At 41.2% G+C, this 144,179-nt stretch overlaps 2 protein-coding genes across 2 annotated transcripts; one reads left to right on the plus strand and one right to left on the minus strand.

The window, feature by feature from the left end:
- The first annotated feature begins 21,510 nt into the window (after positions 1-21,510).
- igsf3 (immunoglobulin superfamily, member 3) lies at positions 21,511-103,911 on the plus strand. The gene is made up of 9 exons (XM_084908697.1): positions 21,511-22,434; positions 40,865-41,245; positions 70,022-70,441; positions 73,422-73,808; positions 79,884-80,291; positions 82,833-83,258; positions 96,536-96,946; positions 98,658-99,104; positions 100,062-103,911. Exons 1-9 carry the CDS (start codon positions 22,395-22,397, stop codon positions 100,310-100,312), a joined length of 3,171 nt encoding a protein of 1,056 aa, XP_084764823.1. The 5' UTR covers positions 21,511-22,394; the 3' UTR covers positions 100,313-103,911.
- Positions 103,912-113,780: 9,869 nt separating this feature from the next.
- Positions 113,781-118,739, minus strand: rpe (ribulose-5-phosphate-3-epimerase). The gene is made up of 6 exons (XM_084908698.1): positions 118,544-118,739; positions 118,112-118,191; positions 117,895-118,034; positions 117,580-117,714; positions 114,555-114,641; positions 113,781-114,452 (listed from the first exon to the last, which is right to left on the minus strand). The coding sequence occupies exons 1-6, from the start codon at positions 118,663-118,665 to the stop codon at positions 114,330-114,332; spliced, it is 687 nt and encodes a 228-aa protein (XP_084764824.1). The 5' UTR covers positions 118,666-118,739; the 3' UTR covers positions 113,781-114,329.
- Positions 118,740-144,179: the final 25,440 nt, after the last annotated feature.

Genomic DNA, 144,179 nt, shown 5'->3' on the forward strand with positions numbered 1-144,179 from the left:
GGATTTACTAAAACAGTACAATCCCTCTCTTTTCTAAACTTGAACTTTTTGCCTGCATGTAGCTGAATACATTGAGCTTGTTATCATTATTGCTGCAGTCTCGTTCCAGATCTAATTTGACATCAGATTGATGCTCTGGCCTTTGTGTGACATGAAAGCACTTGATTTATGACAATCGTGCAACCATTTTTCTATTACAACTTCTCTAAATACAGGGAGAGCACCAAAGTTGCTTTGAACGGTTTCCCACATAAATGTAAATTATAATAGCAACAGTAACAGTGATAGATAGTAATAGCAGACAGTAATAGAGATAAAACAGCAGCGGGCATACGGTGTCTGGTGCTGCGATAAATACGTCTTTTTGGGAAAAGAAATCAAAAGAGCACTACTCTTACAAAAACAACACCCCTGTGCTTACCTACATACATAAACAACTAATAAGCCAGTTGTGTACTGTGCCTGTGCAGTTTATCAATGCATGTGAATGGCACAGTGGCAAAATAAATGCTAATAAATCCCCCAAACTCTTATTTTCACTTTTACTTTGCTGATCCTTTGACCTCTTCTCTGGCGAAACATCTCCACAACGTTGTCATAAAATGTGCAACACATAATCATGATGTGCACAGAACACTAATTGCTGTGCTGAGCCCCTGACTTTTAATCTAGTGACAAAAACTGGATGCAAAATTGGATTTTTTCTCCTAGTGCCACCATCAGTTTCGAAATAATGACCTTAACAGCCTGCCTATCTGACAGATGAAGATTCCAGGTCAAAACCCCAAACCTGCAAGAAAAAACATTCACATTAATGCTAAATATAAGTGTCTTGCATTCTATTTCACTAACAGTTAGAAAGTGAAGCATTATATTTGTATTTTATCTGCTAAAACAACACGAATTGGAGTTGACATTAGATTTCCTCACCTGAACCAGGCTCCCAGTAGTTGTGTATGACGTGGTATTTCCGTAAGTTCATTCGTGTCCTATCAAACACACATACGCATGCACACACACACACACCACCATAAACAGAACAAATGATCAAAGTTAGACCTAAAACACCCTCCTGAATGAGAGGATAATGTGTCCTGGCAGAGGTAGGGATATAACATAGGGAGGAGAGAGAGACACTCAAACTGCCATCTGCACAAATTACGTAACGCCTCTCATCGACACTGAAAGTCTTCTCTGAAGCACTGCCTCCTTTCACCTCATCTCGCTGAATCTCTTTGCTTATACCCCCAACTCCACTCTACTCCCTCATGACTCCTGTCTTGCCTTTGATATTCCCTTTTCTCACAAGAAGAGGACACAGCCTGACAGAGCTGCCTTCTGTTCCCAGTCTGAACCAAAAGCTTTCTCTCTCTCTCACTTGCAGACACTTTTCCCTCCCTCTCTCTTTCTCTTTCGCTCACAGTCTTATTCGTCAGCACCAGAGGGAGCTATTGTCACCCAGAATGACAGAGATCCACAGCAGTCATCCCGTTACCATAGAAGTGAAGTGCTGGCCAGCTTGTCATTGTAGCACCCAATCTGAAAATGAAGACTTTGAAAACTGTCAAGTACTTTCTCTACTTTCACTTGTTGATTTGAGGTCTCTTGGTGCTGGGAGCTTTGTGTGCAAGTTTTCTGTCTGTGTATATGAGAGAATAGAGGAAAACCGTCTGCAAAGTTGCAAGAAAGCATGAAGGCAGAGAGACGTATAGTCTCTATAGCTGTTTTCACACATGCACTTCAGCCCTGAACTTTTTTAGACCCTACCCAACGGACATGCATGAGTGAATGCAAAAGATTCCGTTAGAAATGGCATTGAGCAGTCTTTAACCTGTCAGCTCCCGGCTCCATTGTAAAAATTGTGAAGGTAATAGTTCTGTGTATTCATACAGACTGAGTGCTTTTTCAAGCCTCCAGCATACTTTACCCAAGCAGCACCCTCGCCTAAACCAAACGGTGAGAATGCATCTGAAGCAGAGTGTCTCACACTGTCAGCTACATGAGAAACAGGGATAGACATCTGAAAAATGACCTCTTTCTACTGACATGGTCTGGAGTTCATGTGTGAAAATCCCTTAAGGGTCTAAGGATGTAATGCCACTTCAAGCTGCACATTGTCTTCTGATACAGCATTTAGGAAAGTACTTGCTAACGGAGCGTGACTGACAGGTCTTTTCACACAAGCACACAGAGTATTACCTCATTTATCCAGGCCCACTGCTCAACACACAGATATGTGGGCACACAAACTATATACAACTCTCTAAACTGTTAAGAGCTGTCTGCTTTTTCTTGTTGAGGCCTGATTATTATCCCCAGAGACTGTGCCGGCTGGTAGGAGCTGGAGAGTCCAAAATAAAAACAGCTTAAATGGTGCAATATGAAGTAATAGCCTGTTCTGCTCCCTGTCAAGGGAGCTCTCAACAAACCCAGAACTCACTTTTTTTTCTTTCTTTTTTTTATTTCACAGCTTTACTCTCACATACTGGAACTGCATGAATGAATACCCCAAAGCTGCTTTATCTGTGTGCCTCCTGCTATTATAGTATAACTTACCAGCGTGTGTCTGTCATGTTTGCCTGTCTACATGTATGTGCATGTGCTGTCACTAAAACCTTTAATCATGTTAGAAATAACTGAGCTTCCCCTGACAGTAGATATAAAAACAAGAACGAAGAAAAAAAAAAAACACATCCAGCAAATTCAAATTTCATTATAACTGCACCACGAAGCATTGATTCATGTGTCAAAATGAACTTGAGTTTGCTTTTTTTTTTTCTTGGCATATTTTTTTTTATATATTTATTTTTGTTATTGCTTCCTTTGTCATGCTGTTGGCGCATGAATAAAACAATGAATCCTAACTGACTCTTGATAGAGCATTTTTGTTCTTTATCATTCCATCTCGCCTATTCTCTACAGACCACTTCACTTAATCAGACATTCCCTTCCCACTGACAAACAAGAAATAGATTTGCTTTTTGGGGGATTATATGCTACATACCCTCCAGAGCTGATAAAATGATAACGCTTGCCCTGTTGTTGTGCCTTTATAGGACTGCTGGGGCTTTTCCTCTGGTGTGAGCCTTGCAGCTACTCTTGGTTGTTATTGTGACTATCAGCATTCGTGCTAGAAAATGCACTGCTTAAAAAAACATTAAGGGACACGCAATCCTGAACACAAAGTCAGTTAAATTTCAGAGATATTCGTCTCTCCCGTTAGGGAGCGTAAACCATTGTGAATCCATTTCAGCTGCTTAGGTGCAAATAAAAGTGGCGACAGGTTTACTGTAGAAGCAAGAACAAGACAACCCCTAAAAAAGGAAGTGGTTTTGCAGGTGGTAGCCACAGACCATTGTTCTCTTCCTATCCTAACTGATTTTTCTCTTCTTTTTCTTTTTGCTGCTGTTTTTGTCACAACTGGTAACATGAGATAGCACCTGCAGGTCATACAAGTTGCACAGGTAGACCAGTTCCTCCGGGATGGCACATCCAGACCTGTTGTCTCAAGAGGGTTTGCTGTGTATCCTAGCACAGTCTTAGCAGGCACACCAGGAGATATGCCACTACACGAGGAGAGCTGGACAAGGTCGACAATCCAGCGGCAGTATCTGCTTCTTTGTGTGAGGAGGAACAGGAGGAGCGCTGTGAAAGCCAAAAAACGTCCTCCAACAGGCTACTCATGCAGCGATACCACGGCATCTCCAGATGTTTACCACATCTGTCACGTGTGTTCAATGTGAACCTGCTCTCATCTGTGAAGTGAACAAGGTGCCAGTGGCAGGCCAGCCAGTTCTGGTGTTCGCTGGCAAATGGCAATCAAGCTGCACAGTGCTGGACTGAGAGCACAGAAAGGACGTCGGGAGCTCGTGCCACCATCATGGAGTCTGATTCTGATAGTTTGGCCAAAAGTATGCAGGAGAGTGATATATTTGAAGTTTTACTGGGTTAGTGAGGCTCGACTGTTCTCTTAATATTTTGGGCAGTGTACTAACAAAAGTCTGATTAAATAAGGAGACAGAAGGCCCTTACTTACGAGATGAGATGTCATCGATGGCAAAAGTTTTTTACATTTAAGATCATGTCTTAGAAAGCCAAAAGAAAAAAAAATGAATGCACAAGTAGATTTGTTACCACATTAAATTTGTCTCACCTATGATCGATCATTTAACCACTCACTATATACTGCATAGAGTCTGAGTATACATACATATATACTCCCTCAATTCTCTCCGTCACCTGCTAACTCATCATTCTGATTAATTGAGATTTTTGGCCAGATTTCTTCTTTATATTTCTTTTATTTTTTTCACAGTTCAGATTTTCTTGTGTATTTTTATTTCCTTGTGTTCTTAGTGGAGTTCTCCCGGTGTATGACCTTTTGCCTCGACGATGCCCTTTGCCTGCTTCCTGCTGGAACTGGTTGTCCTACTGACTGCCTAATTTAGATCTAGGATTTTGCTCACCACTTCCTCGTCCTCCTACACTTGGGTCCTGTTCTCTACGAACTTTTACATCTTTAGAACATAGAAGCCAATCTAAAGCACCTCGAGATGACCGCTGCAAACAAGTGATACATAAATTCGACTGATTAAAAAAGTGTAAAAGGATCAGGGAAATTTAAAGAAAAGGCTCTTAGCAAATTCTAAACATTTAGCAAAACCCAACATAATGGCACACAATTGGATTCTGACTGAAGTTATTAAATGAGAACTCTCTGTGGTGAGAAAATGGGAAAGCGGCTAAGCTGGTTCAACACTGTCTGTTTACAGTTTATCTGATTTCAATACTGACAGCAGTGCTACAGAGAAAAGGCCTCTTAGCTATAAGGGATGAGAGCCGAGAAAAATGTCAGCTGCCTCCAAAACATTCGTTCGCTGGTATCTCAGAGCGGGGCAACAAATGCAGCTATCAGGGAAGCCTATCAGCAGCGGCCTTCCAAGCTGCTAATCAGCCGATACATCACCCTCTGGCACTCAGGCTTTCCTCATAACCACTGTCCAACAGGGTCTCGCATCCAAAATGTTTCCCTGAAAGGTAGCAAGGCGAGAAATGTCACGGTCAGTTTGACTTTGACTACATGCTCCAGCTTCAAATTTTCTTAGAGGAATGAGAATGAGATTGCTACCACCGTTTTTGGTGTTAGCTGCTAGGAAAATCTGGCACCTGTGGTGTCTGTTTGCCACCTTCCACCACAAATTATGTGTGAAACCTGTCTGCTGCTCTATGCAACTTAATATAGCTCCCTTTTACCGAATATATTTCTTTACGCCCTTCTTATTTATAATTTCAAACCCTATGTTTTTTCCTTCAGGAATACATAATTATTTTTTCACCATTATGTGAACCTACATCAAACTGAAAGTCACATTTAAGAGATGCAAGAACTGTTTCCTGTACTCTCTAAATTCTCATAATAATTCAAAGAGATAAGCACAACGACAGCCACCTGAAACTTAAAAAATAATAGAAACTTTCAGTTGCCCTTGCTGCTTATGAGCCACTCTATTCCAGTCTTTGTGGATTATTGTATTTGCCTGTGTATCCAAATTATGCAGCAAAGACTGAGATGACACAAATTGGCTCAAAGCTGAAATCAGACGGATCCATCGAGCAAACAGAGCCAATCTGATTGTATTTACTTTTTTCTTTACTTTAGTTTTGAACATTTGAGTAGCTGTGCACTGCCATCAGGACACCGACACCCCTACTGGAGTGGGATAATTGTGTGCTCAGAGGCACAAATGTCTCTGTTCTCCTTACTGGCATGTTGAATGTCTGACGATTCTGCGCTGTCTGAGCAATTTATTTACGCCATAATGCCAGTTTTGACGGCTGCCTCGCCTGTGACTAAGATGGCTGTGCCAACAAGCTGATGTCTTCATTAGCAGTGGTTTAGAAGCATTACCCCCCCACCCTCCTCCCAAGTCACCAGAAATGATGCTCTGCTGCGCACAGCTCCCATCAGCCTTTCTCTGCATGTGAGGCACTCCCCCAACTGCTGTAGCACTAACTCATGTTGCTAATTAGCTGACAAACAGTGCTGTTCCATGGAGGGGCTGGCATCTTACAACACATATTTGTATACATCAGCAACCGCATGCAAATATCCAAAATGTGCACTTACTTATGAAACTCAAGTATGCAGTGTCACATTCACATGGCAATAAAAGGTACTGCCATGTGCATTCATACATATGCACATAGATTTACTCAGCGTTTATAGGGTTTTTCCCTTATTAAGTGTATACACATGGCAGTGTCACATTCACATGGCAATAAAAGGTACTGCCATGTGCATTCATACATATGCACATAGATTTACTCAGCGTTTATAGGGTTTTTCCTTATTAAGTGTATACACTATAGTTCTTTGATATTCAGTATATGTATGATCATCTCTTCTGTGATGGAGAATCTGATTACCATCCCCCATTTTAAATCACCCAGTGGCTACTATGGTAACTCACTCCTTGAGAATATTAAGGGTAACTGTGAAGAAAAAAATCAGAAAGTAAATGAAACAGTAATTTATAACTGACATTTATCTTAGATTTATCTCATCTATGATTCCTGTGATTCCTTTGTTTATACCCTGGACTACTGGTCAAATAAATGGAGAAATATAAACCATTATATCTTTTAATATTTCTGTCACTGTCTCTTTCACTTGCACTGACATTTTGAGCAGTGGGTTGATGTGACAGTGAAGCATGCAGTCCTGTCAAACATTGTAAAAGTCTTAAAGAGCAGCACAGTAGGGCTTTGGGGCAGAGACGTGATCTGGTCCAATATCATATTTCCTAGTATATGGAACAGGATTACTCAAAGTCCTAATGGAGCTAAGAAAAGATCACATGATACCTTTATTACTTGTTTGGAATACATTCCTTCATTATCAGCTAGGTAAAAATGTGAATGTTATATTATCTCATCTATAAATTATATAGATCTATATTTTCTCTCTTTATTGTCATTATAATCCATGCTGATTCACACAGGGAGGAAGGTTGGCAGTGCAGGGAAAGTTTGAATCGCTTTACATCTGTAAGCAAACTGCAATTAGAGATGTAAATGCAGTTGATTTTCTTTTTGCTGCTAATTGAAAACATTACTGATTGGGATGTGGCCAAGAGTGTAGCAGCTTGACAGTTTAGCCCACAGAGAGCATTTCAGCAGCAGTTTCTACTCTCTCATTCAGGGTGAATTTCTAAACAAAGTTTAATTCCTTAGACACATGTCCTGAACAATTTAGACAAGAATAAATGTTCTCATCCTTTCTTTTCTCTTAATTGGAATTTAATATGGTGAATATGCAGACTAGTTATTTACAGCTTGCCTAAGAGGGTTTTTATTTTACCCCCAACCTCAACGGCATGAGACTAATGTAAAAAGAGAATGCAAGGGAATAAAAATAAGCAACTTCAAGAAGAAGCTGGGCTTTTAAAATGGGTAAAGTACTCTGAATTTACTTGAAGTAAAGTAACCAAACCAGCCAATTCATACATACTAGTGATTCAAACCATTACTACAGCTATGAAGTGAACAACAAAGTTCTTTGGTACACTTCTGTCGGCTTTCATATTGTTTATACAAAATTCTAACACTATGAATGTCTAAATGTCACAGGAGACACTGAGACTCATCAGACCAGGCAATATTTTTCCAACTCTATGTTGTTCTATTTTACTGAGCCCGTGTGAATTTGGTTTCCAGTTCTTTACTGGGAGGAGTGACAACAGGTAGTGTCTTCCCATCTGCTTCAAGGTTAGACATATTGTTTGTTCAGAGAGGTTTTTCTGCTTTTTTCTACTGTAGAATTAACGAGTTGTTATTTGAGCTACTGTAACCTTCATATTAGCTCAAAGCAGTCTGTCCATCATTCTCCATCAAAAATGCATTTTCACCCAGAGAACCATCGCTTACTGGATATTTTTTGTTTTTCTGACCATTCTTGGTAAACCCTAGAGAGGTTCGTGTGGGCAAATCCCAGTAGATCAGCAACTTCTGAAGCAATCAGATTAGCCTGTTTAGCACCAAAAACCATGTCATATTCAAAGTTGCTTAAGCCATCTTTGTTCCCTACTCTTTTGCTCAGTTTGAACTTCAGCAGGTCGTCTTGATCATGTCTACATGTCTGAATGCTCTGAGTTGCTGCCATGTGATTGGTTGATTAGATATTTACATTAATATTAATTTAAACAGGCATATCCAATGAAATGGCTAGCGATGTCAGCAGAATCAAACAAATAAATCTAAATTTAGCATACAGTTGCAACAGCAAAGAAAATTAATCTAAATGTGGTAAAGATGTGGGATAACCCATGCACCTGAATTTATGATTTGTGTTGTTGACTGCAGGGAGAGTGCATGGATATGATCACATTTTTACTTTGCTTTAAAGCTGTGGATATATTTGATAACCTGTGTACAGTGGAAATAGCGAAATCTTGCACAGACACAGCTAACATAAACAGCTTACGCCTGGCAAATCTCAAACAGGAGATATGGCCCCATAGCATGTTTGTCATGCTTAGCCTCGCTTTTCTGGGTAAATGGCCTGCATTTGTATAGCGCTTTTCTAGTCCATAGGACCCCAAAGCGCTTTACACTACATTCAGTCATTCACACACACATTCACACACTGGCGATAGCAAGCTACATTGTAGCCACAGCTGCCCTGGGGCGCACTGACAGAGGCGAGGCTGCCGGACACAGGCGCCACCGGGCCCTCTGACCACCACCAGTAGGCAAACATGGGGTTAGTATCTTGCCCAAGGATATTTGGCATGCAGCCAGGAGGCAGCCTGGGATCGAACCACCGACCTTCTGATTAGTGGCTGACCTGCTCTGCCACCTGAGCTACAGCCAAGTATTAAACCGACAAAGCTCATCCAAGTTTAAATCCTTGTCTAACAGCAAATGCTGTTGTTTAAATGAAGCATCTGTAGTATATTAGGGTTGTGTTCGTGCTGAACAACGTGCCATAAATATACATATACAAATAAATCAACCCAGCATGAACATTAGGTTGTTCAAAACCATAATGCCAGAGGTCTTTAAACAGCTTGGTGAGGGCTGGGATACAGGTTTCACTGTAAAAGAACTTAGAAGCCTTTCATCCTGAGCATCTCTCCACCACAGCAGGCCCATTAGGCGTCATGATGCAGTGTGCAGTAATTGGTATTTCTGTTGGTAAGCAGCTTCCTTATCCCAGAGCTCAGCCTCACGCTGTGCTGGAGACAGTCTGGTATCACACGACTGAACCTGTACAGTGAGCAACATATCACTCCGATAAACACCTACCAGGTTTTTTTTTTAAGACTCCAATACTTTACTAACAAAATTCAATCATTCTGTCGGGAAAGAATTTGTTTATTTTCCAGCCACACTCTGCAATAATATCCATATTGAACATAACAGCAATCCCTCCCTAAAAGGTAATGGCTTTTGGATATTATGAGAATAGTTAATAAAATGACCCTAACGAAGCTAAAGGGAAGTTTAGAAATTACAATTTTTAAATGGTCCATGTCATCAAAATTGGCTGCTCACTTTCCACGAATGGCACAAGGGTGGTCGCCCCTTTGATGTGGTAATAGGCTGTTTTGATTTCTGTGTGTCAAGCATGTTTTAAACGGTGAGAGGCATTCCCAACAGCTACTACTTCAAAATCAATTAAAACCTTTTTGCTAACAGCCCTGCCTGGTTCAAAAGGAGGAAAACTAATTCTCTCACTCTCCCCTCCCTCTCTCTCTGCCTCTTTCATACTCATACACTCAGTCATTTGAAGAATGTAGAAGAGATGAGATATACAGAGTCCTGAGGGTCCTGGATTCAGATACTTTCTTTGCTTCGTGTGTGCAGTATGCTTACAGTAAAGCATGCACGTATGAGCCATGAGCTGAATAATGCCCTGTTCTTGATTTTTTTTTACATTTTATTTTTTCAGTTTTTACAAAGGTTGAGAGCCTGTTTGTAAGTTTGTTGTTGCCACAGGGATTAAGTAAATCTACGGTCATTACCTCAGACAAAAGCTGAAAGGGAAAGGGGATTTTAGTCTTAATCCACCATTGATTGTTGCAACTAATGCTTATCACTTGTGCAATCCAAGCCAAATCTTTTCAATGACAATCTGATTAATTAGTCATCTGAACTTCCTGTAGCATTTGCAAGTCCTTGAACTAACATGCCCTGGAACACTTAATATGCTTACACTAATATCATGTTTTGCTCATGCTGATCTAGAATCATATTTGCTCATTTAATCCTAACCTATAATTACCTTTAACTAGTATAAACTGTCATTATTTTCTTTGAAATAACACATTCGGTGCAAAGGGCTAACAAATCGAGTTGCAAATAGAAAATGTCAAGGCGTGCAAAGTGTTTTATGTTATGTTTCATCGGATTAAGGGCCCTCGTTGCCCTTAGTCCTTACAGTAAGAAGGCTTTGAGTTTTGAGGTGTATTTGGGCAACATCAGATTTTGAGCGCAGTCAACACATTCTTGTATGAGCCTGTATGTAGCCATGCATGAGTGTTTGAGGGTCTGCACAAGATGGTTACATGTTCATATTTTTGCACCCTTTCCCCCCTCCCTGCAGAACACTATTTCACCGGGAGCAAAAATACAACATTGTGTGAATCTGTTTACGGCTGTGGAGGGACATGAAAAGCACATGTGAACGTGACTAATCGATGCTGGAGCGAGGAAAAAGGGGAGCAGGCTCGAAGGCATGATTGGGAAGGCATTTTTGCATACAAGTGATAATATGAGATAATGCTTGCATCAAAGTTGTGTTGTGGTTTTCACAGCTGATGTACGTGTATCCCTAAACGTCTGCGCACCATGAGTCTCTCTGTGAATGTCCGTGCAGATAAATATGCAAGTGTGTTTGTTTAAGAGAGTGAAGTGCATGACTCAGCCTGAGGTAGGCAGACAGCTCATGTTTCTTCTGCTTGGCAGGCAGCACAGATAAGATCGAACTGAGCTGACCATTTAAGAAGCCCTGGGCTTTACCTCTGCCAAAAAAGAAAACACGGCCGACTCAGAAATCCTTATCTGCAAATGCTCAACTCCCGTGTGACTGGTTTGATTAAGTATCAGTTCACAGATTCAGATGAACTCAACCAAAATATATATATATATACAGATATACGGACAGATAGATACTACAGTGAGACCGTGGTACTGTCATCAGTCTACCAAGTCAGATTTCACCACTGATGATGATGTCACATTGTTTTCTGGCTGGCACAGCCATGCCCTTGCAAAATTTGTAACTTTTGTGGTTTTAGGTTCAAGGAAACTCAGGCAGAGGCTTTCCCGGATAAGTGAATGCATTACTGAAGTCTGGTTACTATTAAGTTTCCCCCTGAAAAACCTGCTAGGTTAATGCTGCCATCTGGGCCCAGGGCACTCTTGCAAAATAGTTTTTGAATCTCAAGAGTTTCACTTACAAGTTAATGATTAATAAACTAGTGCTGTTTGAATTACTGCACAGTTTTGTTTTGGGCTTTCTTAAATAATATCACGACTGAATATTATTTGCCTTATCTATGGTACAAGAATGGCATAAGAATGGTCATAGTGCTAAAGGCAGGTAGTTCCAGCCTGTTGGCTGGCTGGGTGGAGTATATAGATACGTCAACTTATGACTCAGAATTGCTTGTAGGTGCGGGAAGTTGTGTGTCACCTCTTCCGTTTGTAGTCTTGTTGTCACTTACTCATTGTCCGTTGGTATGAGGGAGTGGATAATTGATGCAACCTAGTAGCTCAGTGATAAACACACTGTCACCTTAATAGCTTGACAATTTAAGTCAGTATTCGTTTTGCTTTATTGCAGAGATAATGGATTGATGCTGCTCTCATCTTTGCATGCTAAACATGAAGCTACAGGCAGCAAGCAGTTTGCATTTCTTAATATTGCAACCAGAAGCAGGGAGAAACAGCTCAGAAAAAGTTCACTAATTAGCTAGCACATCATGGCTTGTTTGTTTGGAGGATTAAATCATCTGTTACTTACTCTGCTCAGCGTGCTGGTAGGTTGATTTTTATTACCTTTTGGATGGAGCCAGGCTTTTTCTTATTCAATGTTTATGCTAAGCTAAGCTAACTGCCTGCTGGCTTTAGTCCTCTTTCATTTCAGGAGAGAAGTGTTTGATCAAGAGCAACCTCCAGGGCTGGAAAAAAGAACCACCGCTGAAGTCCCAAAAAAACAGATTTCATCAAATGTGCAAAACTGCCAAACTTTACAGTAGAGATAATCATGACTAAAATCTGATATATATATATATATATATATATATATCATAGCAGACTGTAATTATATTATAGCAGACTGTAAAAAAAAAAAAATAATAATAATAATATATAATATATATATATTTACAGTCTGCTATAAGATATAGCAAGCATGATTTTGTTTTATTTGTGTTGCTGGATCATTTTAATGCAATTATCAAATGCTGAAGCAACAGCCCATCTGCAAAGTCTACTTCAGTAGTGAAACACTAGTATTTATACTAAGCACTGATTAGCGGGTATCTGTGTCTGAGCCATGCATCTCTCTAAAACACTTGCTAGCATTGGTTTTGATAACTTGAGCCACCTCAGGCTTAAAACGTTCATTGTTGACAAGGTTTATAGCTAGTCCTGGATTAGATGGCCCTGAAGCACCCTTTAATTTTGCTGCTATAGGCTTAGACTGCAGGTGGACCTCCCAGGAAGCACTGAACACTTCTCCTGTTTTCCACTCCTCAGTTATTATATGCCACTACTGAATGTCATTCAGTTTTGCTTTCTCTCTCACACAGTTTGCATTTTAACTTGTTTGTTGTCTCTCTGTGCTCCTCTGCCTTTTGTTTCTCTTCACCAACCAACCAGTTGCATTAAGGTACAGACACAGTAGGGAAAACTGTGGTTGTAGACCAAAGCACAACCATATGCAATCCAATCACCTAGAAACCGAACATGGTTCAGTTGTTGTGCTGACCAGTCAGTCAACACATTTACTCCCTTACCACCAGTTTATCTTGATCACATGCAGGTTGCTGTTTCTAATTGGACATAGGCCTTTGGTGGCTGTTTCTGCTGGGGAACTTCTTCCTCCACACCACAACCCCAGTGATCCAAACCTCATACTTGGATTGTTGGATTGTAAAAAATTAATTAAATCACTCATCAAAATATCGTCCCTTATTGCACGTAACATACAGCATGGCAGTGGCAAATATGCTAATATGCTTTTCTCAGTGGCTACATGGGATATTTTAAATGCAGTGGGTTTGATTCCCAGCCAGCCGTGTCTCTTAGTACTTTGATGGAGTGAAAATTTGACTGGAAAAAGAAATCACAGGCAATGAATGCCAGAATTGTTTGCACCGCCCTTATAATACAAACAGGTATTAAACATGTGGCAAAATAAAGATACTGACCTGAAAGCATGCTGTTTGAGACAGAAGTAATCGCCATTTCACACTCACCAATTATATGCCAGCTTGCTATGACATAATTAGTACTTAATGTTCCTGCTGTCAAATTAACCCCTTAAACCACTTTCATGCACAGACCCTTTATTTAACTCAGGATTATTTGAAACCAATTTGACCAATTTACCAATGGAACTGCTGTCAAGGGTAGGCGACATAACTCTAATGCTCACTATTGTTCCATAGAGATAATTACACACAATTCCCATACCTCTACCAAAGTGTTCAGCCAGTTAACACTGAGTGCTGCAATTTTATTTCTTAGACATTTTTAAGAATTATTTTATTGTTTTCATCTGTTAAAAAGGCCTCTAAAAACCTGTTAAAATATGCAAGAGAACAGTAACAATTATGGTTTAGATGACCAGCAGCAGACTAATAGCCTGAAGGTAGAAGTGCTGCTCTGGTAAGCACATATTAATCCCATAATTATTGTTTTAACATGTGTTAGCACCTTTTCATAAAAAGTAAAACAGTGTTAAATGCGTTCAATGCCCAATATGTTAATATTAGAATGAGTTGTTCATTGTGAGACATTCAGATATTATTAGAAATCCTAAATGTGACTGCTACTTCTCCAACAACTCTGAAGAATAACCTGCAGTGTACATACAATTTATTGCTTGGTTTATACTGAATGTAGGTAGTAAACACAATATAGGTAAATGATACATGTGAATGCAGCTCTCAGGATGATCCTCGGTGTCTATAAAAATTAATAAAATTCTGCATGGAGTGCTGCTCCTTTGTTACCAGCTTGGATAATGATGTGATTCAGTAATCTGGTGCTGTATTAACTCTGCCTCCAAAAGCCTTTATTGCCCACATGCTTTCTCTTCCAGCCATGAGTCATGTCAGTTTTACATGGGTTGTGCGGTGTGAATGAGTTACCTTGCTCTGCAAAGCAAATGCTCCAGTAAATGTGACCATGACAAGCAAATAATGTTTTGTAGCCTGGAGTTGATAGATAACATCTGCCGTTGTTGCTGTTACCCAACAGCAAAAAAAAAAAAGAAAAGAAAAAAGGAAAAGTCTGTACCTGCGAGGGATGATGATGAAACGCGTGTGTTGTTGTGTAATGTCGTTGGTGTTTTGGGGCGTAAAGTCGAATGATTTGCCAAGCTCACCTTGATGCTCCTGCCTTCATAAGCTATTCCCTGAGAATATCTCGCCTGCATGTGCGTCAGTTTGTGTATGTGTGTGTGTGTGTGTGTGTGTGTGTGTATAAGAGAGAGACGGGCATGAACCAATGAATAATGCATGACATTCATCTGTGTTTGCATGTTGGGCAACACCCACATAATCAAGAAGAGAAAGAAAGACAAAGACAGATAGAGAGAAGAGAAGAGATGAATGCAACACAAATGCATGAAGCCTACTACAATTACTTTTAATGAAGATCCCAGAAATATAAAAGAGTTCTGCTGCCTGCATTGAAGAACGAGTGTGCACAGCTGTCCTTCACTGAGACACAGGAGGATTTTTTTTTTATCCACACTGCTGCCAGAAACTACCGTAATTGTATTTGACTTGTTCTGCTGCTGACAATGTGTGTATGTGAACACCTGGTGTAACACTGTGTAATTTTACCTACAGACTAGTCTAGCCAGGCTGGGTGAAAGCATCTACTGTGGTGTCCAAGGATTTGTTCATTTTATTCAAAAGGAACAATCATGATTCATATTTAACTATATGTATATATATATGTATGTATATATATATATATATATATATATATATATATATATATAAAAAATTCCCCACTCGCCCCTGCGGGCGGTCAATCCTTCAAGCTCGGGTCCTCTACCAGAAGCCTGGGAGCTTGAGGGTCCTGCGCAGTATCTTAGCTGTTCCTAGGACTGCGCTCTTCTGGACAGAGATCTCCGATGTTGTTCCCGGGATCTGCTGGAGCCACTCGCCTAGCTTGGGAGTCACTGCACCTAGTGCTCCGATCACCAATGGGACCACCGTTACCTTCACCTTCCACATCTTCTCGAGCTGTTTTCTGAGCCCTTGGTATTTCTCAAGCTTCTCGTGTTCCTTCTTCCTGATGTTGCTGTCATTCGGAACCACTACGTCGATCACTATGGCCGTCTTATTCTACTATGTCTGGTTGGTTAGCCACCACCATTTTGTCCATCTGTATCTGGAAGTCCCACAGGATCTTAGCTCGGTCAATCTCCATCACCCTTGGGGGCATCTCCCATTTTGACCTCTGGACTTCCAGGTTATACTCGGCACAGATGTTCCTGTATACTATGCTGGCCACTTGGTTATGGTGTTCTGGCTTAGCGTACAGCCTCAGGGTGCTGGACTTGGGGTGAAACCCTCCATGCATGGTCAGGAGCTTTCTTGTCGTGATGTCAATGGCTTCTATCTTCTCCTTTGGCCAGCCTATTATCCCAGCAGGGTTCCTGATCACGGGCAGGTTGTAGGTGTTGATAGCCCGGATCTTGTTCTTATCGTTCAGCTGACTCCTCAGTACTTGCCTGACCCTCTGCAGGAACTTGGTGGTTGCAGCTTTCCTAGCGGCCTCTTAATGGTTTCCATTTGCCTGTGGGATGCCCAGGTACTAGTAGCTGTCCTCTATGTCTGCAATGTTGCCTTCTGGTAGTTCGATCCCCTCAGTTCTGACTAACTTCCCTCTCTTTGTTATCATCCGACTACACTTCTCCAGTCTGAACGACATTCTGATGTCATTGCTGTATATCCTGGTGGTGTGAATCTCGTTCACTCTTGGCATACAGCTTGATGTCATCCATGTACAGGAGGTGGCTGACAGCTGTTCCATTACGTAGTCGGTATCCATAGCCAGTCTTGTCAATGATAACACTGAGGTTAAGGGGTAAAGGCCTATGCAGAACAGCACTGGGGACAGAGCATCTCCTTGGTAGATCCCGCACTTTATGGTGACTTGTGCTATGGGTTTGAAGTTGGCTACGCCACATCCCCATAGAGTTCCTGATGAAGGCTCTTAGGGTCCTGTTGATCTTGTATAGTTCTAGCCATTCCATTTGTGGGGCATTGAGTCATAGGCCTTCTTTAACCCTTTAAAGCCGGTCAGAGCGGCACGCTCCATTTTGCGTAACTATTTTTAAATCCCTGTAGAACCGGAACCACGTAAGCTAGCGTAATAATTTGTTTTGCATATGAAACCGGAGGAGTTGTACTTACATCTTATGCCATCAGCTTGCCCTAGGTCCCGGTTTCCTTCCACATATAGCTTTGCAAAAATTGCATAAAAAGCGCTTGCAGCAACAAAAACATAATATTCCAGAAACATGCTTTGCCAATCCGATCAGCTGTTCGTAACACTTCCCACATTGAAACTGATGTCAGCGCGAACGATCGCATGTCCACCATTTCCTGCCCGAAACCGGAAGTGACGTCATTTTCGCGGAAAATGTAGTTTTTACTTGTAGGCCTTAAAAGCCTATACTGGTGTTTTTATAAGTCATGTTTGACTTTATGCTTTTCTGAATAGTTTCTGGGATGCTTAGAACTCGAATTGCACTGCTTTAAATAGTTTATTTTGATGCACATGCTGTTTTCTTTGCAAATTTGCATCATAGGATTGTTTTTCGTTTTTCCTGCAGTATATAAAAATTGCTGAATCTCAAAAATAAAACTATGAAGACACTCAAAATAAATTTCCTGTTTTTGTAAACTATTTTTGCAACTTTTTTGTATTTAAAGTTTTGAGGGATAAGCCTCTTAAATTTCTCCAACTTGAAATGCTCCCAAAAATGGCACTACAGCATGTAAAAATATAAAGTAAGCTCTGGCAGACTTGGTTCTATGGTAGGTCTTAAAGGGTTAATCAATCCAGGCAGTGCACGGGTTGGTCAGTCTGGTCTTGCAGTCTCGGCTGATTGTTCAGTCTACCAGTAGCTGGTGTTTTGCGCCTCGGGTATTCTTGCCCATCCCTTTCTGTGCCCCACTCATTTATTGAGCCATGTGCCTGTTCATCTTAGCCGCTGTGATGCGGAGCTTCCACGTGGTGCTGAGGCAGGTTATTGGTCGGTAGTTGGAGGGGACCGGTCCCTTCTGGGGGTCCTTGAAGATCAGGACTGGCCGGCCTTCAGTTAACCATTCTGGGGGTCTCTCGTCAACTAGCAGCTGGTTCATTTGTTCCGCCAGACGCTTGTGGAGTGCAGTCGGCCTACTGGCTGCAGTCTTCAGCCAGTAGGCGTGAACCATGTCGAGGCCTGGTGCTGTCCAACTCTTCATACTGGAGACCCTTTCTTGGATATCTGCCACTGTGATGGTTACTGGACCCTGTTCAGGGAGGTTGCTGTGGTCTGCCCCCAGATCCACCCGTTATGGGTTGTGTCCTTCTCCCATATGCTCTTCCAGTATTGTTCAGTATTGTTCCAGCCTTGGTGGTGCTGTTCTCATATTGTTCCCCTGCCACTGAGAGTACACCTTGGCTGGTTCTGTGGAGAACAGCTGGTTTATTCTCTTGCCTTCTATCTGTCCGGTGTACCTCTTTAAGTGGCTGGCCAAGGCTGTGAGTCGTTGCTTGGCAGTTTCCAGGGCCTCAGGTATGGACAGCTTCCTGTACTTCTTAGGCACCTTCTTCTTCGCACCTTTCTGCAACTCCGATAGTTGGCTAACCTCCCTCTGTGCTACCTTGATCTTAGCCTCTAGCCTCCTTCTCCATGGAGGGTACTGCCCCTTGTGGCCAAGCATCTCACTGATCACTCATTCCAACACACGTATAAGCACCAGTACATATTATCAAGCAATCATGGCATCAAAGCAAGTGTAAAGAAGCGAGGACATAAAGTCCCACAAGTAGAATGCAGTAAGGGAGAGAAATAGTCTAAGAAAGCTGAGGGATGGAAAAGGAGATAGAATGAGATAGAAGGCCCAAAAAATTGGTAGCTTGACAGTCATTTCATATTAATACTCTACATTAAGAGCCCCTATGATGAATAATTAATCTGCTGGAAAATGTAGTGATTTGTGCTCCTGGCAGGCTAATGCAATGTAAAATAAAGCCCTGTGAGTGAGTCTGTGGATGTACACAGAATAAATTTGATGAGTATTAAGTTTGAGCATGAGGCTGTATATTTGCAGACCTTAGCTTGATTTAAAAAAAATAAACAAGTCATGCATTACATTTGGTTTATAACACAAAGGTAAAATTACATCTTTAACTGCACCAGTCACTACGTGGTATAATAACAGGTTATCTGACAAAGCAGTATGCAATCTTTCAAGCCAATGTGAAGTGTGGCATGAGAAATTGAGTAGTATTACTTTGACTGTGCAGTGACTCAACCCACATTAAATCCAACATGGAAGAGTGGCACTTGAATCTATCTGTTTTGACCAAACTGGAGAGCTTATCACCCTTTTTTCCTCACTTGAACCTGGGAGCCAAATATTACAAAACACATTCTTTTTTTTACATTTTTTTTGGCATACAAAATGCTAGAGAACACTTTGTCTGTTTATCTTTCCCTCGATCTTAACCCATCTGGATTATTTCCCCATTCCCCTTCTGCCTCGCTCATTGTCTCTGTCTCGTTCCTCTTAGGGAAGCCTCTCAAAATAATTATAAGCAGAAGTAGTTCCAAAAGTTTACTGCACATGCTTTCTGACTCCATCAGCACTCACCCCCCCCCCCCCCCCCCCCCCCATTCCCATTTATGTCAAAGATCATTTAGGTAACCAGATTCAGTGTATCCTCTGTGTACCCCATATTACAGTCAAGATTCATCAGCAAGTTGGCTGGGTGCACATCTGATTCCATGCTAGTATGGGACTCCTCTTTTCATATGCAAGTTTAGTATCTCAAAAAGCAGCTTTCTTCTGTAATTTAAAGCGACAACGACATCTGCGCGCCTGCATTTCCATTTAAAGGATCCAAATGTTTGCACGCACGTGTGTGAGCGAACTGCCTCTTTACACTATCATCTGTGCAATACTGACGCATTCATATGTTGCAGTAGGGAAAAAAATGCTCAGTGAAACCTAATAAATCATTCATATATTTTCGAGACGTTGTATGAAAATCTGAGTATGATGAAATAAATGAACAAAACTCCCTCGTTCCCCACAATGTGCCTCTCAGCTATACAACGTAACCTTGCTGACACCACCTCAATGGATAATGCCACAGGGTACTGAAATAGTAAGTCCATATTAATAAAAGTAATAATAAGTGGGCCTGTACAAGTGTCAAACAGTGCGGAACAACTGAAAGATACTAATGAGAAAGCTGTGGCTCTCAAGGCATCATCTATAAGGGCCCTGTTATGAAGTACACATAATGCAGACTTCTCTGTTTCCATGGAGACCTATTGTGATCCCTAGCACACAATATACTCAACATGCCCCTCAAGCTTTTATTCTTCTATAAGCACGTGTTCGACAGAGGTGAACTTGTCTTTAGCGCTGACATAACGCTAGGCTCAAACAATGCTACTCTGGCTTTTAGCTGCCTGCCTGTACAAAAACGTGGCCTCACTTGGCTGTGCAATAAGGTGCTCTGCGGAGAACTGAGCTAATTTTAAGTGTGGAGCAAAAATGTAGATCAGGAGTAACACACATGCCCTACCTAGCCGGCTCTTTTTGGATGTGCATTAACTCAGCAGCACTGGACCTGGACAAACCTTTGGAAAAGCTGAGGCAGTAGTCCACATGCTTCATAGCGGTCCCATTCTCACTTACATTTTCTTAGCAGCAGCGTCTGCTAAAGCCTTTGTTTGCTCTATGAGCACTCTAAAAGATGTCTCTTTTTTCCCTCTTAATATCATGACACAGTTTAGACAGAGGGAGAGACAAACAGATGTATTCTTCCCATTAAACTCTCGTCTTTTAGATGTCATGTTGCGGTTTATTGACGCACTTGTGCTCTGTAAACATCTCTCTGTCTCTGGCTGTTGTTCAGGGCCCACACCGTGTTCGTTAAGTTTCATTTGAGCTCAAATCCGAAGGCGAAAGAAGAAGAGAATCATTTTACTGCTTTCCAAAAAAATGGTTTTTTATGTTACATTCAGGCGGTTTCGGAACTTGCAATTCCCAGCTGATGAAGAAAATAACAGATGGGTCCACTGCAATTGCATTTTTTTTTGTACGCACATGCAAAAGGCCTACTCATTTATTTATGTGCTACACAGGAGGGAGCTTAGAGTTTTACTAAGTTAGAGCTTTTTGGGCTTTTCAATTCAATTTTTCAGAGAGCAGCTCTCTCACTTCACAGCTTCTCACCCGAGCAGTTTTATTCCACATGTGCTATTTTCTGTCTCTCAGCAAACTCCCATTCACCCTGTCTATTTTAGATCCTGCTAATAATACAGCAGCGTCACGAAAATCAATAAATCTGTGCTTATGTCAAAGCGATGCGTGGTTTATGTTCTCATAATCTGATTCAAAGAGGGATGGAGTTTCAACCCATGAAAGGTGAACTGCGTTTTTTTCTCAGATATTTTTCTGCAGTTCCCAAACAGAGTGGCACCTCATTATGTTGATTGCCAGTTGTGTGTAACGCAGGTGGTGTATGGAGAAGTGGGGTGAGGGGAAGGAGAGGTACAAAATCTGTCTATAACGCGCAGACTGCTTTGTAAATTATACATGAGAAGGCGACATTTGTAATCGGCGCAAAATAAACAAACACCATCAAAGAATAGCCTAATATTTTATTTTTCAAGTGATAATCATCGTGCGTTTATGCAGTAAACAGATGTTGCGCGAACAATTCGTGTCTACCTCAAAAAAGTGGTTGAACTCTACCCTGCAAATAAAAAGCTCGGAAAACTAGTAGCTTAAGGGGCTTAATTGCCCCCCACTCCGATTAACCTATTCAATCTATCAACGGCCTGCCCTAGAATTTCAACAAACAAATGCAAATGCGTCCTTGTCCCACTGCACCCCAGACCCACACGGCCGGGGCGTGGTTTTAGGGGTGGAGCAAGGCAGCACGCTTTCAAGTTTTCAAACTGCCAAAGTGCTTGGTCAGGCAGAAAACAAGGAAATAACCTCCAGAGAGGAAAAGCAACGGGTTGGGTCGTTTCTTTCTGGGGGTGAACTGCTTCATTTTTTTGAGCTCGTAAAATCTTTTAATAATCTTGTCAAGATTTAGACGCATAGTGTCTTAAATTAGGACACAATGCCCACTTGAATTGGCAGTAACAACTTCAAATCACTTATTTTGGGTTAGAGTATTGTGATCAATCTGATGTGATTTTTTATACAGAGTATAAAGCCTTGCTTGCCTCATCTGGAGCGCCCGCCCATTGGGCTTTCTGCGGAGCGATAGTGGAGAGATTGATTATAAGGTCTACGGGATTTGCCGTGGAAAAAAACAGAGCCTGCTTGGACTGCTTGCTCGTGATCTTGCGCTCCCATCAGTGAAGGAGAAGGAAAATTATCCGGGACTTATTCCAGTCTGACTCCCAAAACCGTCAGCACTCCCCGCCCCCCTTCGTGTATCCAGATACGCAGGAGTCACGCCGGACTTTTAGTTTTTACCGAGGAGGCTGCGAGTGCGAATCGCCTCCGCAGTCTCGGATGCGTAGTGAGCCGGTGCTGCGAGTGAGTGGGTTGGGTCGCCTAGGCGCCGGGCATACGCACACTTCATCGTCAGCGATAAAAGCAGATAGGTGAAGGTAAAGGCGAGAGGAAACGACATCCGAGGCTTTTTATTTATTTATTTATTTTAAACAGAAGGACGTTGTAGAGAGGTGGGTCGCACATTTGGAAAGCCGCCGGCTGTGGATTTGACTCTCAAGGAAGCTTTTTTTCTTCTTCTTCTTGCCTCCGGGGTTTTGTAGACCTCCTTATTTTCTGATTCAGGACCAGCAGCTGACCACACTGTCAGACGCCACCGGCTTCTCATCTAAAAGGAGGGGATATTAAAAGTGGATCAGCAGAGCAACACACACACATACAATGGCAACCGGTGCGCTCTTTCTAGTCTGCGCGCTGCTTGGTAAGTCATCTGAAAAAAGAAGGTGAAAAAAGCTTTCAGACTGCGTTTGTTATCTGATTTTTATTTATTTATTTATTTTTATCAGTGCTCAGATTTCCGAGATAAAATCGGCACCTGCTGTTTGTCTGTCACGGCACACCTGTATGAGACATGTCAATCAAACCGCTTTACAGGCAGGGGGACTGGGCTAGTAGTCATTCTGAGTCAGGTGGAAGTAGACTACTTCGGTTAAATCGCTGCAATAATAACAGATGCCCGTGAACAGCTGTGTGTGTGTGTGTGTGTGTGTGTACGCGGTGAACTAGGTTAATGTGACATTTGGTCTTTAGTTAGAGACTAAGCTTATACAGTCCTGCAGTGTTAAATGGATTGATCATATAGGCAACCAGCTGCTGTTGCCACACACACGTGTATCAATACATCCCCTATAGATGCACATAATATAGACACACCTGGATCTGTGCATAATAGATTCTGATGTCACCCAGTGCCTGCTCTGCTTTACAGTAAGTCATCATCATAAAAACCATTTGTCACTTAGTGTAATTTATGAGACCTTCCTGCAAATGCAAGTTTAGACACATTGATGACACACACACCACACACACACTGATACAAACATTCATGCAGACATCACTGCTGACACACACATATACATTTCATCCTGCCTGTGAACTGTCCCAAACAAACACCAGATGGCTTTTCTGTTCCTGGACTGGGTGGCCTGTCAGCACTGCTGAGGGGGGGCACAGAGGAGGGGGCGGGTGGGAGTTGGAATGGAAGTCGGCCTGCTGGAGGCCCCCACTTGGCCAAGAGGATTACCAGCCTGTGCCTTGCTTCTCATCCCCTTTCAGCACATCGTGAGTCACTTTCACTAGGATCGGACCTCTGTGCAGGTTTCCCAATTCGAATGGGAGATGCGTTGGCCTTCACACGGTCACAGTACAGATGAGATATCGGTGGTAAAGAGGGATAAGAGAGGGGTTTTCATGTTGCATAATCATGATTCAATTTGGAAGCCCTTTGAGGTGGCGAAGAAGCTTTTGGGTGCAAGGAGGGAAACAGTAAAATGTAACAACTGTCTGTGTGGCTCCTGTTGAAGTAACAGTGTTTAACATGATACTAATGCTATTATTGCCAACATTATCAGTAATGTGAACCTGACAATTGGGACGTAGTCCAAACCAAAGGCAGAAAATCACCACAACGGAAAAATTATAGACTCAGAGTAAATTATCTGGAACAAAAGTGCAAATTCTCTGGCTCTGGCTCTTTAAATTGGAGTCTTTTCAGACTATTCTGATTGTTCTGTAAACAATGTCTGTGGGATTAGACTGCTAGTCAAACAAAAGCATGACATGTCTTTAGGCTTTGGTAACTTGTGATTGGTATTTTTCACTGTTAGCTGACATTATAAACCAATCCCCCTCGAGAAGACAGAAAAGAAATATTGGGGTGGCAATCAACTGGCAAGCAGTCAAGTTCAGTTATTCCAAAATAGAAGTGGTAATTTAAATCAGCATGATGGCATCAGGAACTTTTTAAATTTTCCTGCTTGAATCATTTCTGTTCACAATGATTTCAAATTCTATACCTGTCCTCCAATTTTAGAGCCATCAGAGCCATGAACTAAATAACGTGTCTGAAGGAAAAATATGCTTATATTTCATATTAGCAGTACTGGTATTGCTATATTGATAATGCATCGCTAGCATATGCACTGCCATATACTTTCATATCATTTGTCTATCTGTCATACTTGCATACACAAGCAGCTGTGGTAGGTTAGAGGTACTTGTCTGGCGGTGTGTGATCAGCTGTGTGATTCATTCGCAGTGTGTCAGCAAGCACATGTTTGAACTTACTTTTTTATGTTTTAGTGTTTGTTTGTGTGTGTGTGTGTGATAAGGAAGAACATAATAAAGATGGCTGACAGCTGTGATAGATGAAGGCTGTATCAGTCATTATTAAAGACAGAGGTGCCACTTACACATTTTTTTGGCAGGCAAATCTTATATTGGCTTATTTATGCTGCTGAGTTTGCAACCAGGTATGTGTGTGTGTTTATTTGTGGCACCAGGGTATATGATATAAAGCTTATAAAAGGAGTCGCCTGAAGGAACGAATATTTATTAGCTTTACAAACAGAATGTCTTCCTTCTCTCCTACAGCGAGCGAGAAAGATGTCATGCTTTTGGTGTAAAAGTGTGTGTGCTTTGTGCGGGCGTTCTTCTGTTTGTGTGAGTATGTTTGAAACCAGGCAGCCAACTTGGTATCCAACATGTTCCAGTTTATGTAACTAAACTGGAAGTGTGATATGTGCGAGGCTGTCAAGTTTAACTGCGAAATGCCTCAGTGGTTTCCGTTTACTGGGTTGATAGAAGAGCGGCCAGTGGATGTTCAGGTTCTGTTGAGCTGGTCTAAGAGCAGCTTCACACTGTTTAGCGCAAAATCCTGACGCCTGTGTGTGTGTTTCACATTTTGTATCTCTGTATTTGTCGAATATCTCTTCCAACTTGCATAACAAGATCTGTTTTTACCTTGTTCACATGACGCTTAAATGTGTTATGAATGAATTTGCATAAACCTGCATGAGATGGTTAGTTATGGGGATGGGAAGGGAGTAATACAGGTTTTTAACGTGTAGTATACCTAGTATAGCTATGTAACATCGATAAAATCAGGTCTCATATCAGGCACTCTATACCAATGATTTATGTTTTAGCTCATCCCTTACAAACTATGAAGAAGTGGATCTATAGTATAATGGTTTAAGCATTTGTGGTTTACACATTGGCCTATCAAGTGTGCTATATAGCTCAGATATGCTGGTCTAGCGGCTGCGGTGGGCCCTTAAGAGGGAGCACTTGAACGTAGCTTGCTACAAAAGATTAAACATATAACCCTGCTGTAGCATCACAGTTTTGTGACTTTAGTGTTTTTCTATCTTTTTCTTCACCTTTTAATTTTTTTTCCCCCAACACATTGGCATGCTAATCATGTATTGTCTGCATTCATTTTTAAACACGGCAAAGTAGCTTTTCAGGTCTGACTACAGTAAATTGTCCTTACTGGAGTGTAATAATGGAGCTTCATTCACTCAACAGTCTCTTCCTTTTGGTATCAGGATTGTAAGGAAAACACATTAAAAAAGCAGAAATGGTATCCTTTGGGGAAAAAGGTCAGCAGAAATATGAAGTTTTAATGGAGGAAGTAAAACTTTCAAAAGTGATGGTATGATGGTGGTGTGTGTGGTGGCTGTTTTCTTTTTTCCTTTGAGCCATCTCCCTTCTTCTCTTGTGAGGATTTTGATGCTATTTTTTGATCACTTGTTTCAAGTCTGTAGAGAAACTGAAACCATAGCCTGTTATCCAGGCTCATTACAGTGCTATTGATCGAAAAGAGAAACGTTTTAAGTACTTGTTGTAGCACCATCAAACTTTGTGCTTATCAGCCGACCCTTTATCAAGCTGGCCCTCTAAAACCGGCCCAATCAAAGAAAATGAAGGTACTTATAAGCTCATTATCAGTTTAGACATATCTAATGTGTAGTGTTCCTTTTTTTCCCCCTGTGTTTTTAACAGAAATAGAAGGGCGGTACTTGCAGCCATTCAAGTGCAGATTTGATTGTCCATATGGTGCCGTGACAATTGTCGCAAATGCTTTAAAGTAGTTCTACTTTGATCTCATTTTTCATTCCAGACAAGCTCATTACAATGTTTGCATTTCTTAATGTGAACAAACTGTATAATTAACAGAGAAAGAAATTAGGAATCTTGCATATAAAATTGACTCATCAAGACAATTGCACATAACTGTTATAAGTGATATTATGATGCAGGTTTCAAGGGGACCCATTACTTTCTTTTCCAGAATCTTTGTGTCATTTTAAATCACACCTCTTCAGAGTCATCCTCCCTTTTAAACCAACTTTATTCAGATTGGCTGCCTCTTGCAAACAGAAGATTTGAACAGCAGATACACTACTGTGCAAAAGTCTCAAGACATCATTCATTTCTCTATATGGAGACATGAAGCCAGACTTTTGTGTAGATTTTTTAAGGTGTTCTTGTGCAATTGTTCACCAGACTTTCTGAAGGAATTTCAAAGTTTTTCTCTGGACATTGGCTAATTTCAGTCCAGTTATTGTGCCTGTGTTGACTTTCAAGCATGTAAGAATCACACCAACCTGTTTATGGCTTTATATATATAGTATTTCCATTGCATGTTTCAATAAATTGCCTGTTTATTTCCTATCTTTGAAATTAGTTTCCACAGAGTTAGCCTCTGAACCTGACCAAAAATGGGTGTCTTGTATCAACAGTTTTTATTTTTTCATGACATAGTTGTTAAAGTCATCGTCCATAACATAATAACATTGCCATTGCAACTTCCACTGAACTGAAACCAAGATACACATTCATACATGAGGCCAACATGTTCAGATGCCAGATTAATGGGAAGACGTACGTGTCCCAAAGAGGTTGTCGACATCATCCAGGTCAAAGAGCAGAAAATAAATCTGCTGTAAACTGAACATTTAAATTAGTCTAAAGCTTGAGCTTTTGACTCGTATGGCCTACTTATACATAATGCTGACCTCATTATTTGAAATCCTGGCCTTGTTTACTGTAATAATGGGCTCCCTTTGAGGAGAAGTAAGATGCTACATCATTGCGTCATTAACTGTTTACAAATAAAATGATTGAACTGCATTGTCAAAAACAAAAGTTGTCTGAGGAATACTTGATTTACTGAAAAAAAAGTTTATTTTTAGTAGAAAAATTGATAAAACCACAAAATGTTTCATGTTCTTTTCTGTTTTTAACCATCTCAACCATCTATATTAAGAGCAAAAAGTCCTTGGATATTCATCTTTTATTCTTGATTCATTCAAACTATCCTTACAGAAGCAGTATTGTTACATTATTAATCATCATCAATTAATAGCAATGCTTTTCATGAAAAATGGACACATTTCAAAGTAATCCTTGATCATATAAGTATATTTTCACAACACATCTTTTGCAAATGTAATCTTCTCTCATTAAACAGATTATACACATTGAATGTGATCCATTATACCCCCACGCTTTCAAGGACCGTGCTAATGTCACTGATGCTGACTCAGGCATTTCAGATTTTCTTGGGATTCAAAGTTTGCCGTGCCACTCCCTGATGCCCACCCCGCCTCTCCTCTGTCCCGAATAAGAACAACAGCTGAAAGCCCCCCACCCGAAAATTACACGCATTACAGCTTGTTTGCGGTCAAACCAGTGCGTCCTCATGCTGAGCACCTTGAGTCAGCTGTTACTGCACGGGGGAATGCATTTCATGTGTGTTTAAGCCTCAGCTGACACAAGAGACAGCGCCGTCTAGACACTGAGGCAGAAAGCAATAACTCATCGGCTTGCTGTTTGCATAGCTGATCTATGTTTATGGTATGGGAATTTTTGGTGCGAGTCCCAAGATTTGTTCCTCATTATTATTATTTTTTTCCTGCTGTTGTCGGCAGAGTCAGAGGACCAATTTCTCTCTGTTAGGGGGAATACGAGCTTGTGCAGCTGTCTGATTGCAGTGCTGTTTGCTCCCCTTGTTATTTTCTGTGCCTGCTGTATTCTGTAGTTGCACGCACGCTTGTTTGCATCATAAACACCAGACCCATCTCTTTGTGTATACCCATGACAGGATGCCTTTTGTGCTATTGTTTTTTCATATCATAACATTGTTGACTCGACAGAGGGGGGGGGACTACCAAAGCAGAAACAAGACTGACAGCTTGGCTATCATCCACAAACTGTGTGATAAGTTCCCAGTAAATATTCATTAAAGTTGGGATGTATAATGACAACAGAAGCTATTCGTCGGTCAACATTATGACTGAGATGTCTCATTAGGCATGGATCAATAGAGCTGCATGAGTGGTGTTTTGTGATTGTGCCAGTATGGAAGTGTTTTGTCTTCTGGGAACTTCCTGTGTCATGTGTACCTAAAAGCAAGTCAGATACTGGCTGGTATGCATGTCCTCAGGCCAAGGAATTGTTGCCCTGTAGTAGACTCCACAGTCTACTACCCATTTGCTCGCACCCAATTGTGACCACAGTTTTCCTACAACACCAGTGTTGTCTGTTGTCATTCGCCCTCCTCTGTCTGCATCGTCTGAGTGGTGAAAAGCTGCAATTAAACTCATGTTTCCTTCTAAGGGAACATCCAGAAAACATCAGGAAACTGAGCAAACTTTTAGTGCTCACAATACATTTATAACAAAAGTTCCCTATTCGTACCTCCACCCCACCGTGACCCACATCTGAGTTGTCTCTCTCCAACATGGGGAGATAAGTGACTGAAGACAACCAGAGTTCTTGTAGGAGACTTCCTGCCTGCCACGGCGAATGAGGAAAGTGGCTGGAGCTGGAGACAGAGCAGAGGCAGCGTCTGCTTTGTGTCTGATCTTAACTCTGCTGCGGTATCTCTGGTAAACTGTCAGGCCTTTCCTTACATCATAACTCTGCCACATTCTCATTCCCGGGCCTGTTCGCTTATTCACGCCTCAGATCCAATCTCGTGCTTTGCGATAACATCCCAACAACATCCCTTTAGCCATTCAGTTTGTAAACTGTTTAAGTGTTCTTTGGAGCTGATTTGCATACGTGCCCCTGCTTCTCCTCACTCACACGCTTAAAAGGTACTCCAGCATGCCTCCCCCTCCTCCAGTGAATAGCCCCTGACCTCCATCCCCCACTCCATTTTAAACAATACCGTGCCCAGCCCACCCCTTCTTCAAAGAGCACTAATTAGAAACTGCCCTCAAGTGTGATCCAAACCAGATATTTATCTTTGGAGTTTCAGGGGAAGGTGCTATGTTTAACAATCACATTTAGTGGGTCTATTTACATGCACCATTCTTGCTTAGTTATAAGACCAACAAACCCCCACCCCAAATCCCTGGGGGTTTTGCCGACTCCTCCCGGTTTGCTATTCTGTGTTAGGAGCCATGATGACTGGTTGACAAGAGGATTCCACTTCACTCCTACACACACACACACACACACACACACACACACACACACACACACACACACACACACACACACAGTACTGAGTTGCTGTCCTTCCACGCTGCTACACTCCCCTGCTCCCTGCTTGATCCTCCACCCAAGCAGATCCCACGCGGGTGGGATGCACACCAGGCGCTGTAACTATGGCGACCGCTCCCCCCCCCAACCACCACCACGTCCTCATCGTCTGACAGACACTCATCTCTATGCCCGCGTTTAAAGAAGCACGTGCGCATAATTAAATGTCTATATTAACGTTTCTTTGCCTTCAACATTCCCCTCGCGAAAAGCGCTTGACTCCCTTTGCCGCTATGTTCTGTTACGGCGCTCGCTTTTACACATAAAACCAAAGATGTGCTGGCGTGTGTATGTGTGTGTTTGTGTGTCTAATTGCTTATGCATAAATGCATGAATTTACAAGCGCATGTCTTTCATTGCCTGAGAGGCAAAATGACTGACAATGGCAGAAAAAGTCTGTTTGAAGTAGAGTAATTAATAGTTAATTAGTTTTCTTTCCAATCTGCGGCTTAATGCACAAACGTGGGAACCGATAGCAAGTTGCCAGTCATACAAAAAAAACCCTAACCAGTGTACATAAAGTAGACGCAGCTGTCAGGCATAATTGTACACAAGTACAAGATGGATAATGACCAGAGATAGCTGTGTAGTTTTTATAGCTACATTTTCTTTTGCGACAATTAACGCAAACATTCGACTCTTCTGTAAGAGTTAGTCACGACTGCATATATTGTGTACAGCTTTATTATTATTTATATATTTCCTTTAGTGTTATTTCTGGAGGAATAGCTTGGTTTGGGCGTAGCTCTGAGACCACAATGCTTTGTCATTCAGACCGGGTGGGGGATGTGTGTGTGTGTGGGGGGGGGGGGGGTTGGGAGGAGGGAATCAGGTTGGTTATGACTGGGGGGTTGGGGAAGAGGAGGTTAGTGTGGTAGCAGGTGTCCACATAGAGTTAATGCATTTGGGGTGGGGTGTAGATGGAAGCACTAAGTGCACTGAAGGTGTGTTTGTGTGTGCACACGTAGATATGATTGGCCCAGACAGACTACCTCTGTCCTCTGTCCAGACGCCTTTGTCTTCCTCACAGTGACAAACAGTAGTTGGAATTATGGCTGTATTTGCCATGGAAAAATTGTCACTTTCAGCTATTAATGTAGACACCTCAATGTGGCACAGACGGCCCTGCTTCAAGTTCTGTTCATCAGTCTACACTGACTGTAGCCATCTGTTACACTGTATGTGTTTACCCTGCCTTTCAGTAACCCAGATTCCATAATTCAGGAGTCGCACATTTCCAGAAAAGCATTTCAAACACCTGATGTGGACCCGTTATATTTATATAATTTCCAACGGCATATTTTTATTCTTAGACTCTGCTTGCATTATCTTTAATATTGTTGCAGCCCCTTTCCCCCTCCTTTTCAAGTTAACGGTCTTCTGATTGGCTTTCCCTCCTAAACAGCAGATTTGAACCAAGATGACCATATTAGGACGCTCTCTGTCATCATCTGTGAGCCAAGAGTAGGAAAAAATAAGGGGAACCAAACATTTAGGGAAGTTTGAAGCTTTTGGGTCACAGGGATTGCTTGTACATAGGCTGGTGTGAGTAACTGATACTTTGACCACATTAAACACCATCATCACCGTAATTACATGTTACAGCAATTATGTCATGAGATGGTGTTAAAAATCCAACTTTCTGCTCTTTTTTTTTTTTGTGATATAAATCATAGAGCAAAGACACCTTGACTCATTAGCGATTCGTGAGTCACCGGTAAACAATGCTTTGGCGGGGAAAGAGTTTATGAGCATCCACTATTATACAGGTTTATGACAGAAATTAGGAAATGCCTGCATAATAGGTTCCTTTGAATTTGCTGTAGCCTTGGCTGGAGCGTGGAAGAGAAAGCATTACTAGCCAGCTCTGTTTTTAATCATTATGCGCCGTTGTTAAGGAATGACCTTCACGCACACGTTTAAGGTTTTAATTAAATTTATATGTCAAGCTACTGCTCTAGCTGTGTAAGTCACAGTAGTGACTGTGTGTTGATTATCCGTTCCGTATGATCTCTCTGGATAAAACAATAAAACTTAAAAGCTCTTTTTCCGACGTGGTCCAACAAGAAGGCGAAGCAGCTGAGGGTGTAGGAGGGAGGATGAAGAGGCAGTTGACACTACTGACGAATAATGCCAGCACCGGAAATGGAGAGGAGAAAATATGAATCAGCCCACACACTGAAAAATTACATTTCAGCTAAGCAGGCGTATCCTTAATGCTTGGTTCCATTTATAGTGTAGTGGCCACTCACACTTCAAGCATTCAGCACCATATTGACGCAGAAGTAGGAATTAGGAACCCCCCTCGGCTTCCATCCTGGTCTCACCAGCTGTTACGAGCAACAGCGCAGGTGAGGTCATGACTGCTACAGCCCAGGAGGCCCATAAATTAGAACTAGTTAGCATAGTGAGGCGCGAGGACAGCATGACCCAGGTGTGATTCAAAGCAGGAGTCCTAGTTTACACCGAGATTTGAGAATTGGATGGCAGTTACAGAAATGGAGACTATAGCATGATTGATTTGAATGCAGTGAGACTTGAATGGCATTAAAAAAAAAGATCTATTGTCTTAAAATCGTTGTCTTTGAATCCAGATACAAGATTGGATCCAATGGCTATTTGTCTAGGCAATGCATAGCATAATGATACAAGGTTTTGAAATCACTATAACGTTAACTACCAGATATTTTTTTAAAAAAAAATAAAGGATGTAACACATAACTTTCTGGAAAACTGCAACTTGGGCTTCTTTTATGACACGTCGGTCTGAAGGATGTAACTTGTTTTTATTTGTGAGCTTTATTTGTTGTTATAACCGGACAGTCAGACTAACCTAACTGGCTGCTGCCTGCGATCTTGCTCACCACGTTTACCTCAGGTCTCCTGAAAGAGCAGGAAAGCAAATAAGTATTCATTCACACACGGACACATTTGTATTTCACGAAATGTCAAACAATTTCTCCCAAAAATTGGCTCCGTCTCACTTGTGTTCTCTCCCCCCCCCCCCCCAAAAAAAAATATATACGAAATAAAAATAGAACTAAATAACACTACACAAGGTACTTGCCTGTGAAGTCTTTGCGTGGAAAGTTTAGAGGGAGCATAAATGCGTACACAGAATTGAAGTGCACACTTATTCACTTGCATATATACAAAAATGTGCGAGTTAGTTTACTTCTGATCCTCTTCTTGCCCTCTGGCTTTGTTTTCTTCCATTTAACACATCTACCCCTTAGTGAATTCGGCCCTGTGTATCTGTTATTTATTATTAGTCTTTTTTAAGTCTTGCAATCATTTCCTATTTACTACTAACATCACCTCTGTCTCTTTACTTGACATATACAAAGACAAGATGGTGACATACAGTTGAACTGCTGTTCTACCAACCCCGTGGACATCCTGTACTCTGTCGTTGTCGCTGTGATTAGAAGTGTGTGGGTGTAATGGGCAGTTGTTGTAGCTGTTCGTCAGCAGTTGGATTGACCAGCCGGCCTATGTAACTGACCTCTCGTGGAAGACGTAACACTTGCTTTTTCTTTCTTCATTTTTTTTTTTTTTTTTTGCCATCTCTCCCTATCACTCAGATGTTTGTTCGACAGTGCCTTGAGGGAAAACATTACGTTTTTCACTTAAGTACAAAAGATAAGATGCTCCCTCTTCTGTCATTTAAAAAAAAAAAGTCCCACTTAATAAATGAGGCTGTCAATATTAAAGATTCTGAAGCTGAAACAAGGGTCAGAGGTTGTTAAAAACAGCCCTGCTGCAGCGACTTCTACAATCTGACACACACCATGATTATCACTGCAGGAACGACACGGATGGCAAGAGGAGTAAGAGGACGAGGCCTGAATTGCAATATTCGATGCTGTCTAGAGCCTCTCCAATACGATGAGAAAACTATAGGAAATAAAGTCGGGTATTGTCATCAATCTATTGCTGGGTTTACATTTGGATGATTACATAGTGCCATGTGGAAAGCCTGACAAGCTGAATGTTAAATTTCTTCTGCAGAGGCAACGTGAAGAATTTTAGTCTGTTAAATCACATTTCTTTTGCACAGACACTTTCACGTAAGAGGCATTACAAAAATACAATTCGTGCTCTTTGCGGCACACGATATGATTTAGCATGTAAAGGTTTATTTTGTTGGACAGTTTTGAGAAAGAGGCTAGAATTTGTATTGTGATCATACCCTTACTGACTGCTAATGTGCCCCTCTTGCATTAAAAAAAAATCTCTCTTCATTGATCTTCTTTCCTTCTGTTTTGCCTCATCTTGGAATCTCTCTGTGTCTTTGGCACTCTTGCTGTCTCTGGTAATGATGTTAACAGGGTCAAATGCTTTCAGGGGCCTAGAGGGAGAAATATACAGAGTGATTCTGGAGTATGGTTAATGAGTGCAGGGAAGAGTGGACAGGAAAATATTCGTCATCGCTCTTTGGTCTTTATTTCTTTCTGTAACACAAATGGCAGCACATTATTTAGCAGCATGCCTACACACTCACCGGCCACTTTGTTAGGTACACCTGTTCAGCTGCAGGTTAATGCAGATATTTAAGTAGCCAATTGCATGGCAGCATTTAGGCCATGCGTTTAAGCATGTGCACAACGGTAAGATGACCTGATGAAGTTCAATCTGAGCACCAGAACTGGAAAGAAAGGTGGTTTAAGCAACCTTGAATGGCATGGTTGTTAGGATCAGATGGGCTCGTTTGAGTCTGAAATTGCTGATCTACTGGGATTTTCCTGTACCACCATCTCTAGGGCTTACAGAGAATGGTCTGAAAATGAGAAAATCTCAAGTGAGCAGCAGTACTCTGGGTGAAAATGCCTTGTTGATGCCAAAGCAAAATGACCAGACTGCTGATATGAAGGCAACGGCAACTCAAATAACCACTTGTTAAAACCAATGTATGCAGAAGAGAATCTTTGAATACAAAAAGTGATTAACCTTGAAACAGACAGACTGCCACAGCAGAAGACTACACCAGACGCTTCACCTATCAGCTAAGAACAGGAAACTAAGGCTAGACTCACCAAAATTGGCCATTAGAAGATTGGAAAAATGTTACCTGGTCAGATTAGTCTCGATTTCTGCTACAGTGTTCAGATGGTTGGATCAGAATTAGGCATTAAAAACATGAAAGTGTAGCTCCAGAGTGTACCCATCCTCTGAATGCTACGCCCATCAGGATATTGCGACATGTCACAAACCATCTAAAACTGCTTTCTTCAACATGACAATGAGTTCACTGTACTCAAATGGCCTCCACAGTCACCAGATCTCAATCTAATTGAGCACCTTTGGGATGTTGTGGAACAGAAGATTTACATCATCAGCTCCTGAGGCAAAAGGGGGTCCAAACCCCAAGGTGTAAAATATGTATTCAAAAGCTTTGTGCATTTTGTAATGTTCTGCAACCTGGAGGCAACCGTTCTTCCTCTTTCGCTCTTTGTCTTCTCTGCTCCCCGTGTAATCCTTTGCTCTTCTTATTGCTGCCTTACTCTGGATCATTTTGAACCTCCCTTGGGCAAACTGGACACTGATGTAGTGCACTTTTTTATATGTAGCATGTTCATATGTTTAAGTCGTGTTTCGCTGAATCATTAGACGGTCCCCTGTTCAACTTTCCTAAATAGTTTTTGCCGAAAAGCATTAAGGTGAAGTTTAAGGGCCGGCAGTATCTCAAACACTGGCTATAATCCCAGTTTAAGATTCAAACCACTGTGCGCTAAGCTAAAATAGTCACAGAACTTATTTAGTTTTATGCATTGCGTATCTCCCTGTAATATTAATAATTCATGCTAAGTTGCAACCTTATTAGTCAATATTTCATGATTTCTTGTGGTGGAGTTTACCAAATGATTGAAGGTGAAGTAAACACAAGTAAACCAACTTGAAAAAGTGGCAGCTGTGAAGAAAAACAAGGAACTCACAGAGGGGAAACAGCAGTCAGCGGGGGGAGAAACTAATCAGAGAACTGAGAAGTTCAACTGACACGTTATTAAAATTAAATAATAATAATAATACATAAAGTCATTGATGCAATGGTGCAGAGGGTAAAAAAATATTTTTTTGCCTTTTTGAGGCTGCTTTTTACTCCTTCAGTTATAGAGATGATTTTCTTGCAGTGAATACAGTATCACAGAATCAGTGTAATGTGACGTCATCATTATTGTGGACATATATTGTCACGCCTTGACTTCTATCTCTACTGAAGAACAACAAAAAAGTCTTCCATCTGCATCAAGAAATGATTGGAGCTATACAGTAGGGTTGTGGTAGAGTGGAGTTTACATGTTCTCTCTGTGCCTGTGTGGGCTCTCAGTAGGTTATTTTAACTGGTAATTCTAAAGTGGCTATAGGTACGAATGTGAGCGTGAATGATTGTCTGTCTCTACGTGTTAGCCCTGTAATCAAGTAGCGACCTATCCAGGGTGTACAGCTGAAATAGGCTCCAGCCCCTATGCGACATAGAATTGGATAACAGGTTAAGAAAATGGATGGATGGATGGATGGATGTTCAGAGTTGTGACCACCTTTTTCCACTTTAGAAACAACCTGCTTCAAGCGAGAGAAGTAAAACTCTTAACAAAACAAACAACACAGAAATATAAAAACCTCTGATGTGAAACAGCCAGAGCTTTTATTCTCGCTGAGAAAATCTGATAGTATCTATTCACTCAGAATAAGGCAATTGAATAAATGCATTTAAAAGGAGTCTAATCAATTTTTTTTGTATTAGAGCAGTCAAGTGTTATGAATTCACAGTAATTTAACCTCATATATTATATTAGTAAACCAAGGCTGACGCCTCACCTTTATATCATAAACAGAGACATACTTTATTCAGTCCCACACTGGGGAAATTCACTTGTTACAGCAGCAAAAGGGAAGAACAGGTGAATTAGAGATGCAGATGGTTACTATATACAGTAAAATACACCAAGATTTTTCTTTTTGATATATACGTAAAGTACAGTGGAAGTGATAATAATATACATCATTTTTAAACAATATTTATACTGTGTGGGTATTGTACAGCCTGACTGCGGTTGGGATGAAGGAACTACGTTAGGCTGATCTTCGTTAGGTTGCTTAAACTTTTCATGGGCGTCCCTGTGTGCACATATAGAATATAATCTGTATTTACATGTGTGGGTATGTAATTAAAAACTGAAGCAAAGTGAGAATCATTGATGGACAGCTCTGTTCTCTACATTAGCATGTGTTTGCACCGCTGTGAAAATGCCCTCTATATTACTTACGCCCTACAGTGTTTTTTATTATACACCTTTCAAGGTGTATAATTATCATGTGTCATAGAAGAGTGATGATGTGAGGTGTAGGTATGAATGAATGCGAGTGGCCTCACTGCTGTTTCCGCTGAGAATAAGACACTGGCCACGAATGATTGGATTAGTGTTTAACCCCCCCTTCTTCTTAGCTTAATCCTCTTTGCAGCTTTCTCTCTCTCTCTCTCCCTCTCTCTCTGTTTGTGTGTGTGTGTGTGTGTGTGTGTGTGTGTCTGTGCATTTGCAATCATTTGCTCCCATTTGCTATATCCTCCAACCGATCAACAGGAAGGTCAGCTTGCTTGTGGTCATTCTTCATCACCTGACGTGGGACACATGTTTTTGCTTGCACCAAAGTTGTGTGGGAAGCAATGGGCCAGCTATGATGAGGTATGAGATACAGGAAAGGAATACCAGAGAAGGAAAAAGGTAGCAAAGCAGGACATCTGCGGTATGCAGAGATGGAGACGAGCGTTAATAATAGAATATCTGAGGCCTTGTTGAACAAATATGGACACTTGGAGATCAAGGCAGCGCAGCCAGAGGTGAAAAAGTTGGGAGATGGGGGGGGAGGCCTCAGGATTACTGTGGAAGGGTGGTGGAATAGAGCGATCAGTTGAAGGTCTGCAGGGTTTGGTTTGTCATTGTCATCCTTTCTAAACAGCCTGCAGAGCGATGGGCACTTTGAAGTTTCACAGAGCTGCTTAAATCCTGCTTGAAAAGATGCAGAGAAGCGTGAGGCACAGAAAAGAGACAGGAATATCCAGAGAAAGAGAGACTGCAGGGGCAGGACGAAGGGGAGGATTGATGATTGGTGAAACATGGAGGAAGGGAGTGAGAGTAATCAGAAATGAGGAGAAGCTTGTTTCATGAGGATGACAGGAGACAAGTGGAGGAAAGCTCTTAGTGCACCAACACAGTATGAGTCGTATGGGTTTTTTTTTTCCTCCTTCTTTTTCTGGATGTATGAGTAATATGTTTCCAGCAGTTCTAGGTGAGAAGCTGCAGCGTGAGGAGCACTAATGCAGCAGTACAGACTTGGATTTGGGTAGACCGGGTGCCGCCAGATTAGCACACTGACATCACAGCAAAGAAACACTGGGGGAACCAAGGTCTGAGTCATTACTGATGGCTCCTGCTCTTACATACTACATTCCAGGCTGTGGTCAGCCAGATTTTGCCAGCACATTTCATTGTAGACGTTCTGTCTTGTTTTAAGTCTTGAGTGCTTAATGCTTTCTCTCTGTAGAAACATTTTTTATATCAAGTAAAAGTCAGTTGCCAAATTTTTAACAGGTTATGAATCATTGCAGTGTGGTACAGCAGTATGTGCAGGTCCAAAAAGATGTGCAAAGCTGGCAGATTAGCAGAAAAAAGCTGACGGCACAGATTGCATACAAATTGGATAAACAAGTATGCAAGTTTATTAACGAAAATATAATAAATAATAAATGAAAACATGTTGAATTCCCTCTCTGACTGGTGTGTGTGGTTTATTAATCCATTTCTGTGGATCCTCATCTAATTATTTTTCCTCTACCACATGACCCCCAGGGGGGCTCCACAGAAATCCGGGGATAAATATTTTGCTTAGTGACTTTTTATTTTTTTGAATTCCTTTCCATTTCCATGTTCAAACAAAAGATGACTTGCCTAAATGGGTTGTGTGTTATTGATTGAATGTGTAAATAAAGCATTGTCGATGCGTTATGAAAAATGACTCAAGACCGCATTCAAAATGTCAATATGATTATAACCCCCACACACACTGCTTACGAGTGCAGCATTATTAAGAGTGGAATTGGAACACTACTTTGTCATTTCAAGTCTTGTATAGTATTTCTATAATATTCGCACAGGAACGTAGCAAGGCTTGGTGACCTTACCGGAAGCTACAATGAGATTCCAAACTTTTATCTTGTTTCTATAGTAACACAATAATATTGCAACATAATTGTGCTGTTTGAACAATTTAACTTGAGTTTTTTTGCGTTTTGTTTTTCATTTCTCTTTGAAGAAAAGGTCAACCTATCTACACTGGCTGCTTTCATAATTATGAGGGCGTACAATTTTGAAATCCTTGCCTTGAGGAATGATTATTTTAATCAGTTTTCACTTCCATCTAACTGATTTCATAGAGTACTAAAGGGAGGGACTCACAATAATAGATTTGTAAAACTTGTTCATTTGTGGAAGGTGTTCAGGAATCTCAGGAGGCAAGGAAAACAAACCAACACACGAGCCCCTCATCTAGATAACAATGCTTGCTCCGACTCTATTGAAAGTATTCTCCTACAGCAAAATCATCGTAACTTTTCCTCCCGTTCATCTACGTTTTGTGGACTCTGCGAGCACGATTTGCAAAAGGGCCCTTTGTTTTTCTACAAGATTGACCTCGGATAGGCAAACATGGGTGTTAATGGACCTGCGCTCACAGTGAATGAAAGGACGGGTGTAGTGCAAGTGTGAGAGAAAGTTACTATGGTAAGAGTGAGGATGTTAAAATTAAAAAGCTGTTCTAGTGAATTATTAATGCTGAGCATTGTGCCTACAGACACAGCCTCTTACAGACTTTCTTTCTTACATGCACACACACACACACGAAAACACAGCTGCAATCCCCAGTTGCTTGTGCAGACAGGAAACAGCGTACTTGTCACTCTGTCTGGATTTGGGGGTATGTGTAAATGCTCTGTTGTCTCTGGCCCCAATGAGAGGGATGTTTGTAGTTGTTCCCTGAATGGCGAATGTTCTCTGTGTGTGTTTGATATGTGTGGTTTTGTGTGTGTGTGTGTGTGTATAAGGAATTAAGGCAAACTTCACATATGCTGAACGCCTAAATATAGGCTACAAAGAGTGATAATAATCGGTCTTGACAAGGGCTTGGTTTGCTCGCAGTTTGTTGCAGTCCCCTGTGATGGTTTAGTTCACTAATTATTTTTGTTTATAATGAGAGCAGTGTGTAGCCAGGAGGGAGATGTTTTAAAGCTACCTTCTTAGCAAATGACAGGCTAGTAGAATAACATGGTGAACAATGTTGGTAAATCTGTATGATTTGACCTCAGACATTTCAATGTTAATGTGCGTAATTAATATACACTTTATGAAACATAATTAATGTCAGTGAAAATGTTAATGGCCACGTATATATTTTGCAGGATATAAAATGCTTAGTTACTCACAGAGTTTAAAGACTTGAGCAGCATTGTACATAAACATAAAACACCAAGTTATAATCCCCGCCCCCTAGTGAGTGAGAATTACTGTTTCAGCTTTATTTCTATTGGTGCTTTCTGGTGAAAGAACTACTAAATATAACAACAACTATTTTCTAAATAGTTTATTTGGCATTCCTGTCTTAAAATTTCTTGCAACATATTGGATACCAATATGTTGTGCATAATAAATTTGTTTGATCATATAAACCCAGCTGATTTATGGGTTTGATTCTAATCCTTTGTCTGCTCACACCTCTACTCGTGATGTGGACTAAAGATTAGGGATGCATCAGGCCAACCAGTGTTTATTATCCGTTTCAACCACAGCTGTAGTCTGTACAGCTTGACACGCATTTTACCAGCTCATGCTGACCTCTGTCCTGACTCCCAAATGGCTGCTTCTCACCACTGTGTAGTACAGCTGCGGTGCTGTCCTTGTGGGGAAGGGTTAACATGCGAGTGTGTGTGATTGCCGTGAGCGTGATTAGATCATAGCTGTGAGCTACTGTGATTTTTCTTTTTCGTTTTTCTAAGTGGTAACTGGTGTTCAGAACTCGTTCGGGTGAGTCTGTGTGCACACCTCGACCTTGGTAAGCACACCCGTGAATGCTTAGTTGCACATGTCACACTGTTTCTGTATTCCTGGGAGATGTGGGGGGCATAAACTCTGTTAATGCTAAATATTTAAAGTGCAGTTTTGTAACCTATGCTCTCTCTTTCCTCTCTCCCTGCCTTCACCCTGTCCACTCCTCCCTTGCTCCCACTACCTCTCCATCTCTAGCCGGTGTCGCTGTGGCTCAGCGAGTGGTAACGGTGCAGAGTGGGCCGCTCGTACGGACTGAAGGCTCACACGTGACCATCTGGTGCAACGTGACGGGCTACAAAGAGGGGACGGAGCAGAACTTCGAGTGGTCCATGTACCTCCCTTCAGTACCAGACCGGGAGATTCGCATTGTGAGCACAGCTACGAAAAACTATGCCTATGCCGTATATTCCCAGAGGGTGACTAGTGGGGAGATCTTTGTGGAGAAGCTGAGCAGTGACTCAGCTGTGCTGCACATCACCAAAGTGCAGGCCAAGGACCAAGGTCTGTTTGAGTGTTACACACCCAATACAGACGGGCGGTACCTGGGATCCTACAGTGCACGCACCAACCTCACTGGTGAGTCTCTAAGAGCACACGTGTACACACAGAAACAAGCTTATGCACACACGCAGTCAAACCACATCTCGGTACCACAGGTACTAAAACTGTGTGTAGCTGAGCATGAGCATGCGGCTAATGTGACATCTGTGATACGCATACAGAAACATAATTGGAAGATTTTATACTGAATTAGCATTCAGCTTAGGCAGAGGAGGTTTGCTTTGCACCTTTCAAACAGAGGTTCATTAGCACTAATCTAACCTTTGCAGCAGTGCAGTTTATGTGCCACTTCGCAGATATACAGTACTGTGCAGAAGTCTCGAGTCACCCCTCATTTCTTAATATTTTGCTAGGATGGGAACTACGTGCAGCGATTTGAAACATGTACACATAACATCTTGAAAGTCAGCATTTGGTATGAACTTTATTCTTCAACACAGCCTTTCTTCTAATTTCTTTAAATAATCTTCAACAATAGTTCTCAAGGCATTCTTGAGACATTCAAAGCTCTTCTTTGGCTGCCTTCTGTTTCCATTTCCTGTCAAGATGATCTCGAACTGCTTCAGTAATGTAGTGCTCTAGGGAGGCTAGCCCATCGATGAACATGATGGATGATTTCATCCTTTGTGTTAGGTGCCTTTTTAATGCTTGAATGATTCATAGGTCGGTTTTTAGTGGCTTAACAAACAAAAAAAATCATTCCCGTGAAAAAGATCAGGTACAAGAACTGGATGGAAAATTGGTGAAAAGGCTGGAGAACTTTACAAGAAAGTGTGATACCTTGGGACCCAAATGTAAAGACATGTGGAGTGGCTTAAGACTTTTTCACATTACTGTATATTCTACTGCTTATGATAGCTGCTAGCAGAAATTTGAAAACTTTAATTTATTAAATCAAATTAGCTAAAAAAAAACAAGCAACAAAAAAAACATCCATTTTGGCGTAATGATATAACAGTTTGATCAGTGACTGTTAGGATAATTATAAAAATATAAAAAAAAGCACCTGCGCACACTGAAACATGCATTGAAAGACTTCACTACATTGTCATGTTTTTCCCACCTGTTTTGAACCGGGGGAAAACCAAGACGCATCCACACAGGTATTCCCACACCACCCATTTATCAATTGCCGTGGGCTCTTTCAGTGTACTGGCAGAATGTGAGACTGTAGCAGTCAGTAGTTTCCCCTCTCCCGCTCCTTATTTTCCGGAGTCATACACACATCTACCCAAAAGGCAGTACTGAAGACACAGCTGTCACTCCATTCCCCCCATAACTTCATGCCTTTATTTCTCTCATGACTGACCTTCCTTTTAAGGTCAAAGCAGATTCCGATGGGATGAAAGCACAGTATCACTGCGAGCTGAGAAATGCAAATATTTGCATACTTTTTGAGTCACCATTGCAAAGACATTGTTTGCCTAGAAGATCAATGGTTAGTTTAGCTTTCTTTTTCACCAAATAAGTTACTATTAGGACTTCAGTGGTTTGTATTTTCTAGCATGAGCAGTATGAGCTGAATGTGGGGCAGGGCTCAGTTGCAGGGCACTGTGAAACAGCAGTGCTGATAGCACATAGTATTTATAGATCAGTGTGTGAGAGAGAGCTAGACAGAGTATGTGAGCGGAGGTGTTGAGGGACTGTTATCTGAGCCTCTTTCTGTGTCTCTAACCTCTTAACCCAGTTTCTAGGGTCAGGGGTACGCAGCAGGGTCTCCATTTTCCCCCCTTTCCTCTACTGTGCTTTTGAGTCTCTGTGTATTCCCCTGGCAGCTGTTTGCCTCCCTGGACCACTGTGAGCAAACAATACCTTGTTCTCCCTCCTCTCACCCTCCTATTTCTCTTCTATAGCACATTCGTCTGGCTTTCATACTGTCACGTGTCTGTTTCTATTCATCATCAACCCCGGCCCCTTTCTCTAATTTGATCTCCCTCTGATGCATTTAAAAAAACCTTTGCTGATGGTGCCTTTGAGGAATTATGTTTCAAGGGTAGTGTCAAAGGATGATCGTAAGCAGGGAGTATTATGAAAGACATATAGGCATGTAGGAAGTGAGATAGAAAGGGAGACAGAAGGGATATGCCTGTGTGAGTGTCTGGCAGTGGGGTGGCTGGGTTAATTGTAGGGGAAGAAGGCTCAGTAATCTGTGCCCTGAGTACTACTGTATTAAGTCTTACTCAAGGTGATATGTTTCATCCACTGTCATCTTTCTGTACAAAGAGCAGGGAAGGGTTTTAATGTGGAACTTAACACCTGCTGCCTAAAGGGAAGTAGTTTCAGTCATGAACCTGCACATTATTCTGCACGATACTGTGACCTTTTGTTTAACATCTTGTATTGTCTATCAGATGGATACAACAACTGTGTGTTATTGACTACTTGAAATGTGATACCTGCTTCTCTTTTTATCTGAAAGGGGTTGTTTCTTTTTTTTAGGGAGGGGGTAGATAGAAAGTTTGTGACTTTTTTATCCTCCATGAAGGTAAAGCCATTAATCAACTGAAAAGGTTTCTCTGCTTGGTCCCAAAAGACCAATATTTCACCTGTGCCAATGATAATTAGCCACCACTGCACACATTCTGGATTATATCCACTAAATTATGGAATGGCTCCAAACTGTGGGAAGATCCTTAGTATGTAGGAGAAAAGGTTAGGTTTGACATTTTATTATTTTCCTCTGTGCATTTGGACACTTTGACAGCATAATGTTCTTTCACACCTTTGCTATTTAGAAGTCAGATTCATTTTCCTCTTTTGCGAAAAATGGTACCAGCACAACCGCATCATGGCCCTTTGGAGGAGGTGCTCCCAGTCTGGTTCCAGTTGAGCTCCAAAAGGGTTCGCTTACATCATCTCATTCTAACCCAGCTCGGGCATACATTACATATTTGAAGTAAATAACTGCTGCATCCTTGAACATAAAGCAATCTGGCTGTTGGAAAAGTTCTATAGATGTACACAAACTGTAGCATAAAATAAATGTAGATTTTCTGTTTATCCACTAATCAAAAACAGTCTTCCTGTATTTACTTTTGTTGCTTATTTCTGAGACATTTCAGGCCAGTAAGCAGACCGAGTGTACTTCTGTGGGACATTTGTTCACTTGGATTTGTCTTTGTGTGAAAGGATACGAAACCAAGAGGTTAAAGTGTGAAAACACCCTAAAAATATTTTCTTGCCTTTGTTAAACACACAAGCAGAAGTGGATTGTGATCTTGTTTTACATTTGGTTATTTAATGAATTGGTGGTACACTCATCGCAGCTACCCAACTGTGTTAAAATTGTAGATTTATTTTTGTTGCAGGGTTGAAAATGTGTGTGGGATGTTTTAGAATTCTGTTAGTGAAATCAAATTTAGCAGTTTACTATTATGATTCGAGTATTTGCTCCTTTGTGTCACCAATATGAATTTACTAGAGTCATGGTTGAAACATCATCTGTGTCTTTCTATTCAAGCATGTTGCTTATGATTTTAACTCCTTTAAAAAAAAAAACAATCTACCATGCTTCTCTGTTTTTACCTTAGTCTGTCTTAGCCAGAGTGTTAAACTTAAGTACATCTAAACACTTAAGGGTTTATTACAGAAGCTTAATCACAGCTGTCTGCATGCACTTCACAGTTGCTGCAGGTTCTCCCACATCTGTGATGAGGTAAATGATTTAGTTTCTCTCATCAGTTAAACAGGAGCGCTGCTCACGTTGTTATGTGTTGAATGCTCGCCTGCTGCTTTAAACCTTCAGCTTTCAGTGGGCAGCTCTGATGGGAAGTCTGGACAGCAGCAGATGTAAAGCTCCACATGACTGTTTGACAGAGAAATAATTATGATTCACACCGCTTTACTAGATTAGCAAACTGGGTTGAGTGAACCACAATTTGCTATGGTCATCACAATGGAGGGTATATGTCGCATAAATGCATAATCATTTTTCCCTTTTTTCTGTTTTTTAATCATGTGCTTTTACTGTAATAATTGTTGTTGTTGTTGTTGTTTATGCATGCTCCACTGTTATTGTCAAATATTACATAAGGTGTGCATTTAACCTGAGTGATGTGAAGCTTTTTAAAGTCAAAGATCACCTGGCATTTCCCTCTGTACACCTCCGTTCTCTTAAGTTGGAGGCTGACTAAGCTCAGTCTGTTTCACTTGGGTGTATGCTCTTGTGTGTGATTTTTTTTTTTTCTTTCTATGTGTGTGTGCTTGTGCCTGTTTGACTTCCTCCTACACATCAGATTGCAGAAGAAAAGGACAACAGCCTGACATGGCTGTCACGGTTGTCCTTATCCTACGCACCAGCCTGTGTGTGAGCTTGTCCAACAACTAGCAGAACAACAAGCCCTCGCTGAGACACGCTGCTCTCCATATACCCTCACTGCCATAGAACACACAGGAGTCATTGTGCTGGCACATATACAGATTCTAGCCTCCATGTTTGGCAGAAGCCAGGACTATAGTAACAGAGTAAAAAAGATGGGTAATCAAAGCCATGGTAAGTTCATGAACGAATGGCTTTCTGTTATTCGCCTTCTCTAAATGAGAGAAAAGAAGAACATGTCCATCTTGAGATGTGTGACATCAGAAAAAAATACATTTGGCAGCAAGCAGTTTTGAGGAAGTAAAATTTTGGATATATGGTGTGTTTTTTTTTTTTTTTTTTGTTTTGTTTTGTTTTTGTTAAAGAAATATAAAATAAGGCAGACATAAGGAAATTGGGAAAGAGGGGAATAGGGACAGAAGGAGGCAGTATTGGAAATAGGTAGTGGAGCGATGCTGAAAAGAGTATGTGACCAATAAATGATGAGCTCTTCGTCTCACTCCGATGTGATTGGTTACGCTTCCTAGAGGCATTACCCACAATACAACTGGCACTATAGGGGTGTGTTTTTAAATAGTCTCTGCCTGATGTGACTCCCGAGGTTAATGCAGTTACCAACCGCCATGCAACTCCTGAATGCAATTAGCCAGCACAAATTGAGGCGTCTGAGAAGGAAAGAGGAAAAAGTAAAAGACTAGAGCTGAGGGCTTGGAGATTCCCATTATTCAAATACCGTTGGGCAAAAAAACCCAAAAACAAATTCACAACAAACCGCAGCAAAATACCCAATTTTTCCAGAGTTTTTATTTTGGTTATTATTATGGCTCATATTTCATTTATTTAATTTCTTTATTTTTTCTGCTGTGTATTCTCTTACCCAGCTCATATTCTGTTCTCAGACATAAAAATGCACATTATTAAAAAACAAATAACCAGTATTTGAAAGCAAAATGAATCATTTTATAAGTTAAACCATGACTGAACAAATATAAAAAAAAAGACATGTCTGTTAGCCTGTTTCTATTAATCATAATTCCCCGTACACCGACCAGCCACAATAAACAGCTGATCTGTCACAGTATGGACTTCAAGACACTTCTGAAGGCGCCCTCTGATATCAAATACCAAGGCAGTAGCAGCAGATGGCCTCCTTCAGATGCATGTCTGCCATTGTACACATTCTAGGAGTGGACGGGGTCACCACGGGTACTCTGATCAGTCTTGCGCTCATTAACTGTCACTTCCAGCAGTCTGCAGTCTTCTGCATGCTTTGCAATCTTTTTCTCTCACAGCCACATTTTTTAGCAGTTTGTGATGTTGTAGCTCTTCTTCCGACCTGCTGTTTGGAGATATTTTGACCTACGTTTCTAGCTATAACCATTTGTCCCTTTAATGTCCTTTACAATTCCTCTTTAAATATGATTAACTTTGCTCCCTGATGTTTCCCAATGACAAGTACCGTTCTATTAGAATTAATAGTTAGTGAGCAGTGATCCAGGCACAGTCCAGATAATGAATTTATGCAATTATTGGTTTGCAGATTAAACCAATCTGCAAAAAAACATGTTATGTCCGTTGCAGTGCTTATAGGTTCTGAAGGGGAGTACTTCTTCCCCTTTTTTGACCTGGTAATAAAAATGTGCTTATGTAGTGAAGTGATGCCCAACAAAGGTCATAATGCAGTTATCTTTTCTGTGTAGGGAAAGGGGAAAAGAGGAGTGTAGATTTTTCGAAGCATTGCTGAGACTGTGCACTGCTAAAAACATACGTTCCCAGTGAGAGTGGCGGGATCATGCCTCTGCTGAGCTCAGCACTGTGCACGTGTCTGATTTGTGCGTTTCCCCTGCCTTTCTGTTTGCAGAGGATTCAATGATGCCAAGCTGCACTCCTCTGCTTCACTTAATGGGATAGACAGATCAGGAAAATGTCATCTCACTATCTTTCGTACAAAGACACCGCCCTCCTCCCCTGTTTTCCTGTTCTCTATGCTGTCTCCCCACCTGAATCCCGCTCGCTCCATTAATCTACAGAGTCAATTCCTACTCCAGACTTCAGCCCCCCCAGCCCATGTTTGTCATGCAGGTATATGGTTTTGTCAATACAGCTGTTCACTGAGCTTTATCACAAAGCTGTAAGGGTGATTGAAGCGCAAGATTGTGGAGGAAATCTGTGATTGAATAAAGGCTGATGAGGAAAAATGGGATGAAAAATATGAAGGGAGGAATTTCTTTTTCTTTTCTTTTTTTTTTTAAGGGAAGAAAGGAAGATGAAGCCCTGTGTCGAAAATAAAAAAGAAGAGTAAAATGTTTTCCTGTTGGGGGAAAGGGGCAAGTAGGGGAGAGAAAGAGCAGATGAATAGACAGGGGAAGCTGTATCTCTGTGTCTCTTGGTATTGATCGGGAGCACAGGCCTGAATATGACTGGAGCTTTTTATCTCTTTTGTCTCTCCTTGCAGTGACACCTAAATTTCTTTGCTTCCCCTCAGATTTGCCTTAACAACCCTCTGTTTCTTTTTATAATTAGATTTCCTTTCCTTCCATTTGTGCACGCCTCTTGCACTTATACAGATCTTCTGGTCTTTGTGTGAGTGAACCAACACAGTGAAGGCATTCCTTTTGTGACCTTCAAATGGCTTTTTTGGTGGGTTAAATTTGGTTTTCAGGCTAGTGCAAAGGTTGTCAAAGATTTGGCTAAAAAGTTAAAAGGAAAGGAGCTAGGCAATGCATTATGACTAAGTGTGTTCAGAAACACAGAAACGTGTGTATGTGTGCGTATGCATGCACAAACTGGCTCTAAGCTGCCGACCAGGCAGGACTCCAGATGGAAAGAGATTTTATCACTGTGGCTGGCTTGCAATTTCTTGCACAGCTCATCCACTTTAGCGGACGGGGTTTCCTGCTCGATAACGTTACTGCCACTCTTACCCACCATACACAGACACATTTATGTATGCACACTGGAAACACAAACACAGCCACAGTCACACACTGTAGTGAGCTGTCAGTCAGGACAGATGTCGCACCCATAATTGAGTCTGAGAGGGATGGTGCTGTAGTGCTCCCATTGGAGCACACGCTTTCCACTGAACATCAGTGAAGAGGGCTTTAACAACCCGGTGGATCATCGTGTTAGACAATACAACCACTGAATAGAACATGTAGCACTGAGTATAATAGTGCTGCATAGGATACCTTGATTCTCTGTAGTCATGTAGGACAAGTCGGACTTTATTGTATGTACATGTGCAAACTGTGTAGTGGGTAGATAAAAATGATTCCGAAATTATATTTTCCTACCAATCTATGGCTCTTTAAAACTGGCAGTTAAGCAACTACATTTTAAATTTATCTTCAGACCTTTCCCAAAACAGTCAAGATCACATATGTCTTTCTGACACTAGGTACCGCTCTAAGATGCCTCTTAGGTCCTGCCAACTGTCTGACACTCGAGTGACTTTGAAACACTGAATAGACGCGTTCAGTTAGAAAACAGTTTGGATATCGGACAAATTAATTGTGTACATTGCCAAAGTCACAGAAGACCAAACTAATAAGGTTGCAGATACTAACAGTTCCAACATTTTAGACTCAAATGCAAGCAGATCAAACACTGGAACCTGACTTCCATAACATTATTTTTAAAGAAGGGATCTAAAATTGGTACGGTCTAAGTAAACAGGATAACGACCCTGACTCAAAATAGTGTTAAACAAACAAATAAGAAGAGAATAGTTGTTTAAAAAATACAATCATGTTTTCTGTACTCAAAGTTTAAAACAGCAATTTTATATTGGGAACATTATGATAGCTGGGCTCAGTTCACACCGCTCTACCCTATTACAGTGAGTAAGATTTGGACCAAATCAGGTCCTGGATCTTGTAAGGGACTTGCTGTACCTGTGAAAACTACTAAGGTGCAAGATGGGCCAGCTATTGCTGTTACAAAGCTGAAAACCATCATTGCCTACAGACACATTTTGAGACATTCACTGCCTTGCAGATTTTGACTGTAACACTTACAAAAATATTAACGATGTCAGTGGTGCTCTGCATTTAGCTCATTGCCCTACACCACTGAGTTTGGCAGATGAGAAAGGATTTCATGTGTCAACAAATTAGAAAACTACAAAATGCATGTTTGTATGCACACAAATGCATGTGCACGTGGATGCACATGCATTTGTGTGTATTAATGTTTATGTAATGGGCTCAAGATACTCCACCGTTCCTCTGGTTGATTTGATTAGCTTAGCTAAGCGCTAACCCTCAGGGGCCTGCTGCCTCCTCTGCGAGATTAACGGAGCACAGCCACCGTTTGAATATGAATTCATCATAAATATGGATGTGAATGAATTTGCTAATGAGTGGTTGTATTCGCGTTGTTAAAATGTGTTGGTAAAGAGTGGAACTTCTAGTGTAATATCCTCGAGCAGTCACACGGTTCTGAGTGTGTTCCAGGTTGCTTCTGCTCCATTGTTTAAAGTTGGCGGTTGGTTGGAAGCCTCATCTGAGAATAAAGGGGGGGACTTTCTCACTTCAGTATCTGATAACCCCTTTTAATATGGATGCACACCACCATCCGAATGTATTTACACATTATTTTTTGTACAAGAGCATACACAAATACTGGCATTTATGGCCTGCCATGTGGCAGGGCATAACACTTACACAACTGTAAAAGACATAACGTGTCCTGTGTGTGCAATGGTAGAATAGTGGCATTGTTGAGTTACTCTTTACTCCACCCATACAAATTTTTCGTGCTCTGCCAACTAATCTTTGGCAACGATCTTACCATTTGTGCAGCACAACTGGCTGTAGTAGCAAGCACAGAAGCTACACTTCACGGGACTGGGCCTCCATGCTGATGGCTCATACATAGCATCAAGCATGTGGAAGAAAGACCACGCAGGATAAGAAGCTGTAGATTATGTTAAGTATCAACTTAATCAAAAGGCTCTAACAATGTTATCTGCACAGAGCAAGTTGACAGGGATGTTGCACTACTTTAAGTTTTCATGGGTAACCCTGTTGTTTATAGTTCTGTATACTCTTAGCAGTTCTTATTGACAGGCATATGCAAAGAACGGTTAAAGGAGATGGGGACTAAATGGATACCGGTTTAAAGATTAGCATCACACCCACCTCATTAGCATACTAATCACGGCCTCGTTATTTGCAATGGGAAACAGAGATTTAGTTAAAATGTCTGATGTAGTGGATTTGAGTGTAGGATGAATGCCACGGGCTATTTTTTAAGTGCTGGTGTAGAAGTGAAAAATAAAAGTAGAGAAGCCTGGGAGGCTTAACTCAATTTAGTGAAGCAGCACCGAGGCAAGCAAGCTCATTGCCTTCAAATTCCAACTCGGGGACAAAACACTATCTTAAATCTGCTGTACAGATTCCAACAATGTGTACACACACACACACACACGCACACACACACACACACACACACACACACACACACACACACACACACACTTGCAAGTATCTAAAAGCTTTTGTAAGTACGGACTGACGCTTCACACATGAGCAGACAGAGGCAGTCGGTTTCTTCCTCTCAGTTGACCTCAGAGCAGACGACAAACATATGCTGCCACCTGTGCCCCGGTGCCTGGGTGGCCACCTTGGGATGTGTGCGGAAAGAAGTGGGTGTGAGCGTGTGGGTGTGTTGCATGTGGGTGAGAGAGAGCGAGAGGAGCAGGGCTGGCACATGCCTAATTTCCCTCAGTGCTGGCAGCTCATACAGACAGTTGCTCCCTCATCTGCTGCCCTGCTGGATGGGTGCCTAGTGATTGAGCACTGCCCACCTCCCTTTGTCACCCATCTCCTTCAGTGGTACCATTTCTGAAATGGTAACAGAACACGTGTACAGTTGCTAAGACTTTTCACCACTAATAGACCCTGACTCTGTCTTTAGCTTGAGTCAATGTGGTGATACAGGAGCCACGAAGGAGGAGCCAAGCAAAGGCTCTAGATGACTATTCCTGGACTTGTATGCCAGTATATGCTTTTTAAGCGAGAGGGAGTATGGAACTGGCCAAAAAACAAGGCTTTGTAGTCTGATTAAAAAGCACTGATATCTCTTGCAAGGCTTATACATGCACATACACACACTAGAAAACAGAAATGGTCAGATGGCTGGGGCTATAACTGGTTCTATCCTCAGGGAAGTCTTTAATTGGTCACAGTGCTTTACCATCTGGGGCTGGAGTGACGATGAAGGAAAATGGTGGGAGCTCCTGTAAGGCAGGAGTAGAAAATGCAGCTAGTGCAGGACAGGGATGGAGCCTATTAGTTTTAATACTTCCACCTCCAGTAATATTGCAATCATAATATGCTTGATGAAAGCCGCTTGTAGTGAGCAAGAGGAAAAGGTGCGTGAATAACTGTGCATGTTGTATTCCTTTGCCCGGGTGCACTCATGTGTGCCTGTAGGTAGACAGAGTATTGCGTGGCAGCATCTGTGTTTGTGTGTAGAAGTGCGCTTAACTCTGGGATGTTATTGGCCGTCAGAGCAAAAGCCTGCACATGTGCTAACAACCTTCAGGACAGTAGCAACGGATAAAAACTAACAAACCCTCACTGGGGTGGTGTCTGTTTATATTTCTCGTTTTCCGGGTGCAGAGTGTTTGCTGTAATTCATGTTATTTGAATACATGGCCAGATGGAAGATATTAAAGGAAGCGTATGACAGATGGAAAGACATATAAAGTTGGTCTTTAGCTGAAGAAGAAGAGAAACACGGAGAAAGCAGGGGGGAAAGAGGAGGTTGATACCGAATCGGGAAGGGTGGGGTAGAAGGAATATTTCATGTGTTTAGGCATGATGAGTAAATCTTTGATGCTCTAAAGGATTTCAGTCAACGATAGCTTTGCACACAGCTCTTCTCAAACGCTCTTAGGAAGATTTGTCTTTCATACTCCCACCTCTCTTCAGACTACCCCTCCTCTCACGCCTTGCCTTTTAATCTCTTGCTTACTCTCCATCTTCCATACTCACTCACTCAGGCTCATTTCCTGGCTGGTCCTCAGTAAGAGGTAGTGTCATATTTTGTGCATATGTATGCGCTCGTGTGCCCGTGCGTGTTCCTGTGCATCTTAGTTAGTCTTAAATCCCCCTCTTCTGCCTTTGTGTAAACACAGTTTCATATTTGAAAGCTTCGTCTCACCGTGGATCCCTTTCTTATCGCAAAACTCAGCCTTTTAACTCTACGTCACCGTTCTCCCGCCACAATAACAAAGCCCACTCTTTCACTCACTGCCCGTCTTTCTTTTCTTCTCCCACTTTCTTCTTTTGTTATTCCACTCCCTCTATACCCGTGCTGTACAGCTCAAGAAAGTGAACAAATTCACATAAAGCTCATAAAAGCAAACTAGAGAGATACACCGGTGAATTTATACCAGACAAAACTGAAGAAAGAAATTAAATAAATGAGCAGAGAAAGACAATGAACACAGATGATTCCACACAGGAGCCCACATGGTACAATTAAGCAGTTAACATTAATTCATGCTCTGTGGCACGTATAATAATCCCGAGCATGCCTTGTTGGTTCTGAGGAAAAGATCTAAGTGTCTTTGAAAGAGGGTTCACAGTTGGGTTGGGGTGCTTGGATGTTTAAGGCCACCGTTTCAGTTCATTAAAAAGATCAAATTGAATAAATTTAAAAAAAAATCTTTTTACTCCAGGCATAATCACTTGATCATTGCTGGATTGTAAGTTTAACTCCATAATTCTGATTATTATTGATATTGTTATTCATGCTTTATATTGTGGTTATATTTCCAGCTCAGTTGTTACCTGAGAAATCTTTTAAATACCGCAGCTTTCACCAGACTACCAGTGCTGTGTTCCTTTCTTAGACAGCGTAAAACATGGATGCAGCTTCCAGCCAGCCAGCCAAAAAAAAAAAAAAAGTCTGTAAGTGTCTTAAACCTGCAGTCTATCTTAAAGCCTTCGGGTTTAAATAGCTGTGGCTGCAAAAAGACTTCCGATGTCTATGGGGAAAACAGCTTCCTGACTTGACCTCTGTAAACAATTTCCTGCTGAGTTTATTGGCCTGTTTACTCATTCTTAGGTTATAGCAATGAAAATTTATAACAGATTTTTTTTTTATCTTGGGCATACTGCCTTAAAAAGGTGCCTTATCTGTTATAATATTCATGCGCATATTGGCCAACAATTTAATTGATAAAAACCAACGAGCAAGCAGTTTTACAGCGAGACCTGCTCCTCCACCTCACATCTGGTTTTTCTTTGTGAAACTGCACTGACAGAGGTTTCAGAGTGGGACTTCAGAAACCAGTGGATGATGTTTTTCTTCTACTGTCTGTGGTTCCTGTTACCTTAGAAATTGGAGCTGGGAGGGATGCTGTTTTAGTAGTCATAGTAGTAAACTGGAGTCTTCCAGCCCTCATAGGCACTAAACTTTTCTGCAGCACATTCACAAATAGAACCTTCTTATTTCTGCCCTTATTTAGACACACACCACAGCAGTGGTATTACACATTACGAGTTCGACAGTTTTATTGGACAACTGTTTACATTCACTGCTGCCGTCTTCAACTGCAGTGTGAATTTGGACTTTAAGGGGGAGATCAAGATAAAACTTCTGAGTGAGTACTCGAGATTTCTGATTTACCACACACGCCTTCACATTGATAACTGTATGAGCATCATTCGCACATAGCTAATTAGTGTGTCATTACATACATATAGATGCTAACTGCTGTTCCTCAAATGCTATTTCTCAACTTTTATGTACACACATGCTGTTTAACCAATAATATTGCAAGAGGTTTATAGTTAAAAAGTGATCTATTTTAACAAAAAGCAGATAACTTGGCTACCATTTGTTCCATATTAGCCATAGCTGTTGCATAACCCTCCTCCTGATTTGTCTCTGTTAACATTCATACACTGAATTGCTGCTCTTAACTTTTTCAAGGTGTGTATGTCCTGACACCTCTATTAGTCATGTAATGGAGGCTCAACTCGAGGAGCAATGTGGAGGCAGCAGGTGGGGCAGAGGTGTAGGTAGAGGGTTATTACAAGAAGGGAAGACTACAACTCACAAGCGACCGTGGACGTTTGTATTGCAAATTCTTGGTATCAGAACCCCTGTGGTTGTTGCACAGATGGCAGGAGATTCATGCTTTTGGAAAGCAACTCATGGTATGAAGTACTCAATTTTGATATTAAATTACATTTTCTTCTAAATTTTTATGTTGATAAGCATCATGTCCGTTAGCGCTGTGCATGATTCAGTGACCCATCACCGCTGAGTCACAGCTCTGGAGGAAATGTTTGGGCACACAGAGGGAAATACCTCAGTCACTTATCCCCATCTATGTGTGTCAGAGAGCAGCTGTTCCCTCAGGCTTGACGTTCGGTGTGTTTAGGTGAGTTTGTAAGTGAGGGAGAAAGTAGAGAGTGAGAGAGAGTGTGAGAGACCGCCCATCTTTGATGTGCCTGTCCCTTCCACCTTTAGGTATAATGAGCGGAAATAGCTGCAGGGGCTTCGCTCTGTTTCTCCATGTCTGATTTCTTTTTGCACAGTGTCATACGGAGAGGATGCCACTCATTAACTAGTTTAGAATACACAAGAATTTAAAAAAGGAATTGATAATTATGTGATGTAAAAAAAAAAAAAATATTAAAGTGGGATCGAGATGCCTTCCTGTTTTGAAAAAAAAAAGATGAGCTGGAGGAGAAAGTCAACTAAAGAAAGAAGGAAAATAAGTGATAATTAGGTGCTGACAAGCAACTTGTCTAACAAAGGAAACTCACCAGATCGTGTGGTGGAGAGGGCATAAGGGAGCAGGGTTTATAGTGAAGGTGTTGGTGTGTAGCTAGAATGAAACTTGAGTGAGGAGAAAAAATGGGACAGAGCCCAGACATGCATGGCAGAGAGAGAGACAAAGGAATGCTTGAGAGACCCTTTATTAAACGAAGAGGCCTTTTTCCTTTCGGTCACCGTGACCTTTGTGTTACAGCGTATGGCACACATTGACGCTCAAACAGCCACCCAGAGTGATGTTCCAATAGCGGTAGAGCACCGACGACTCACTGAAAATCTCATAACAGCATCTGTAAGATCTCTCATATCCTCTTACCCCTCTCAGCTCACCCCCCTGATTTCTATTTCATCTCTCTTCACATTTTTAGAAGATTGGATTTGGTGTGATATAATAGCGCAGTGCGGAGGCCTCTTTGATCGGTCAAGATAGTGTGAGATATTCCACTCATAGTGCCTGATTTGAAAAGCAAATTATCGACTAATTTGTTGTCTGCTTTAATAATTTTTCCAAATGAGGTGGTTTACACTACAGGGCTGCAATTTGATAATAAACAATGGCTAATGCATTCATTATAATATATGAATTATATTATTTCTGCACACTCAGCTCAGAACATGCGTTCATCTTCAGAGGATATAATGATAGTTAACAGAAGTTTGATACATTTCTTTTTAAACAGCACTTTGATGATTCAGAAATTCTGTGCATGCTTATGAGCTCAGCGATGATGTTGATACACTTATGTGGTAGTAAACACTGTGAAAAACAATGTTTTCTGTTATATTGAAATTATACTTTATATATACTTTATATATTATATTATTTTATTGGGGGAAAAAAAAAATATATATATATTTATTTATTCATTTATTTATTTTTTCATTTTATTTAAAAAAACATTTACATGCCTCTGACTTTAGCTTTATCAACTATTTGATTTACAAATGTGGTGTTCAGACTTCCTGAGAACAGGAAAGCTGAACACCCAAGCAGTAGGAGAGCACGCTCTACTGAAGAGTCGTAGAAGGCCAGCAGCAGCTTTTGGTCCAGGTTAATATTCCTCAGGACACAGACGACGTGCAGCCACCGCTGGGCCTTCTTTACCGGGGCATTTGTGAGATCAACGGACAATGTGGGTGCCCAGAAACCTGAAGGTGAAGACAGATTCTACTTGTTCTCCATATATAAAGAGAGAGTAGTAGACCCGTCTGTGTCTCCTGAAGTCCATTATGAGTTCTTTTGTTTTAAGGATGTTCCGCTTCAGGTTATTTTCTGAGCCTGATGAGCCCAACCACGGTGGTGTCATTGGCGTGCTTGATGATGACGTTGGTTGGGTGGGTTGGTGTACAGTCATATGTGTACAGGGTGTAATGTAGAGGGCTGAGAAAGCAACCCTGCTGGGATCCGGTGCTGTGTGACAGCGGGGGCCAAGTCGGACTGATTGAGGCTACGTCCACACTAATGCGTTTTGTTTGAGAACGCATCGTTTTCTCTCCGTTTTGGCCTCCCGTCCACACTGAGACAGCGTTTTCCTTAAGGAAAAACGCAGCGTTTTGGAAACGCTCTCGAAAACGCATATTTCAAAACGGAGCTGTCCCATCGCAGTGTGGACGCTCGAAAGCGCAGACTTTCTAAAACGATGATGCATTTTAGTCATGTGATGCAGTCATGTGACCAATTAAACAAAGATAGCGGAGTGCATTATACAGCAGTTGTTTTGATTGCTCTCAATTTTGACAGCCCTAAAAAAGATTATTATCAGTTTATACATGCTCCAGATAGCTTTTCTTCAAATTCTTTAATTCTCACTCGCTTTTGTGCATGCGTAGGAATGGAACGTAAGCATTTTCGGTCGTTTCAATGTGGACGCACAACTCTGTGAAAACGACTGAAAACGCTAGTGTGGACGCGGAGCGTTTTCAGACGAAAATGCCGTTTTCAAATCTATCCGGGCTAGTGTGGACGTAGCCTGAGGCCAGTTGGTTAGGAAGTATGATCCAGAAGCAGCTAAATGTGGGGGGGTCTGAATGTGGTCCAGTTTGGTGGTGATAATGTCTGGGATTATAGTGTTGAACACTGTAGTATACAAAGAGCATCCTCATGTAGGTCTTCCTGCATCATCAGGCTGTGTTTTAATGACTTGGGTGCTTGGAGGAGTTTGTTTCCTAAGGGGGATGTAGTCAAGGATGAGGAGCAAAGAGAGACGGTCAGATTGTCCTAGATGGGGGAGGGTTGTTACTGTGTAGGCCTGCTTGATGTTGCTCTACACATGGTCCAGTGTCCTGTCCCCCTGGTAGGACACTTAACAGATTTCAAACATACCTTATTAAAGTCCCCAGCAACAATATGGACACCCTCTAGGTGCTCTCTCTGCTGTTTACTGATAATGTCATGATCCTCGGCCATGTTGGCCCAGCATTCTTAGTTTTCGTGTGTTTTGGGTTTTGTTCTTTATTTATCCCTTGGTTTCTAGGTTGTTCTGTTAAGATTAGGGATGGGTATCGTTAAGGTTTTATCCGATACCAGTACCAAACCGGTACTTTTGAAAAGGTGCCGGTGCTTAACCCTTTAAAACCGGTCAGAGCGGGCACGATCCGTTTTGCGCAACTACTTTTAAATCCCAGTAGCACTGCAACCACGTGAGCTAGCGCAATAATTTTTTTTGCATATGTTACCGGAGGAGTTGTACTTACATCTTATGCCATCAGCTTGTCCTAGGTCACAGTTTCCTTCCACGTATAGCTTTGCAAAAACTGCATAAAAAGCGCTTGCAGCAACAAAAACATAATATTCCAGAAACACGCTTTGCCGATCCGATCAGCTGTTCATAACACTTCCTATGTTGGAATAGACGTCAGCGCGAACTATCGCATGTCCGCCATGACCTGCCCGAAACCGGAAGTGACGTCATTTTCGCGGAAATGTAGTTTTTTACCATCAGGGCCTCATGAGCCTATACTGGTGTTTTTAAAAGTTATGTTTGACTTTATGACTTTCTGTGTCGTTTCTGGGATGCTTAGGACTAATATTGCACTGCTGGAAATAGTTTATTTTGATGCACATGCTGGTTTTTTTGCAAATTTGCACTATAATATTTATTTTTGTTTTTCCTGCAGTGTATAAAAATTGGTGTATTTCAAAAATAAAACTATGAAGACACTCAAAATAAATTTCCTGTGGTGGGAAACTATTTTGTGCAACTTTTTTGTATTTACAGTTTTGAGGGATAAGCCTCTTAAATTTCTCTAACTAGAAATATATGTTAAAAAAACAAAAACGATTTTCAATTTTTTTGTAGTTTATTGCACTTTTTTGCAATTTATGTAATTACTATGCACTTAATGCATACATATTATTAAAATTTAGGCTGTAATGGTTGTATTGATGTATAGCAACTTGAAATGCTCCCAAAAATGGCACTACAGCATGTAAAAATATAATATAAGCTCTGGCGGACTTCTATGGTAGGTCTTAAAGGGTTAAACAGTGCTCGAACCGGTGCTTAAAGAATGGAGAACACAAACTTTGTCCAAAAACCTCTCATGTTCAGCTGTTTTCCACTTTTTCTTTGGTCATTTTAGCTTTTTTGGCCAGGGTGAAGGGAGTATCTGCCATCAAACAAGAAGACAGCCGCATGTAACTACAACTGTGTTTGCTAGTTCACCTTTGCTACATGCATTAATGTTATAACGTGGTTAGCCTACTCAACGTAAATTACACATGAACAACATTAAGCTACTCGCCCAGAGAAGAACGGCTGTTGCTGCCATCATCATCCGTCATCATTTCTGCTACACTGGCAGGGCTAGGGGCCAGGACTCTACTCTTCAGGTTTTTGGGGGATGTTGCTAACTCCGGGTCCGATAACAGGCACCACACCCGCAGTAGATGTGCACGATGTGAGGTCTCGCAGCAAGCTATCAAATACGGCGCATTTCTCGGCTTTTAACAAAATGCTATACGTCGCCAGGTGTTTCATCAGATTCGAGGACTTACCTCCTTTGCACAGTATCACCTTAAAGCACTTGTTGCAGGCTGCTGAGTTTGCATATTTTGCTGTGAAGTACAGCCAGACTTTGACCGCTTCGCTTTGGGCATTTTTAATCTGTAGCTTTGCTCTAAAAGAACGTACGTACCTGGGCCCTCTTACTATCCTCGGAAAGGTAAAATGATTGGCTGGAATCCAAAGTGTATGACATCTCAGGGGGAAAAAAAGCACCGAAATAAAGCCCCGAAATGTGCGCTGCTTTTCGGTCTGGTTACTACCGTTTATGTCAGAACCGGTGCCATAATGGCACCGGATACCGATACCCATCCCTAGTTAAGATGTTTCTTATTTGATTACCCTCTGTGTACCCCTCTGTGTATCTGTGAGCCCTCGTTTCCCCATGTTTTCCCCAGCCCGTTATGTCCGTGCTCTCCCCGTGCTCTCTCTCCTCCTGTCTGAACCTCTGTGTACTTCCTGTTTTACTTTGACAGTCTCTCGTCAGTATGCGTCATGTTGTGTTCACTCCTGCCCTGTCTCATTATGATTATCTGTGTCAGCTGTCTCCCCGTGTGCTCCCACTTCCCTCGTTAACCCTCTGTGTATTTATGTCCGCATCTCCCTCAGTTCTGTGTCGCGTTCTCCCTCATTCATGGTCGTGTGTTTCTCTGTGTATTACGTTATAGTTTCCCAGTTTAGTTTGTATGGTTTTGCTCTCCAGCAATAAAGCTGTGAATTTCGAGTTAATTCCTGCCTCCGTGACTTTGCGATTGGGTCCTCATCCAGCCTGCACACAGCCGCAATCATGACAGATAATAAGTTGGAGGTGGTTGAGTGCTGAGCTAACGTTAGCATCAGGGTGACGTAAACAGTCAGTACTGCACGTTTCTGTTTCCTTAAACAGAAACTCCCAAAATGTAGTTGAGAAGCCTGTGTGAGCTGCAGATGAGCCTGTCAGTCACAGCTGTCACAGGACACAAATCTTTAAATCTTATTAAGGTAGAAATAATTTCCAAAATCACCAGCAGAACACTTAATAGATGACCCAAATTACTTTTTTCTTTTTTAAAAAAACAATTATTGATTTAGCAGTTTTTGAGGAAAAAGTATCACTTTTTTAATAGGAGACAATTGGGGAAAAGATCAAGCAGCTAGTCATTGCGCTTCCATCTTCAAGCCAGGGTAGTAACATCTTGAGCACATCCCTAATCCCTAATTCTAACCCTTACATATGGAATCCAGTCTCATTAATCCGTATGCCTGAATTTATGTTGATGCTGATGATGAAAAGGAGTTCGGAAAGACTTTAAAACAGATATTTTTAGACTGACTTTTTTATAAAGGAATTTTGTTGGGTTAGGAAAGTTTGCAAAGCCCTTGTTCGTTCAGTTTCTCCCTTAAATTTGCCAACACACCTTTTGCTACTGGATGGTTTTCTAAGCTGTTGCCATCACATGACCTGAAAACCAAAAACAGACCATGCTAGTAACAGAACAGGAAATATATTTCCAGAAAACTATTAAATTAACATTTTACATGAAACAAAAACTAGTAAAACAATGTTCTTTAAAAAATTTACAGAACAAAAAAGTATAGCACAGAAACATAATAGTTTCCTTGGACAAGATGTTGTAGGCCTGTGTTGTATAACACATGAATATGCAAAAACAGAAAACAGAATGGGTGGAAGGAGCTTGCTCCATATCTAAGATTCAATTAGGTACAGCTCTCATCTGATCAGAAGCTTATGTTGTATTATGGATGTGCCCCCTGCTGTGGACCCAGATCCCAAAATGACAGGCTTTGACTCCTGTCTTCTTCTTCTTTCTTTTTTCCCCATGCTCCCCCCTCCTCTCGGATAAAAAGGGCTCTTGTGTGTCTCTTTTTCCCTCCCAGTCCTGATCCGTTCTCTGCCCTTGCTTCCTTGTTTTGTTCTGTATCGTGTCCTTACTATCAGTGCAGGCTCTTGGGGACTATATGTAGGCCTGAGTTCATCAGAGTTTGCTAGTTGTGCAGTGTTTCATGAACTTGCTTGTACACTATTTAAATATAGGCTACAAACACAATAATAATTTATTTATCCTGTTTTTTGTTTGCTTATTTTTTTACTTCTTGCTGTGAAATAACAAAGCATTGATGCTGATCCATGTGGTTGGCTGTATCAAGCAAAAGAGCATTGTCCCTTTGTTTGTCTTTGCTTTTTTGCTCGATTTTCTTTGTCTTCATCTTGCTGTCTTTCTTTTTCCTCCCACTTTACTCTCTTATCTACTCTCTCCCATTTTCTTAGTTGAACCTCTTCATCCCTCATTCTGACTCATCGACAGCTCCACAGAAAATAACAAAGGAGTGGAGGATGTGAATGGGCAGGATGTTGGGTAATAGGAATACGAAAGACAGGTGTAGGCACAGCTTCTGTATTTAAATCTCTTTTTCCAATTTTCTGACCCGGTATGCCTGCAACACAAGCAGGCATACTGGGTCAGCAAGTGACGTCTGTTCAGCAAGGAGGTTGGACTTGCATGAAGTGGAGCGGCGGCTCGCCCACTTGCTTTGTTTTCCTCTCAGCAGTACTCTTAGTTTCAGAGAGTAATTAACAATAATTACCCTACTGGCTTTGCCAAATGGCCATTTGCTTTGCAGCAACACATGCACGCACACACATCCACTCACACACTCACTCTCTCTCTTAAAGCTTTTACCCACTGATAACTGGTAACCATTTCAGCTGTGTCTAAACATCTCTAGTGCTACGTCTTGCAGTACACTTGTGATTGACATACAATATAGTGCCAAAGGTATGTATGATCACACTTTGTTTGCTTTCGGGGTTTGTTTTTTGTTTGTTTGTTTGTTTCTTTCATTTATTTATTTATATATTTTGGTGTGTGTTTATATAATTAGTTTCAGCTTAGCTATAGTCATGCTAGGGAAAATGATGATTGGTGTCCACGGCACAACCAAAATTATTGCGATCACCTTATGATCTCCCTACTTTTGAAAAGGTTCATTCAAAGATGACGACCAGATCTGAGACCACTTGTAGTCACTTGCCGTCTTCAAACCGTCTTTGGGGCATTAAGATGTCAACAGAAGAGCAATAAGATGGAGTCGGTCTACAACCAGTTTTCAAATGAATGGGGTCAAGTTGGTAATTGCATGCAATCTGTTTGTGATAATGTACTGTGATGAATTGCAAATCTGTTGCCGTCTGTTGCAAGTTACATCAGATTTATAGTGGAGTCTGTGGGAACTCACACCGGCGGACTGCACAAAATCCACACATAGGGCACAACTCTGAGATTGGGCCAGTTTTGCACTAACAAAAGAATAAACTGTTGGCTTGGCAGCATGCTGCAGCTACTGCGATAGGCTGATAAAAAGGAACAGCCACACTCTTGAGTTAGAAGGTCAACCTTAATCTCACCATCATTTAAAGCAGGAACGTGTGGTCCATGATGCTGTAAAACATATTTTGTTTGTTTACAAAATAAACAAAAAAATAATGTGCTGTGCTGCAGGAAAGCATAAAAAAATCAAACTGTTTTCTTAGAAATCTACTGTAGTGTTATACTTATTAATTCTTTAAACTGACAACACATTGTGTGTTGCATTTAGATATTATTTCAAATTAAATACAGATGGTAAAGGCAAAATTGGTCAAACATCAGTAAGATAGGAGATTTGATTCTGGCATGTTGAAATATTTGTATTGCTGCATTTGACTCAGTGTCTGAAAAGGAAAGTGTGATGCTGGGAACATTGTGCCGAGACTAATCTAATCGCACTAACACAATCCAGCTAATAAATGCATTTTGACAGACATATGTTATGTAAAAGCGCCTATCGAAGGAAGTAAAAGACAGACAGAGAGCGTGCGAGCTAGAGAGTGAGATGTTTTCACTGTGTGCTGATCTCTGTGTAGAAATATGACTAAGAGCCTAAAACACTGGAACCCGCTCGACTAACTTTAAAGAAGAAAACAGGATGTATTCTTGTTTCTGTCTTGCATTGGGATTCTCTTCCTTTCTCTCGTCAATGCTCTGTGGAGTTCAGCTCAGTTCTGATATGTTTCAATAAAATACCAATATTACTGTGGAGCAGAAATACGTGCAGTTCAGCTCTAAATGCTCAGAGGTGAGCACTGAGTAAAGAATGACTGGGCAGAACTCACAGCCTTGAGCTATCCAACTGTGCCAGTTACGCACTCTTTCTGATAATATCTCCCCCTTTCATTCCAAGTAAATACACACTTTTAGCAGCAACTATCACACACGCATTGGCCGCAAAATAAGACATGCTGTTTGGTGTTACATTTAGTTCAATTTACAGTAAATTGCCTGCCACAAACCTTAATAACTGACATTTGGGTGTTTCGTTATTGGATTGAGCAGACCAGTTGCGCTCATTGGCACAGACTGAGTCGACTGATTACAACATGTTGGCAGTGTGTCTGCATTCATAAATTAGATGGCAATTATCTGTTTTAGGCTGATTGTAGTCAGTCAGTCGGACTGAGACAGGTTGCCGCGCAGCGGGTGACCTGGGCAATAACCTTGTAACCAAAACCCTCAACCTCTGGGTGACCAGCTGGTCTTCTCAACTATTTGCAAACAGTGATGACAACATTGAGTCAGTCCTTATTACTAGCTAGTAATTCAATCCTGAATGGAAACTGTTCATTAGAACCACAGTTTGATCTTCCAGCTACACTTAAGGCATTGGGATTAGGAGCACAACACTGATGATGATGATGTGGGTGGGACAAGTACTACCGCTTCACTTTCCCACCCAGATTTTATCATGCAAACATGTTTCTGTAACGTTTATGACTCTGTACAATGCCTTCAAAGAAAAGCTGAAGATGTCGCACACTGGTACCCATGATTTAAAAATGATATCTTTGTGCGTGTATGCAGGAGTTATTTTATTTGCTGAATAGAAAGCAGGCCTGCTTTTGTGAGGACTGAAGATTTTTCTGTATCTCCCAGCATGGAGTGCTGAATGGTTGGATCTTTACAATCCACAACAACTCTAATATATAGGGAAAAAAAACAACAACAACAACAAATGCACAACACTACTGTTTGATTTGCCGTTGGTGCTTTCTTTCGGTGAGATATCTTTTCTGGTCCTGTTACTTCCAAACCCATCCTAAAATGTAAAGATCAGGCTTAATAAATTATCATCTATTTTTCCCATGTGTCATCTTTGTGAAATCCTTTTCCCCATGGTGGTGTGTCCCCATGTCACCCCCCACTTCTATCTCTATGTGACTGGACTTAAAAGGCTAGCTTGGGGCATGACAACCGTCACTCACATCAGAGAGCTGAAAGAGTAGGAAAAGATCTGGAATGGAGGGAGATGAAAGTAAAAATTGCAGATGAGGTAAAGCAGGAAGAGCGTAGTTTTAAAGATTTATCGAGGATTGACAGCTTCGCTGCCAGTCAAAAAAAAAAAAAAAAGAAGAAAAAGGATAAGAAATGCAAACCATCCACACATGAAAACCATCTCAAAATGAAAGATTACCTGATTCACTGGTGAAAAATGCATTTTTTGGAAATCCAGTCTCCGTCAATGTTTTGCAGAGGGTGGAGGGTATCTGAAATCCTTCACAAACCACTGAAATGTTTATTCATCCTATGATAATAAAGGCTGATTTGCAGGGAACACATGCAGAGTGTTTTGCAGCTGAGAAATGACTGAATGTGATTTTTGATGTTTTGATGTTAATAATGAATTGAAATGAGTCACTCTCATCAATGTCAGCCTCGTATCTCTGGTAGTTTTACCGGGGTTAAAAGAGAAATTCTTAAAAAGTTTATGAATATCTGAGAAGATATTTTCTTATTTATAATATTTATAATATATTTAAATTTCAAATTTTAGTATGTGAGTGTTACATGTGTTTGTATTAATCCTATTTGAAACACAGCAGCTCATGAGTCACATTTCTATATCAAGCCGCTCCTGAACTAGAGATATTATCAGAAGCATCTTATCCAGGCTAAGGAGAAATAGAACTGGACTGTTGCTCAGTGGTCAAAGTCCTCTTAGATGAAAGTAAATTTAGCATTTCTTTTACAAATCTAGGTCCCAAAGTCTGGTGAAAGCAGGGAGAGGCACAGTATGCCGTCTGTTTGAAGTTCAGTGTGAAGTCTCTCCACAATCTGTAATGATTTGAGGTCACCTGCAGATGTTGGTCCAAAGTCGATGCACCATCTACCTGGAAATTTTAGAGGACATCATACTTCCATCTCCTGACAAACTTCATGGAGATGGCAATTTCCTTTTTCCAGCAGGACCTAGCACTTCCCCACAGTGCCAGAACTGCTACCAAATCTTTTGCTGACCATGTTATTACTTTTACTATTACTGTGCTTGATTGGGGTAGCCCACTTGCCTGACCCCATGTGAATCTATGAAGCGCTGCCAACACCTAGCACTGCAGAAGAGTTGAAGGCTGCAAAGCAGCCTGGGAAACCTCAACGGTGCCACTCTCCTTTGATGCCAAAATTGGTGGATGTGGTTCAGGAGGTAGAGCAGGTTCCACTAATCGGTAGGTTAGTAGGCTGGCTGCTCCAGTCTGCATGCTAAAGTATCCTTGGGCGAGATGCTGAACCCCGAGTTGCTCCCAATACATTGGGTTTGAATGTGTGTGTCAATGTTAGATAGAAAGCTAGAAAACACTTAGACACAGAAAAAAGTGCTTGCATGAATGTTGCGTAAAGTACATTGAGTTTAAAAGTGCTATATAAGAACCAGTCCATTTACCAAGCAATTTATGGTAGAATCCCCAATCAAGTACTGGAGTATATAAATGATAGGGGTGGACAACATAACCAAAATTATACCGCAACACTTCAGGGAAACTTGTAATAGTGATATTTGTAGAGATACAGGGGGGGAAAGCTTGTTTTATTGGTGATTGCAGTTTACCGGCATAGGCTTGTGTAAGTGCAAAGAAAATTATGTGCATTTTACTGCCATTGACAACACACTGCCTATTTAGAAGTGTGAAACTATTGCCACAAGGTGCCAGTAGCAGGTCGCTGTACAATATTGTCACATAATAAATTTGAAATTAAAAAGTGTTTCTAACGTGGCTTTTTGTGCAATGCAACCACATCTGCAATTTCCATCCATCTTTCCGTCGTATGGACCAATAACTATCGAGTGCTCCAGAAATACTCGTCATTTGTTTAATTTCAGGGTCGCACATCACCTGCTGCTAGTATCTTCTGCTTGGGTGCCTTCATAGCCTAGTTGTATTTGGCAGTGTATTTTTGCTTTCAGTTTGTTGTTTCCATATTCAGGAACAGTTTTCCTGTTTGTATGAAAGTTTGTTCAAAGTTTTGTGCTTTTCTGGAGGTTGTTGAAGTGGCTTCCTTTTTGGGTTCATTCTCAGACATGGCTGGACTTTTGTTGGTGCTGTGCACGCAAGGGAACATTGATATTGTTGATATCATGAAGAAAACGCGTTTTTTTTCTTTATCACACAAAACATCATGCGGATATATCATGGACAATGTGACATGGTAATTTTTGTCTTTTCTTTCTTTTTTAAGGAAACATTTGAATAATTTCTGGTGATATAGTAGTGTGTATTTGTATGTATATGTATATTTATGTGTAATTTATTTCATTTTTTTTTTAAGAAATGCTGTTATTTATCCCAAAAGCTGAGATAGTACTATTTTATTGTTGGAAAAACATTTAAAAAATCAATAAAATAAAGACAATATCACAAAACTAAACCAGACACCCTTAAATGAACTGCAGTGCCTGTGTTCATTGTGATGAAAATACTTTGCCTGGTCCAAAAGTGTGGGTATTGATGTTATAACAGCTCAGACAACAACTGAGGCCTTTAACTGAAGTGAAAAGAAGTCAATATTTTTCTTCAATAAAACAAGTTATTTGCCCAAGCGCTGGGCTTCGGCTACCACAAATTCTGCTTCTGAGCTGTGTGATCTTCAAGAAAAAAAAACACAGAATGTCCTTAGATTCATTTCTAAAGGCTCTTGTAATGTTTGCAGTTAAGGACAGAACAGGTAAAATAAGTCCTCAGAAGTGTGTGCGCATGTGTGCATGCACTTTTTGTTTTGTTTTGGGTTTTTTTTGTTTTTTTGCATGTATGCCAGAGAATGCCATCTCACGCTGTTCCTAATCCTTTGCAGATTGAGGTCAGTGGTACTATTGGATGATCCCGGTGTACAACTTCAGCCCGACTGCTGGAAAGGCTGAGATTGGCTGGTGTTATCTGATTTGTTCTGTCCTCCCGACATATCCGGTGTAGGGCTCTGATTGGCTCAGACGCCTTGAGATGAGGTCAAAAATATTAAATATGTCCACAATAAACGGGCAGGAGGAAGCAGCTAACTTCTTTCACTGTCCATTAGTGTTTCTACAGAAGGAATGCAAGTCGGTTTCAGGATTCTGTTGGTGGGTGCGGTTGTTATAGTAACTAATGACTGTTCTCACAGGCCCTCAGCACCATGTGGGAGGGTTGCTATGGCAATGCCAGGTTGTAGCGTAGGTGTGTTGTATGTGAGGTTGCTGTTCACTCATTGTTGACAGGAGTGTCAGAGTGAGAGGACTTTGCTACAACCAGTGTTTGAAGTGCAGAACTTTGGTGTATTGAAAACACCACAGAGCAAAGAAGAGATATTATATATTATTAATATTATTAGATATTATTAATGTTAGAGGAGTAACTTGCACTGGATTATGAAACTGATGTCCAAATTAACTAACCAACTCCAAAATGTATAATCAGCCACTAATTTATATTTTAATTTCATCTTTGAGAATCCATCATTCAAACAACACAAATTTTAGAAGAGTCCCATAAGATCACACCAGAGTGATTCTGCTGAAGTTCATAACTGATAATATTTAACAATTATTTCCCAGCAGTTACCATCATTACCACTAATTGCTCTGTTTCTGAAACTGTTACAAATAAAGTATTTGAATATAAACACTAATCCAGGCTCAGTAAGATTCCCATGTCAGTTATTTTATTATTGCAAGAAACAAACAAATATATCAGCAGGATAGCTTTATTATTCCTGCCCAAGGCTCCCATTTGCATCCCTTGCTGCTAGGCGGTTTTTCAGGCACTCAATATGACCTCTAGTGAACTTCCAAATTACCTTGAATCAGACCTTGTCTGTGTTTTTGTAAGACACAAAAATGCAGAAACTGTTTATTCTCGTCTGGACTTTTTATATTACTTAAGACACTGCCTCCTGAAATGGATTATCAGATTGTGGCCCACCTGATTACTTACCGTATTTTTGTGCCATTACTATCTCATTGTTTTCTTTTTCTTTGAGTGCTTTGTTAAACTCTGGATAACCATATATCGAGTCTCTCTCAAAATCCTCTTTGGTTCTATGCACTTTTGTCACTCTGATATCTTTCTTTTTTAAAAGCAAATGACAGACATCACCACAGTGGCCTCTACTTGCATACATTCAGAATAATGCAAGAGTAAAGCTTTTCTTTCCCATGCATCGACACAGCAAGTTACTGCGCAGAGGCAGACTCAAACATGCTGAATTGTAATCTTCAAAGTGACATTCCCTTAGGAGCGTGAATAGCCAAACACAATGCACTTCAATTTTCTGGCTTTTAAGAAGTGGTCACAGTCCCTGCATGGCAAAGCGCAGAATCCTCTGTGTGAATTATTTGCCCAATTAAATTTTGTCCAGTAGCCTTTATTTCTAGCGTGATCCGCCCCCACCCCCTATGACTGACCTTATTGCCTTTTGGTGTTTTTGCTTGTCTGTAATGGATTTAGTTTTGGAAGCTCAGATCTAATGCTGTCTCTATTTCAGTCTTCCTGACACACATACATAAAGTTTTGCTCTGGTACCTATCTAAAAATACCTCTTTAGCTATTTCAGGTTCCCTTTTAAAGGCTATACATGTTTATTTCTGTCGGTGTGTAGAGTCACTCCATCTTCCTTTCTGAAATTATCACATTTTGATGTATCTTCTGCTTCCTTGCACCCCCCCTCTCTCTGATCTCTTCTGTTCTCAACCATCTGGCTTGGATCCCATCCTTTTTATTCTCAGTTGTATTGTAGATAGAAGGGGTTGGGCTGAATTTATTACAGTAAATTTCGGTCTTGCTGTTTTGTATATTTACTATGCGTGATCCAAATGTTCCAAAAGTTTAGTGAGACACTGTAAGATGACATTTTATTATGTTTTCTGTAGCCAGCCATATGGGATATAATCGGTCTGAAAGAAGTGCCAGAGGGGTCTCTGGAGGATTCTGTCTGTGTGAGATGGAGAAAATACCATCACCACACAATAACATGTGAAAGTCATATATGGAAGAGGAAATGGAGGGCAGTCACCTCAGGAAAAAAAGCAAGGCTGCATTTACACCTTTTCTCACACCGCATAAAATTAATAGCTAACAGTGGAATGGACTTTATCACATGTATAATAGCTGAAAACCCCCCAAAATGCTTTTTTGGGTGTATTTGGTTTTCCTTATTAATCAGCTTTCTATTGTTTAAGGTCTTTTTTTTTCTTTTCAGAGAGGTAAAGGGTTCATATATTATTTAAGGAAGCAGATGATGCTATTCTAAAATTGAGTAATTACAGAATAATTACCATTATACACGCTAAGTAATAATTGCCCCTGTTCTTCTGTTTGTTTTTCAGTTATTGCTGACTCTTTGACAGTAACAGCTCCGGCCCAGACTTTGTCCAAAGTGGAAGGCGACACACTACAGCTTACCTGCGAGGTGTCTCGGACCACAGTGCAGCACACTCACTTGTCAGTAGGCTGGTACTTAAGGTCCCCAGAGGACCCAACCGCCCCGCCTCAGGAGTTAGTCACATTGTCAAGAGACTTCGTTTTGCGCTCTGGGGGGCCGTATCGGCAGAGAATGGCAGCGGGGGACCTCAGGCTGGATAAAACCGGCGCTACAGCCTATAGGCTGACCATTCACAAGCTGCAGCCAGTCGACCAGGGGCTGCTCTACTGCCAGGCTGCTGAGTGGATTCAGGACCCAGATGGAAGCTGGTTTGCTATGACCCGCAAGCAGAGCGACAAGACTCAGCTCCGTATTCAGCCCACTGGTGAGTGAATCGTAAATGGACTGCTTTAAAAAAAAAAAAATTTACCTTTGCATACACAGTGCAACTATCATTCAGCTCTCTCACTGAGCCATTTATCAGTGGATAAAGCTGCCGTCCAACAAGACCGTTATACTTCTTCTCCATTAGCTTCTACTCGGCTCGTCTCTACTCTGTTTCAGTCATTTTCCATTACAAGTGAGTACCACCGCAACGTTGGTGGGCTCGACACAGGTCGTTTGGAACACCAGCCAAGTGGATATTAAAAAAGGTACCTGTTACCAGGTACTATCATCCAATGGAACACCCTAAAACAGAGGTGAGCCTGGCAGAGTTGGTACTAGTGGAACAGAGGCTTTAGAAACACGGACATGAGGAACTGGGGTTTGAACCACTAACCTTGTGAAACCTAATTCCCTTTCTCTCTGCACCTCAGAGATAGGCCGAAGGGATCGTATTCTGTGGGAAAGAAAAGGAGGGGTGGTGGGCAGGGTAAAGATATTGGTTAGTGTCAGTCCCCTCTGTCCTCTTGACTGGCACACACTCATGCATGTGGGCCGGGTTCCACTGATTGCTGATCAGTATCTCTGGCTAAGCTCATTAGCTTTCTAAAAAGGGCTTAACTAAACCTCCGCAGATTCCCTACTTTTGTATTTGTGTCTGTTTGATGGGCAACATTACAAGCACATCCAAGAAAAATGTAACCAGCTCCAAATAGCGTGGGTGTTTGACACAGGAGACCTATGGCTTCCACATAAGCAGCTTCCCCAGCAACATGTGGCCCATGGTTCAGAAGGCAGAATGTGTTTTTCAGCCACTTCCTGCCAACAGTTTGTCCGGTGTTGATTGGGCTAGAATGCATTGCTATGAGAGAGACAGAGCCTTCTTTTAATGCTTCTGCCAAATGTAAAGGAAGAGACCTATGGAAAGCGGAAAGCATTAAGGGAGTTTCCAGCTTAGGGAGGTACTGCGGGGGTAGCAGTAACAAGGTTTGCGTGATGTGCAAGTGTGTGGAAACAAAGAATGTGTTGAGTGGGCTCATATGATAATTATTTAATAGGCAGCCAACCTCTAGACCAAAAAGATGAGAAAAAAAAGGCAGCTTAATATCTCATCGCATGTCCTTATAGCTTCTCACCCAACTCGAGCCCATCACATTCATCGTCCTGCGTTCCACATACATAAAGTATCCCTTTGTATGCTTCCAAGAAAGGGCCAAAGAGATGGGTGATAAACTGCTTTGACATTAGCTCAGTTACCAAGAAAGCACGCAGTGGCGAATGTCTCATGCCAGTAAATCACTTCAAAGAGGAGTCATTTTGCTTTTCTCCATTAAGCATCAGATCCACTCTGGACCAATGCGACTTGATGGTGCCCCAGATAGTCGTGCGTGGATGAGAAGGAGAGTGAGAACTCCGATGTAAAGCAGGTTTGTCAGATGAGCTCCTGCTACTTTAGTGAGGAGACAAAGGGCACAAAGAGCTCATCTCTAAACACCCTTTGTCACTCTCTGTCTTCTCTATAATCTATAATGGATGCAGGGTTGTTGCGTGAGAAAGAGAATAAAGCAGTTGCGTTGTGCAAGCTATGAATGTAACTGCTCAAACTTCAGTGTAATGCGTAAATTCATTTTGGTTTTCTTTCCACGTGCTTATTGCATGACGAAGGAGCCACTTGCACGCCTTAAGGCTCAACTGGTGTATCTGACGTTCCACCTGTCCAAGTGCATATTTGACAGAGAGCCAGGGAAATTTAGAAAGGAGAGGGAGCAGCTTCTCCATTAGACTCCTATTATAAAAGATGGAGTGGATCTCAAGACAGCCCCATCACTAGCTAATCACCCACTGCCGGCATCAGAGAGATGAGCAACAGACAGAATCTTAATGTACCTTTCACTCCCCCCCCCCCCTTTTTTTTTTCCACCATACCTATCTTTTTTGGTCTTTCCACTCATCTCCGCCCTTGTTCCCTTCTTTCACATACCCTCTCATTTTTCTGCAAACATTGCTCATCACTGCAGGTTTTTTTCCCTTCCTCCTCACCGCCTCACTTTGGCTGCTTGTGCTTAGCATTTACTTCTTTTTTTTTTTTTTTTAATTACACCCCAACATGAATATGTGTTGGCTCTTTAAGATGATCTTCTACCAGATCTATACTGTATTAAATTAAAAAATAATCCCAGTAATGAATGCTTAGAGTTTCCTAATATGTATTTAATAATATGTTTGGAATTTGTTGCCAGCAACACATGGCAGAAGGCAGATTTATACACATTTATGTTTTGTATGTGTCAACAATATCCTCTTACTTCTCATCATAATTATCTCTGCGTAACTAGCTCCATACTAGGCTTTGACCTTTACCACATGAGTGCATTTCTCAGAAATTCACTTTAAAGTCTTTGTAATTACTGCTTGGGGCTACCAACTCACTGAGATGTTTTGCAGCTGTCTCCGATACGTACAGAACTCAGGATCTGAACATTAATATAACAAACAGACACAAATGCGATTGCACATGCAGAGACAACAAGCATGATTTGGCCAGGTAGGGGGCCCTACCAGTGTTTATTCTGCTCTGTTGTTTTAGATCATGCAGGAAAGAAAAAGCGTGCCTGACTGTTTCAAACAGCTAATGAGAATTTTAATTAGAAGTGGGTTTTTTTCCTAATTGCAGAGGTGAAAACTAGAGAGGAGAGAGCAGGCCTGTCTGTTATGCCACTATCCCACCGAGTGACCTCAACCATCTCTAATTTATATTCTTTTTCTCTGCACGAGTTGATGCCATGTTATTGCCCCATGGCTTTCCTGAATACATCAAACCCCACCTCTTCGTAACCCCTTTCTCTTGGGTAATGCATGTTCAGCTTACCAAGAAAATGATGCAGCACTGTGCACTTCGGTTTCGAGCAGCTTTAATTGAAATCTCCGTGCATTTATTAGCCTTTAACCTTGTTGTTTTCATTTGTTTTCCTTTCGTTCAGACCGGGATTTCAGCATCCAGGTGAGCACGGAGCGACGGTCCTTCACGGCCGGTGAGCCGCTGGAGCTTCGCTGCACCATTGAGGCGCAGAATGTCCCCGAGCGTTTCTTCTCGGTGTCGTGGGTCTTCAGCAGCTCACCGGTGGCCGTGGTGGGCCCCAGTGCCGTGCCTAATCTGGGCCCCGATTATGTCGCCCGGGAGGCCGCCGGTCAAATGACTGTGCGCAAAGAGAGCGTCAACGTGCACCTGCTCAAGCTGCAGCACTTGCGCCCTGAAGATGCCGGGAAGTATATCTGCCGCGTAACAGAGCGGGAGAAGACACCCACGGGTGACTTCATCGACCGCAGCAAGAGATCCCGCAATGTCCAGATCACAGTCCAGGCACTGAGTGAGTAATAATCTGTTCACTGAAGCCAGTTGTGTGGCCGTCCTGTCCTTAGTTGTCAAGTTCACTAAGAATGATGACATTTTGATAATGGTTGTTTTATCTTCACTTAGTCCACATGTAATATCGTGCTGTGATCCTCTGCTGCGTTTCTCTGCCACCCCACCCCCGTGTCCTGTCCTTCTAAGGGTGGCTATAACGGATAGCTGCAGAGGTTCTATTGTTAGCTGTGAGTAAGAGGGAATGGGATAATGCTACTCTTATTCCTGATGTATTTTCTGTTTGAGTGGATTGCTAAGGATTGGTAATGCAGCATTATGGTCCTTCCCATTTCCTTGGCTTAGTGGGGGAGATGGGGAGGGTGGGTAACACTATAGTAGGATAATGGAGAGCAGAAGAGTCCTGAGTGAAGGAGGCTGAGCTAACAGCTATGAAATGAAAGTGTGGAGAAAGAAAAGAAGCAGAGAATGGCATCTAGCTCTCCAGGGCCCTCTAAATGGCTCCCTAGGCTAAATTAATGTGTTCTGCTGGGGCAAACCTCCTCAGCTGGGTTAAGCAGGGCTAGCCAATGGGGTGATGTCAGCCTTGCAGCTGATTGATACAAATATACAGTTAAACCTTTAAAACCTTGTTCCCAAATCACTTCTGGTGTTTTTTCTTCTACACACTCATAGCATCTGTGTCTGATGCTGCCTTCCCTTGTCTCTCTGTGCTACCATGCCTCTGAGGACTAGAACAGTGCATGGAGCCAGCCAACTGATACCAGCATAATAAAACATAATGGCCACAAAGTAGTATCTCTGCTCAAGCAGCCGATGCTACCTTATTCTGACCGCTCTGCAGCCCCTGTTAAATCACTCCAAAACAATGGCCCAGAGCCTGCAGCAGTCTCTTGGGAATATCTCTGTATGGAAGGTTTGTTTTTCTAACAAAAGGCCCTAATCCCATATAAAGGATGTTTATAGGGTTTACACAAGATAATGGGCATGGTTATTGGTGGAGATCTTTCATGAAACACAGCAGTAGTGTTCGGGGAGCGTGTGTGTCGTATGCAGACTTTCCTTATGCCTCCTTTCTCTTACATTCAGGCACAGACACAAAGTTCGAAGATGTGCTTCATCACTTTAATTTGTGGAATTGGGGGGAAAGCTGTTAATCAGTTACGACAGGGGTTTATAGTTGATGATTTAGCGGCAGGCAGAGGTTACAGCGAAGGAAAAACAGGGGTAAACACTCATGACAAATGAATGTTGATGGATGGAGTTTACCTTTGCAATGAGAGAGGGAGGGAGAGCTCACTTGCCAGACTGAATCTCTATCATAAAGATGGAAGGGACAGGTGATAAGGTAGGGAAAGAGAGTTGGGGCTCTTTGGGATTGGAGAGAAAAATGCATTCTGTTCAGCACAAAGGAAAAGGAGCCGGTGGGTAAAAATTGAAAAAATAAAATAACAGGGAAAGGAACGTTGACTAGACCAAGAGATTTTTAAGGGTAGGCAGGCAGATATATCTACATGTTACAGTCTATTCTTAGCTGTGTAAGAAAACTATGAGCTATTCGAATGAAAGACAAAAGTAAAGGATGAAGCATTTTCCCTTTTTTAATGTGAATCTGATAGAAATAAGAATTGAATTCATTTCATATTCACAGAGGACTCATGCTTATTAGGAGGGCTGGTGAGCTGAGAGGGAGGCAGCAGAGCTTGGCCTAAGGGAAGGAAAAAAAATGTGAGAATTCTTAAGCCGCACCCCCCACGAGACAGCAGCACCAGCTCCGCAGAGGGGAGGAGAGCTTATGGGTCAACCAGAGCTTCGTGATGTTTGATGGATGCTGAAGTGATGTGAGTCTAGATAAAGCAGAAAAACAGAGCAGAAGAGTCAGTAAAGACTTTTATCCTTCTCCTCTGAAGTGCCGCTGAGCCCTGTGATCTGAACCTTCTTTCCTGTGTGTATTAAGGACTTGGTGAACAAGCTTCACAAGGTTCAGGAAGAGAATCTCAACCCACACACACATACAAAACTTATCAGTGTGTCTACTGTGGCTGTCACTCTGATGTGCCTGGGGCCAGTTACAAAACTGCACTATCTTACCCTGACACATGCTTCCATACACACTCATAAGCATGCAAACAGACGCACACAGCACTTTTACAGTGTTGCACTCCAGGGAAAAGCTCAGCAATTTGATTTATTGCCCGTGGCCACCTCTGCTCTCTGAATTGTTTGACACAGACAGAGTTATTCTAGCTATCTCTTGGATTCAGTTTGAGAAGGAGTTACGCTTTTGGATAAGTTCCTGTGTCCTAAAATCCGTATCAAATATAGTATCTAGATCCGATCACTTTTCCTTTTTTTTTCTCTTGTTTTCTTTTTGGGGGGCTTTTTGTGTATTTCATCTTTAATTGATATCATGGACATTTTGCCCTAATCGACACTTACATGTCATTATTTTCCATCATCTAATTTTCTATGAGCACAGTGACTGTGCTGGTGCAGTCATAGCTCTGCCTTGATCTGTGTTTTATAAGCAGCCAATATTTTATCAGGATTGGGAACTAAACATAAATTATAAAGTAATTTTCATACAAGGAAAAACATAGCAGACAGAAACCACAGGCTCCTACGTTCCCACTAAAAACAATGACCAGCCCCATTGTTTTTTTTTTTTCAGTATGGAACTGGTTCCAGATTTGGACCCAGCACTGCACTAGTGGAAAAAAGATTTAAAAAAAAATGTTTTGAAAAACCTCTACTTTACACAAGTGTAGAGATTGCAGTAAAATTCTGGCATGGGAGTAAAATCTATGGAGAGAAATATGCCTAAAAATGCATTTGCTATGATCCACAAGTGTAAAGATTTACAAATGTGTACAGTAATTTATGAGGACTCACAAATGTGTGGTTCAATCCTTGCACAAATGCAAAGTAAAACTATTTAATTTTATTTATATAAAAATTTTCCAGAATGAAGACTGATTATTTACACACAATTTTTTAAGTTTGGTTTCACAGCTCTGATCATTTTCTCTTTCAAAAAGCTTTCCGTGCATTTAAAAGTCTAAAACTGCAAGTAACATCCCTTTTCTAAAAATAAAAATAAAAATATTGGGAAAATCCGTTTTTTAAATCTACAAATATAAGTCTTGGTTTTGGTATCAGTCTTAAAAATCTTATCAGTTGGTAAGTAAGTAAGTAAGGTTTATTTATATAGCACTTTTCAAGAACAAAATTCACAAAGTGCTTTACAAAACAGAAGTATGTATACACAAAGTTGGTTTGATTGCACTGGACTGGCTGGCGCATTAGCGTGTCAATTGAAACTAGTGCCAGCTACCCCTCACACCTCTTGATTTGATATACTCGTTAGCCTCATGATCAACCAGTCTTTTCCAGTCGAAAACAAAAAAACAAAACAAAAAAAAAGATCAAAAGGGCCCGGTGGCTTTCAAGAGAAGTGGGAGGCAGAGTAACTGATCACTAACATGAAAGGGTAAACCTCTTTGTCTTGTGTGCGGAGCCGATGTGACCATAATTAAAGAATATAGCATAAGATGACACTATGAAACAAAACACCAGGACAAACAGCAGAATCTTCAGAAGGCAGAAGAGATGAAAAGAAGTTTGGTGTCATGGCAGACTGTGTTCACAGAAGCAAAATTTCAAAGAGAGGCTGTTGTTAAAGCCAGTTTTATTGTGGCCAAATCAGCCTGGTGACAAAGTGAGGAGGAATTTTTAAAGTGCTGCATATTTAAAGTGTGCAATCCCAGACAAAAAGTAAGCATTTTAAGTACTCGGAATACTGTTACCGATTGTGTGAGGTTGCCACCAATCTGCAAAAACAGCTGATGGAAAAAGGAGAAGGCTTCGCTGCAAATTCCCTTCCTGTGACAGGGTTGATACTGCCCAGCTCTCAATCTTCACGCGTCGAGCTGACTCCAGGGGAACTGTTGGGAATTAAATCAATGCAATGGCACAACTAAGGGAAAAGACATATTTGAAGAAGTAATCGAAGTGCGTAACTTAAATGAAGCTGCTTTTGGGGAGCGCCAAAGGAATGACAACAGATGGACCGCCTGCGATATGTGGTGAAAAGAGTGGCTTAGTGGACAGCTGTGTGGGAGAAGACGCACTGGTGAAGTCACAGTTTATCACTGCCTTATACACCAGTAAGTGTTGTGTGGTAAAACCCTGAAAGTGGAACATGTAATTAGCCCGGTAACACCAACATTTATCATTACATGAACCAACAGTTTAAGAGATGATGTCTGGACATGAAGGCATGCCCTATCACACAGAAGCGTCATGGTTAAATGAAGGGAAAGTGCTGGAAAGATGTTTCAAGTTGAGTTTATGGAAAGCAAAGGGAAAGATGCCAAAGAGCTCCTGGATGAAAAATGGCTCTGAGTTTGAATTTTGGTGCGAAATACCAGTTCACTGTGGTAGGGGCAGCTTCAGGGGTAGGGCCATGTGATGAGAGCTTTTAAAGCCAATCTGGCCCTGTGGGAAACACAGATGTTAGAAGGAAACCCGAGTCACTTGCTGTCAATCGATGATGGAGCAGATCTGTACCGCTGCATTACCCGTTGCACTTTTTGTTGAAAAACTGAGCAAACACAACTGCGCTCTCAGAGCGAGTTTTCTGACTTTGAAGCCCAGAAAATCAAGTTTGAACTTCTCAGCAATCCATTTGCAGTTGACTGTGAAAGAGCACCTATAAGCACACGCACACACACTCACACAAGCTGCTCCAATGCTCTGCATGTTTGGCAGCACTTAACTGCATTTGGCAACTTTCCTCTGTGATAAAGACGAACACCAAACAGGAGTCTCCTTACTTGTGCACACGTTCAATCCATCCTGAAAATATTCACAGCACAGAACCTGAACCAAACACTGAACTTGCAGTTTGAAGAGAAAAACAACGACCAGGCATCTGGCTTAAGCTGTTTTGCATCACAGCAAAGTGTGGTTAAATATATATGCTTCTTTTTTTAAAATCTTTCAACAGATTGATCATTAAAATGTTGTTTTGTTTGTTGGTGTTAATGAAATCAGAATAATTTTAGATTTCCATCATGGACAAAACGGTTTTAATAGTCTGCGAGAAAACATTTTTACTGGAAATGACTCAGAAAAAAGTGCATATTGAGAAAAATACATCAAAAATAAATTCTACTGATACATTCTTTCATTTTTTTTCTCCTTTTCTCGTTTGTTTGTTAGACATAAGTGTTCTTAATTCTAAGATAGTGTAGGAGAGTTAGAGTTTGTATTTCTGTATGAATAATTGATCATAATACAAATAATTATAAAAAAAATCATAAATAAAATAAAATATTTACCATGATTTGGACGTAGCCCCTCTATGACTGACCTTGACAGTCCTTGTTGTTTAAAGGCCACTCATGAGTTAAAGGATGCTGATCAGCCACAACATCAGTACCACTGATCAGTGAAGTGAATGACATTCTGCTTTGTAATAAGATGAACAAACTTTGAGCCTTAACATTAATGGCCTCAATATGAAGCACCTTTAGCAACACAGTGGGGGAGCTACACAACATTAAGTAGGCAGATAAACTGTTGTGACTCGATGTATTAGAGCCCACTTGGAATTTGACCTGACAAACAGACTCTGATGAAAAGGCTGAAGAAAACTTTTCTCTGGTCTGATGTGACAGAAGTGCAGCTCTTTTGTCAGAATGGTCCTGTGACAGCCCACAGTTTAAAAAAAAAAAACACAGTTTTTTAAACTGGAGAGACCTGAAGATGTCACATTTTAAGTCTGTTAAGACATGAACTTATTGAAAAACACTGCGAGCCATGCTGAATAGACTTTTGCAGAGTTCTGAATTTAGTAATCCATCCATCGCATCCATTTTATTTTGCTTATGGGGGGCAGGTCACAGGGGCAGCAGCCCAAGCAGAGAAGCGCAGACCTTCTTCTCCCCAGCCTCCCCCTCCAGCTTATTAGTATTATTATTTATGTAAATGGACGTGTGGATATTTTCTCAGTCAGCTTTCTCTCTGCATCACAACCAACTCACTGTCTATCTCTGTATTTTCTCTTCCCACTCAGAGAGCAACATCACAGTGTTCTTGTCCAGTAACTCATCAGTGGTCCTAGAGGGTGACGTGATCCAGCTGACCTGCACAGTCCACGCTACCACGGGCCCCGTGTCTGTTGTCTGGCAGTGGACAGACAGCAAAACAGCTTCACTGACCAAGGAAGTGGCTTCCATTGATCGGGATGGCACAATATGGCATAGCCCCAGCTACAGAGAGCGTGCCAGTTATGGGGAGATACGCGTGGAGAAGGTGCGAGCTGACACATTCTCTCTTTCCATCCACAACGCCTTACCTGGGGACAGGGGCCTGTACCGCTGCTCAGCCACTGAGTGGCTTCACACCGGCTCTGAACCTGAGCTAAACTGGGAGAAGAGTGAAGAAAGATCCGACACCAAGATGGTCAATGTCACAACTGTCGGTGAGCAATGTCATCCTAATCTGATCTGTATTCTAATATCTTCAAGTCAGTGAGGCATGTAAATGCCCTGACAATTCCAGCATGTCTGTACACAGAATCAAAGGGACACACATGGTTTGTGATTTGCTAAAGACTGACAAATGGCTCAGGAAAAACATGGAGTCCACATGGTAGAATAAAGCATGTTTTATTCATGTACTGCTTAGGGGCTAGAGCTATTATAACACACACTCTCACACCACCTGCCTCATGTCAAGAGCAGTGCTTCCATGACACCCATGATAGACCCACACGTGCGCACACACACACTTGGATTAGCCAGAATTATTAGAATGGAAATGCAGTGGAAATGTGTTTCACAGTCTGTGGGTCTCCTCTGTCATTGCTGACTTAAGCTGAACATCCTCAGTACAGGCGGAGGAAGCCACTGGAGCAGAGCAGTGAGGCGCTGGCAGGGCAGGAGCACCGGGTGCAGCATGCACACGCACACACACACAGACACACAACTAACGGATTAGCTCCCTACAGCAGCAGACAGTGGTGCTGCAGAGAGGAGATGTCAGTTTTTAAGTGGCCATTTCTTAAGTTTGGGCAACAACAGAAACATTTGTTTGAGGAACAAGGGACATATTATGCAAATCCGAAAAAAGGAAGTCCAAAGATGCTCATCTTTCTTCAGTTGCACTTCTTCTCCTCCATGCTTGGCTTTCTAAATAGGCATGATAGCATGACGGTCAATACGTGTGTTATGTCTGATTTGTTTTGGCCTGTGTTTTTCCTCACTTTAGCTTCCAAAAGCATGTTTATTGGACCTAAACCTACCATGTGAATGGAGCATTTGATTTAATTAAGCATTATTCTTTTTTTTAATGTATTTAAAAAGAAAAAGAAGATCTTACACTTCCGTTCCTGAGCTTAAATTAGGCCAATAGTAGCATATATATATATATATACACGTGTGTGTGTGTGTGTGTGTGTGTGTGTGTGTGTGTGTGTGTGTGTGTGTGTGTGTGTGTGTGTGTGTGTATATATATATATATATATATATATATATATATATATATATATATATATATATATATATATATATATATATATATATATATATCAAAAGCAGGGTTTGTCCCACCCAGCCTCCGACAACAACAAACACAGGATTGATTACTGCTTGTAAAAACAGTGACTGACAGTGTGGTGGGTGAAATTTCATGCGGCCACTGTGCCCATACCGTATTCTATATCATCCTTATTCACAATTCCCTTTGCTTCCTGACAAGACCTACTGAGAATAGCAAGTGGATGTCCTCTGGGACTTATTTCCAGTTGAATGGCATTAGGGGCCCTTATGGTGTTTCAGGTGGCACACATAAGCAGACACAAACGACAGTGGAGGGTAGATATTCACACACACGGCGTTCCAAACAATCAAACACACTTTGTACGGTAATGGAAAGAAACACAATGTTTATTCACACAAAAAGAGAGTTGTATGGGGAAAAAAATGGATCAGCGTGAAATCCTCTTTTCTGTCACTGAGGCAGACAGACTGTGAGGGGAAAATGGAAGAGGGTTGCCAGGCGATGAGAGATGGAGTGAGAGGGGAGAGTTATTGTCTGTTAGAGAATTATGGCCCCAGGCGGCTGTCCCAGCTGTAGCCAAGTCTGGACAGAAAGCCATTGATTACATCCTGAAGGACGCTGAGGATGATGACTGTCAGAGGACAAGAGAGGGTGAGGGACGGAGAGAAAGCAACGATGCTGTCGACAAGAACATAATGGAGAATGCGCAAAGTCTCAAGAAAACGAATTATCCGATCTGGCAAAAGTCAGACTTCATCAACATGTTTTCATTCCACCTCACGCTTTTTTTTGTTGTTGTTTGTGTTGTATCTGTGTATGGCCATCTTTCTCATTTTCAAGTGCAATCAGTCACATTCAATGACTGCCCTGAAATAGGTGCAGCAGGGCCAGAGAGAAAAGGGATTGTTTTTTTATTATTATTATTATTTATTTGTTTCACCCAGTCTATCTCTTTTCTCTCTCCCTCTCTGATCACTCTTGCTTTCCAGTGTAGGTGTGTGTTGGCAGTAATATAAGGAGTTGGGAGATTGTTTTTAGCTTAATGAGGATAGTTTAGACTTGGCAAGCAGTTGAGCGTAGATTGAACATCGGCGCTTAGAGGAAATCTCTCCCCTGGGTTTTCTTTGTTGCATCACCGTTAATTTTGAGGCGCTCTCTCACAGTCAAGCTTACAAATTCACACTCACGCACACACACAGCTGTCTTTTGACACCTGCCCCGTAATGATGCTGGAGAATACTTGGAGACTGAGAAATGCTTTACCTGTGAACTCTTAGATAAGTATGGTCTTTTTCAGCAGTGGACTTTCTTCCTCCTGGTACCTATGCTGAAACAAAAACTCTTTTCAGAATGTGATTACTTTTTAAACTTTATTATGTAAAGATTTATCATTAGTCAAATAAAAAGCCCATTTGACTGTGTGCCAGCCTAACCTTCTTTCCCCTCTTCTTCCATCATGTAGAGTCCTCCTTCTCGGTGTCGGCCTCATCGCGCACACCATCCATAACCTTCGGAGACTCCTTTGATCTCCTGTGCCTGGTCAAGCCCCGCCATAACCCACGCGTCCCCACTTCCGTCACCTGGCACTTTAAGCCAGCTGGAACAGAAATTGATGGCGAGGCTGAGGGAGAGTTCAAAGAACTGGTGACTTTCACGCGCGAAGGCACGCTGCAGTGGGGGGAGCAACTGCTGGGATTGGGCACCCGCACCACCGTGGACCGCTCCCACTCCCACACCAATTTCTGGCTGTCTGTGACCCGGGCCGGGCGCCGTGAGGCGGGCAAATATCGTTGCACTGCAGTCCTGTGGAGGAGGAACTACGACAACAGCTGGAGCAGAGTGGCCAATCGCACTTCCAACCCACTTGGCATCAGTGTCCTACAGCCAGGTAAAGCTGCAAGGCTGTGTTGCCAGGTTGACACACACCTAATTGGAGTGGACACAGACCAGCACACAAACGGGGATAAACACAGATTCAAACATACAGTCACACACATACAGACACACACAGACTTATACACTTTCAAATAGGGTGAAGGCACCAGAGCTTAGAGGATTTCTACCTGCTCTAATTGCTCTTAGTCTGTGGTTTAGCCACTAATTGGAGTTTCTGTGGATGTCCTTGTGTGTGTGTGTGTATGACTGAGTATGCAGGGCAGGGTGGAGCCTCCTAATGGAGCGCAGTGAATGGATTGCTAAATATCCCACAGGAAGAGAAAACTGAGTGAAGGAGGGAGGAGAGAAAGTAGCAAAGGACAGAGACTGAGCGAGAGAGAAAGTGTGATAAAGGGAGTGAGCGATCTGTCCTTGAACCCTTTTCCTCAGCGGAGGCATTAAACTGTCTATTCCGCCCTCATTGGCCTTCTGTGCTTCACAGGCACACTCACATGCACGCACAGAACCCATTCAGACACAGCCCAATTAGTGGGCGAATGCAAACAAAAACCCCCACAAAGAAACACAAACCCGCTTTCGCCCAATTTAGCCCAGTCTGGTGTACCTTAACAGTACGATACTTCATTTATTCAGGTGAATTTACCTCCGGAAAAAAGCTCATCCTGCTGATAAAATAACCCACTATTTTCGTAGGATTTAAAGCAGTCCAACTAAGCGTTGTTGTACCTGCTGTACAACAGGGGATCAGATTTGTTGGATTTAGCAAGAAGAATGTCAGCGAGATGTGTGGGTGGGATGACAAGTAGGCTTTCAACGTGTTAAAATAATATCAGCAATCGTTGAAGTGAAATACAAAGATTTGGTCTGCAGTGTTCTATATGTGACCGTGAACAATGCGTGCCTGCAGGCACCTGTTCAGGTGGGGATAAGTGAGATGCTGTATTGAGTTCAGAGGCACTTTGTGATGATCAACAGCACTTTTCAAGTCGGCCAGATGAATGTCGTTGCATGTATAGTATGAATAGTCTTTCATTCCGTGGTGCTGTTAATTCAGATGCTGTTGCAGAAAGTCATACTGCAACAGATGAAACTTTCTTTAGCAAAGCATCTTATGGTGAAAGTCAATTTGGTTGTTTTGACCAAGTGTCCCACGTCCAGTAGAATTTCAGCAAAATCATATTTTCATCAGTACATGTTCTTGTCAGTGAGTACAATACACTGACTCAGCTTTCATACTTGATCCAAGGTCAAGATGACCCAGCTGAACATCACCTCTCTTCCTGTTCTCAAACTCAACTCAGACTTAATGTCTCTCCCGCTGCGTTCCTCAGTGTAACCCACGCATGCACCTCCAGATGAGTGCAGATGGGACTAAAACATGTAAGAAAGAAATACGAGCAATAAGAGTTCCGTTTTATTATCTAGAATGCAACAATACATAATCCAAACATGTATTAAACAGACCTACAGAAGCACCACAGTGCAGAGACGGCGCTTTACTTGCATGACTGATTCTGCTCTGACCTTAACCGCTCATGCAGACCGCGCTGCATCTCCGGCCCCTTCAAAAAGTATTTAGAAATCGACTTATCATCCTGAATGCTCATTTACCTCCTGCCCATGTGCAGTTTACTTTGTTTATCCATAACCAGAAAAATGTAAAAGGACACAAACACAAAGAGACAGACATTTCATAGCAATCAGGGGTCTCCTCCTTCCACTCTCTTTTCCAGCGGTGTCTGTCTCTAAGACAAAGTGATCGGTTAGCTTGGTAATGCCATTAGTTACCATGACGATGTGATCAGTTATCGACTTCAATCCAATCAGTAACCGTAACGATGCAGTCATTCTGTGCATGAGGGCACTGTCACACAGGGGAGGGCGAGCGACTGATTTCCTTTATCTCATTGGTTGCCAAAGCTTATTTCAGTCATGGTCATGCCGTGTTCATGTCCACTGCCTCTTATGGGGTTTTCTATCTTCTTCTTCTTCTACATTTCTTTTTTTGGTTGTGTTGTCAGACCTGCATTTAGGCCGATGATTCATTTGTCAAAATGTAGGACGTCTCTTTCTGCCTCACGCCTCTCCTCACCATCTGTTTTTCCTCACTGTTTTCCTAAATGTTAACCACTCCTGGCTAAATGAGCGGCTGGCATTTACTGTTCCTCTCCCACAGAAGTGGGATAAAGGAGAGTGTGTGTAATGAGGTGTGAGCAAACACAGCATCTGACCAGATACATAATTGAGAGACTTTAAACCATGCTTCCAGAGGTACTTTTTCAATATGTATGAGCTGCTTTGGCACCGTACATACATACTGCATATGGGCATGCCGCACACCTTATGGTCAGCTTCTGAAAGCTTTCATGTTAATACCTGACAGGTTGACCAGCTTGTTAAAAATGTACTGTTAAGAAACCTTGAAATCTGGCTACTTTGACCTTTGACCTACTTTGATGTACCACTACATTCAAATAATAATAATAACATATATATATATATTTTTTTTAGTGGCTTATCAATGTATAAAGAATCACCCAACAGAAAAACAGCTTCTCTCAGCTTTCTGATGGTCTGTTATACCGCTATCTTTAATTCAGAAGAAAGGTACATGTGTGCCAAGCTTAAGGAGGTTTGTATATGTGAAATGGCGCTCTTCATTAAAATATTGCTGAACTTCAAAAGCAGGGACTTAAAACTTGTTTGCCCTTGATCAACAGAAGAAAATAAAAATGCTGGAAGTCGATGAAAGGCTGACCAAACCCTCTGAGAAGGAGTAGCTGGTCAGCGTTATACACCGTCAAACTAGTGGGGTGTCTGTAGCCCAGTCCAGGCCTACATTTTCCAGATTTCATTAACAGTACGATGCCTGTCCCGTGGGTCATATCAGACAAGTTCACCACCATATCTGCACACACATGCAGTTATTATGTTCATTGTGAGAGGCAACTCTGTGCAGCAGTTTGGCTTGAATTATCCACCATAGCCTACATGGAGGAAACCACCACTCACATGGGAGCACAACCATCATCATCCTATACAAGAGCACAGTGTGTATGTGTGTGTGTGTACACACATTTGGAGGGGGGTTGTCTCCCTGAGCAAAAGTGTAATTATCTTATGATGGAACATGATTCCGTATTAGATCCCACAGCAGAGTATAGTCGCCAACAAACGGAAATAACATAAACACGCCGTGGCTATACAGCTTCACGTACAGTGGTAGTGATATTAGATTTCACCTGATTGAGTTTTCTCTTTGTATCTTTCTGAAACGCAATAATGGCAAACACATGTTCAGCATGGCAGATCACCGGGGAAGCCTCAGTCTCTCTAACACAATCTAATATCATCTACTCATAACGCAGACTACACACACACACACACACACTCGTACGCAGAAAACACAAAACTAATTATGCTGAATCTTCCCTAATGGAACGAGAATTTAGATTAATGATAATTTGGGGAGATCAATACATTTTTCTCATCACTGTAGTGTGTGCGTGTGCACTTTTGTGTGCGCGCGTGCGTGTGTGTCTGGTATGAGGAGCGGGATATTAAGGCCGCCTGGTTATTGGCTGAGTTAGAATGATGATGGTGATGATGGGGTGGGGTGTCCCACTTAGAGTTTCTCCTCATCTAATCTCCCACACATGCATTTCCCTGGCTACCTTTCGCTCACATGATCAAACTTCGCAGTGCAGGAATGGATTCCTTTTTTATTTTTGCTTGTTCCTAGCCTCCTTGTTTTGCTCCCTTGTGGTTGCGCTTTGAGTTAGAGAATATATTCCTCATACCGTCATGTCCCGCCTTGTGGGCCAGCAGTTGGAGATGCCGTGTGCGCTCTCCTTTCATGCCACTGAAGTAGTTGCCTCCCAGGCTTTTATTGATAATGCTGCCTTCACTGCAGTGACTGGAGATTGCTGCGTATCAGGGAATAGATGGGAGCTGTCTGTCTTAGGGCCTGGCCTGTCACCCTCATGTCTTCCTTTTCTTTCTATATTGTGTTCTCACTCTTCCCATAAGTATCTAATGTCTTCTTTCCCCTTTACTCTCACTTAGCTGCATGTTTCCCTGCAAACGCCCCCAGCTTCTGCCTCAGTCTTGTGATTTTCAGTATTTTATAATTCCCTTCTTCCCTCCTCCTCATAATTCTTCAGATAGCTTCTTCACCATTGTTAGTATTTCCTGTATAATAAGGATATGGAAGCTCTGCTTGTTTTTTGCACAATAGAGGCTTTACCACAGTGTCATTGCTGGTGACAGGGTTCTAAATCTTATCCCCTTTCTTTTTTCCCTTTTTTTTGTTGGCCTGCGATGGATGTAGTTTGGGATTGCCACAAGCTCATCTAAGGCAGAACTCTGTGTACGGGGCTGCTGCATCCATTTCTGAAACACATCACCTGCCTCATCAAATGTGTTCTTTGCATATGCAAATGTTCAACGTGCAGTCATGGGCCGTTTGTCTGCACACACGCGCATAAACGCGCAAGGTCGTGATGTGTGATAAATTAAGAGACTTTGAGGGGTGTGGTGAAACGGAAAATAATTTCCCAAAAAGGTTTTTTGATTAATCACGTCTGTTTCAGACATTCAAGGTCAGGTTCCCTCCGATCACGTCTTCTTCTTTCTCACGCAAGCGAATCCTCACGTTCTCTCTCGTGCACTCACAACGGCACATTTTTCTGTCAAACCCAATCCAATCTCGGACTCGTTTCCTTGTTCGGCCTATCTGCCGACACAATGAGATTCTCTGTGTTGTGTCTCTCCATCTCTCATAAGCACCCGTGTGTGTATGCGTGTGTGTGTGTGTGTGTGTGTGTGTCCTGCTGCTGCTGTAATTGAAGTCGTAACTCAGAGCTAGATACAGTGCTGCTGCTCCCCATGTAAATCAGCAGCTAATAGTAGGAGCGAGCAGAAAACGGCCCTGCAGTGCTGCCTCCTGAATACACACCCGCTCTCGCCCTCCTCCATCCTGCACTAACAGAATGGCCACTGTTCTGTGGTTTAATGTGCATAATGTGTTTTATGCTCATCGGTAGACCCCTTTCAAACACACACACAGGCAAGCATGAAGACACATGGCCAGGGCTGGACTGGGACAAAAAATCGGCCTGGGCATTTTGACCAAAAATGTGACGTCATTCAGGGGTAAAACCGCAAAGGATTCTGGGAACTTGTGGCAAGAGGTACTAGCGCATGCAGGCTTTCAATTGAAATCAGTTACACAGCGATAATAAGAAACACAAAAAATGGCAAGAAGCTGTTGTATTATTAACTGCAATAGTCGGTGTTGTGCCAAAAAGTGATTGTCTGCCAAAAACTGATTTCCGGTATTTGCCAAAAACTGATTGCTCGTATTTAAATTGCTATAAGTAACTTGTTGGGCTATAATATGTGAAACATATGTCAAATGCATCCCTCATGGATGACATAAAGTCATCTCTCCATCTCCATCTCTCTCTCCTGCTCTTTTATTTCTCTCTCTTGCTCCATCTCTCTCTGCTGCTCTTCTGTCTCCTCTGTCACAGACTTCTCCACTTTTGATGATAAATCAGCCTGGTGCAACATGTAAGGATTGGCACAATTTGTTAAGATTTTGAGGAGTTTGAGAAACTAACCTTAAGCATAAAATAAAATTTACTATCAGTAACTTCATAGCACCCGCCCAGCAGTATATAAACTCCGTCATGCTAGCTAGTACGCAGTACCAGTTATTCTAAGCGACTGTAAAAAGTCAGCACAACGAAAACAAACTACAACTAAACTTGGTTTATATCTGACACAGATAGACAGCAGGTCATAACTTCTTACCTGAAGTTCAGTTCCTCTGCCACTATGACCGGCGGCTCTCGGGTCTCTCCTCGTCTTGCCTCCCCTTTCCCTTATCCACCTGCTGGCCTCCACCACTTGCTGATGTTGCTAAATCTGTGGAAGCTATGCCATAGCTACCGCCAAACAATTCAGTTATTTTTACACATTTGGCAGCGTCTGCCTGAAGGGCTTGTTTCTTTTTGGCCCTAATTTTTTCTGCACCTCCTTTCCTTTTTTTGTTCTCCATTTTCTTTAGTTCCTCTATAAGATTGCTAAACAAGGGGGAGGGTGCATCCGACCTCCTCGGCTGTAATTGGTCCAGCCCAGAGTCGATCATGACCAATTGGCCAATCCAACACCTTTCATTATTTATACCCTTCCAAAAAAAAAAAAAAAAAATCGATCGGCCCATAAAAACAAAAAATCGCCAGCAGCCCACCGGGCAAATGCCCGGTATGCCTGATGGCCAGTCCAGCTATGCACATGGCTCAGTCTGATACATCTTGTGCTCTCCCCTTTGTGCAAAGTTTTTCTGGGTCATTAATGTCCCGAACGTTGCCCTGACCCCAAGAGGATGCACACCTCTTGTGCATCCTGTTCCTGCTGTCCAGCCTGCTTACAACAGTCAGTCTTTCAGACAGGCAGGCAGGAAGTAGGAAATGAATTTGGTTTGACATTGTGTTTTACAACTAGCTATGAATATATATTGCATGGGTTTGCCCTGTATGCGGATGTGTTCAAGGCTGTCCTTATGTGCAGATATCCCTATAATAGGCCCAGTCTTAATGAAATTATTCAGGGGGAGTTGTGGAGTAGAATTGAGAAGTGGTGATATCCCTTTGACACAATGGGATCATAGATACATCATGGTTGTTAGCATAGACATTAGTCTTCTAGTTCAGAAGAGAAGCCAATTGTCAGTCGGGTGAAGCCTTTCCCTCTTTGTTTCTGACACTCTTATCTATGCCCCCGCTCACAGAGGTCCAGACAAGCTGGCATTTGTAGCATTGTATGTTGTATGTTGTGTGTAAAGTGGCAGGGGTTGGCAAGTAGCATCAGGCCAAAGCGTGCTGTCCTGCAGGGGATTGGGGTGTGTCTAAAGCCTTCAGTCCTGACATGCTTGCTGTCCTGGCTGTGGATAAGCCCCAGGCTGTGCTAAGGCTAATGCTAAAGGCGGAGCAGGCAGCCATTAAGACTATAAGTCCTCTGGAGTGGAGCTGAAGAGGCTGCCTGCTGCTTTTCAAAATCCCCCCAGGAGCATGTTCTCACTTTCTGTCTTTTACATCTCTCTCATCTTTTCCAGGCTCTCTTCCTCCCTCTGCACCCTCACTTTCACTTGTCTTGTGAATATCTGTTCAGCTGATGATTTATCCCTTAACTTTTCCATTTTTCTCTCATCCTGTCTTCTTTAAGAAAAAAAATCTCATCCCTCTCTATGTTCGCCTTTTTTTTTTTTTTTGCTTTTATTCATTCCTCTTGTGTGTGGCTCTTTCTCCCTGTCTCTTGCCCACTTTTTCTCCCTTTAAAGTGGAGGCATTATATTGTGGCCTAGTAGAACGCTTGTCAGCTCAGTGGTCATTAAGTAATCATTAGACTATTTTTTAAAAAAAGGAGCCAAAGTCTTAGGCAGAGACCCAGCAGCACCTCTGGCGTTCACACTTCATTTACTGTATGCCTCATTAAAATTAATGTATCTACAGGTTAGTCTGTTGAATATTCATGCAAGCATCAGGTGATTAGAGAGACTGGCATAAATGACTGTAGGGCAAAGAGGTTATGACTGATCAATACAAAGACTGTGATGAAGGCACAGGACGAGAGGGTTGAATCAGATTTTTTTTTAACCTGAAACTCGATGTATTAAAAGACTTCACCTAAAGCGGCGACAGCACAAAACACACACGCAAGAAAAAAAAAAAAAAAAAGGAAAATGAACTGCAATTTTCTCCCTTGACAAAGAAAAAAGGATAACTTTTTTTCTTTGATTTACCATCTCTAGCTGTATTCTCCTCTTCTGAGCGCTCGGCCGGGCAGTTTTGTAGATCCTTTGAAGTTATCCTAAAATTTTGTTATGAGCGTGTGCTTGTGTGAGCTGTGGTTGGTATGCTCTGATGTGCCACAGAAGCATCCTTAGCTGTACACTTCTCCTCCCCCTGGACTCAAACTTGTTTTCATCTGCTATGCTTCATAAACAACAATTGTGCAGTGCTGCTTTTGGGATTTGCAGTGCACTTTGCTATCCCCCCCTTTTTTTTTTTTTGCATCAAAACTGGGCTGTTGTTTGTAGCCTTTACAGGGAGTGCAGAATTATTAGGCAAATGAGTATTTTGTCCACATCATCCTCCTCATGCATGTTGTCTTACTCCAAGCTGTATAGGCTCGAAAGCCTACTACCAATTAAGCATATTAGGTGATGTGCATCTCTGTAATGAGAAGGGGTGTGGTCTAATGACATCAACACCCTATATCAGGTGTGCTTAATTATTAGGCAACTTCCTTTCCTTTGGCAAAATGGGTCAAAAGAAGGACTTGACAGGCTCAGAAAAGTCAAAAATAGTGAGATATCTTGCAGAGGGATGCAGCAGTCTCAAAATTGCAAAGCTTCTGAAGCGTGATCATCGAACAATCAAGCGTTTCATTCAAAGTAGTCAACAGGGTCGCAAGAAGCGTGTGGAAAAACCAAGGCGCAAAATAACTGCCCATGAACTGAGAAAAGTCAAGCGTGCAGCTGCCAAGATGCCACTTGCCACCAGTTTGGCCATATTTCAGAGCTGCAACATCACTGGAGTGCCCAAAAGCACAAGGTGTGCAATACTCAGAGACATGGCCAAGGTAAGAAAGGCTGAAAGACGACCACCACTGAACAAGACACACAAGCTGAAACGTCAAGACTGGGCCAAGAAATATCTCAAGACTGATTTTTCTAAGGTTTTATGGACTGATGAAATGAGAGTGAGTCTTGATGGGCCAGATGGATGGGCCTGTAGCTGGACTGGTAAAGGGCAGAGAGCTCCAGTCCGACTCAGACGCCAGCAAGGTGGAGGTGGAGTACTGGTTTGGGCTGGTATCATCAAAGATGAGCTTGTGGGGCCTTTTCGGGTTGAGGATGGAGTCAAGCTCAACTCCCAGTCCTACTGCCAGTTTCTGGAAGACACCTTCTTCAAGCAGTGGTACAGGAAGAAGTCTGCATCCTTCAAGAAAAACATGATTTTCATGCAGGACAATGCTCCATCACACGCGTCCAAGTACTCCACAGCGTGGCTGGCAAGAAAGGGTATAAAAGAAGAAAAACTAATGACATGGCCTCCTTGTTCACCTGATCTGAACCCCATTGAGAACCTGTGGTCCATCATCAAATGTGAGATTTACAAGGAGGGAAAACAGTACACCTCTCTGAACAGTGTCTGGGAGGCTGTGGTTGCTGCTGCACGCAATGTTGATGGTGAACAGATCAAAACACTGACAGAATCCGTGGATGGCAGGCTTTTGAGTGTCCTTGCAAAGAAAGGTGGCTATATTGGTCGCTGATTTGTTTTTGTTTTGTTTTTGAATGTCAGAAATGTATATTTGTGAATGTGGAGATGTTATATTGGTGTCACTGGTGAAAATAAATAATTGAAATGGGTATATATTTGTTTTTTGTTAAGTTGCCTAATAATTATGCACAGTAATAGTCACCTGCACACACAGATATCCCCCTAAAATAGCTAAAACTAAAAACAAACTAAAAACTACTTCCAAAAACATTCAGCTTTGATATTAATGAGTTTTTTGGGTTCATTGAGAACATGGCTGTTGTTCAATAATAAAATTATTCCTCAAAAATACAACTTGCCTAATAATTCTGCACTCCCTGTATGTACTTGCCTTCACTGATGACTAAATGGAATAAAGACAGTTTTGTCTCAACTCTGCACTTTCCTGTAGCTATTAAACCAGACAATATCCGCACACATGGAGAAGGGATGAAATGAGGGTTCAGTGAGCCAATTAGTGTGACTGCACTGTGTGGATTTGTGTGTACTGTAATGACTGTACATGCCCAGCAAACTGCTGAAACACAGTATTTCCAGTAGAGCCGAGACAATTGTGGACTGAGCCGTGCTCTGTCTCTCATTACATCTCCATTTCATCAAGTAAAATTCGTTTCAGGCTTTCTGTGGAGCAAAAATCAGACTTTTTGATTAAACGTTATTCAGTCATGGATGCTGATGTAAGGTTTAACTGAGTTGTGTTTTTTTTTTTTATTTGAGGATGAGCTCACTGACATTCTTAAATATATCCTGGCCACCCTTGTTGATCATGAAGAAAGCGTTGCCCTGGAAACCACAGAGGCAGGTGAACAGTGCAAGATGCTGTCAACGTTAATGCTCAAGGTTAAATAAAAAATTGTTATGTTTATTCCATGAGTTTAAAGAAGAGAATTCAAGTGTTACTACATAAAGAATTCCGTGTGTTGCTGTTCACACCCGACTAACAACTTGACTGGCACGTGAACTAATGCGGAGCAGTGAGAACAAGTGTTTCCAATTACGGATTTGTCTTACTTCGTGGATGAACCCTTGAGGCTTATTAAAGAAACGCTGTAGCAAAAAACGTGTGATGACAGTTAAAAAAAGGTATCGACAGCCTTGCTGACACACAAGAATGCAGAACTACTCTTGCTGTTTAGGGAATGCACATAGATGATAAGCATCCTTGTTAACAATCAACGCTTGAACTGCCTCCCTGTGCTGGTTTTCTTCCCACAACATAATGAATCTTCCCCCATCAGTGCTGCACATAAAAAAGCACTGCACACTGTACGCACATCATCCTGAATTTTTAGCTCGTCTGCTGCTTGCGTCAGCACATGCACTCTTGGTAGGAATGGCTATAGTGTAGCTGACAGAAGGAACTTCGCTCTCTGTGGGAATGGACACGTGTCAGGATTTGACAGGCTGATCTGTGAAGTCGCTTTCGCAGCATGAGGATTCTGCAGGGAGCGGAGACTTTTAAGATGTTTTGGCATATGAAAAGATGCATTTTCTTTCCTTTAATTTTGCTTTCTGCTTTTGCGCTCATTGTTCTCAGATTTTCTTTTTCTTCTACTTCTTTTTCTTTGTTTTGTTTTTGGGTTTTTTTGTCCCTTCAGTGTATGCTTGACTGAGCAATAATAACTTGTAATAGCTCATGATGCTACTTAATAGCTCTCAAATAATTAGCCTATTTTAGATTTTTAAATGGCATATCTGTAAACACTGATGTACGAAAAAAGGCTTTCAGCCCCCAGTTTTTCTCCTGGCTGCCAATTCAAACTTCAGAATGGAAATGGCAGAGAATCGCTTTGTCCTGTGCCAGTCCAATCCTGCATGGTTCCACTTCAGGAGGTTCGGAAGTAATTCTCCTGAAAAAAAAAGAAAAAGAAAAAAGGATTGCCAGGATTCCACAGGGCTCTACCGCAATTCCGGATAGGGACATTGTCGGGCTTCCTCCCAAGTCTAGTGGGTACAGAGGTAAAGGGGCAATGATGATGAGTAATTTAAGATGCTAGCTTTACTCTTACACAACATGGTGGTCTCACAACGTCTTGTAGACATTCTTTTGAATGCAGCTAAACACACGCATACTGAATGTACGCGGCAGCTTTGAAATATCACAAACGGCTCTCATTTTAGCATGCTTGCCAATCTGTGGATAAGGATGAGCCTCTCTAGGCAGATGGCTATGACCCTAGGCAGTCAATCATTCAGTCAGTCATAGCAAAGCCTAGCGTGAGCTAGAAGGGTGCATGAATTTGGGGATACAGAAGGTTGTTTTACAAAGGAGAAACATAAAAAGGAATTGGGAAGCTTTAAAAGGAGGTCAGATATAGTTCAAGTTATCAAACAGGAAACAAAATGTACATGACAACTCATTAACATCTAATTAATACAAAGGCACTGCATATTGCACATCATATCTGTTTTTATTTACAGTTTTTGGGGGTTTTTTTTTCAGATATGCCTGACTTTCAAAGCATCAATACCCAAATTTTCCTTTGAATATAAAATTTTCAATAAAATCTTTCTTTTAACTTGGGGGAAAAACAAATGTCAAACTGTGCTTCCATCTCAAAATATAAAAAAGGTTCGGAAATGGTCGGATGGAGGATAAGTGGAAAAAGAATATGGATGTCATCCAGCATTTTATGCCAGCTTTAGGTACTCGACAGTTTTTGATATTCAGTGGAACAGATGCATTGCAGCATTGCCAAAACTGTAGGTTTGAGAATCTATGGTGCTATTTGTGATCTCAAGTATATGATATCTACGTATCAATTTTGGGGGGGAGGGGGGGTTGTGTCTGTTTAATCTTTATGTTGTTAATTGCATCTATAGATGCATTACAACAGGCAGTTTTTTAAAACTGCTGTTTTAATCCATCCAGAAATCACCCATGTCCTTTAGATAATGCTAGCTGATACCTCAAAATGTGTTTAAATGCAAAACTATGCAGACCTGTTTGGCTTAATGTATGAATATTTGATTGCTTGTAAGTACCCCTGTTGTTATGATTGTTGAAGACAGATCTTCACTGCATTATAACAAGTATTTTCAGGTCTCATGTAAATTACAGAAGCTCTTACATCATGAAAAAATGTGCTTTTCACGACAGGAACGGAGAATTATGAGGTGCAGGTGGACATAAGATGTATGAAAACACACGATTTCTGTCCTTGTCTTTTCATACATCCTATGACAAGGATGTTTATGTCTACACGCATTTTTGTGGTTTTCTACATACTTTGTGCTCAACTAATCCCTCTCCCCCCAGGCATTTGACAGTGGGACTCTGGTTGCGGTCACACCTGATGTACCTGCAACTAATCCTATCGCACAACCAATGTCACTGTAACCAATCCTGTCACAGCATTCAGGGCAGCCTCAGTTCCTTCCTGACATCTCAGTCACACCTCACTGTCGTCTCCTTCCTCTCCTATCTGCTCTCTTCCCTCCTTTATAAATGGATTCCTACTTCGTTTACTTTCTGGCAGACTGACAAGACGCCCCCCCCCCCTCCCCCCCAACTGCTTTTGTCTTATATCTTACTTAATAACATAGCCCTACTTTGCAATCCACCCCACTACCATTCACCCTTGTCTCTTCTCCTGTTCTGCATCTTATCATACATTTTTACTTTGATACCAGCAGACCTCCCATCCTTGCAGCTTTGGTTTTCTTGACATTTCCCTCTCCTTCCTGTTCCCTTCTTTCTCTCTTTCTTCATCAACCGGTGCACCCACCCACACATCACTATCTTTTCCTGCCCTGGTGCCACCAGAAATAAACCTAGCAACATGTCGTCTGTCACAAAACAGAAATTGCATTGTGTACCTGTCACCAGCGCTCACATTTTCCTATACCCATAGAAATGACTGTCTGCTCCTTTTCCTTTTCTCCCTTTTCCCCCATCTCCCTTCATTCCTTGCAGAGAGTAAGCTGAGAGTGCAAAAGAACAACCAGTCTCAGGTGTACCTGGAAGACAGCCGTGTCAGGATCAATTGCTCCATCACCTCCCAGACCAACCAGGACTCCCAGCATACCGTGATGTGGTACGTGAGACGAGCGACCGGGTCGGAGGCTGACGAGCTCCTGCTGAGGATCGAACGCTCCGGGGCCTTCGAATATGGCGCCTACGCAGATGAGGAGAGACTGAGACGGCGTGTGCAGGCTGAGAGGTTGTCACCCCGTCTGTATGTGCTGACGCTGAACAGGGCTGAAAGCAGCGATTCTGGCACGTACTACTGCTTGGTGGAGGAGTGGCTGAGTGACCCAGATGGAGTCTGGTATCGACTCTCCCGGGATTCCTCAGGGTTCACGCAGGTTCTGGTCAGAAAACCAGGTGAGCAAGCAGTGCTTTTCCCTTTAACCAAATCCATGTTTATTCCCACTGCAGCGAGGTAGCAGCTGCCACTTAAGCCCTACATTTTGTGATCCTTTAAACCACTTAACCATTGTTAACTCAATCCTTCCTCCAACTTGCTTTCCTCCCTCTATGACATGCTATGTCTCACTCCAATGACCTTACACCTGCCCCAGCCAGAGCTCAGGTGGAAAAAGATGGATTGAAGTCATGCCAGCTGATGGAAAACCCTAATCCTCTTGTCCAGAATTCAAAAACTTGAGCTTAAAGCTATGATGTTCCAACTGCCACCCACAATCTGACATCCCACCTCATTACAGTTATTTTAGGAACACTCCAACTTGTATCTTTTTCCTCTCCCTAACTGAATTTTCCCTTTTCTCATTTACCTAAACCCTCCTACTCTTCATATACAAAGAGATTCTTTGTCTCACCCCATAAATGCCAATAATAACTGAACAGTCCTGCTGAAGGTGACTTTTCAGGCACTTGGGGAGCAGTATTCATCTGCCAGGTGTGCTGTTTACAATGCAGAATTTATATCATTGATCAGGCATCTGTCCAACTAGAATGTGAGGATGAAAACACCTGGTGATTAGCCCGTAGAGTAAGAAGTGCTTACAGTAGTATGTTTTTAAGTTGAATCTGGTCTACCAGTGCATAGCTGAAGCACTCAGCTGCTCACGCAAATGAAAATATTTTGAAATATGCGCATCGTATACAAGGCTTGTTTTGGGGAGACTAACTCGTCCCTTTCATGCTTCAGAGAGTTAACACAATCTATGTGGAAACTCATCATGCAACATGGACTGTAACTTTTATTATTCATGACCCTATAGATTTCAACTTTTATGGACATGTAAACATCTTCATGAGCTAAATATAAAATGCGGTATAAACTTCGTAGATGTTCATTAAGGTGTTAAAACATTCACCCAGGAAGTCATCCAGAAATCTGCCTGTTGAGAAAAAAGATGAGGGGAGACGTGTGCCAGAACTCTCCTTTTTTCCCCTGCTTTCCTGCTGTGCTTTCTGCTTCTCATTATGCTTTAACAAGGAGACCGTTCCAAACTGTGTGTGAGATGAGTCCAGGCATGCCAAGTCTGTACTGTCATTTTTTTTAAAACTGCAGTGGAACTGGGTCATAGTACCACCCCTGAAGGACTGTAGTATAACCGCACACCAGACACAGTAGCCTTGGGGTAGGATCCAACCCTGCTGGGAAGCTGAAAGACTAGTGATAGCTCTGGGCAGCGCTCTGAGATTTATTTATTTTTTCCTTTTTGTTTGTGCGTTTGGGAAGTTTAGTGTCCCATTTTCAGAATCATTTGCTGTTTTGTAGTATTAATTTCTTTGGACTTGTTCAAATTAGAGCAATGACTGGCATTTATTTTGATTCATTTAAAAAGAACATCTCTTCATGATTTTATCAGTAAAACACTGAAATACAGCTACCGAATGCCAAACTGACAGCAAAGAAAAATTCATCATCACAGAAGCGTTTTTTGTATGGGGAAAGATAATATTAATATGCTGCTATTCTGAAGATCTTCAGAATAGCAGCATGGTAACCTACTAATTGACTGATTTGTTTGTTATGTATTTGAACTTGAACTAAGCAGAAATTATTAGAAATTTCTTGGAAAGCTTCAGTGTCTTCAATTTCTGTTTATTTTCCGGACCTCTGCAGAGGTTCGCTTGCAGGTTGAAGAACTGGAGTCAAACATGACAGTGGAAGAGTCCGGTCCAATCCGACTAGGCTGCAGCATTCCCTCACAGTCATCCCGAAACTCCCGCTTCTCCGTGTCCTGGTATGTAGAGCGCCCTAAAAACGACAACAATGAGGATCAGCCAGGGGAAGAAGAAGGAGACCGGGAGTGTGTGTTCTCCATTGGACATGATGCCGTTTTTGGAAATGGAAACTGCAGCCCCATAGAGGAACCCGGGCCAAATTCTCGCTTGCAGTTTGAGAGGATGGCCTCTGATCAGTACAGCCTGACCATTCAAGGGGCCCAGCCAACAGACGGGGGCCGATACTACTGCCACGTCGAAGAGTGGCTGCTCAACCCCCGCAACGTATGGTACCGCCTGGCCACCAACAATTCTGGGTACACTATTGTCAATGTATTACAACAAGGTAAGCTCGTAAAAGACAGAATCTTTTGATCTGTCGTGACACTGAAGATTGCACAAAGCTATACTTTTATCAATGGCTGCCTTCTAACAGTACTGGTAATTTATTACCAATTAGCTACTGCTTATTTGGAAATCTAGGCTTATCGTATGTATTGTCACACTGTGCAGTCCTAATATCTCCTAATATGTGTTTTGGTGCAGGCAAATGGAAACTAATAATAAGCAAGTTATGCAGCTCTTAGTTACTTTTTTTCTCTCGTAATTTCTATCTTGTGGGATCTGGCTTCCTCAGTTGCAATTAACAAGTAAAAATGAGAGCCAGACATGGCCGCTTACTGTTTAGCACTGAAGCTGAGTCATTTACAGTGTCAAAAACTGTGCTGGTATTTAAAGCAGTAAAATAAATCAAATTACAAGGCTCAATAAATAAGAGAAGATGATTTAGAAGTGCAAAAAGTGCAAGCTGTAAGAGACCTGCACTCTGTATTTATCAGTACTCAGCTATGTTTATTATTAACCCTCTGAAGTCTGACTCACATTGTCCTGTTCGTTGGTTCCCCTGGTTTCAGAGGGCCACATCATTTTCCTTACTTCCAGATATATACACGCTGATCAAAAAGGCACTGAGCTTATCTAGGAAAAATCTAAGTTCCTTCTGTTTTTGCCAAAACTTGGTAAAACTATTTTTAAAAGCCGGAAATCCTGTTAATTATTGTTTTGCACAAATTCTCAGAGGTGTAGTTTTCAATTTCTTTTTTCCCCCACTTATTCTCACATAACCACATATTCATTCATGTGACATCATAGCAGCTTACATATGCTGATACAGCAGCTTCTCAGGTGGAAGTAAGAAATATAATATGTATGTATATATATCAGCAAATGGTGATATTTTGACACATGAATGAGAAACTTTTGAAAGAATAAAACAACTAACGTGTTTATTTTCTGCCAACAGTGTCCACCGTCCAGTCAGTGGTGTGCTCCAATAGCTCCCTCTTCTACTTTGTCTTTTTTTATCCCTTCCCCATTTTTGGAATCCTCCTCATCGCCCTGCTGCTAGTCCGCTACAAGAGCCGCAACAACAGCAAGAGCCAAGAAGGCAAGAACGGTGCTCCCTTACTGTGGATTAAAGAACCTCACCTCAGTTACTCTCCCACCTGCCTGGACCCGCCAGCTCTCAGCCTGCACCCCGGCTCGGTCGACTAAGCAAGGGTCCTGCCCGACTGCCTCGCTTAAATCGTGGATTTAGCCTACACTATGCCAGGGAGCAGATCTGGACTCCACCTTCAGACCTTACTGTCGTTCACTGCTGTGTTGAATTAGTCAATCAGTTGATCAGTTTGAAAATTCACACCCTGGTGGCTGTCTGTTTTATGTTAAAAAAGTGTGTGTGTGTGTGTGTGGATGAGGTTGTGTCTAGTGTGTAAGCACAATTAACTGTGCACGTGCAAAGTGTGGGAAAGGAAGTATCATGGGGCTCTCTCATTTTCTTTTTGTTTTGTCTTTTTTTTGTGAATCTTAATTTCTTAGTTGCATCTTTATTACTCTGAATATTCGTCTATTTTTCGAAAGAGTGCGGGGAGGGAAAAAAACTGTGCACATGAGATCACGGGCCAATTTAGGAAGAACATTTAAGAGAAGGAACTCTATAATCAACTCTGGCATTAAGAGTATGCCAAAAAAAAAAGTCTCAGCACTGATCCAGGAGCAGCTACAGCCTTGCCCACTATGCTGGTTGCCATAGTGATGCTCTGCGCCCACTGACTTCGTAGCTGCCGACTTCGTTGCCAGGCTGCATAGAGACAAAGGCTAGGACACACAAGTCTGTGTCCTAAGTGAGGATGTGTGTATGTGTGTTGGCCCACCTGCCTTCACAATGAGTTTAGCTTGGCAGACAGAAACAGGTCCTGGTGTGCCACTTAAACACTGCCAGACACTCTGGCCTTAGTGGGAGACTGTCCCACTCTTCTTCTCCCAGAAAAGAAACTGCAAGCGAAAGAGTGGGAGATGGGGAAATTATGGAAAATAAATGAACAGCTCCCTCCTGCTGAGGATATATGTACTTTAACACAAGTGATTTTTTTTTTTCAGTGCCAAGTCCTCCTTATTTCCTCAACAGCTACTCTTTGAAATTTTAAAGAGGGGGGGAGGGGTTCAAAGACAGATTGTAAATACGTCTTCTTACCTCCTGCTGTGGATTTATGGGACTTGTTGGCAAAAACAAAAGAAAAAAATGTACTTATGTTGAATCAGTTGAGTTGTCCTGGTTGAATTTCCACATTCTTGATTGAAATTGAATTCTTGCACATTTCTTTGAATTCCCCCGTACGACCACGAAGTCCTACAACTTTAAAAGATATCAGATGCATATTTTTTTTAAGGGATTTGTATAGCGCCACACTGAAGATTAAAAATGTGTAGATGTATCATAAACCACTAAACACATTATCTGCACATCAGAAGACCAGTTTATGATGACAAATGTTTGACTTTTGTGATTATTCTAAGGTTGTTGTTTTTTCTATTTATTGTTTTATACTGTTTTGCATAGCTTTGTAAGATTTCCTTTTTTGCTTTGAATTTCAAAAAAGAAAAAAACTGCTTCTGCTTGTGTTGCCAGGCAACTGCACCAAGCACATATGTCAATAGCCTGTGTGTTGACAATGTGGTAGAAGTAGAAATGCTAGATTTTGTCCTGCGCATTGCAGTCTGTAGCATTTCATACCAGGTTGTCAAGTTCGGTCAGTGTCAAAACACTGTATATCTATAACTATAATGAAATTTACTGTGGCTTTAAATATACAATAGTTGACCAGGCAAGTCACAAAAATAGATTCACGTAAATGCTTATTCAATTTTTTTTTTCTTTTTTTTGCTCTAGTCGCATTTATTTAGTGAAGTGTGATGTAACACCTTAGGTAGGATGTTTGGTCAAAGACAGCGGAACTGTTTAACATGTCTTCTAATCAAGGATTCTGGCTGAAGGCATCCGCTTCAGCTCCCCTGACGCAAGGGAGAAGGATTGAAAACCTCTGTTGCCTTCTCTGGAGTGCCAGGGGAGGTGTGAAATCCTCTATCCAATGTGGGCCTAACCCCCATTCACTGCCAGACTGGACATGAGAACTCTTGAGAAACGTGACATTATTGTCGTCTCAGTCGTGTCAATGTGTATATTGCATGACAATATTGCAGGAGGAAATTTGATGTTTTGTAAACTTCGAACTCTCTGTGAATTGTGTTCGTGTGACAGAGCCCAGCCCAGCCCCGCCCCCGCCCCACCCCAAACTTCCTGAGCCAAGAGTGAATACGAAGCCCCTGCCCCAGTCATCATTTACGATATCTGACTGCCAATTCTACATGCCCTTTGAGCCTGTGAAATAGATCATTTCAAGAATGGGTGTTGTGGAGACTGTGTTTGATATTTATTGCTCCTATTCGTCTTTTTAATGCTTTGCTTTTATGCAGCATTTCATTAAACATATTTATGTCAAAAAAAACCAACAAAAAAGAAGCTACAAGTATGTTTCCTATACTGTGACACAAGCTACACAGCTTCCTAGTTTTTTTATTTTCTCCAAATGATCCTTTTCAAGTAGACAATACCATTTTAATCTGAGTGAGGCTGGGAGTTAGAAATGTGATGCATGTGCAGCAAATACAGCTACAACTAACCTGATCAGTGTCATAACAGAACCTGGAGCATCAACTAGCCGTCCATCCGTTATTATGCATATGCCAACATGACTGGATAAACACATTTTTGCGGATCATATCCTATCCCGGGTCAGGTGCAAGGTGCTCGGGGGAGAAAAAAGTGCCACACAGTGGAAACGAGACAAGTAGTACCAGCTCAAAGGCCAGCAATATAATGAGGCAACATTTTGATTTTTGAAACTAAGCAAATTCTACATGCATAAAACTGGCCTGTTTTGTATACATAGTGAATGACTTCAGTGACGGATTTTTTCCCCCTTTTTTGCATTATGATTTCTCAATGGTCCTAATTTTCTAAGTGTTCTCTCACATGAGCTTGCCTAACGAAGACCTCGGTGGTCAAAATATTGCCTTATTATTTTTGTGTTTGTTTACGACTACATCTCTTGACAAGATTTAAAAAAAAACTCACAACAGGAAGGAAGTCAGTGACATAAATAACTGGTGTGGTTTGACAAAAATGGTTTCCACTTCTTATGGGCTTGTGCTATCGTCAGCGCAAAATCGAAAGCTAAGAAGGAAAAAACAAAAAGTCTACATGAACTCATTTTTTGGTTGAGTGATTGCCTTTTATGAATCTCAGACATTTCCAGGGATGCTGGATGGGTAAATGGTGCCCACAGAACAGCTGCTTCGGCTTTAATGTGTAAATCCCACAATCTGAGACTTAATTCATGCAACATTAATTGTATCTTTCTAGACTTTAGCCAGGAAGTGGAGGATGCGGTTGTGGTTTTTCATGTCACATTGCTCACTACCATCAATAGCGCTGTACAGTCAGTCTCTAGTGTTTCTGTGGTAATAATACCACCCATACCTCCCAAGATCTCTCCACACATTCTGACAGTCTTGTAGCTGTGTTTTGAGGGCTGCATGTTCTGGCTGTGTGCTGGCTCCAGATTTAGGTGTAAAACAGTGTGTGTTGATGTGTTCAGTTGAACCAGTGATGCTTTATTTTCACTGATGTATTTTTATATGACCATGGTTAATTTATTTTTCCTTATGTTATTCTATCGAATAGTTACCATTGTGACCATTGAAGAGACACTTAGCTATTGTCAGTTTATTGCAATAAAAATACATTGATTGCCTCTTCCTGTTTTGCTTCCAACCATATACATTTTGCAGAGTTTGGAGATGTGTCATTAAACCGATATATCTGTCAGTTCTTTTCACAACAGTCACGACTTGCTGAGCTGCTTTCTACACCCTTGCAAAACATCTACATTTGCTTTAAATGATACTAGCACTATAGGAGGCATGGTTTTTGTTCAGTTAGTGTAAGATTTTTGTCCTTTGCTGGGCAAGAGTTACTGTATTCTGTATGTTCCGTGTTTATTTTATGAATGTTTATTTATTCATTTGAGTTTGTGCGTAAAAGGAATTTAATCATCATGTTAAAGTATATATGTAGATCGATATGTTTTTGGACACTTTTTTTTGTTGTTTCACCTCTGTATACCATTACAGTGAATTTTAACCAAACATTCAATTAATGTGATTGAAGTGCAGACTTTCAGCTTTATATCAATTGATTTATCAAACGCGCAACATTAACAGCCCGTTTTATACAAAGTCCTCGATTGTCAGATGCTCAAAAAAAAGTGAACAATTGACAATCGTTTTTAAATTCTAATATATACAAGGTATGAGGTCCAACAAGATGTAGGTATAAGTGGAGGATGAGGAAGAAATTAAATCTAACACTGTTGACACTGTTGTCAAAATCTACAGTCAAGAGATGCTTTGCTGAATGGAAATACAGATTTTACAAAAATGTGCAAACCACTGACTAAAAGATTAACTTGTACCAGAATGATGAGAAGAGAAAAGTGTGGAGGAGACAAACTGCTCATGGTCTGAATCCACATTATCTCAAACATGGTGGAAGCAATGTGATGGCCTCGGCATGTATGACTGCCAATACCAGTGAAAGTGATGGGATGAACTCTGAAGTTTACAGCTCTTTGCTCATATTCAGCTGCAAAGCTGATTTAAAAAGTGCTTCACGGTCTAAAGGGATAATGACCTAAAGCATGCTGCATAACAACCCAAGAGTTTATCAAGGAAAAACTGTGTTCTTCAATGGCCAAATCGGTCACCTGATCTAAACCCATCAGAGGATGACGTTCAGTTACTGAAGACAGAACTAAAGGCAGAAAGATGAGCAGCTACCAAAAGTGGATGCAGTAAAGATCTAGCAAAGCATCTTTGCTAGATCAAACAAAGGACCAAACATGGCATTGGGTGATGTCCATGGGTTCTAGGCTTCATACTTTTGTTAAACCTCTTGAATTAAAGCTGAAACTCGGCACTCCAATCACATTTATAGTAAAAACATGTTGTAGTGGTGTACGGAGAAAAAAATTACAAAACTTGTATTATAACTGCAAGTTGGATCTTGGAGATCCTCACGTAAATTAACCAGCAACTTAAAAAAAAAACCAAACACTTCTGCAGTTACATAAGTCCAACACAGGTGGAATTTCTCAATCTTTTACCATCACTTCATCAAACACTGCAGCAGTAAACTGTCTTCAGTCAGTCTATGCCATTTGTTTTTCTCACTCACTTTCTCCCAAATTCATATTTACCTGTTATAATGCACAGGAATACCCAGTGATGCCAAGAACAAATTCTGAAATTATTTCCATAAAGCATGGCCACAGAAAAAGAAAGGGTGAGGGAAAGAAATTGTGGTTTGGTTTTCATCTGGTTTTGTTATTCATGCAGATTCTCAACTTGCCTGAAAGGGAGGCCACCGTTAAAGATCTGTTGATGTAGATAGCTAGCACACACTGTTAACACATTGTTGGTTGTTGGGTGTTTTTTTTGTGTGTGTTTTTTCTGGCAAACTGTGTCGCAACTTCACAGGATGCAAAACACCAATTGTCCCCCTTTGAGCATTATTTCCCTGTCCCAGTTCCTTCAAGATTTCTGTGCTGTCTGTCTCCACTTTCTCAGGCATACCCTCTATGAGGAAAGATGTGTTTTGCATACAAGTTACCAATAATCACAAATCCATAGTTCTTGCAGAGAATCTAGACACCTAAGGGCACACTTGGGCAGACAGTACTTAACGATCCAGAGCAGCAGGGCAGTAGTCGGGCAAATATATTATGATTTATTACCAATAGAAGAGAGAAAGTGCTGGAGAGAATGCAAAGAAAGGACATTTTCTCTTCTGCTTGCACTATGGTGAGCTTGGATGCATAACAAACAAGGACAGGGATAAAAATGTTTGAAGATGGATACAGATCATGTGTGAATTTCTGCAGGGAATATTCGCCTGTGTGCAAAAACATGTTAGCTTAATCACGGAGCTTAGTATCTGCTACAGACAGGTTGTTTGGTTCTTAGAGAAGAGACATAAGGGAGGCAGAGCTACAAAATTAACACCCTGTAAAGGGTGATTGGTAGATGAGGACTGTGTACAGCTTGTTGCACTCACTGTTGTATGATACCACATTGCTTTGTGTAGTATGACTCACTCGGTGATGTAAGGCTGAATCAGAAAGAACGGGCATGAAATGTTACTCTGCACATTTACTTCTCGAGACATTAGCGTGGATGATGGACAAGAAGCGGTAAAAGTAGAAAACAGATGTGCCACCTGTTCTCTTGAAAATTGCACTGTAATTTGCTATTGATGCCTCAGCAGCAGTCTTTAATCTGTGATCTGTGTAAAAGCTGCTTGAGAAAAGAATCAATAGCTCCATTCAAAATGTGTTTGTAAAGGTTGTCCGTTGGGGGGAAAAAGGTCAAGAGATTATCATGGACACTTACAGGCAAATGATGTAATGCAGAAGTCACCTCTACTGACAAACCAACAACAAAAACCCTGATGGCCCCACATCATTCATTATAGATATAAAACATTCAAACACACACACTGAAATATTCTCATCTTATTCATAATTGATACACACAAAATGAGTGTACTTCCACTGGTTCGGCTAAGATGAAGTAAACTGGTGCTAAGGTTGCTGCAACATTCGCTTGGGACCCCAGCATTTAGTCTCTCAATTCTCAGAGGAAGCCGGGAGATTCAGATGCAGACCTAATTAAGATGAGCTTTTAAAGCTTGATGGATGGAATTGCCTTGCAAAATATTTGGTTTTTGTGAAAAAAAAAAAAAAATTAAGAAAGTCCACTTAATCTCTTGAGCTTTTCAAAGCACACAGGACTTTTGACTATGAGAAGGTTTGTTTGCTAGATGTATTTTAGAATGAAGCCTTAGTGAGCGGGAAGAGCAGGGGTGAAGGTAGCGCTGAGAGAGTTTTTAAAAAGACTAGTGCTACCCATTTTATGATGCTGGAAGTACAGCGGTGGTAACATACAACAAAAATAAAGGTGAAGCTTTGCTATATACACATTTAGTGTCGCATTTACACCATGAAAAGCACCTAAATCAAGTGCACTGAGGTTGGCGGGAGCATGTATTGCACAAATTTGATCAGCTTTAAAATCATTTCGTTTAAAATAAAAACTGTGTCAGCCAGAGGAGGCTGCTAAATAGAGGCAGAGGAGATTTCTCCTCGTCTGTTTTCTAGAGGCATGAAGGAGATCAAAACATGAAAGAGTAATTGCTTGAAATAAACTATTACCCAAATTTCAGTATAATTTATAGATTTTTTCTGCTCTTTAGACATAATCCATTCCAATTTTGATTAAAATGTTTGTTTTAACCCCTGCAGGGAAGGCAGGAGTGGAAACGACAGCCTGCATGTATGCATGGGTGTGTGTACATTGAATATACAAAGGTACTGGACCACACCTCTTAATCGTTGATGTTTTTAGTCCTGTTGCCATGGGGGTATATAATAAACCAGGCCAGGCAGTTCGGCTTTACAACAGTTGTGACAGAATGTGTAGCTCTAAAGATCTCGTGTAAGTTCAGTGGCTGTAGTTGTAGTAAAATGCCATCATTGCAATAAGGTCTATATATTTTCCTAGATATCTCGCAATCAACTGTTAAGTGGTTTTATTGCAAAGTGAAAGTGTTCAGGAACCACAGCAATCCAGTCAGGATGTGGCAGATAAAGCTGACATCATGCTGAGGGGCATAGTCCATAAAAGTCGCCAACACTCTGCTTACTCAATAACTGCAGAACTCCAGACCTCCAGGCATTAATATCAGCACAGAAATTGTGCCCTAGAGCTTCATGGCATGGATTTCCATAGCCAAGCAGCTCCTGTAGATGTAATGTGTAGGTGTCTCAGCACTTTTCTGCATATACTGTAAGTATGCAAGAAGGAGCTTGTGTTGTCCTTCTGAAGGGAGATCCTGCATTAATTTAATGCATGCCAAGACATGCACAACAGTGCACCACCAGAAAACATCCTCCCTAACCAATCAACAGCCACAATACATTATTGATATGACAGTATGTTACTGATTCTCTGTACTACACTCTGTGAGTGCAATGAATGTTTGTAGAGACATAGAAGCTAAATACATTTATAATTATAGAGTCATGATTGCTAACTTGCAAACAAATTTTTCTTGCAAGTTAGAAATTTCAATGGAGTCATTTCTTTTTTCATTTTTATTTCTCTCTTTTTCTTTTTTTTTTTAGCGTTAGCTTGCTACTTGCATTAACCAACTGAGCAGTTAGCTTGTTGTAGCAGAGCTGATGCATTTTTTGGCATAATGTACTGGGTGCTATGTCATCATTTGCTGGCTTCTACTGTCACAGCTGAGACTGTTATGGAGGGGCTTTAGAAAACAGTCCAAAATTTTCATGTGACCCTTTTGGACTGTGCATATAAAAAGATGGACATACACCGCCATTTTTAAACTGAATGTGATGAGTAAGAGGTAGACTGACTGAATAAGAGAAGGGCAATGCAAGCTAATGGGGTCATTTAATGTAGAACTGAGCAATATGTTATATTTCATGAGCTAAAAAAGAAGAAGTTATTATTAAAATGTTTTCTGAGGCTATAGATCAATTTAGCCAACCAAGCACAAGACTCGCCTCCTACTGGACATTTGGAAAAATGCATTGCAGACTCAGACGCTACATATACAGATGGCAACACATCAAGCATTCCCATCAAGAACTCAATAAATAACAGTTGTAATGAAATCTAAAAGACTTAATCTAACTTAATCTTTTGTTGAATGTTAAAATGTAGAAATAGAGTAAGTTCCCAGCTAGTGTAAAATAGCATGATAAGTTTGTTTTCCTCCTCTCCAGTTTTCACCAGTCCCCACTAATGTTAACATCACGGAAGTGCAAAAATCTGTGAAATTGTCATTTAGGTCTCTAGGGTTTGTTCTCTAGGGACTAATTATAATATTTCATGGCAGTCTATCTAGTAGTACCCTGAGACCAGGCAGCTAAGACCATAGGCCTTACATATAGTTATAAAAAAAGAGCTATATGCAAGCTAATTGTCACCTTCCAGAAAATGCATTATTTCACACATCAGTAGGCCCTATAGCAGGAGCTGAGAGGCAACGAGGGCAACCCATACCTCCATTACTATCCATTATATCCATTATACATTTAACAGTATATTCTACAAAGTAGCCCACCTTGCTGAGAGCTGAAGCAAAAAAGATCTTTTGTAAATTAATCTTAGGCAAGATGTTTTTAATTGTTAATATAATGATGCACATTCAATCAGATGAGCCCTTTATGCATAAGTAAAGTTGGTAAACAGCAAGCTAATCAGTGATGTGCATCTTGTTCTCCTGTGGGATGCCAAGTAATTATGAATGAGCAGGAGCAGGCAAAGCGAGTTCACTAATGTGCCTTTAGTGCTGAAGAAGACTGGAGGAGCAGAAAGATATAATTCTGCTATACAATAATCCCAGAAAAGGAGGAAAGAGTGAGGAGGCAAAGATGGTGCTGCGGGGAATAGATGGAACAAAATAAATGGCAGCAGAGAAAAGAGTAGGAGAGGAAAATACAGAAACATAAAAAACATATTCCCCTGTGACAAGCTAGCTACTTCAAACGGCGTCTTTGGATGAGCCAGTTGAGTATTTGACAGCATGTAGTAGGCTTTCCTATCTTGTTTTTCATCTCTCGTGATCATGCATATGGTAAGAGATACCGGTATCAGAATGTCTGAGACCCTGGGGTATATTTACCAGATGTAGATGTAGATACTCATACTCAAACCAGGTGTTAAAGCAGAACCCTGTTGTGGTAATGTGTGAACTGCAGTCTATCGAGACAGGTTCTGGAGGGACATGCTGTTTGCTGATCTGACCACCTTCACTGTTTGGTTGTACACCCTGTGGTACTCTGTTGAAGTCTGCAAACACCTCTGCCAGGCATTGAGACATTCAGCTCTCTGAAGATCAAAAGCCCCGCATGACGGCTGTCTGAATCATTTTTTTAGTGTAAAATCGTTTTGTGGACTTTCAACACCTGCTCGCGCGGGCGCTCTCAGCCATTCCCAGTGTGTGGTGTGTGTCCATTGTTTTATTTTGCACAAGGCCAGCAGCATGCTGTGAAAGGCATAGGTACTGTGGCTGATAGGCTGATTGATCTGGGACCATTCTTCTCTGTGCTCCAGTCATTCCCACATCTATTATGGCCTTTAACCACAAATAACAGTACCTCTGGATGTTGTTGTCATGGCTGACTTTGATCTATAAGTTAAGGGCCAGTATGTGAGGTGTGTGCATATGTCCCTCTTTGAGCATCCTCTAACCCCCGCGAACCAGTTCTGTCCTTGTTTCTACTGCTGCTGCCGACATTTCTCTCTCTCTGCTTTTATAACTTTGTAACAAATCAACAAATGGCATGTAGATAGTGTGGAGAGTGAAACAGCAACTGTCAATTAACTAATAATGACACTACGACATGGCTTAAGTAGTGTGGAGCATGTGTAGGTGCTGACGACTCACTCACATTGAATTGTCTCTCATTTCCAAGTGGCAGCAACACAGGCATACAAAACGGCTGTCATCCTCTATTAGAACAGAAATCGGTCACAGGAGATTCACCCAATAATGCGCAAACACACATATAATACACAAATGCAACTGTAACACGCTCACACAGTATGCAAACCTCTATATACACGTGTGCATCGGCCCTGTAAGCAAAGATGATGACATTATCTGCCGTTATCTGTGATGTTAAAATAAAAATACAGATTTTTAGGCATCAATATTTCAGCAGCTCTGTGAATTGCCTCCAAGACATATGCTGCATTATTAAGAGTGAGCTGCTTGCAGTTTGAAGTATGTCATGGGTGATTCTCATTGACAGGAGGGATTCTTTCAGCAGATAAAGAGATGAGAGAAACCACAGATATGTCTCTGGTCTTTCTGGGTGTGCGGGAAAAAGGAGGTTCTGCATCCAAATCTGATTCAACAAATGCAATGCTACGTATCGATTCCTGGAAACACATCCTGCTCGTAAACTTGCATTTCTCCTTGTTCAAACAAATCAGACACTGGCACCACTGCGAGACAGTAATCAATTGAAAAATAACAGCCCCCTTTTTTCAGTGTAATGATTGAAACTGACAGGGCAATAAACGTCTTTGAAAAGCAGTCAAAGGTTAAAGCAGTGTTGTCAATATGCAGAGAGACAGACGGCTCCTCTTATTCACAGCAATCACTCTGTGTCCAATTATCTGCTGAATTTGTAGCGTTGCTGTTCACACCAGTAAGCCTGAACACACCATAGATTACAGCACAGAGTTTTTAATCTGGAGGCTTGTAAAATATTTGTTCATGTTTACAAATGAATAAATACACCCCTGACTATTTAATCAAAAAGGTTTTTGTCCAAACTCGCCATCTTGTGTACAAATAGGAGAGGGGGAAAAAAATCAGTGGAAGCCAGTCACGCAGCTTGGATCATGTACTCTAGATTTTCTCTGTGGAGGAGCCATTAATCTCCTTCCACTTGAGTTAAAAGAGCTGTGGAAAATATACCCAGTGACAAGCAGAAGTCTAACACTGAAAACCTGAGTGAGGATTAATAAAAACAGACTCAATATCAATAGTAGAAGAGATCGAGCAGGCTGCTGCAGTGAAATGTAAGATTTAATTGTCAACATATAACACAAGGTTTTATGACAAATTCAAATTTTGGAAATGTATTGCACTAACAAAGAATAATAACTAAATTGCCCGAGGAAACAAACCGCTCCGAAGTCTGGTGGTACAGCATTGGATCCCTCCTTGTTTTGCCAGATGGCAGCAGGGTAAACAGGCTGTGGTGGGTATTTTTTTTAGTATCCTTTGAGCTGTGTGCAGATACCTCACTGTTAACAGTGAGGCTCAATAGATGGATGCTGGTGAAAATCAAAGCATTTTGTGATGCTTCTAGTTAAGTTGCTCTCCACTGCTCCTGAGTAAAAGTTAACAAGAACTTGACACGAAAATTCAGTTTTCTTAAGAAGTACAGTCACTCCTGAGCGTCCTTAACCAGGCAGGTGTGTGCCGGCAGTGACAGGTTCTCTGTGATACTCATTCCCGAGAACTGAAATATGTTCACCTGCTGTTCATTAGCTCCACTAATGTAAAATGGGGTTTGAATTCAAGATTATTGCTGCAAGATTAATGTTTAAGGAGCACCTACAGTTCTGTCTCATTGAGGCAGCTCCAATTTTATATCTAAAATATTTACAGTGTGTTAAACTATTAACATTTGTTTCTCTTTCATACTGCTGCAGGCATTACTTACATGCATCTTTACACTGAATTATTGTATTAAGACTGGATTTGCAGTAGCCTGTAACATGGACATCCTTCTATTTTCACAAATAGAGAGAAGTGCCTGCTGGATAAAATTCAGTGTACTCCACATTTTTGACTTGCTTGAAGTGTTTCAGCCATTTAAACAGGATCACAACCTACAACACCTTTCTAGTACCGAGTTGGATGCCGATGAGATCTGGTGGCCGTGAAGACCATTTGAGTACAGTGAGCTCAGTCAGCTCAAGAAAGCTGTTTGAGATGATTTGAGCTTTGTGATGTGTTATCTTGCTGGAAGCAGCTGTCAGAAGATGTGTACACTGTGGTCTTAAGGCATGCATAAAAGCTGTGGTATTTAAACAATGCTCAACTAGAATTAAGGGGTCCAAATGAGCCAGAAAAATCCCCCCCGACCACCATTTCAGCTCTACGACATACCTGTATTCTTGATGCAACAAAGGATGGATTCTCCAAATCTCCAAAAGTTGATTCTGTTCATCTGCATGTAGCGTTGGGGAAACCTGCAGTCACCTGAGACTGAAGAAGTCACTTGGATGAGTGACGGAGCGTTTCTCCCACTGAAAACGCTACGTCCAGATGAACAGAATCCACTTTTGGAGATTTACTTACCTGGATGATTAAGCATGCATCAAGACGAAGGATGGATTCATGCTTTCATGTCATTTATGCTAAATTCTGTCCCTGCCATTCAAATGTTGCTGCAGAAATCCAAACTCATCAGACCAGGTTGGAATTCTACCATCAGTTTCCTGTTCTTACAGGTGCACCACCCAGTATGGCTTTCTATTGTTATAGTTTTTCTACGTTGAGGCTGGACGTGTTGTGCATTGAAAAAAAATGTTCCGGCAACACACCACAACTACTTTGGTTGTAGTGTGCTGTTAAATGTAGACTTCTAATCTGAATGCGTCTAGCCATTCATTCTCCTCCAACCTCTGACACAAACACACCCAGATAACTGCTGCTCACTGGATATTTTTGGACCCTGGTTGTGTGGGAAAATTCCAGTAGATCAGCAGTTTCTGGGAAAAATAAAAAATAAAAAAAATCAGACCAGCCGTCTAACACCAGCCACCACACCGTGTTCAAAGTCACTTAAATCACTCTTCTTCACCCATTCTAGTTCTTTATGCCTAAATGCTTGAGTAAATACAATGTAATTGGCTAACTAGGCATTTGTGTTGTTAAGCAGTGTACCCAATGATATAAGTACATAATGTATAATACACATTTATGGTCAAACTGCAAAGAACACACACTTCCTTTCACTTTTAACTTTTTAATCTGCAAAATCAAATTTCATGGTTTGATTTAGTGGTGTACAATACTTCTACTCAGTATAACAGTAAACAGCTTGTGATTTCAACAACAATGAACGAGTCAAAATTGGATTTTGTGATGTATGAACCATGATATCTGGGCCATTTTATTTCTGTGATTCATAGGGAGAACACAGTGTAAATCAAAACAATACTCAGGAATGTTTACAGAGTTTCTCAGAGTAGCATTGGCTCCAGTCCTGAAATAGATGTTCCTATGCTGAGGTGAGACTCGTTTTGAGTTAACTATTCAGGAGACTGTGGCAAAAAGGATGAAGTTCAAGTTTTAGGAGGCACGACGCAAGTTCACTCCATCAAAGTGATTTGGATTTGGCTGTCAACACACACCCTCCACTGAAGCCCCCTGTTCAGACTTGGACCCTCAACCTCTAACCCAGAAATGTCCATATTGATTCCTTTCTGCTGGCTGCTGTGGTGGTGTTGCTGGGACAGGTAGGTAGAGCGTCGCTGTGAGGACCATAAATAGAACATCTCAGCGGTCCAGCGAGCGTTTCTGGATTGCTTCGGCCACCACGGTGCGCAGGAGGGCGATGACAGAACGAGGGTCATCACTGCCAATCACAGCACTGCCTGACACAATCATGTTAGCCCCTGCCTAGAGCAAATGGGAGCAAACAAAATGTCAGAAAACCTAAAAGCATATACATTTTGATTTTAGACGGTTATTTGATTAGCCTGTCGTGTATGCATCGTTTACCTCTGCACACTTGTGAATAGAGTCAGGACCGACCCCTCCGTCTACTTCAATATCTAATGATGGGAACTGACTCCGCAGCCAGCTTACCTGGGTCACACATACACAGAAAAGAACTCAAAATGTGCCAAATACAATTTTCACAGATTAGTAGGAGAGCAAAGGCACACAATAATGCCGGTTTAATCACATGCACCCCTCCTCAACCAGACTGCAGGCCAAACAAAACCACTATATTGTGGTAAATATCTGCTTCAATAATGACTGAATAATGTTTTCAGAACTGTCAATAACCAACAGTCTGCACAAATCATACAGAGTGTGCCTTGGATCAGTTTTTTGCTTTTTACACCACATTTTCACCCACACAAGAGGTCCTCCTCAAAATGGAACACACAGATTCATCTGAAAAACATCTGTACGTGATCACTACAAAGGCCCGGCAGCACTTATACACCACATACTTCACATATACCTGAACCCATTGCACTGCTTTTTTCTAAGTCTGCAATGCAATATTTTGTATCAGCCTGCTGTGGGCTATGCTTGTGGAAAACCAGCATTGCCCACAGCAGGCTGGCTACAAAGAATAGTCATGGTAAAATACACTATCAGTTCTAAGTGTTTACATATCAGGACATTTTAAAAAAAGATCTGATCCTTGCTTACAATTATTTTAATACAAGCTCAGGTGAGCAATAATACACTGCATATTATACTGTGTCATTATTCATTTAATAAAAACAAAGCCAAAATTTAGAAGCAGCGTGTGACAATGATTCAGTAGTTTTTAGAAGCACCTCTAGCAGCAATAACTTGAAGCTGACTGTATGATTTTATCGTCTCTTACAGTGTTGAAGGACTTTTGGCCCATTTTGCTTTACAATGTTGCTTCAATTTCTTGAGGTTTGTGGGTAATTTATGTGCAGCTCTTTTAAAGAGCCCACTGCAGCATTTCAATCAGTATGAAGTCTGGACTTTGACTAGGCCATTGCAGCACCTTGATTATTTTCTTTTTTCAGCCATTCTGTTGCAGATTTGCTATTGTGTTTCGGATTATTGTCCTGTTACGTGACCCAGTTTGGGCCAAGCTGTAACTGTCAGATAGATGCCGTCACATTTGACTAGAATACTTTGATATACAGAGGAGTTCATAGTCGACTCAGTGGCTGCAAAACAAGTCCAAATTATCACCCCTCTGTCAGAGTGCTGATAGTCAGTATGAGCTGTTTGTGCTGATATGTGTTTGGCTTTCACCAAACGTGGCTCTGTGCACTTTGGCCAGTAGGGCTGCACGATTTTTTTGCTTAGAATTGAGATCACGATTCTCTCACGATTTTCTTTTCCAGTATAAATATTTATTGCGCTTATTAACTGCACATCAACTTCGTAACAGTTGAGACTGAACATAAAAACAATAAATAAACAAAAACAACAAATGTCTCACGTTTTGTTGTTGCCGCAAAATGTTGTACTGCTTGAAATTCCGTCTCCACCGTTGCTCGACACTGAGTGTATAGAGCAGGTAGTGCAACAATAGAAAAATAGTTGCGGGACGGCACTGTGTAGCGTTTGTCTAGGGTGTTGATCATTTTCCTAAATCCCTCATTTTGCACAGTGTTGATGGGAGCCGTATCTTTGGTCAGGTGATAAGTGATAGCCTCCGTAATGTCTTTGTGCCTGCGGAAGTTCGACGGGTATAGGGAAGCGCTGTATAAGGTTCCCGTTATTGATGTTTGGGTGGTTGACCGGGACGGATTTTCTCCAGTCACTTTCTCGTCATCCCTGACGTGTTCACCGTTGTTTTTTCCCTGCTAATTTTAGCATCACACGGCACAGTTTCTGTATTACGTGGTATAAGGCTCCGCCCTTGTCATTTGTTGAGCAGGAAGAGTGAGCGCTTGTTTTCATGCAGATTACGTCCCGGATCAAAATGCGGTACAATCGTCGTCGTCGTCTTTTTTTTTTTTTTTTAATCGTTGTCATTTGGAAATGAGATCGCACATAAGTATGAATCGAGATCGCGATTTTCTAACGATTAATCGTGCAGCCCTATTGGCCAGACATCTCCACATTCGTCTCATCTGTCAAAAGGACATTGGTCCAGAAGTCTTGTGGTTTGCTCAGATGCAACTTTGCAAAGATGAGCTGGGCTGTCATGTTCTCTCTAGAGAGAAGAGGCTTTCTCCTGGCAACCCGTTCAAACAACCCATTCTTGTTCAATCTTCTAATTTTACTGTCATGAACTTTCTCACAGAGGCCTGTAGAGTCTGAGATGTAGCTTTTGGGATTTTTGCAATTTCTTTGAGGATTGCACCCAATAACCTTGGGATAAATCTGCTGGGACATCAACCAATGGAAAATTGACAAGTGCCTTCAATGTTTGCCTTCTATGAGCAAACTTTCTCCCTGTAGAATAACAGACTTCAAATTGTTTGGAAATGACCTTATAACCCTTCCCAGATTGATGGATAGCAATAATCGTTTCTGTAAGATCATGCTGTTATCCTTCATCCTAGAGAATTAACACACACCTGAATCCTCCAGACCAACAAATTAACAAAACGTCCACTTTTACTTTTTGATTGTTTTATCATTTCACACTTACTGATGGTCAGTTAATGAAGTGTGTTTAATTAGCCGCTCCTGGCTGCTACGTACCCTCTTAATTCATGTGGAAGCAGTATGAGTGCATGCTTTCTTTTTACCATGATTATACTGTGCAGTCTTTAATGCTATGACCATTTACTATGTATTTTTATTTGGATAATTTTAGGGGTAGTGTACAGAGAAACGCACACTGTTTTTGTAATGCATATTCCTTTAATTTCCTTTCTTAAACTTCTCAAATAAGACAAACAATGACTTCACACCTCATATGCTAATGAAGAGTATAGAAACTGCACTGTGCTAAATTGTAAATTCAGTAAGTATGATAAATCCAATTTGTTCTGTTGTGGTTATGTGTAATACTTTTTTTTTTTTTTTTTTTAGAAAGGTCATTCTTCCATCTTTGCTTAGTCCTTACCTTGGGCATCATGTCTTCCATAAACTTTTGTCCCCCAAAACCAGGTTCAACAGTCATTACCAGAGCCATGTCGATCTGGTTAGCCCAGGGAGCCAGCTCTTCAACAGTAGTACCAGGCTTAATAGCCAAACCCACCTGTAATACAAGTGAGCGAGGGTCACTTTAACACTCGCATGTTTATAACAAATGCCGGGGTTTTATAATTCCCTATCACTACAATTATACAATTACACTATAGTTATGCAGATGTCTTTTTCGTCAAGGCACTGAATAAGTAAAGCAAGTCTGTCTCTTCTTTTGGGGTCTTTTCCTCACCTTCATGCCACTCTCTCTAATCTCTTTAATGAGGTTTCCAGGGTTGGTGGTGGCCTCTAAGTGGAAGGTGTACTGATTGGCTCCTGCTGCGGCCATAGGCTTGACCCATTGCTCAGGCCGAGACACCATCATGTGCATATCTGCAACATTCACACTGTCCCAATACTGTGCGGCACAACAATACAATAACAGTGATTGTTTTATCATTAAGTCTCACCAAAGAACGGGTCTTGGCCTACTGACTTCCTCAAACACTCCACCATGGGATGGCCAAACGTGATGTTGGGTACAAAGTGCCTTAAAGAGGAAACAAAGAGAAACTTTTAGATTGCAACTGTTGTGCTCTTTATCTTGCATAAAAAGCTTACACTGACGTCTTGCGTAAGTGTGGAGAAAGCTAAAAATGTCAAAACTACCACGGAGAAGTATAAGGCAATAACACTTTAAAGACAGTCTTGTAATAGTTTAGCACCCAAAATGTTTTAGCCTTCCATTTAAACCAGTTACAAAAATATCGCCTACCCGGCTTAACTTTTGACAAGCTAGGTTAGCTTGTTGATGTTAGCCAACTTTGGCTCTCAAGTACTGAGCTTGAAATTGGCTTGCTAGCAGCTAGCACGACAGGTAAACTATATGCTAACCAACTGACCCATCCATGACGTCCAGATGCAGGTAATCCGCCCCACACTCCATCATCCTCACACACTCGCTGCCCAAACAGGACAGGTCGCTGCTCAGGATGGACGGACCGATCTTCGCACTGTAAGCCATGCTGTTAATGCTGTATTTCTCTGCATGCAGCCTGGCGCCTAACAGGACAAGCTCGCCGTACCGTAAAGCTCAACTTCCGCTGATGACTTTCAAAATAAAATCCAAGAACTGGGAGCGAAACGTCTGGCGTCGTGACGTGGAGAAATATTTAGCTAGGCAGCATAGACAAGCTTCGAAGATATTTAGGACATCATGCAAGTCTGTGTTTTATGCTAAGAAGAAGCTAGATAAACGTGTGACTGTCTTTAAGACATCTGTCTTTTCATTTGTGATATTCTTCCCGTCGATATATATCTTCAAAGTATGTATTATCACATTTTTATGCTTAAACAAGCTAAAGGCAACTATCCAAATTTTAATAAAGTACTAAAATTATGAATGAATAAAGACGTATTTTTTAACATCTTAACTTTTTTCAAAAACTTTCCTGTTTTGCTCTAAGTGTCAGTGGGTAGTTTGATAACTTTCTCTCACATGTTTTGTTGTCACACTTCCGCCTTCAGTTTGTTGTCACACTTCCGCCTTCAGGTTAAGACAATGTGTGCATTTTGACACTAGATGGCGCAGAGCTCATAGCAACGAGCTCCTACATATATTAGTGGTTTTTATCTGAACAGCAGAGGGCTGATTGGGAAAAAGAAAGATCACACTAACAAAGCCTCTTAAAAAAAGAAGAAGAAAAAAAAATGGTTGAAAAAACACCTATAATAGTTATTTCCCCCACAATGTAATAAGTAGGTGCAACAATTTCTAGCAAATCTTTTTTTGTTTTGGGGGGGGGTTGGTATATTTTTAGAACAAGGCAAATCCATTTCATGAGACATCACAACAGATAATTATGCAAACACAAATTAGTAAATGGGCTGCACTTAGATAGCTCTGTTCTACTCAATTTGCACACTCAAATTGCTTTCTGACTGCAAGCCTCATTCACTCATTCCTCACACATATGCACACAAACACTTTTTCTATGCCTAAGCGCTTTGCCTAACATTCACACAGACTCGCATAGATGCATTGGTGGCAACTCGAGGTTCAGTATCTCGCCTAAGGATACTTAAACATGCAGACTAGGGGAGCCAAGGATCAAACCAACGACCTTCCAATTAGTAGAAGGCCTACTCTACCTCCCGATCTGCAGCTGCCTCAGTCACTTTAAGTAATTGGATGCTGCTGTAAAAAGTAATTGGATGCAGTAAATGGTGTAAAAAGGCCTGAAATTGTTAAGTTGTTTGTAACCTTTCTGAATTCTAATTGTTTAGCATGCTTTCTGCTCCTGTCTTTTTCTCTGCAATTGACCATTGCTTTATGGTTGAATCTCTCTTAGATTTAACAAGTTTATTCTTATGACCTCTCTCTGTCATAAATATATGTTAGCGTGACTCAATCGCTACTTTGAAGGCATTAATATAAGTCTGTCTGTGAAGAAAAGTTTGATTGATTATTATTGAAAAAGGCTGGCTTCCAAGTAAATGAAACAAACAACCACCCCCAAAAAAACCAAATACATGTAAGTCTCCTAAAAACCTCCCACAGGACCTGACACCTGCATAGAAAACTTAAGTCTCCAATAATGTATTTACATGTTACATCACATTTGGTATGCCCCCATTCATGGTTAGTTGGCACAAGTTGGTATAGAAGCTTAAATGAGTTATAATTCATCTCAGTTTACTTTTAGCTCCCTATTGTGTGATTTGTTTGTCGCTTTCACCGTTCTGGATGCAGTTCCCTAAAATAGTTTGAATATTTTTCCAGATGACTGAGTAAGCTGCTGTGATTTATAACGAGCAGAAAGCTGAGCTGAGCCTCTCTGCAGCACTCTGGAAGCCACAAGAGTTGCGCTGTTATACCCAGATAGGCTCAACGGAATTTGACATTTAGGAGTTCTGGCCAAGTTTTTTGCATTACCACTGCAGTGATGGAAATACTAGAGGCATGGCTTATCCTGATTGACAAGCGGTCATGATACACACAGATTCTAAGAAGGGCTCAGGCAGGATACGTTTGTGCCGCAGAGAAGCTGGGGGCCTCAAGAAACTGAAGAAGGCATCACAAAAACGAAGCTTTGAGGTTTGAAAACCATATAATGGGCTGGTGCAGTTGTTGAAAGGGGCGTTTTATTGGTCGGCTCATACAACAGTCCTTCACAGTTTTTCTCTGTGCAAAGTGTCTCACTCTCTCGAGCCGTTCTGATGAGAGAGGTGATTCACTGCAGCTCGTTAAGTGATTTAGAAAAAATTTAAATTTAGGAGTGCTTGAAAAGTCTCTTTCTACTTGGGTCACACTCAAGGTCAAACCACTGCCGGCAAGCCCAGTTGATGAATTTGTGTTTTAGGTTGAAGAGGCAGTCATTCTTTTTCCTGCAGCTGACCAAAACACAAAATGAAAGAAAAGCATTCTTACTTTTAAACAGCTTTAACACCATGCACAACCAAGCCAACCATAAGCCTCTGTTTACTGGGGACACACACCTTTTTATGGTTAAGAGGAGGAGGGACTGCTGAGGAATGTGACTTGCAGTCATTTGTCAGATGTTTTCAAGCTGTACTTGTTCATTCTTGACGTATTCTTAAAAACAAAAAAAAAAATTGAAAAATCAGCTTTGTATCAGCCGCATAATGTCACATATTATCACATGCATGTCAGTGATTATGCACTACATATAATGCAATTTCTCAATAAGCATTTTAAAAAAATAATATCATTTTCCCAACACATACAATGTTCATGTTGTCATATTGTCAAGTTTTTAAGATACATTGTAGTCATCTACAAAGCATGAATGAAGCCATGAGCCATGTTTGTTTGCTTATAATACCACGCCATCTCATCTTACCTACTTAACACTAAAGTGAGAGGGTGGACCTCTCCACAGACTTCAAAGCACAATTTATTTCAGAGTCTATTTGGATGACTGAAAATCCTCAAATGCCCGTCTGTAGCCTCCTCTATATTTTCTACTTCTTCATGGTGAGTGATCTCAACGAGCTAGTGGATGAAAGTTCCCTTGTTATATGCGTTCCTGCATCTCACTTGCCTGTGAAGACTGTTAAAAAAATGTCTTTTCAGCAGCACATCAGGACAATTAGGAGCTGATGTGGATAAAAGCTGAAGACTAATCAATTCCATTCTCTGGTCTAGTGAGTCAGTGTGTGTCCGTCATATTTATAGTTGCCATTTTAAGAAATTTCATGGTTGGACAGTTACAGGAATTAATGTTCTTTGTTTTTCCCAGTAAACTTGCCTCACATCGGCATTCAAGGTGTCAACACTTTTTCAGTAAGTTGGCATGCGGCTTCATTGGCAGCAGTAATAACGATACGTCCCTGCAGATTAGGACTCTGGTGTTGAGGTTGCTAATTAACTGGCACCCAGCAGTGTGTGTTCCCGAGCATGTCTGAACGTGTTTAAAGAGCTTAACAGTCTTCTGAGGTGAATCATGTACCAGAATTAATTATATACAGTAGCAAATCAGAGGCAACCTCAGCTAATGCCATCATACTGGTAACACAACATAATAGAGACAGCCTATCCTATAACAATTAATCATCTGCAGGAGGGATGGTGTGTTCATAAAAGAAAAAAAAGTCCCTCTGTTTGTGTTTTAAGTACTCTTCCAGATATCGTATGTACATGCACATTCAGCAGCACATATGCATGTTTACGCATAAGCTGGGTTTGTGACCCTTAACCCTCCACAATTAAAACCAGGAACACAAATGGTGACCATGCTGCTCAGTGTGTTATCGTTTTTCCTGTTCTGTTGTTGATTATTAAGAACTTGGTGCAACTCCAAACCTTTTATGTATTATCTTGATTGTAACCTTCCTCCTTCATCTCGCTAGGAGTTGAACTCTAAAAGCCTGAACAAACAAACAGGAATTACCCTTTTTGTGATGGTCAGAAGGACAGTGTGGAACATATCTTTTTAGCCTCTCCCTTCCTTGGCTTTATGTCATCGTGGTCGGGGTCCATAAGTGGAAAGGGAAGGGTGGGGTGGGCGCTACCTCCCTCGGCTAGGTTAATGCTCCTGATCAACTTTGTTTCCTTCTTTTGTGTATGTATCTTAAGTTTAGACACGTTACAAGGATGCTATATGTGACATGTGGGCAAAGGTACATTAGAAAAACAGTATATCAGACAAAAACAGCTTGAGTAATTCTAACAAGCTTCAAAGTCAATATTTGGTAAGACCACCTTCATTCTGCAACACAGCCTGAGCTCTCTTAGGCAGGTTTCTTCTCATTTCTTTTTTTTTTTTTTTATTTGCCTGTCCCGTTTGGTTCTTTTGCCATCAGAATTATGGATGAGGAAAAGAAAAGGGAGAAAGGAAGAGGGGGAAAAACAGCAGAGAAGAGGGACGGGGATAAAGGGCAAAAAAACAAAAACCAACTAAATAAGCAGACAAAAAAATACATATATCAATCACCTGGATCACCTGTTGAAAAAGAAAAAAGAAAACAAGCAGAAGAAAAAGAGAGCAATACAATAAACAACATCACGATGATATATGGGAATATAACAGTAAATACTAAATATTAAACATTATTGTGCAGCACGTAATATCGACAGCGCACAGGTGCTTTGAGGTAGGAGCCAAAAAGGGTGTAGTTTGTGTGTGTGAGCACCCGTGTGTACACCTGTGAGCATGGACGCGCTTGTTTTTAAAAGGTTCCTTCAGGTAATGATCTGCTAGAGGGTGTGGGGAGCCACAGCCCCGTCCTCCAGGGCATGAAGCAGGTATGGAGGAGATCAAGACTCCAGACATCCAGAGGCCCTCAGAACACAAGAGACCAAGGAAGACCAACAGAGGGGCAGCCGCGCCACTATCCCAGAAAGAGCTGAGGAGAGCCCCAGATGAGGGGTCACTCAGCAGCCGGGGAGCAGAAGCCAGGGGGGGTTGCAGTGACGTGCCCGTGAACTCCGCCGGCAGCCAGCTGCGCCAGAGTGACCGAGCCCCAGGCCGAGAGGCCGAGGGCACCCCACCCCCGAAGTCTTCTCATTTCTTTAAGCTGTCTTCAGGAATAGTTCTCCTTTCAAAGCTCTTGTCTTGATGTATGCTGAGTCAACCAGGTAAGGAAATCCCAAAAAGTTCATTCTGTTCATCTGGACATAGCATTTCATCACCCATCCAAGTGATAAATCAACTTTTAGGATCTTTTGTTCTATTTTCTGTCAAGATGGTCTCACACTGCTTCAGTAATTTTGAAGTCTGTGCTCTGGGGACGCCTATCCAAGGCTGACGGTGTTCCATTGTGTGTTTTTCTGTCCAGGTATGCTTTTGTTGCATCAGTGCAGTGTGTTTGGGATCATTGTAATGCTGAAAAGCAAAACTGTTACCAATCAGATGATTTCCAGTTGGTATTAAGTGGTGGAAATGCTGATGGTTTTCTTCTGCATTCAAAATTTCATCCATTTTGACAAGAGCCCCAAAATGACTGGCTGAAAATCACAGCAGTGATTTTACAGACGGCTGTAGACACTCACTGTCATACATGTCTTCTCACATCCTGTTATATAATAACAAAGATTTAAACAAAAGGATTAATCACTACATAAGACCTGTTGCCACAGATTCTCAGTCCAGTTGTTGTGCATTTTGGCATACCTCAGCCTTTTCTCCCTTTTTCCCTTCAGTAAGACTGACTTCTTGACAGCCACCCTTCCACTGAGACCATTTTAAACTATGTCTTTGGCCTTCAAATTATGTGTTTGTGCAACAGGCTATTGTAACAAAGTGCCTAAAGATACAATTTAAAATTGGCTCTTTGCTAATAATAAGTCTGTTATTGTAGACATAACACTGGTTCCCTTGAGTTTGGTGCCTTTTTATGCTTGAATGATTCATAGGTCAGTGTTAAGTGGCTTAACAAACAAAAACATTCATCTGAAAATGGTCAGGTACAAAGACCGGACTGAAAATAGTGAAAAAGCAGCCAATATTAGAAGCTCAAGACCACTTTAAAAATGACCAAAAAGTCTGGCTCCTTGGGAAAAAAAAAGAAAAACAGAAATGAGGGGTGTGCACAGGATTTTATTTAAACAGCATCACCCGGCATACGTCATGGTTTGTATTCTTTGACATGACCTCGGCATGTGTGCCCTGACCACAGCACACTTCCTAGCACTAGTGGCAAGCATAAAACAGTAATTGCCTGTGAAAACCCCCCTCTAGGGAGAAATGCAATCTTCCATGAGTCGTAATTTAGTGCTTCATGCTGGACTTGTCACTTCAAAAGCCCAGAAGTGGGAGCATATTTTTTTAAAAATAATAGCATGGGGTTATAGGAGAATAAAAACACATTTATAAAGAATATTTTTGGTGATTTAATATCAGTAGCCCACAGAGAGGTTAATCTAAGCAAAGATCACCTCCTGACTTCATAAAAAAATGTAATCCACCTGATTTAATCTTTCATATTTGAAGTCTGGATGCAACAAAACACTGCCAAGTTTAATATTTTCCCTCAGTGTGTGCCTGCAGAGTGCAGGGGTTTGGTTTATGAAAACTGTAAATCCACTTCTAATAAAAATGCTTTCCAAGATCAGTCCTACACTATATGAGCATTCCTTTCTTCTTCTAAAAAGGTACACGGTCCTGAATTTAGTGTGCCAACTTGTCCTCCAGTTCTTCATAAAGCAACTTGTTTTTGTATCCATATCCTGCCTAAACTGTGAATTGTGACTATTTTCTCCTCTGTTGGAAACAGATTAAATGTTAAAAGGAACATCAGCTGCTAAGCATGACTCAGCTGTGGAGAAAACTCTTTGGCACTGAGCGTCCATTTCCTTTGGACAAAATAAACTTATTGCGAAAAATATTTGAGAACCATCACTATCGCATGATTTAAGTGGGAGGATGGATTCTGACCCCATCTGGTGCCTTGAACAGCTGCTGGACCCACTGTGGAGCGTGCTAAAGAGCCAAGCAGTTTAGACAAATTCGCCCAAATCCTTTTTTCTCAACGAGGAGCAATTTAGGGATTTCAACTGCAGCACAGGGAAAGGTAAGTAAAAAGAGTGAATATATATATATATATATATATATATATATATATATATATATATACATATACATATATATGCAGTTATGTGTGTGTGTACAAGTTCAACCACTTGTTCACATCTTACGCGGATGCAGACGCTAACTCTCTGTGACATTTTCTCTTCCTGTCGTTCAGGTCAAATGCTCTCCTGACAGGATTTTGACTAGGATGGCTCTCCAGGGAGGAGAGCAGTAAGTGAACTATGTCAAACTGCCTAAAACAATCATTTGTGAATTTTACTACTTTAGTGGTGGAAAAAAGAGCAAAAAATATAAAAAGTTTTTAAACCAAAAACTGTCTTCAGAATGTTCTAATGATCAAAAGTATTCACTTTGAGGCAAAATGGTATTTTCAATGTTTTACAGGAAGCGGAGTAAATTTTAAGACTTCAAGATTTTATTTTGTAATATTTGGAAACAATTTATAAATTAAAAAAATATCACACATTAAAACATAGTGTGGATCTGAAGTGGTTTGAACTGGGCCTAGAAATCAGTATAATTACCACAAAATAAAACTATAAAAACTATGACTATTATAACCAACTATAACCACTGTCTTCACTGCCAGCTCTTAGGCAAGCTTTCTTGTGAATTCTCTCCGTAGTCTTTGGGGAAAGTTCTCCAGTCTTCTTGATGGACATTCCAAAACTCATCTTTGGATGTTGGCTGCTGTTCAAGCTGTTTTGAGAACATTTCGATCCGGGCTCTAGGGAGGCTGATCCATGACTGATAATGTTTCATTGTGTGCTTTTTCTACCCAGATGTGCTTTTACTACCCTGGCAGTGTGTCTGTAATGCTGTAAATTAAGCTGTTGCCAATCAGAGTCTTTCCAGATGGTAAAAATCTGATGATATTTTTCTTGGTTCCAAATTCCATTAATTTTGACAATTTCCATCATGTTTTACAGATGGTTGTAGACGCTCGTTGTGGCACCGGTCTCCTGCTCTCCTCCTCCAAACATAGTGACAATGATTTGAACAGAGAATTTCACATTTGAATTGATCTCTCGGTAAGACCTGTTTCAGTTCAGTTCTTGTGTAGTTTGGCATACCTCAGCCTTTTCTCCTTCCTTCCCTTTTTTAAGACAGCATCTTGACAGCCACTGGAGATGGGTCAGTTGAAGGGCCAGATGCATCTTTCAGGTCCTGTTTCAGGATTTTGCTGGATTTTTTTCTTTTTCTGAAAGTCATGGCTTTCACGTAGCATTCATCTACTGTAGTTACTTTTTTTAGACCTGACTTCTTGGGGTTTTTTTTTTTTACTTTACTTGTCCAGTTTCTTAAAATTGTTCAAGGACACATCATATATATATGCCAAGTGTTCAGCTAACAGCTCTTTGGAAATCACCTTGTTGGTGGAAAAATGCTATTTTATAGCAATGTGTTATCTTTGGCATTTTTCATAGATTCAACTAAAGACATGAGAACAAATTATATGCTTTTACGAAAGACTGTTTGTAACAAAGATATAATTTAAAAATTGTTCTATGCTAAGTTGTCTGTTATGTGTAGACACAACACTGGTTCATCCTTTGAATTAGGTGCCTGTTTTTTTTTTTCTTGCATGATTCATAGGTTAGTGAAAACATTCCTTTAAATCCTAAAGGTACAAACACTGGACTGAAAATAAGTGTTGCAGCCAGTGTTGGACACCTATTGCTCAAGACCACTTAAAAAAAAAATAGCAAGAGCATCTGGTTATAAAGAAGAGTTGGTTCAAAGGCTTTTCCACAGTACTGTACATAAGCAAAAATAAACGTATTCATATGCAGAAGCCAGAAAACTAAAGGTAAAATCCAATAAGCCTCTCAAAGTCACCAACTTAAGTAGGTGATAATATATTTATCTCTTCTAATATTAGTGTACTTTTTACTTATGACTCATCTAACACTGATAATTTCACTTAATGTCAGGATCTTTCTGATGTACCTAATGCTCATCCCTTTCAGTCACTGACACTTAATGCCAGGTTGCAAAGTAAAACATTCAAGCCTTTCTCTCCAGATTCACCACAGTTTATTAATCCTATCTTTAGTCAGTTAATCTCATTGAGATCAATACCTCTTTTGTATGAAAGATCATATTTAAAAGTCACACAGGGCAAATTTCAGCAAAGAACAGACAGATCCTTTCTCAAATCCTTGGGTCTTAATGTTTCATAGGGCAAGTAAGTAAACGAAATGAACCCATACCGCTGTCTCTCTCTGTACATTCAGCTGAGAGGGAAAGTCCAAAGTAATTACATGAAATGTATGATAATAAGTCTCCAGATACACTTCATCAACAATGATCCTTGTCAGTGTAACAGCATGGATTTCTGAGTCTTCAGCTTGGCATTGTAACAGCCAAGCACCATTATCAGGGGAAATTGCTTTACGTTCCATTAGAAAAGAAGAGGGCTATGTGAATGGCTCTATGGACTCACACACACACATACACACATCCTGACAGAGTGTTGTCCCACTGTCCAATTAACCTCACACAGGGAACGGACGGAAGTGAGAGCAGGAGCGTGATGGGTCAGGACCTCCTGTAGGCACACAGACCTTTAAGAGCACTTCACTGACGTGTCCACAATCCCTGTGTTTTCATTCAGCCTCTAGATATCCTTTCAGACATTTTTTCCCCTTCTTTTATTCATTTTTTTCCCCTGCTGCTGGTTGGCAGCATAAAAGGCTAATATTGACTTTACTGACGTATCTTTGTTTGGCATGGGAACGCTTGAGGCTTTGGCTGCTGCTGGCCTCTTTGAGTGGCTTACCAGAGAGGCCTGGCAGAAAGCCAGCATGTATAGCAGCTAATAATGGACTCTGCTACACTGGTCTGCTCATCACATGAGAGAAAAGCGAGCAGAAAGAAACAACTATATTTGAACAGGACAGGAAACTGTAATTTGGATTATTGCATGTGCTCAGCACTGCGATAAAAGTGAATAATGTTGTACACATTGCTATCCATAAAAGCCAAATAATAAAAAAAAGTTACATATATTTAAGAGCATTTGGCTTCCTAAAGGCTGCTCCGAGCAAACACTAGAGAACAGCTTCTTAGGGGAAAGTGCTTTATCTTCTTTTTCTGCCAGGAAACATGCCACGACACTGAGAAAGTAGAAAAATATGTCTTGAAATTGAAGAGCAAGGATCAACGGGCACTATTCCAATAGGTTTCATGAGCAGCTTCATCAACAGAAACGGAGGCACGAAAGGGAGTTCCACAAATCCACATGAGCCTTGACAAATAGTTTTTTTTTTCACTAATGCAGAAACTATCTGAGAGACAAATAGAAACACTGGCAGTTTTTAAGAAGATCCACCCAGCAATGAAATTCAGCAATGTAACAAGGCTGTTTTTCAGGCTGTGACTGGGTGTTCCCTCTCTGTGTTATATAAAGTCTACCACTGGAAAATGAAAGCTGTTCATTGGGTTCATCAGAGTGGTTTTTCCTTGAGTTAAATAACCAGTCCTGTGGGTAACTGTTTAATTAACTTATTTTTATCGCAGAAACATGAATCATTACAGTTTGCCTTCCAAACCAATAAACTGCAAGTTTTAAATTGGGATTCTGTGGAAATTGACTATAATATTGTCCAAAAATACTGTCAGAAATGTCAGTGGATTTCAAATAAACAGTGCACTTTGGTTTTCTTGCTGAGCACCGAGGCGATGAACACAAAGGACCGACAAAGCACCAAAGCTGTAGCTGCCTGCTGCTAATGACTGGCTGCGGTTTTCCTTTGATTTGGCTCCAGCTGAGCTGCTGCAGGTTATGAAGGTCATAAATATCAAGCTGCAGCCACGGGGCAAATAGCCCGTGGACATGAGGAAACGGCTAGCTCGTCTTTGTCTGGAGGCAAAATCCCATCCATTGAGCAAAAGATGTGAAAATATTCTTTCAATCTATAATTTATAAGCTGCTAAATATAAAAACAGTGTATAAGAGGCCCTGCTTCAAAACGAAGAGCTGGTTAGACATCTAAAAAGGCAACGTGGAAGAGATTCAAAGGTTAAAATTCATGCCTTAGGATGCGTTGTAGCTTTGAAAACTGTTGTTTGAGCCCCTCATCAAAGTTGCATGCTTACGTGTCCTTTAGCAAGATACTGAGCTCCAGAAATGCGTGACAGGAAAAGAACCGTATTTGTATAAATCCTTGTGTGGGTCAAATGTATAATATACTGTAAATGCAGGCTGTTTACCTAAAAGAAAAAAGTAAGTGCAACAGAAAATGCAGCACTAATATGAGCACTGTATTCAGTCCTCATTTGAACTTGGACAACTAGATTCCTCATGGAATTAATTTGATCCAAACAAATACTCGTTTGTTTTGGGAAAATGTTTGTTTGCTCGCTTATGGGGATAGCATAGCATTTTAATTTGCTTTCTTGTTTTATGTTAACATAATCAAAGATACGATAAGAGACCACACACGTTCTGTGGTGGTTTCCTAAAGACTTGTTGGCTGTAAACAAACAACAGATTTATTCAAATTTAAGTCTTTACTGTTCCTACATTTAGTGTCCTTTGCTGTTCAGTAACAAATCGGAACAAACAGAAACGGCAGCAGTAACAACCACAAGGCTGTCGGGAACAACCTGAGTTTATCTTGCACCCTATCTGCAGTTGTCTTGACAGTCGAGTGAATTTTAGTTGTGCATTCCTGTGGTATTAAGGCACTCACGGATCCCTGGCAGGAATTTCCCTCAGCCTTCTCTTCTGTTTTTTCTGCTGTGTCCCTGCCCTGCCTGTGGAGGTGAGAGAAAGTTCATACACATAAAATCTGAAATCTGAAAGAGCATCTTTAATTTTCATATCCAGTGTTCCACTTCCTGGGTGTGTATGTATGAAACGCTGTATGTATGCGAGTGCGTGTGTGTGTGTGTGTATGTGTTTAAGAAAACCATAAAGAAACAGGATAACTGTTCTATGGTATTGACCAACGGGAGTATTGGTTTACTTCCAGACAAAGGATACAAGAAACCTGTGAATAACATTTTCATAAAACACCAGAGAAACAAGAGTTGATTCATGTCATCGCCTTGGCAGCACCTCTGTGTTCCGGAGTGGATTCTTTTGTTATTTTTCTACCAAAGATGAGCTCGCCATCAGGGGCCAATTTTCAGCTTTCTGTCCAGAGCTGTCTTCAAGCCATGTTCCCCAGATGATTTATGGGTAAATGTAGACTACAATCAATATCACCTTGACTCTGTAAAGATGTGTGAAATTTTCCATGATGGGCTGATATTTTCAGAAACGGCAAAGATCAGGAAAATGGAGACACGGGTGCGACGATTGGTTTCCTGCTGCGTCCTTCCTGAGATGAGGTGGTAGGCTATCATGTCCAGATGTTTTTCCAGGTTACAGTGGACACTGTGATACATTCCCTCTGTGCATGACATCTTTCCTTCCATGTGTAGCGCAGCTGCAAACTTCATGGAAATGACGAATTAAATGACTTCACTCATAAAAGCCTTTTGTTATCGGCTAATGCTAGCGCTGGTTTAGCATGTTTGGGAGCTCAATTTGACATTAAATGAGATGCTAGTCTTGGCTTAAAATGAAATGTAGCTTCTTCTGCCAAAACTGAACAGCAGCTAACTCCTCTGAATTCGTTTTAGCGCAAACAAACGCTAAACTAGAAGAACGGGCAGCCACCTGTTACTCAAACCTGCCACATTCCTACTGTTATAGCTGTCGTCAAGCTTTTGAGGAAGGTAGCCTACTGCCCACTGTTGCCTCTCATGCATAAAAACAGAAAAGAATTGAGTCACACTTCCTGAAGCTTTTACACATCAGATGTGTAAAATTTACACCAATGACCGGGTGATTTTCCTGGACGACTTTTCTGATGCGAATAAACAGATCTGACCAATCAGCCCACTGCATTTGGCACCAAGTGTAGTACTATTTTATTCTAGACACAGAGCTAGACACTGCTTAAGGTCAGTTGGCTCTCTGGATTCAAGTGTTTTCAGTCGTATGACCACGAGTGTGTATAATATCCATGGAGTCTGCCTTTACAAAAGGGTCATTTAAAAGGACACTGAATTTAATCATGGTGCTGTAATGTAAAGTCAAGAGAGCAGGGTCACAGGTGCTGGGGCGCATATGTGTAAACCTGCCGAACCTCCTCTCGCACTTACATTAGCACAAAGTGTAGTTGGCCCAGTACTTTTTTTGACTGTAGACGTTTGTTTTTTGGGGTTTTTTAACCGGATCAAAATCATCATTATCTTTGCAACATGCACAGAGGGACAAGGTGTTTATAGAAAAAAACAGTCTGGAAACTGAGCATTCACTACTTTTCAAGCACAGTAAACAGCTGTTAAAGATGGACGCTTGACGAAATCCAAAACAGAGCTGAATGTGTGTTGACATGTTCACCATATCAAAGGTATCACGCATATGTGAAGTCTTCTGTGAGGCCTTCACATATGCGAGCAGTGTTATGACTCTCTTTGGTCTACAGTGTCTTTCGACTTCTTAAATGTTGACATAATCAGGCTCCAGAGGCTGATTAGGGTTATTTGCGCACTTCTGCTTCTGGTTTATAAGTCAGCAGTATGTCCCAGCAGAGCCACTGCACTGTGACACTACTTTCATCACCACAGCATTCAGCATGCTTAGAGCAGCAGTCGTCACTGTCACAGTTATTTGATTCATTCTTGTGCGTCACAGCATTCAGCACTCCTGGTACGCATACCCCACATGGAAAAGAAATAGCAAAAAAAAAGAAAAGAATTAAAAACAAACTAATAATAACTTTGCCATTAATTCTGAATATTTATGTTCTATTTCCAAGTCTTCATAAGACTTGGGCTGTATGTGTCACTATATGATTAACTAAACAGGGGCTCCTTTCACATTTTTCTCATACAACATTATGTTTACTTGATTCATACTTAATTCATTCTAATCATGTTGCATGAGAAAAATGCAAAAGAGGTCACATTCACATTAACCCATAGTTTTTTTTTTCTATTTTTTTTTTCCATATGGTTCTGTTCAGAGTATTGAGTTTTCATCAGGCAGCATGTGGCAGCTATGCCAAGACTCAGCTGACTAACTAAGAGTGAAAGAAATCAGCGACAGTTTATGTGAAGTCTCTCACAACTTCTGGAAATGACAGCACAGACAGGACCTTAAAACACAATGATATTAGAGGGAAGTGAGCGCTGAATGTGACTTTGACATTGTCAGATTTCCCAGTTGTCATTGACTGAATGTAACATGTGGTTTTATTGAAGACGGGCTAAAGAGGGGAAAAACTGGCTCTCCTCTGTCACCACTCTGGACCAGTGTTCTATGAGCTTCCTAGCAAGGCATGGGTTATCATCCAAACTGTGATGCAAGTATTCCAGAAAATCAGTAAAAGAGAACTGTACTGCCAAAATCTTCTAGTTCTCATCCAGAAAACAAAGACTTGGACACTTTTTAAAGTGTTGGGTGCTTCCCTTTCTTTTCTCCAGAACTCATTCATTATTTGTTGCATGAATTCAACAAGATACTGGAAACATTCCTCAAAGACTCTGGTCCTTACTGACACTATAACATCAAACAGCTGCTGCTGATTTTTCAGCTGCACATCCATGACGCAAAACTTCACATTGCGGTTAGAAATGGGTGCACATGGTCAGCTGTCGGACGTGTTGTGCGTTCAGAGATGCTCTTCCCTAGTATATTGAGTGGTTATTTAAGTTATCGTTGCCTTCCTATCAGCTTGTAGCAGTCTGTCCAATCTCCACTGATCTCTGGCATCAACATGGCATTTTTGCTTAGAGAATGGCTGCTCACTGGATATTTTCTCTTTTTCGGACCATTCTCTGTAAACCCTAGAGATGGTGGGAAAGTCCCAGCAGATCAGCACTTTGTGAAATACAAGCCTGTCTGGCACCAACAACCGTGTCACATTCAAAGTCACTTAATTCACCTTTCGTCCCCATTCTGATGGTCACTTTGAATTTCAGCTGGTTGTCTTGACAGTGTCTACATGCCTAAATGCTCTGAGTTGCTGCCATGTGATTGGCTGATTAAATATTTACATAAATGAGCAGTTGTACCTAACGAAGTGGCCAGTCAGAGTATATAAAGCTGTTTCATTAACCTAAGACCATGCACCCTGCCAAGAACCATGTCGTGGGAACACGGCCATAACAAGTCAACTTGTGAATTAAAGATAAAGTTGTTGTGTGGAATCACAAATCTGTAATTTGACAGAGCTATTCACTTCAATATCTTCAAGCTGACATAAAACTGAGCCTGTTACTGTGAGAAAATGTAAACTGTGCCGCCATGTGTTTTCACCTGCTACGTGACATGCATACACATATTTCCAGACAAGCACGCATGGGTGCCTGCACCTTTACACCCTCAAATGTCCAGACACACATATACTCAGGCACATCTGTAAAACCCACAAGTCCTGATTAATGAGTGTAGAATTTAAAAGAATGGGTCTAAGCCTTTGTGTTTCTGTTTCTATTACCAGGCCACCTACTCAGCACTATTTATACAGTGTGCTGCTAACATAATCCGCATAGCGGGAGAAGAAAGAGTCTGGAGAGAATGGGTTGAATGTAACGGAAAAATGTATGAAGATTTAATTAAGGGGAAATCATTACATGGGTGAGAGGAAAGGGAGGGAGCTGAACTATTTTTAAAGCCGGAAACCTGTGTGTGACTGTAAGTGACCTGTGTTTTATGTTTGTTTGTATTTGGGCGCCCCAGCTGGGCTGGATCGGCTTAGCTGCTTGTGTGCCTCATCCATGGAGCCCCAGTGGGAGGCCCAAGTTGATGGATGATGCCTGGAAGCTTCGAAACTCCAGTGTGTTCACAGAAGAGCTGTATGAGCAACTGCTAGACAGTTACAGGTGGTCGATGCTTTAGAGTTTACATGCATGTGTACATGAGTTTGGGTGTACATGTTTATTGATGGCTGTTGTGCTTTAGCTGTTATTCTAACATTACTGATTAGACAGGCATGTGAAGGAAAGCTGTTTAATACTGTAGCAGAAAGCAGTGAAACACACACCTACACAGCCTCCTCCCTTAAATGTGTTTGTTCAACCCCCCCTCACCTCCTATAGAGTTACAAACCATATACCAAGTGTAAGGCCAGGATGGGAAGCTCAGTTTGGGTTGCAGTCTTTAGCCATGACATTTCAACCTCAGCGAAAATGTTCATCCATCAACCTACAGCATAGACAGGTATACGGTTACATACCTTGTACATTGTTTGAAATGTATGACAAAATGTGATTCCCACAAAGCCATCTCTATTTGGAAGATTGGTTTGTTTGTTTTTTGGTGTTTTTTGTCATTTCCGTCTTCGTGTTCTTGAATGAAAACTAATTGGTAACTTTTTGACTGTAAACCCCGATGATACTAAAAAATGTCCAAAGCTGTGCAGCTCTGTGAGATTGTGCTTCAAAATAGATAAAACTAACTACTGTTTTCTAACAAACTCACAAGCTAGAAGCTAGTAGATAAAATATCCACTTTTTCTCCAAGTGTTAAGTGTTGGCACCATTGTCAGAGATTAGGGGAAAAACAGATCAGATTCTGGATGTGGAAATGTATGGGTTCCAGTCCCACCTACATTGTGTAAAATGCTAAATACTAAATAAGTACAACTAAGGACAAGACAAGAATGCAACAGTTAAGTACAAACATGAAGTGCATTTCCTTCTTAATAGCAGGCAAACTTGTAGCAAATACTAAACTTTCACTTTGAGTGAGTTAAATTACGAGACTTGTAAGTCTACTGAGAGATATAAAAGCCTAATCCAGCTGTCTTAGGGCAAGAGGTAGGGTACACCAACCAAGGGTGTCCAACTCCAGTCCTCAAGAGCTACTATCCTGCATCTTTTAGATGCATCCCTACTCCAACACAACTGAATCAAAGGGTTGGATTACTTCTTCAGCATGCCATTAAGTTTGGCAAAGGCCAAGTTGATGGCATTTTTTTTGTTTGATTCAGGTGTGTCGGAACAAGGACGCATCTAAAAGCTGCAGGACAGTAGCTCTCGAGTACTGGAGTTGGACACCCCTGCCCTAGACAGATATGCAGTCTGTGAGAGGCCTAACAACATAGAGACATTTGCACTCACAAACCAATTAAGAATCACAACTTGATCTAACCTCACTTCCTTGGACTGTAGGAGAAAGCCAGAATAAGTAGAGCAAACACTAGAGGAACACTCTGGCCTGATGGTGGAATTGACTCATGACCTTTTTGGTGTGAGGCAACAGTGCTAGCCACTGCACAACTGCTCATGTAGAACAAAGACTTCCCATGTAGAATAAATAGGTACATAAAACAGGATTTAAAACATAAGCACTGTAATGCATAAGTAATAAAATAAGATTAAAATACAGTTCATAAATACAAACAATATGGTAATTACCTTTAAAGGATATTTTCTTCTTTTAGTGCATAGACATTTCATTCTGAAACCATTTAGTGAACCATCCGTTTATAAAGATGACCAGCCTCAGATGTACTCAGACAAATAAAATGTCTCACTGTTTCCACATTACAAAGAAATGCTGCAATAGTGAATCAAAGAACATGTCATCACACCACAGTCTAAAAAATAAATGTGTAACCGTGTCTATAGGAAGGTTGTAAAACTGAAACATTCAGACGTCTGGCTCTGATGAAATGAACAATTCTTACTCTTTCTTTACCCCCCCTTTCTAATTTTCAGTGAGCCTGTTGTGGTCCTCAGGCCATGTGTTTAACATCCGTGGCCTAGATGATGTCTTTGAGGAACAACCCCAACACTTGTTAGCGTGATACATTTTCCTATTAGCACTAAAAAAAGTACAGCTGAAGTTATGGAGAATGTCATTAGTTAGTCACAAACTTGCATTTCAGCAACAGACATAAAGAGAAGAGTGAAAGAGGCTGAAAATTAAACTTCCCTGATATAAATTATAGTCATTTTCATGCTTTCATTGCCAGACATGAAACTGAGGGGGTTTCCACTAAAATGAGCAAATCTCAAAATCTTTCTCCACCTAATCGCTGTCATACTTGTGGCATTTTTTGGCTCCCAGCACCAAATCATGACTGTTTGATGCTTTGTGTTATTAAAGTAATATAATTAGATCATGGAGCAAATGATCACACAGAAAGCAGCAGGGTTGTTTTCTCTGTGTCTTCGTGTTAAATAAATCTTCATTGTCTACCAGCTTTGCCTTATCTTTTAGCTGAACTTGAATTTGTTGGACAGCTCTCCTGTCAGTTTAGAAACATTATTGCAAGATAAACTCGGTGAAAGGTTCCTGCTGTTTTCTGCCTCCTGAACAGGGAATCGGGCTGATTTACCACATCTATGCCACAGCTTCATGCTCTTGATGTTAGAGACTGGAGCTCCTTATGGGTTTCTCCTACAGCTCTCCCTTTCAAAGTTCCTTTTGGAACAATACAATAGCTGCAGCTGTGACAACAATGGCGACTTGAAGGAAATAAAACCAGCAACTGATACACAGAGCAACTCATGACCAGTGCAGGGGGTAAAAGGGGGCAGAGGGTGAAAAAAAAGCTTGTTTAGCTTCTGAAAATCTCCGGCTCATATCTGAATGCCAAGAGGGAAACACAATCCACTGTGTGTTTTCATTTGGTCAATTGTGTGGGTGAATGCTGAAATTTGGTGTCACGCAGGGTGTGTCAGTGCTCAGTTTCCCCACCTTAAACCACCCTCACTCCCACCCGGAAACTACAACTTCCTTTCCCATTCATCTCAGTCTAATTTTGTTTTATTTCTCAGGAGCCATTTTGCAAACTCATTTGTTAAGCTACATAAAAGCATCTCGAGCCCCGTGAAACCAAGCTTAGGAAAACAGTGGCGAGGAAACTCTCCTTTTCAGACAAAGAGACGGATTAAAGAAACAGCCGTCACTTATTGTAGGTATTGAGGTTATTGTACTGGGGCCAGCTGCAGCAACCCTCTACCACAATGAGACGCAGACGTTTCACAGTCAGAACCTGGGCTGGAACCTGCATGGAAACAGCCGAAGGTAGCTGACTGTGTTTTTTGTGGTTGACTACTCATTATGAATTCCTTCTTTTCGCGGCAGGGTACACGACATAAATCACAGGTTGCTCGAGCTAGAGGGAACTTACAAGCAAAACAACATAATGGAGTAAGAGTTGAGTGAGTTCCAGGGAGGCAGTGGAGGTTTCACTCCTGCGGGGGCAGTAAGTGGGGTGTTATGGAGGATGACGAGTACCTCTCATTTCAGCCAAGACGCTCCAAGGTGGCTGTTGAGTGACACGCAGACATTCGTATTCACCTCAGGGTGTAAATTTTGTGCATGTGTGTGTGTCAGTGATGGTTTGAGAAACTCCCTGAAAACTGATACCATGCAGAGTCTATCTGTCTTACTATCCAGACAAGAAGAAAAAGGGAGCAGATAGGGAAGGAGATGGAGATGTTTTTCTTTCTTTTTCAGTGACAGACAGGCATAAACACATCATCAGTGACAGGACGCGCTGAACTAACATACGATGTAAAATGACATGTCAGATAGTTAACGGGTAAAGACTGAGAAATAACATTTCCAGGGAACATAAACCCGGCAAAACTTCGATAAAGCACACAGACCATAATTCCTTGTAGACTGCTGGCAGGACCTTTCGTTTCAAGTCTTTGTTCTTGTTGTGTTAACTGAAACTGTCAACACCTTTTACAAATACAAAGCTTTTTTTCTGCTAAAACAATACTATATACAGTATAGCAGGTACAGGGAATGAGCACATGCAGTTATTAATTCCTGCAATCATCTTCATCCCGCCCCTTGTGATTTTTTAGAAGATGAGCTACTTGGGAATATTGCTTTACATGCACTTCCTATAAGAATTCAGGTGTTCTAATGACATTTAATAATTCTCAGAGAAAACTGGGATAAGCTGAATAACATGTTTGGTAACGCGCACGCTGTTGCACGGTGCACGCTGTGTAGTTTTGTAGTCTGTGGTGAACCGAGGTGGGGCGGGGGTTGTTCAAATAATACATTTCACCTTGGGTTAGAATGCGGTAATGAGAATATCAGAATGCAGGCGTACTGAAATGCTATTGTGTGCTGAATTAATGTGTGACTGGCAGCTATAGTTTGGGGGATTTCCAGATTTTCACCAAGCTCCAATTTTGTAAGGAAGACCTTACGTAGACCTCAGTTTTATATACTTTGCAAAGCCAAAATAAGCTATTATTCTGATGGCGTGCCTCACAAAGAAACAAAGGCAGAAAGAGGAGGCAGCAGCGAGTTTATGAAGCTTATTAAACTGAGTTGTAGTGCAGTGATGTTATGTGGCCTCGACTGGGATGCCCTGCTTTTGTCTGAAAAAATAACAGGCGTGTTTATTCAGTGGCATGCCAGAGTCTGACCCCAGACAGGAACCAAAGGAGGACGTTTGCCTGCTCAAACATCATCACAAACAAAACATCACACGCAGCCAAAAGTTTGCCATGTATGTGTTTTTGTCACTTCAGAGGGGCACACAAATCCTGCTTTAGATTCTCGCCACCTCTGTTAACACACCCTGTCAGTTGAGGTAAAGGTATGTCATCGTGGCTCTCTCTCTGGGACCAAAAATAAGCTTTCATTATCTGTAGTCAGTCTCAAAGTGTTGCTGGTAAGTCATTCATTATCCATTCAGGAAAGACGGGGTGATTAGACAGCGTGAAACACTATAATAAACATGGAAACTGTCTTCTAAAACAAGATCTGTGAGTGTCGGGTGTTAGCCTGAATTCTTTGTGTTCTGCCTTTTATTCTGTGCATATTATCAGCACAGCTGAGACAGAAAACACTTAATATGATATGATAAGAAGGCAGGTGATTTAAATAAACATTTCAGTAACATACTTTCAGAAGACGCTATAATCACCCTTCTCTCCAAACATATTACTGGGTGCTCTTAAGATATATGACAGCAAAGTGCTTTGTATCGATGTGTGTCCCTCCATAAGCCAAAAAGCAGCTGCCTTCAGTTCTCTGGCACGTCTCAGAAGTTTTATTATCGGCTCTGACACGAGCGTGCTGCTGAGAAGATCGAGTGGAGGATGAACCTAAAGCTGCACATCAGGCTGAGCGCATAAAGTCGACAGGAGGATGAATGAATTAGGTGATGTCTAAACACCGGATCCGTAGCTCGGGCACGAAGGGTGGTATAAATCAGCCCCCCAAAAGATCAGGCCTTCACAGCCATGTGTGCTCTGCCTATACAATTACATTTGAGAATCTGGAAAAGATTAGAGCTTTCACACTAACAATAAGCCACAGGATAGTTTATGAGGGGTTGGAGTGGTAGGTAACAGGAGAGAACATCACATCCCATTATTCAAGGTTCATGTGAGGCTTATTTTGGAGCACTCTAATCTGTGTCTAATCTGTGTTTGCTCCATAAATTCAAGTTGCAGCCAAGCAGCATGGCACTCTGAGTCCTCCATATTTTTTACATTTGAAAGGAAATCAATCAGTTTTTCTGTGACTAAAAGGAAACCAAGGAAAGCATACTCTTCAGGAGAACTTTTAAGCGCCTTTCAGCTCTTTTTTTTTTTTTTTTTTTTTGTTTAACTTCATAAACTTTAGAGGTATAAATATCAAATGCAGCTTTTTCAACAAGAAACTTTCTAAAATCCAGCTGTAGACAGTCAAGCAACTATTCGGATGTAGTGGAGAAGCAGGGTATTTACCTCAAGGGTTGTAGGACACCAAAACAGAGCTAAAGGACATTTTTTTCCATCATCTTTGCATAAATGCTAACGATTGCTCTCTTAAAACTTTAATTACTGTCTAAAAAGTCTCCACTCTCATGGTGCTAATGTATTGCATCAATACATATATTTATATATATATATATATTTATAGACGGTGGGAGGGCCACAAGCCTGTGCACCTGGATAAAGTGGAGGCCTGTGTACAGAAGGGCATCTATTGTAAAATCTTTGCCAAATAAAGGATGCAGATCATCAGTATTTCTTTTATAAGTCCCAGTTAACTCTGGATAAACTCTTTTATAGCCCAGTGCATCAGCACTGAAAGTGCTGATTCATTTCCATTATTTGTATTTATATATATATTTATTTATTTATTGTATTTATTTATTGTATTTATTTGGCTGAGTCAGAAATTTCTGCATAGATTAAAAGAGCAACAAGCAAACAATTCATGGGCAGATACTAATAACATTAAGTGACATTTTGTAAACACTATGAAATGCTACCAGACTTTTATTTGTTTTCTTCTGCTCTGAAGCAGAAAATGATCTGGTGCATCGACCAGCTGATCTAAGCAACATAAACTTCAGCTTTTGTTATCTTTCAGTTTCTTTTGATGTACTCCAGCCCACACAAAAATATGGCCTTAAATTTTTTGCTATTACAAAAGGTTATATAAGCTGTGAGTTTGTAAATGGACATGTGGTGGTGCTTGAACCAAAATCACATTCAGTGGTCGTTTTACTTACCATCTGTCCAACATCTGGGCACAGCACTTGCCCTCTCCTGACAGTAGTGAAGTCATGACATGCTAAACTGACCCTGGTCTTCTAATTTTCTTTCTGTTTGCACTAAAAAGTCCCTCTGAGCAAAAGCAGCTGCTTTTTACCCATTCTGCTTCATTAATAATTCAAAACCCCTTCTCGTTGTTTACTCCTCATGCAAAATTCCTTCCAGAGTGAATGGAACAAGCTCGGGCTTGACTAAGATATGAAACCACTTTAAATACCTGGAAATCCAGGAATGATTGGACAGTTGCAGTGACTACACAAGCTTTTTGTGTTTGTGTGAATAATATGTACAAAATATATATATTTGTAAAGTGTTTCCCATAGAAAGCATTTTAAAAACATGTCTAAATGTTCTAAATTACTCCCTACCTCTACACCTTCCCTCCGTTTCATAATTCATTAATGTTATCTCTTTCCAGCACGAGATGGAGACAATCGTGCTATAGGAAAAACACTCCCTTAATGGTGTTCATTTCTGGCCCATTACCTGTTTTATTAAATCAAACTAAAACAGATAACCCCCATTAACACTGTACTGTAGTACCGTAACTCATATATGACCCTGCTGTAAGAGAAGCAAAGGCTGAACAGGATATTGACTTTCTGTATCTCATAAATTTTGTTGTAACTCTTTCCGTTTGGTGGTGAGAATCGCACAAATCTGAGGTACCCTAAGTGCTTTGGTGATAACAATAAATTGCAAACACTCTATCTTGTAAAAGAAGCATTAAGAGGGGAATCTCTTAACATTTTTCAGTGCTTGGCTTTGCATAGAGCACTGTTTCAGTATGTTTGACAGATCCTGTGTAAGCAGCATCTAATAGAAGTAGAAGAAGCACATCAGATCACAGCATAAGTGCAGTTCAAGTGAAATATAGGAAACTCTACTGCAGAGTGCTAGAAGGGAAATTTACATATATATTATTACTTTTCTGACTCTAAGGGAGCCCCAACTGCCAGAAATCACGAAGGAAATTTAATTCGGATGGATTGCATGTTACTATCAATATAATGAGGAAAAGGTGAGCTTAAGTATTTGCCTCTAATTAGATGAGAATACATCACTACGATGTCAAAAGACGTCAGGCACTTTGCTCACCCCCACTAAATATCCAGTTTAAAGTAATCTAAACTTTCTTGTGGTTACAGTTACAGCACTCTTTAAGAATGATTATGGTGCAGTTTTATATGGAAAAGTCTTGGGCTGATTGGGACAACATGTTCAACTATATTGAACCAAAACCGCAATGTTTCTCCAACCTTGAACGTCCTGCTTTTTGTTGCTTAAAAGCTAACCACAGACGTGTGGGTATCCTTCCATAAAACCTCTTCTGCATCAATACAGTGCATAAATGTGGCAACCCCGTAAATAAAATAAAAAAAGATTCTTATAACAAACACCAAACAGCAATTGTGTTGCTCACTGGGGTGGCTTGAGGAACTGGACTGAAATATATACAGTACATTTTAGTGCCTCATCTGGAATTGCACATACTGCACTTAACTATGCAAACATCCATCTTCCATGTGTAATTGTAGTATCGAGGCAATATGATTGCTTACCGTCATGCAAGTAAGCAGCGCATGGGATGTTTATAGCCTCAGAATGAGCTGGACCTGAAGGCACACAACTGCAGGGACCCCCAGACTCACTGTGTAGCAGTTACTTTATGGTGATCTGGAAATGGCATGGGTTTTAAAGTGGAACAGCTAAAATTTTTTGATTTATTTGCACTTAGTTTTTTAAACATGTATCCAACTAAGGTTGCAGGCGGTGCTCGGGCAAATAGCAGTAACTCTATGTGAAAGGCCGGCTGCTCCCTGAGCTCGTTGCAGAGGAACAGGTAGCCATTCATGCTCATGTCCGCAGCTACAGCCAACTCAGAATCAACATGTAACCTAAAAATTTTTTTAAAAAACAGGTTTTTTTACTGTGAGGAAACTAAAGGACCCTTAGAAAGCTTACATAAGTGCAGGTATAATATGCAAACGCCACACAAAAAGGCCTCAACTGTCAAGCACCAACAGTTTAAAACCTGTAAAACCCATCAAGCAACTGCACAATCCTTACCAACATAAATTTGTTTCCTAATCTAAATCTATTAGTACTCAACAGAAAAAAATGATAAGTTATCTAGTACTTGATCCTGAGTCTGACAGTGTTACAGGACTGCGAGGCCAAATCAGTTCCTTCTTAAGGCAACTGCTCTTTTATTCTGAGTCACTGCTCTACTTTAACATCTAAGTTTCTTATGTTTCTGAATACCTTTCAATTAAATCATCTCACAACACATTGAAATTTGGGAGCACACATGCTCATAAATGCTTGATCGGGACCTGCATACAAGATGATCAAGAGCAAAAGTATCCATTTCTCAGTTAGTCAGAAGCCGTCTCATTCTTTCACTGCAGATGAGCAAGTTAGCAGGGGTGAAATGAGCCGTAACTAGGCTTTAACATCAGGAATGTATTGACAAAGTTCAGGGCAGATAGCTTGGGCTTGTGTGTGGAAAATCTTTCACACAAGAACAGATAGAGAGGCCATAGCTCTGGTGAGGCGACTACCACACGCTGAGTGCTGAAAGATCACGGCAGACTCTCAGACAAGAAGGAGGCCGGGAGAGTATCATTAGCAGAGCACTGACTAGGTTGACCTTTGAATATCCCTGCACAGCTTTCTTATCGCAGTCATTTATTATAGTCTGACATAAATGCACTCCTGGTTCAACAACGAAGACTGCTGATCTGCTCTTCAGCTCCCAATATAACACAGCAACACAGCGTGTCAGCAAGACTATACTGTCCCAAGGTTACTACAGCTGGTGGCGTGACTTAACGCTATAAAAGGAGGTCAAGACACTGAAAATATGTAGACAAGGGTTGATGAGCTGTTTTAAAATGTGTTGTTTTAAAACGTTAAAAAGAGCAGGCACAGACTCAGAAACAAA

The sequence above is a fragment of the Perissodus microlepis genome, chromosome 16 (genome assembly GCF_051167445.1).
Source record: "Perissodus microlepis isolate ML-2025 ecotype Zambia chromosome 16, ASM5116744v1, whole genome shotgun sequence".
Classification (NCBI taxonomy): domain Eukaryota; kingdom Metazoa; phylum Chordata; class Actinopteri; order Cichliformes; family Cichlidae; genus Perissodus; species Perissodus microlepis.

Excerpts from the sequence above, each read along its gene's own strand:
- igsf3 (XM_084908697.1), top strand. The coding sequence starts at position 22,395 with ATGGCAACCGGTGCGCTCTTTCTAGTCTGCGCGCTGCTTG. Across the intron at positions 41,246-70,021 it reads TGCACGCACCAACCTCACTG|TTATTGCTGACTCTTTGACA; the intron begins GTGAGTCTCTAA and ends TTTGTTTTTCAG. Across the intron at positions 96,947-98,657 it reads GGTTCTGGTCAGAAAACCAG|AGGTTCGCTTGCAGGTTGAA; the intron begins GTGAGCAAGCAG and ends GGACCTCTGCAG.
- rpe (XM_084908698.1), bottom strand. The coding sequence starts at position 118,665 with ATGGCTTACAGTGCGAAGATCGGTCCGTCCATCCTGAGCAGCGACCTG. Across the intron at positions 118,192-118,543 it reads CATCTGGACGTCATGGATGG|GCACTTTGTACCCAACATCA; the intron begins GTCAGTTGGTTA and ends TTCCTCTTTAAG. Across the intron at positions 114,642-117,579 it reads TGGAAGACATGATGCCCAAG|GTAAGCTGGCTGCGGAGTCA; the intron begins GTAAGGACTAAG and ends TGTGTGACCCAG.